The following is a 144,179-nucleotide window of genomic DNA, read 5'->3' on the forward strand; positions in this document are numbered from 1 at the left end:
CACTCCTGCTTCCTGGCCCTGGCATTCCCCTGTATTGGGGCATATAATCTTTGCAAGATCAAGGGCCTTTCCTCCCATTGATAGCCTACTAGAACATCCTCTTTATTACACGAGTTAGTCTTGGTTTGCAAGCCTTCCCCACTGGGCAAGTTAGGACTTTGATGCCTAAGTCCAGGAGCTTGGAATATATATGTGCATGTGCATTATTAAGCTGGATTTCTTGAACTTTGAGGTTATGTGACTAGGGAAGTAATAATGGGAATGCCATCCTTCAACCCTGATAGTGTTTGTTCAGACATCGGGGCAGAACCATGCAACAGGAGAAGGACCTTCCTGACCTGGGAAAAGTAACTTATTGTGCTATCAGAAGCTAGTGTATTTCTACAACCTGGTCACAGGTGTCTGGGAACACTTAATTGCCTTTCTCCCATGGTCCAAGACTGGGCTTTCTATTATTTCAAGAATATTGGTCTCTGCTTCCTTCAAGGGCAGGAGCCACCTACACGGAGGGAAATGCTGGTTATCAATCAAAGGGAGTGTTGGCTTCGGCAACATGACATGGAGGCTTTGGTATGGTATTTTCTGTCTGTTTCCAAAGCTGGCATCTGCCCTCCAGGCAGGGGGCGGGGGACTGTCAGGGGGAAGGGGAATTTCATTCTTCCTGTGCCAGGCTGGGCCTTCTCCAAAGGCAAGAGGCACCTATGAAGGGGAGAAGGAAGGGGCATTAATTTCTCTAGACTCACTTGGCCGTGAAGTGCAGAGGCAGGCTCCCAGTGTCTCTTCAACAGTTATGTGAGCATAGATCTATTGCAAATTTGGGCATAAAGTATATTATAAAGCCACTCATCAATTGAATACCCCTCATGTGCTGAGAAACACATCTTGGTAGGATAGTACATTGTAGAGTAGGGAATGTTTTCTCATGTGGTCATAGGATGAGGTGAGAGGTGCAGATACTTTCTGTAGTACACACACACACACACACACACACACACACAGAGAGAGAGAGAGAGAGAGAGAGAGAGAGAGAGAGAGAGAGAGAGAGAGAGATTAGAAATTACCAAGTGCTTGTATACATAGACAAAAATAAAAGTTCTGAATCTACAGTATGATTTCTACTACAGGACTGTCTCCTTCGCAGATTTCGGCAATCTCAAATTGCCTACTGCCTGTAACTTAATCATCTCATTTTACAGAAGAAGAAACTGAGCTGTGAATAGCAAGCTAACTCACCTTACATTGTGCCAGGCATTTGTTTTCCTTCTGTTACTTGTTTTCTTGGAACAGTTGCTGGTTTCATTTTTTTCTTTTTCTCTTTTTCTTTCTTTCTTCCTTCCTTCCTTCCTTCCTTCCTTCCTTCCTTCCTTTCTTTCTTTCTTTCTTTCTTTCTTTCTTTCTTTCTTTCTTTCTTTCTTTCTTTCTTTTTTAAGGAGATAATCCAGCATGCCTTCCAGGCGCTGAGCTGAGCCACCATGTACAGAGTGACTGCTGTCGATGTAATATTTAAAACAGCTGGCTTCAATAAAATCACCACGTTCATTGCTTACTTCCAAATCTAGTCTCCATTTACTCAGAGTATTCCAAAGCAACTGACAACTGAATACCTCGGTTCTGGCTCAGCACTGTATTATATTTTGGTAATTTGCCAATTGACTTTCCCCAGCTTCAGAATTTGCAAATACTTTCTTTCCTTAGTCCTTAGGAATTGTTCTTTTAACTCTTGCCATCTGGGAAACAGCAACAGCCCATCACTATTAGTAAAACATCCGTCACTATTTAATTTCCATTCTGGTATTGTCCTCAGGGGTCCAGGCACATTCAGTTCTAGGACTGAGTTCATTTTCCCTCTTGCCATGGTGCCTGTAACTTATCTTACTTTTTACTTTTCTCTGCAATACAGCCTAAAGCACCTGACTTTGGTGGGTTTATGAGCAAAGCACTGAGAGCAATTAACATTTGAGTGAAAGCTACCTGTGGATTCCCCTATTTAACAGCTGTTAAATGAAATTACTTGTCTGCTCTAAACTCCAGGCTGGTGGTTTGTGTATACACAGGTGGGAATTACAATGCACATGTACAAAGCAGGGATTAAATGGATTGGATAGCATAAATCAAATTGCAATTTTGAAATCCAAGCAGTAATCCAAATGGGTGCAAAAGAAAAGCCTACAGAGATGGATCAATATGTAATACATCAGGAATGTTCAAGGATAATCCAGTGTTTAATAATCTATTTTCCAAGCCTGGAATTGGCAGATATCATGTCCATCATCTAAATTTATTTTTTTTTCATTTTTATTAGGTATTTAGCTCCTTTACATTTCCAATGCTATACCAAAAGTCCCCCATATCCACCCACCCCCACTCCCCTGCCCACCCACTCCCCCTTTTTGGCCCTGGTGTTCCCCTGTACTAGGGCATATAAAGTTTGCAAGTCCAATGGGCCTCTCTTTCCAGTGATGGCCGACGAGGCCATCTTTTGATATATATGCAGCTAGAGTCAAGAGCTCCGGGGTACTGGTTAGTTCATAATGTTGTTCCACCTATAGGGTTGCAGATCCCTTTAGCTCCTTGGCTACTTTCTCTAGCTCCTCCGTTGGGAGCCCTATGATCCATCCATTAGCTGACTGTGAGCATCCACTTCTGTGTTTGCTAGGCCCCGGCATAGTCTCACAGGAGACAGCTACATCTGGGTCCTTTCAATAAAATCTTCCTAGTGTATGCAATGGTGTCAGCGTTTGGATGCTGATTATGGGGTGGATCCCTGGATATGGCAGTCTCTACGAGGTCCATCCTTTCATCTCAGCTCCAAACTTTGTCTCTGTAACTCCTTCCATGGGTGTTTTGTTCCCAAATCTAAGGAGGGGCATAGTGCCCACACTTCAGTCTTCATTCTTCTCGAGTTTCATGTGTTTAGCAAATTATATCTTATATCTTGGGTATCCTAGGTTTTGGGCTAATATCCACTTATCAGTGAGGACATATTGTGTGAGTTTCTTTGTGAATGTGTTACCTCACTCAGGATGATGCCCTCCAGGTCCATCCATTTGGCTAGGAATTTCATAAATTCATTCTTTTTAATAGCTGAGTAGTACTCCATTGTGTAGATGTACCACATTTTCTGTATCCATTCCTCTGTTGAGGGGCATCTAGGTTCTTTCCAGCTTCTGGCTATTATAAATAAGGCTGCTATGAACATAGTGGAACATGTGTCCTTCTTACCAGTTGGGGCATCTTCTGGATATATGCCCAGGAGAGGTATTGCTGGATCCTCCGGTAGTACTATGTCCAGTTTTCTGAGGAACCGCCAGACTGATTTCCAGAGTGGTTGTACAAGCCTGCACTCCCACCAACAATGGAGGAGTGTTCCTCTTTCTCCACATCCACGCCAGCATCTGCTGTCACCTGAATTTTTGATCTTAGCCATTCTGACTGGTGTGAGGTGGAATCTCAGGGTTGTTTTAATTTGCATTTCCCTGATGATTAAGGATGTTGAACATTTTTTCAGGTGCTTCTCTGCCATTCGGTATTCCTCAGGTGAGAATTCTTTGTTCAGTTCTGAGCCCCATTTTTTAATGGGGTTATTTGATTTTCTGAAGTCCACCTTCTTGAGTTCTTTATATATGTTGGATATTAGTCCCCTATCTGATTTAGGATAGGTAAAGATACTTTCCCAATCTGTTGGTGGTCTCTTTGTCTTATTGACGGTGTCTTTTGCCTTGCAGAAACTTTGGAGTTTCATTAGGTCCCATTTGTCAATTCTCGATCTTACAGCACAAGCCATTGCTGTTCTGTTCAGGAATTTTTCCCCTGTGCCCATATCTTCAAGGCTTTTCCCCACTTTCTCCTCTATAAGTTTCAGTGTCTCTGGTTTTATGTGAAGTTCCTTGATCCACTTAGATTTGACCTTAGTACAAGGAGATAAGTATGGATCGATTCGCATTCTTCTACACGATAACAACCAGTTGTGCCAGCACCAATTGTTGAAAATGCTGTCTTTCTTCCACTGGATGGTTTTAGCTCCCTTGTCGAAGATCAAGTGACCATTGGTGTGTGGGTTCATTTCTGGGTCTTCAATTCTATTCCATTGGTCTACTTGTTTGTCTCTATACCAGTACCATGCAGTTTTTATCACAATTGCTCTGTAGTAAAGCTTTAGGTCTGGCATGGTGATTCCGCCAGAAGTTCTTCTATCCTTGAGAAGACTTTTTGCTATCCTAGGTTTTTTGTTATTCCAGACAAATTTGCAAATTGCTCCTTCCAATTCGTTGAAGAATTGAGTTGGAATTTTGATGGGGATTGCATTGAATCTGTAGATTGCTTTTGGCATGATAGTCATTTTTACAATGTTGATCCTGCCAATACATGAGCATGGGAGATCTTTCCATCTTTTGAGATCTTCCTTAATTTCTTTCTTCAGAGATTTGAAGTTTTTATCATACAGATCTTTCACTTCCTTAGTTAGAGTCACGCCAAGATATTTTATATTATTTGTGACTATTGAGAAGGGTGTTGTTTCCCTAATTTCTTTCTCAGCCTGTTTATTCTTTGTATAGAGAAAGGCCATTGACTTGTTTGAGTTTATTTTATATCCAGCTACTTCACCGAAGCTGTTTATCAGGTTTTGGAGTTCTCTGGCAGAATTTTTAGGGTCACTTATATATACTGTCATATCATCTGCAAAAAGTGATATTTTGACTTCCTCTTTTCCAATTTGTATCCCCTTGATCTCCTATTGTTGTCGAATTGCTCTGGCTAATACTTCAAGTACTATGTTGAAAAGGTAGGGAGAAAGTGGGCAGCCTTGTCTAGTCCCTGATTTTAGTGGGATTGCTTCCAGCTTCTCTCCATTTACTTTGATGTTGGCTACTGGTTTGCTGTAGATTGCTTTCATCATGTTTAGGTATGGGCCTTGAATTCCTGATCTTTCCAACATTTTTATCATGAATGGGTGTTGGATCTTGTCAAATGCTTTTTCTGCATCTAACGAGATGATCATGTGGTTTTTGTCTTTGAGTTTGTTTATATAATGGATTACATTGATGGATTTTCGTATATTAAACCATCCCTGCATCCCTGGAATGAACCCTACTTGGTCAGGATGGATGATTGCTTTAATGTGTTCTTGGATTCGGTTAGCGAGAATTTTATTGAGAATTTTTGCATCGATATTCATAAGAGAAATTGGTCTGAAGTTCTCTATCTTTGTTGGGTCTTTCTGTGGTTTAGGTATCAGAGTAATAGTGGCTTCATAAAATGAGTTGGGTAGAGCACCTTCTACTTCTATTTTGTGAAATAGTTTGTGCAGAACCGGAATTAGATCTTCTTTGAAGGTCTGATAGAACTCTGGACTAAACCCATCTGGTCCTGGGCTTTTTTTGGTTGGGAGACTATTAATAACTGCTTCTATTTCTTTAGGTCATATGGGACTGTTTAGATGATCAACTTGATCCTGATTCAACTTTGGTACCTGGTATCTGTCCAGAAATTTGTCCAGTTCGTCCAGGTTTTCCAGTTTTGTTGAGTATAGCCTTTTGTAGAAGGATCTGATGGTGTTTTGGATCTCTTCAGGATCTGTTGTCATGTCTCCCTTTTCATTTCTGATTTTGTTAATTAGGATTTTGTCCCTGTGCCCTTTAGTGAGTCTAGCTAAGGGTTTATCTATCTTGTTGATTTTCTCAAAGAACCAACTCCTCGTTTGGTTAATTCTTTGAATAGTTCTTCTTGTTTCCACTTGGTTGATTTCACCCCTGAGTTTGATTATTTCCTGCCGTCTACTCCTCTTGGGTGAATTTGCTTCCTTTTTTTCTAGGGCTTTTAGATGTGTTGTCAAGCTGCTAGTATGTGCTGTCTCCCGTTTCTTCTTGGAGGCACTCAGAGCTATGAGTTTCCCTCTTAGAAATGCTTTCATTGTGTCCCATAGGTTTGTGTACGTTGTGGCTTCATTTTCATTAAACTCTAAAAAGTCTTTAATTTCTTTCTTTAATCCTTCCTTGACCAAGGTATCATTGAGAAGAGTGTTATTCAGTTTCCATGTGAATGTTGGCTTTCCATTATTTATGTTGTTATTGAAGACCAGTCTTAGGCCATGGTGGTCTGATAGGATACATGGGACAATTTCAATATTTTTGTATCTATTGAGGCCTGTTTTGTGACCAATTATATGGTCAATTTTGGAGAAGGTCCCGTGAGGTGCTGAGAAGAAGGTATATCCTTTTGTTTTAGGATAAAATGTTCTGTAGATATCTGTCAGGTCCATTTGTTTCATAACTTCTGTTAGTTTCACTGTGTCCCTGTTTAGTTTCTGTTTCCACGATCTGTCCTTTGAAGAAAGTGGTGTGTTGAAGTCTCCCACTATTATTGTGTGAGGTGCAATTTATGCTTTGAGCTTTACTAAAGTGTCTCTAATGAATGTGGCTGCCCTTGCATTTGGTGCGTAGATATTCAGAATTGAGAGTTCCTCTTGGAGGATTTTACCTTTGATGAATATGAAGTGTCCCTCCTTGTCTTTTTTGATAACTTTGGGTTGGAAGTCGATTTTATCCGATATTAAAATGGCTACTCCAGCTTGTTTCTTCAGTCCATTTGCTTGGAAAATTGTTTTCCAGCCTTTCACTCTGAGGTAGTGTCTGTCTTTTTCCCTGAGATGGGTTTCCTGTAAGCAGCAGAATGTTGGGTCCTGTTTGTGTAGCCAGTCTGTTAGTCTATGTCTTTTTATTGGGGAATTGAGTCCATTGATATTAAGAGATATTAAGGAAAAGTAATTGTTGCTTCCTTTTATTTTTGTTGTTAGAGTTGGCATTCTGTTCTTGTGGCTGTCTTCTTTTTGGTTTGTTGAATGATTACTTTCTTGGTTGTTCTAGGGCGTGATTTCCGTCCTTGTATTGCTTCTTTTCTGTTATTATCCTTTGAAGGGCTGGATTCGTGGAAAGATATTGTGTGAATTTGGTTTTGTCGTGGAATACTTTGGTTTCTCCATCTATGGTAATTGAGAGTTTGGCCGGGTATAGTAGCCTGGGCTGGCATTTGTGTTCTCTTAGTGTCTGTATAACATCTGTCCAGGCTCTTCTGGCTTTCATAGTCTCTGGTGAAAAGTCTGGTGTAATTCTGATAGGCCTTCCTTTATATGTTACTTGACCTTTCTCCCTTACTGCTTTTAATATTCTATCTTTATTTAGTGCATTTGTTGTTCTGATTATTATGTGTCGGGAGGAATTTCTTTTCTGGTCCAGTCTATTTGGAGTTCTGTATGCTTCTTGTATGATCATGGGCATCTCTTTTTTTATGTTTGGGAAGTTTTCTTCTATTATTTTGTTGAAGATATTAGCTGGCCCTTTAATTTGAAAATCTTCATTCTCATCAATTCCTATTATCCGTAGGTTTGGTCTTCTCATTGTGTCCTGCATTACCTGGATGTTTTGAGTTAGGATCCTTTTGCATTTTGTATTTTCTTTGACTGTTGTGTCGATGTTCTCTATGGAATCTTCTGCACCTGAGATTCTCTCTTCCATTTCTTGTATTCTGTTGCTGATGCTCGCACCTATGGTTCCAGATCTCTTTCCTAGGGTTTCTATCTCCAGCGTTGCCTCGCTTTGGGTTTTCTTTATTGTGTCTACTTCCCCTTTTAGTTCTAGTATGGTTTTATTCATTTCCATCACCTGTTTGGATGTGTTTTCCTGTTTTTCTTTAATGATTTCTACCTGTTTGGCTGTGTTTTCCTGCTTTTCTTTAAGGGCCTGTAACTCTTTAGCAGTGCTCTCCTGTAATTCTTTAAGTGACTTATGAAAGTCCGTCTTGATGTCCTCTATCATCATCATGAGAAATGTTTTTAAATCTGGGTCTAGATTTTTGGTTGTGTTGGGGTGCCCAGGACTAGGTGGGGTGGGAGTGCTGCGTTCTGATGATGGTGAGTGGTCTTGATTTCTGTTAGTAGGATTCTTACATTTGCCTTTCGCCATCTGGTAATCTCTGAAGCTAGCTGTTTTAGTTGTCACTGTTAAGAGCTTGTTCTTCAGGTGACTCTGTTAGCCTCTATAAGCAGGCCTGGAGGGTAGCACTCTCCTTGGTTTCAGTGGGCAGAGTATTCTCTGCAGCCAAACTCTCTTCTTGCAGGGCAGGTACCCAGATATCTAGTGTTCAAACCAGACTCCTGGCAGAAGTTGTGTTCCACTCACTAGAGGTCTTAGGATCTCGTGTGGAATCCTGTGTGGGCCCTTGCGGGTGTTGGGCAAGACTCTGCTGGCAGGTAGCCCGGGGCTTGAGTGGAGTGGAAGGGACTTGTGCCCCAGATCAGGCCCGGGTAGCCTGCTTCCCTATGTACCGCAGTCTCAGGTTCAGCGTGATTGGATTGGGGCAGGCGCCGTGTTCCACTCACCAGAGGTCTTAGGATCCTGTGGGGAGTCCCGTGTGGGCCCTTGCGGGTGTTGGGCAAGACTCTGCTGGCAGGTAGCCCGGGGCTCGAGTCGAGTGGAAGGGACTTGTGCCCCAGATCAGGCCCGGGTAGCCTGCTTCCCTATGTACTGCAGTCTCAGGTTCCACACGATTGGATTGGGGCAGGTGCTGTGTTCCACTCACCAGAGGTCTTAGGATCCCGTGGGGAGTCCCGTGTGGGCCCTTGCGGGTGTTGGGCAAGACTCTGCTGGCAGGTAGCCCGGGGCTCGAGTCCCATCATCTAAATTTAAAAATACAAAGCATTAGTAGCTGGCTTCCCCATGTGTTATTATGAATTCTCACGTTTCACATTTGCCTTTCAGTTCTATGAGCTCCTGGATGTGGATTGTCAAATAGTTCCAATTTGGCAAAAACATGAATATTATTAAGTATACACAGAGATTTAATGTTTGATGTTCTTCTTTATGGTTCCATGAGATAACAGTATATTCTATCTTAAAACGGATCAAAGTGAACTTAAAATTAAGATGCTAGTGAAAGCTTTTGTACTGACCCCCCCCCCATTGGTAATGACTCATTAAATATAAGCAATTTAAAAACGGGTCATCACATCACAAATTGGATAGTGGTGATTCTTTTTTGCGAAGCCTGATTATATTATTCTGATTTATAAACATTATCAGAACACTTGATACATTTGTCCATGTGTGAACACCTCTGAGACATTAGGAGAATTGAATTATCTGGAGACAATGCCATTTAAATCGATCATACATTAACTAAGATATTTAGCATACTTTAGTTCCCTACCTATTGCTGTAGTATATTTTATCTCTTAATCTGTGCAATAATCCAAGAGCAATGCTGTTAAAAAGCTCCTGCTCCAGAGTAGAGTTTAAAGCTCTGAAACACTATGTAGCATATAAGCCATGAGGCTAGTTTACCCAGTCGTCTGACACGTGAGCTTTAGTTTTCAACTTCTTTCTTCTCCTCTGTGATTTATTCCTTTTTCCTGATAGAGAAATCTTTTTCTTTTTTTTTAATCGCCATCTTACTTATTTAATTTAATGTCTAGTGCAATTTGAGATGCAAAAGAAAAGATACACTGTAACTGAGAAAATGCTTGGTTTACTTACAAACCTATAGGATTCTATCATTTCTCAGTTCCCCCTGCTGGTGAGGAGGAAGTTTTAGGCCAACACTTTGAAGGAACTCAGCCACCCAGTATGGCTACTTGGATCATACCCAAGGTTTACATGGTCCTGTTGTGGGTCAAGAAACTCCATTGATTTAGTCAGATATGCTGGCCAGATAATAGAGAACATTCCAGAGATATAAGAGCTTTCTTTATTCACGGGTGGTTAGGAGATTATGGTCCTCAGTGAGTGACAGGGCTGGGCTTCTGTGACTTTCTCATGTCAAATGTTAGTGTTGGGGTTACAGTTTCAGAGAAATCTTTTTCAAGAGCTAGAAGAGAATTGAAAATAGGTATACAGATTCTAATAATAGTTTAGTTGCTGTATTTTGCAGTGTCATGTCAGCTGTCTATTCAAATATTGGTAAGAGTTGTGATGAATTTGTCCCAGTAGACAGTCCTGCCTCATTCAGGTCTCTGTCAGGGGGTGGGGGATTACATCTCTACCAATTACTTTTAATTGTTCTGTTTTAACAGCAAAAGCCATGCTCAAGTATTCAGCAACTGGAGGTCAACATTTTTTGGGAAAATGTCTTTTTATATTTTTTTCTCTTATTATTTTCAAACAGTTCCTGTCCTCATCTATACCATGCAAGTCAATAGCACAAGCTTCATTTATCATGATGCACATTGTACAGACACTCGGTATTATATTCACCATGAATATGTCTATTTACTTCCTTTTTACAGTGCCTTTAAAACAATCAAGTAACAATACATTGTTAGTTGTGTATAGAGAAATATTGATGCATTTATATTACATTTACTAATATTTAAATTGTACTTAAAATATTTTTATAGTTATTTATTAGTGTGGAAACTTATTTTGCTTTATAATGGCATGAAAATAAATAAATAAGATATAGATGGTAGAACTTTCATTTAATTTAAGCCATGGTTTTATACACAAAGGAAATACACAGTATAGCAATGTAACCAGAATGTACTATACATATGATTAGATTTCTAGAAGGTTTCTTGGAGTGACATTAGAGTAATGTTTCCATCATACTGTGATTATTTAGAACAGCTTTATTTCTGTCATATTTAGCCTTTCATTTAACCAACAGTTAATGGATAATTAATAATAAATGTAAAAGACATTAGATATTTATTTAAAATGAAAAAATCCCATTAAAATGTAAAATCATAAAATTGGGTGTGAAGGAATAACACATTAAATTAAGTAATTAGCAATGTGCTGTTGTGTATTAATTTCTTCAGCAACTAACCAGGCGCTGAATAATTTAAAGTCTGAATAACACCACATACTTTCTTTAGACAGAGGCTGAGAATTTGTTCTGTTGGATGTCTGCCAATGGTGTTCACTGTCAGAAAAAGGCAAAAGAAATTGATGAGAAAGACTTCTGCAGTTTAACATATTTGACAAGAGAAGTAAAAGAAAACCACCCCACTTTTAACACTGCAGGAAGCCCATCAAATTTTTGTAATAATTTCCAGAACAAGTAGTGTGACCCAACCGAATTTTTAATTAAATATGAATGTGTTTTAGTGTTACATGTGCATGCAGTGATTTTGAGATCCTGACATACAAGGATGTGAATTAATGTAATTTAATACTCATTTGAGAAATGAGGAATGTGTATTATTGGCTCCATTCTACAGAATAGGAAACTGAGGCACAGAGATAGGCTAAGCTTTTCACATAATAGCATGATAGGAGATGGGTGGTAGATTTTAGAGAGTTTATCTATTTGTTTGAGATGAAAATACTATCCAAATATTTTCGGGGAAATCAAAAAGAAGAGGAACATTGAAGGATTCTCATTGATGGGAAGAGTAGTGGTGGCTCAGTACCCATTCCATTTCTGCTATTCTCAGACTCCACAATGAGAAGGATGGGATGATCTGAGTGTTTATCCAGATTACCACAGAAAGATATGGGGTGAGCCTCAGGGAGTGCCCAGTGCTCTTAAGGGAGCAGACTACTCACATTGTTATGCTTCATCTCAGAGTCACACAGCTGACTTGTAGGAAAACTTTGATTTCTTCTCAGTAAATTATGGTCCTAAGATTAATCTTACACCTGACCTTTGGTGGCTTTTCTGTATTCCAAATATAGATCCATGACTTTTGTGATATGGCTTTGCAGTTACAACTTCTCAAAAGGTAGAAGGTGGTTTTCCATCTCTTCCATGTATTCTGTCATCATGTTGACCAGCTGAAAGTGACCTGAATACTCCCAGCTTGAGAGGTTTCTGGTGTTGTCTCTATATCTCAGTGTTAACATGAATAGGAAGAATATAAGATATATTTGTCTTAGAAGAATGGAAGACATGTGACACTCACCTAATCCTACCCCACTGGCCGGAGGTCAACACACCCAGATCCATTGATGTGATAAGACTCTGAGAGTTGGATGCTCAAGGTTGTCTTACACAGTTAAAGCCAACCTAAGGAATGGTGCTAGCCATATTCAAGGTAGGTCTTTCTACCAATTAGCCTAATCTAGAAAAATTGCCCAGGCAATTTTCAATCATGTTATGTTGACAGTCAATATTAACCATCACCAAGTCCAAGGGTGATTAATACATTACTGATTACTATATTTGGGCACTTTGTTCAGATTGGTTTCACCCAATCTTATATTCTTTTCTGTCCCATGACTTCATCCTGAGTGTCTAATGATATTTAGTCAGAATATGTCCTTAGCCCCTTCTGTTCAGTGACAAGTTCTCAGACTTTGCTTTGGCACCTTCATGCTTTTGAGAATTAATGATTGAGCCATTTTTTGAATGTTCTCTGTTAGAATGGTTAATGTTTCTCAAGGTTATATAGATACTACAGGCATTGAGTAGGAAGACTACAGTTAAGAACGCCATTATCATCTGAGTAGAACATGAGGATCCTGACAAAACTATTCTCCTGATGATACCTACATTGCTCATCTGGGAGTGTTGGTCAGCATTCTCAGACTTACTTTTCACATTGTATTTTTGAGAAGATATCAGCTTTTACATGCATTGTATTTTATCAAAATGTATGCATGCTTTTTCAGTTTTTCAGAAAAAAATACATGTTAACTGAATCTGTAAACTTCAAAGAAACCTTTTCATTTCCATCATCCTTATTCCCTGGAGCAAATACTTTTGACAATATCTTATTTCTGTAAGAGCCAGCCAACCACTTATTGACTATCCATCTCTATAACTTTTAAAATTTGTATGCTTTGTAAACTATGTGTTAGACTTCTTTTTTGTGCTTTATTTGAATATTTATTTTTACGGTTTCATATAATATATTTTGGTTATATTCCTTCCATTTCCTAGCAAACTACCTTTAATTTTTATGTTTTCTTAATTCATAAATTTTCAATGGAATTATTTCTGTATTTTTGAGATTTGATATGATCAGACATGAAATTTCAAGACATATAATCACAGGTAATCCTCCTTTCTCCTTTTTTGTCTCCTCCTATGTCCTAGTATTAGAAATTTCTTTCAAATTTACAAAATTTAGGTTTTTCCTTCTTTTTTGATAACTTATGAAGTCTAGTTAGTGCTGCCAGTACATGTGTGGTATGTGACCCTCCATGGGAGCATAGAAAACCTACAGGTGGCATTCTATCCTCAAAATAGAATGATTCTCCATCATCCCTGACTTTTATCTGTTGTCAGCTCTCTTCAGTAAGGAGTGGGGCCTGGAGACAACCTACTCCATCTATCCTAGAATTATTCTAGGTTTATGTTATGCAGATAACCACAGCTACTATAAGTTGACTGTAATGTTCATGTCCTCTCTGGAAGGTGATTTCCCAATACTCTTAATTCTTTCTGTCTCCTTTACCATGTGTGTGATATTCCCAGAGCCTTGGGATAGCAGGGTTAACATGGATGTCCCACTTAGGAATGAGCACTCCTTCCTTTATTCTCAGCATTGTCACTGGTTTTCTTCCCATTGGCTGTTATCTGCTGCATTAAGAATGAAAGCAGTTCAGGTCCATAAGCACAAGCACAAACATAGATATTTAGAAAGGAATTCGGCAACATGGTGATTTAGCAAAATAACAACAACAAGTTTCATTCTAAAGCCCATGATCTCTCCATGGCTTTTGACCATGATTATATTTTAAGGCATTCAATTTCCTCTTGTAGAGCAGGCCTCTAATCTAAAAATAGAGTGGTTAGCTATGTCTTAGCAGTTGTGCCACTACTATTTCAGTGGGCATATTTTCTCTGGCATGTTGGAATTGCACCATACAAGACCAGGGCTGAGGAAGTACATCAATGAATTTTTCTCTCCCAGCAGTCTGTGCAGCACATTTATCACTGTGGAAGATAAACATCAAGGAAGAAATTCACAGTCAGTTTGAGATTGGTTTCTCTTTGACCTGTAGCTGAAGTATGTGGTATCGTCAGTCTTACCATGTAGGTATTGTGGGAAACAAAGGACAATATTAGAGACCCTGGCCAATATCTAGTGCCTTTTATTTAATAACCCATGCAATCTGGGATTAATGTTGTTCATACACCCAGGGTAATTTTATTTGACCTCCTTTCTTCTTAAAAGCTGTATTTTTAAATTAACTTTCTAAGTAGTGTGTTTCCTTAAGGGTTTTTCATAGATTCCTTTTTTTTTTTTTCACTGTAGCATGACCCCAGCCACTTCTGAGGCTGAGGGAGAGTTAAATTTTTTCAGTCTGCGTTAATATCGTCATATCATTTATACTTTATATAAAATTTATATTTTATATCATACAAATACTATGATCAGTCTTTATGACATAAAATAGTCAAGGAATAAACAAAGCATAACTAAAATAGTCAAGGAACAAGCAGGGCAAAATTAAGGCAATAAACAAATTCCCGTGGTGGCTATGTTTAGGGGTTTATCAGGATGATCCAGATAAAAGGAATGCAATACATCCCTTGACTGTAATTTCCTCGAGCCTACTTTACTATCCTAGCCTGATAGCTATTTCCTGCCGAATTCCTAGAAGCGGCCCGAAAAGCTCTCCATATCTCCCCGTTTTTTTTATTTTATAAACAAAACTGCACATATCTTAGGTTCTTCTGACAAGAATGCCCTCCTTACCTGTCATGAAATATGCATTATCAAAAACAATGCACTTCTGTCTTAGGTTGGTAAGGCACTGAGCAGAACTTACCCGTCGCCCTTCCACTCAACTCGAGCCCCGGGCTACCTTGCCAGCAGAGTCTTGCCCAACACCCGAAAGGGCCCACAAGGGACTCCCCACAGGATCCTAAGACCTCTGGTGAGTGGAACACAGCGCCTGCTCCAATCCAATCGCGCGGAACCTGAGACTACGGTACATAGGGAAGCAGGCTACCCGGGCTTGATCTGGGGCACAAACCCCTTCCACTCCACTCGAGCCCCGGGCTACCTTGCCAGCTGAGTCCCCTGACACCCGCAAGGGCCCACACAGGATTCCACACGAGATCCTAAGACCTCTAGTGAGTGGAACACAACTTCTGCCAGGAGTCTGGTTCGAACACCAGATATCTGGGTACCTGCCCTGCAAGAAGAGAGCTTGCCTGCAGAGAATACTCTGCCCACTGAAACTAAGGAGACTGCTACCCTCCAGGTCTGCTTATAGAGGCTAACAGAGTCACCTGAAGAACAAGCTCTTAACAATGACAACTAAAACAGCTAGCTTCAGAGATTACCAGATGGCGAAAGGCAAATGAAAGAATCCTACTAACAGAAATCAAGACCACTCACCATCATCAGAACGCAGCACTCCCACCCCACCTAGTCCTGGGCACCCCAACACAACCGATAATCTAGACCCAGATTTAAAAACATTTCTCATGATGATGATAGAGGACATCAAGAAGGACTTTCATAAGTCACTTAAAGAATTACAGGAGAGCACTGCTAAAGAGTTACAGGCCCTTAAAGAAAAGCAGGAAAACACAGCAAAACAGGTAGAAGTCCTTAAAGAAAAACAGGAAAACACATCCAAACAGGTGATGGAAATGAACAAAACCATACTAGAACTAAAAGGGGAAGTAGACACAATAAAGAAAACCCAAAGCGAGGCAACGCTGGAGATTAAAACCCTAGGAAAGAGATCTGGAACCATAGATGCGAGCATCAGCAACAGAATACAAGAAATGGAAGAGAGAATCTCAGGTGCAGAAGATTCCATAGAGAACATCGACACAACAGTCAAAGAAAATACAAAATGCAAAAGGATCCTAACTCAAAACATCCAGGTAATGCAGGACACAATGAGAAGACCAAACCTACGGATAATAGGAATTGATGAGAATGAAGATTTTCAAATTAAAGGGCCAGCTAATATCTTCAACAAAATAATAGAAGAAAACTTCCCAAACATAAAAAAAGAGATGCCCATGATCATACAAGAAGCCTACAGAACTCCAAATAGACTGGACCAGAAAAGAAATTCCTCCCGACACATAATAACCAGAACAACAAATGCACTAAATAAAGATAGAATATTAAAAGCAGTAAGGGAGAAAGGTCAAGTAACATATAAAGGAAGGCCTATCAGAATTACACCAGACTTTTCACCAGAGACTATGAAAGCCAGAAGAGCCTGGACAGATGTTATACAGACACTAAGAGAACACAATTGCCAGCCCAGGCTACTATACCCGGCCAAACTCTCAATTACCATAGATGGAGAAACCAAAGTATTCCACAACAAAAACAAATTTTTTTTTTGTCACACAATATCTTTCCACGAATCCAGCCCTTCAAAGGATAATAACAGAAAAGAAGCAATACAAGGACGGAAATCACGCCCTAGAACAACCAAGAAAGTAATCATTCAACAAACCAAAAAGAAGACAGCCACAAGAACAGAATGCCAACTCTAACAACAAAAATAAAAGGAAGCAACAATTACTTTTCCTTAATATCTCTTAATATCAATGGACTCAATTCCCCAATAAAAAGACATAGACTAACAGACTGGCTACACAAACAGGACCCAACATTCTGCTGCTTACAGGAAACCCATCTCAGGAAAAAAGACAGACACTACCTCAGAGTGAAAGGCTGGAAAACAATTTTCCAAGCAAATGGACTGAAGAAACAAGCTGGAGTAGCCATTTTAATATCGGATAAAATCGACTTCCAACCCAAAGTTATCAAAAAAGACAAGGAGGGACACTTCATACTCATCAAAGGTAAAATCCTCCAAGAGGAACTCTCAATTCTGAATATCTACACACCAAATGCAAGGGCAGCCACATTCATTAGAGAAACTTTAGTAAAGCTCAGAGCATACATTGCACCTCACACAATAATAGTGGGAGACTTCAACACACCACTTTCTTCAAAGGACAGATCGTGGAAACAGAAACTAAACAGGGACACAGTGAAACTAACAGAAGTTATGAAACAAATGGACCTGACAGATATCTACAGAACATTTTATCCTAAAACAAAAGGATATACCTTCTTCTCAGCACCTCACGGGACCTTCTCCAAAATTGACCATATAATTGGTCACAAAACAGGCCTCAATAGATACAAAAATATTGAAATTGTCCCATGTATCCTATCAGACCACCATGGCCTAAGACTGATCTTCAATAACAACATAAATAATGGAAAGCCAACATTCACGTGGAAACTGAATAACACTCTTCTCAATGATACCTTGGTCAAGGAAGGAATAAAGAAAGAAATTAAAGATTTTTTAGAGTTTAATGAAAATGAAGCCACAACGTACCCAAACCTATGGGACACAATGAAAGCATTTCTAAGAGGGAAACTCATAGCTCTGAGTGCCTCCAAGAAGAAACGGGAGACAGCACATACTAGCAGCTTGACAACACATCTAAAAGCCCTAGAAAAAAAGGAAGCAAATTCACCCAAGAGGAGTAGACGGCAGGAAATAATCAAACTCAGGGGTGAAATCAACCAAGTGGAAACAAGAAGAACTATTCAAAGAATTAACCAAACGAGGAGTTGGTTCTTTGAGAAAATCAACAAGATACATAAACCCTTAGCTAGACTCACTAAAGGGCATAGGGACAAAATCCTAATTAATAAAATCAGAAATGAAAAGGGAGACATAACAACAGATCCTGAAGAAATCCAAAACACCATCAGATCCTTCTACAAAAGGCTATACTCAACAAAACTGGAAAACCTGGACAAAATGGACAAATTTCTGGACAGATACCAGGTACCAAAGTTGAATCAGGATCAAGTTGATCATCTAAACAGTCCCATATGACCTAAAGAAATAGAAGCAGTTATTAATAGTCTCCCAACCAAAAAAAGCCCAGGACCAGATGGGTTTAGTCCAGAGTTCTATCAGACCTTCAAAGAAGATCTAATTCCAGTTCTGCACAAACTATTTCACAAAATAGAAGTAGAAGGTGCTCTAACCAACTCATTTTATGAAGTCACTATTACTCTGATACCTAAACCACAGAAAGACCCAACAAAGATAGAGAACTTCAGACCAATTTCTCTTATGAATATCGATGCAAAAATTCTCAATAAAATTCTCGCTAACCGAATCCAAGAACACATTAAAGCAATCATCCATCCTGACCAAGTAGGTTTTATTCCAGGGATGCAGGGATGGTTTAATATATGAAAATCCATCAATGTAATCCATTATATAAACAAACTCAAAGACAAAAACCACATGATCATCTCATTAGAAGCAGAAAAAGCATTTGACAAGATCCAACACCCATTCATGATAAAAGTGTTGGAAAGATCAGGAATTCAAGGCCCATACCTAAACATGATAAAAGCAATCTACAGCAAACCAGTAGCCAACATCAAAGTAAATGGAGAGAAGCTGGAAGCAATCCCACTAAAATCAGGGACTAGACAAGGCTGCCCACTTTCTCCCTACCTTTTCAACGTAGTACTTGAAGTATTAGCCAGAGCAATTCGACAACAAAAGGAGATCAAGGGGATACAAATTGGAAAAGAGGAAGTCAAAATATCACTTTTTGCAGATGATATGACAGTATATATAAGTGACCCTAAAAATTCTACCAGAGAACTCCTAAACCTGATAAACAGCTTCGGTGAAGTAGCTGGATATAAAATAAACTCAAACAAGTCAATGGCATTTCTCTATACAAAGAATAAACAGGCTGAGAAAGAAATTAGGGAAACAACACCCTTCTCAATAGTCACAAATAATATAAAATATCTTGGCGTGACTCTAACTAAGGAAGTGAAAGATCTGTATGATAAAAACTTCAAATCTCTGAAGAAAGAAATTAAGGAAGATCTCAGAAGATGGAAAGATCTCCCATGCTCATGGATTGGCAGGATCAACATTGTAAAAATGACTATCTTGCCAAAAGCAATCTACAGATTCAATGCAATCCCCATCAAAATTCCAACTCAATTCTTCAACGAATTGGAAGGAACAATTTGCAAATTTGTCTGGAATAACAAAAAACCTAGGATAGCAAAAAGTCTTCTCAAGGATAAAAGAACCTCTGGTGGAATCACCATGCCTGACCTAAAGCTTTACTACAGAGCAATTGTGGTAAAAACTGCATGGTACTGGTATAGAGAAAGACAAGTAGACCAATGGAATAGAATTGAAGACCCAGAAATGAACCCACACACCTATGGTCACTTGATCTTCGACAAGGGAGCTAAAACCATCCAGTGGAAGAAAGACAGCATTTTCAACAATTGGTGCTGGCACAACTGGTTGTTATCGTGTAGAAGAATGCGAATCGATCCATACTTATCTCCTTGTACTAAGGTCAAATCTAAGTGGATCAAGGAACTTCACATAAAACCAGAGACACTGAAACTTATAGAGGAGAAAGTGGGGAAAAGCCTTGAAGATATGGGCACAGGGGAAAAATTCCTGAACAGAACAGCAATGGCTTGTGCTGTAAGATCGAGAATTGACAAATGGGACCTAATGAAACTCCAAAGTTTCTGCAAGGCAAAAGACACCGTCAATAAGACAAAAAGACCACCAACAGATTGGGAAAGGATCTTTACCTATCCTAAATCAGATAGGGGACTAATATCCAACATATATAAGGAACTCAAGAAGGTGGACTTCAGAAAATCAAATAACCCCATTAAAAAATGGGGCTCAGAACTGAACAAAGAATTCTCACCTGAGGAATACCGAATGTCAGAGAAGCACCTGAAAAAATGTTCAACATCCTTAATCATCAGGGAAATGCAAATCAAAACAACCCTGAGATTCCACCTCACACCAGTCAGAATGTCTAAGATCAAAAATTCAGGTGACAGCAGATGCTGGCGTGGATGTGGAGAAAGAGGAACACTCCTCCATTGTTGGTGGGAGTGCAGGCTTGTACAACCACTCTGGAAATCAGTCTGGCGGTTCCTCAGAAAACTGGACATAGTACTACCGGAGGATCCAGCAATACCTCTCCTGGGCATATATCCAGAAGATATCCCAACTGGTAAGAAGAACACATGCTCCTCTATGTTCATAGCAGCCTTATTTATAATAGCCAGAAGCTGGAAAGAACCTAGATGCCCCTCAACAGAGGAATGGATACAGAAAATGTGGTACATCTACACAATGGAGTACTACTCAGCTATTAAAAGGAATGAATTTATGAAATTCCTAGCCAAATGGATGGACCTGGAGGGCATCATCCTGAGTGAGGTAACACATTCACAAAGGAACTCACACAATATGTACTCACTGATAAGTGGATATTAGCCCCAAACCTAGGATACCCAAGATATAAGATATAATTTGCTAAACACATGAAACTCAAGAAGAATGAAGACTGAAGTGTGGACACTATGCCCCTCCTTAGATTTGGGAACAAAACACCCATGGAAGGAGTTACAGAGACAAAGTTTGGAGCTGAGATGAAAGGATGGATCATGTAGAGACTGCCATATCCAGGGATCCACCCCATAACCAGCATCCAAACGCTGACACCATTGCATACACTAGCAAGATTTTATTGAAAGGACCCAGATGTAGCTGTCTCTTGTGAGACTATGCCGGGGCCTAGCAAACACAGAAGTTGATGCTCACAGTCAGCTAATGGATGGATCATAGGGCTCCCAATGGAGGAGCTAGAGAAAGTAGCCAAGGAGCTAAAGGGATCTGCAACCCTATAGGTGGAACAACATTATGAACTAACCAGTACCCCGGAGCTCTTGACTCTAGCTGCATATATATCAAAAGATGTCCTAGTCGGCCATCACTGGAAAGAGAGGCCCATTGGACTTGCAAACTTTATATGCCCCAGTACAGGGGAACACCAGGGCCAAAAAGGGGGAGTGGGTGGGTAGGGGAGTGGGGGTGGGTCGATATGGGGGACTTTTGGTATAGCATTGGAAATGTAAATGAGCTAAATACCTAATAAAAATGGAAAAAAAAAGGAAAAAAAAGAAAAGATAATTACTACAGAATTAATAATTCAAACAATACAGAAATACACCAATAAAATTCTGAGAAAAAAAAAAAAACTTACCCGTCTCTGACTGCCAGCCTGTTAATTTCATAACTCTGCCTGAGAGTCCATTTTTAGTTTCAAGCCATCTATTTTAGCTGCCAACATATTGATGTGTTAAAAGCAAGTTTTATCACAATGGGCAGGAATAAAAGTATTCCCAGGACAAAAAGGGCTACCATGATCAAACAATATATGCCATTCTTGAAGCTTGACCAAGATGGAAATACTGACCACAGGCCATGGATAATTTTATCAGCAGTATGTGCAGCATCAATGCTCAGCAGAGTGGCATTCCTTAAACTCATAACCTTGATATACCAAGTTAAATTTCCAGAGAGGTGTTAGAATTATGCCAAATAATCTGCATGTGGCTTCGAACTTTCTCCCAGTTATAGTGACTATCATTGGCACTTTTAGAAGTAACACAAATCCATTGGTATTTGGCATGACACCTGAGATGGCTCCTTATTGGAAGGAGGTTCAGAGGTTTTGATAGATTCTTCATTTTGGTTAACCCACTCACTATTTTCTTTTCTTTCCATTCATTAGACCCATTTCTGACGTGTGTGTGTGTGTGTGTGTGTGTGTGTGTGTGTGTTTACTCTCAATAGCCTCCCCTTTTCATTCCATATATACTCTATTCTACTTCCATTTTTTTTAACTTAAACTTTAAGCTAGTAGGCTTTTATATGGTTCATAATGTCCTCTTCCTCTAGATTTACCCCCATGCCCATATTTTTCACTGTGTAAGCATTTCTTGCCCTACTGTTGCACTTGCAATTTATATACGTTACCATATATACATACATACAGGGTGACATATATATGTATATGTATGTGTGTGAATGTATGTGTATGCATGTATATATGTATGATTGCCCTAATTTTTACCTTAATAGGTATAACAGAGTTTGTTTATCCATTCACAAACTGATGACTACTTGAATTGTCTTCACATTGAGCTATTATGAATAATGTTTTATGAGCAATGATTTATTAGTCTTGATAAGGGTAGCTTTCATTTCTTGTGTATAATTAACTTAGTAAATTATTAGTAAGTCATGCTTAAGTTTTTAAGGATCTAACAAATTGTGTTACAAACAATATGTTCCATTATATGTTCTAATTAGTAAATCCAAATCCTTGCTTTTATAAGTTTTGTTATCTGCTTTCTGTTTATAGGCATTCAAAAGATATGAGTTTTTATTTTATTATAATTTTCATGTACATTTGCCAAAAGATTAATAATATTGAAAAACCCTTGTTTATTTTGAGGCAATTTATTTTTAAGACATTTAACTAAATAATTTTCCCTATTTTTATTAATTTCTTAGTATTAGTTAGTTTTTATTATATTCTACTTGGACAGACTTTTTATATTTTTAAAATATCTTCTCTCAGTTTTTGTTATGTCTTTTCACTTTTTTGTTCTGTTAGAAATATAAAAGGTTTTTAAAATTTATTTTGATTGGAAATATGATTTACAGTGGATTAGCTTTCCATTTAAGCAACCTTCGAGAAAATCATAAAGGCTGTTTCTTGCATTTGTTTCTGAAATTTTTACAGTTAATTTTTATTCACAGAAGAGATAAGGACTAACAATTATCCTTTTTGTAGAAATATATTCAAAACTTAAATCATTTGTAAAAAATGCCATGGTATCCTGCTGAAGGCAAATCTACCTTGATTATAAGGGTTTCCTTACGAATGTCTGATTCTGCTACCATGACTTTTAAGTCTGCTGCTATATCACTACAACAGTGTTAATTTCTGTAGCCCTATTACTTACTATAATTACTATTTTGAAATGAGAAAAGTCTTCTTGTTTAATGATTTGTATTTTCTGTGAGTACACTGTCTCTGTCTTCAGATCCCATTACAGATGGTTGTGAGCCACCATGTGGTTGCTGGGAATTGAATTCAGGACCTATGGAAGAGCAGTCAGTGCTCTTAACCACTGAGGTAGCTCTCAGTGTCTATGACAATAATAGTGATCTGCATTGTCTATGACAATAATAGTGGGTGTGGAAAGTTTATTTGTGTCAACCCTGAGAGATTAAGACTTCATTCTCTTCTGCTTAGTATTTTTCTTCTACAAGAATCTCTTTGTAGGGTGCCTATTAATTCTTTTTGCCTCATCATAGTTAGAAATGATGACATTGAGTCAAGAATTGTGGACTTTGGATTTTATTGGAAGGTAATGTTTCAGCCACAGCCTCTGGGTTCTTCCTAATATTTTCCAACTAGGAAACAGAGAATACTCAGGTCCGAGTAACAATCATATTTTCTAGACAAGTTTAAAATGGACATTAGAAGAAATGCAATGTTACTAATTGAAAAGTGAAAGTATAATTCAGGTTTTCTTTTTGCTTCAAAAATTTAGTTAATGTAAATGTTGATGGGAGGCCAAGTTGGTGACCTTTACTGCCACCAAAAGTCATAATGGTGTCTGTACTGCCTAGTTTTGTGTCAACTTGACACAGCTGGAGTTATCACAGAGAAAGGAGCTTCAGTTGAGGAAATGCCTCCATGAGATCCAACTGTAAGGCATTTTCTCAATTAGTGATCAAGGGGGAAAGGCCCCTTGTGGGTGGTACCATCTCTGAGCTGGTAGTCTTGGTTCTATAAGAGAGCAGGCTGAGAAAGCCAGGGGAAGCAAGCCAGTAAGGAACATCCCTCCATGGCCTCTGCATCAGCTCCTGCTTCCTGACCTGGTTGAGTTCCAGTCCTGAATTCCTTGGTGATGAACAGCAGTATGGAAGTGTGAGCCAAATAAACCCTTTCCTTCCCAACTTGCTTCTTGGTCATGATGTTTATGCAGGAATAGAAACCCTGACTAAGAAATTGGTACCAGCATAGTGGGGTTTTCTTGTGACAACCTGACCAGGTTTGGGGGAGGACTGTGGAAGGACTTTGGAACTTTGGGCTAAAAGATCCATTTGGTGTTAAGAGCTCTGTCAGATGTTGTGGAGGAGCTTGGAAGATAATGTTGAGAACAGTGCAGAAAATGGAGGTCTGGCTTGTGAAATTTCAGAGGGAAGATTAAAGATTCTTTCCAGGGCCATTGCTATTTTGAATATGAAGATTCTGTGGTTCTGGTTAGCTGGGGCTGAAGAATCAGCTGTGATTAACAAGATACCAGAACTACTAAAGCAAAAACTTTGCATTACTGGGACTATTGATGCTGGTTAGTTGGAGCTAAGAAATTAGCGGTGATTAAGAAGAGACCAGCATCACTGAGGTGACATCTTCTGGGAAGTGTTTTCTGAGAGCACAGAGGCTGTGTTCCAGAGACAGCCAAGGTTGTACCTTGTGCTGTGGCTGGACTTGGTAATGTGTAAGAGTTATCCAGGTGGTACTGGTTTTGAAGGCATGAAGGGGTCACGCAGAGCAGCTGAGGCTCAGCACTGTGAGAGGCCATGGAAGGCCATTGGTGAAGGTGCAGCCTCAGTTGCAATTGATGGCCCAGGACTGATAAATCATTTTATCCAGAACTCCTCCATCCCTGCTGTGATGGCTAATCTTGATTGTCAACTTGACTGAAGCTGAATTCAGTTAAAATCCTAGCTTCTGGGCACTCATCTGGGGGATTTCTCCTCCCCACCCCCCGACTTGGGAGCTTTTCATCTTTTATTTATTTATTTTATTGGGTATTTTATTTATGTATATTTAAAATGTTATCTCCTTTCCTGGTTTCTCCTTAAAAAAACCTCTATTCCATCCTCCCTCTCCCTACTTCTGTGATGGTGCTCACCCACACACTCCTGCCTCCCCTGACACTGGGGTATGGAGCCTTCCCAGGACTAAGGATGTCTCCTCTTATTGATGTCCAACAAGGCCCTCCTCTGCTACTTATGAGGCTGGAGCCATGGGTCCCTCCATGTATAGTCTTTGGTTGGTGGTTTAGTCCCTGGAGTTCTGGGGTGTCTGCTTGGTTGATATTGTTGTTCTTCTTATGGGTTGCAAATACCATCAGCTCCTTCAGTCCTCTTTCTAACTCCTCCATTGGGGACCTCATGCTCAGTCCAACAGTTGGCTGCTAGCATCCACTTCTGTATTTGTCAAGCTCTGGCAGATCCTCTCAGGAGACAGCTATATCAGGCTCCTGTCAGCAAGCACATCTTGGCCTCCACAATAGTATCAGAGTTTCTCTGGAGGATTTCTTAATCAGATCATTTGATGCAGGAAGATTCACCCTCAGTCTTGGCCACATCTTTTGGTGGCAACATGCATAAATGGGCATAGAAAAAGGAAACTTTGCTTTCTGACTGCCCTCTGTCATTCTCACTTTCAAGGTCATAAAGTCAACATTCCTTCTCTAATATTAGAGCCTGAAGTGAGTGACAGACCCTCTCCAATAAGACAATTTTCCACAACTGGTTAAATTAAATTATATGAGCTTATGCAGGACATTATCATTCTAATCACCATGTGATGTGTGTGTGTATGCTCTTTATGTATGAATATATATGACATATACATATATATTCATATGCTAAATATAATACCACACACACACACACACACACAATCAGTTCTGCTCCTTTAGAGAAACTTGATTAATATACCTAATATCTGATCATGTTTGATATCTAGTCTGGTTTATCTAGGTGATATCTGATCATCTGGCCTTCTGTTCAACAAATTTTTGCTAATTTTTTTCTATCTTCCCCTTTATTTTGGTGCTTGCTCTTAGCAGACTTCACCCTTTTTGTCCTTCCTGCCCGTTAACAGTAATACTAATTAAGAATTAAACCCTATATATATTCTCTACCAAAATACCCAGTAGCAATGTAATTGTATTACTTAGATGGCCCTGAGTAAAACTGCTAACACAGTGTAACAAACAAAATCAGCTATTTTTTATTGGATATTTTATTTACATTTCAAATGTTATCCCCTTTTCCAGTTTTCGCTCTGCAAACTTCCTATCCCATTTCCCCTTACCCTGCTCCTAAGAGGGTGCTCCCCTACCCACTCACCCACTCCTGCCTTACAGCCCTAGTGTTCCTCTACATTGGAACATCAAGCCTTCACAGGACCAAGGGCCTCCACTGCCATTGATGCCAGATAAGGCCCCTTTTGCTCCTTCAGTCCTTCCCCTAACTCCTCCATTGGGGACCTGTGCTCAGCCAGATAAGGCACCTTTAGCTCCTTCAGTCCTTCCCCTAACTCCTCCATTGGGGCCCTGTGCTGAGTTCAACGGTTAGCTGTAAGCATCAGTATCTGTATTGGTCAAGGTCTGACAGAGCTTCTCAGGAGACAGCTGTATCAGTTTCCTGTCAGCAAGCACTTCTTGGCATAAGCAATAGTGTGTGGATTTGGTGTCTGCATGTGGGATGAATTCCCAGGTTGGGCAGTCTCTGGATGGCCTTTTCTTTAGTCTCTGCTCTATTCTTTGTCCCTATATTTCCTTTACGACAGGAACAATTCTGGGATAAATTTTTGGAGATAGGTGGGTGGCCCCATCCCTCAACCAGGGGGCCATGCTTAACCTCTATATATAATCTTGACAGGTTCTCCCTCCCCTTTGTGGGGAATTTCAGCTAATGCCATCCCTGTGGGCTCCTAAGAGGCTCCCAAATTATTTTTAATACCCTTCAATGAAGACATTATTTTTTCCCAGGAAAACAAGAGAGTCCCTTTGAATGAGTAGTATAACATTTTTCCAGTAATAATTTGTGATTTCTATTTATTATTAAAACCTTTTAATTTTACTTATAGCATGTTCATATGATGAGATGGGGGCAATGCATGTGTGTTCCACAGAATGTATAAAGAGATCAGAGGACAATTTTATGGTATCACCTGTATGTGAATTTCAGGCCTTAATGCAATCTCTTCTCACCCTGAGACATCTGGCTGCACCCTTATTATTACTTACAATTTTCCTACTTTCAACTGAATATTGATTTCTGAAACTTAAAACATCCTAGAGCTTTATATGTTCTTTATATTTGCAAAACGCTCATTTCATTTTATATTTATTTTGGCAATCCTATACAATAATCAAAATGTCTTGTCACATTTCAACATAGAATCATGTAATTAGGTTGTGATAATTATGTTTGGAGATTAGGAAACCAACCAAAGGGTGAGTGGCAGGGTTCAGTAGGCATAAACTAGCTCTAGATACATGCATCCAATTGGGGTATCATTTGTCCATGACAACTCACCTGGTTTACCATCCTGTTTTCTTTTGTCCCTGCCACCAATGTGTGTACATAGAAAATTGGAGAGTATGTTTTGGTATCAGTCATTGTGGTAAGAAGCCCAGAATTTGTGGAAGCTAATTTTTGATAGTAGAGGTCACCTTTCCTGGCAATCATGCACTGTAGCACTTTGGCCAGCTGGGCTAAGTCACCTTCATTTGTCATTCTCTGGGAGTGGGAGAAGAGTGGCTTATTAAATATACAGGCATGGTTTAAAACTTTTTATCCTTAGAGGAAATTAACATTTGTTTCATTGAAAGCCATCATGTACATGCTTTTATTTTCTAGTTCAGATCTTGGGTAGAGATTTGTTTCTCAGTGTAATAAAATTTTACTTACCCTTCTATGAATTTTAGTTCCAAGTAAGAAATATAGTATTTACTATAATGACTTATTAGTCATGCTCTGGAATGGTAGACTTATAGTATTAATATGAGGCTGAAAAACTCTAATGCCTTGTAATGTAGTTAGCAAAATACATTGCGCACTTATATATTGATGTATTTATAAGTAAGAGCACAGTATTATGGTCATATAGAAGGTTAGCATGCATATTCACATTTAGTAAGTGTGTGGAAGGCTAGACTCCTTAGATTATGATGCTTGCACACTGGTAAAAACCACCTAACATGGATTTTAAAACACAGCTTCTATTGTTAAGTATGGTAGACCTTGTACTAGCATACCTAGATATCATGTATTTTCTTAACTCATGGTAAATTTTAGGTTTAGGTTAAAATTATAGCACCATCAAGTCAATGATGAAATATAAGATTATTTGTACCCAGATTCACACATTGAAATTATAGCCCCAATGCAATGTATCAAAAGGTGAGACCTGTGGAGTAACTCTGTCATAGAGTGGAGACTTCAAAATTTGGCCAATACCCTTTAACCTTTTATTCTGTTTGATTTTATATTTGTATGTGTAGTATATATTTGTGTGACACATGAACATGAGTCACATGCATCCCATATTACACTAAGCCGAGGATATTATGTGTCTGTCTCTACTACTTTCTACCATACAGTTGAGGTAATATTTCTCCATAAAAACTTTTCTGCTAAGGCAGGGTGTGGAAATATTATTTAATAAATTAGTCTTGGTGGAGAGTTCACAACCAGCCTCTAAGGTTCGTGGTCCTGAATGAAAGGCATGCATACACAGCCTTTATATTTTAGTATTCTCTCAGCAACACAATAGCTTGATCACTGCCTAACCTTCACTACCTCCTGCCTATAATTCCAAGTTTCTACTTACTAAATTGTGTTCTTTCTTGACTGTTCTGGACCAAGAGGGCTGCCCAACTAGGCTTCACTTAGGACTGCACTCTCCTGGATCCTTTTTTTTTTTTTAAATTATTATTATTTTCTTTATATACATTTAAAATGCTATCCTGAAAGTTCCCTATACCCTCCCCCCACCCTGCTCCCCTACATACCCACTCTTGGCCCTGGCATTCCCCTGTACTGGGGCACATAAAGTTTGCAATACCAAGGGGCCTCTCTTGCCAGTGATGGCCGACTAGGCCATCTTCTGCTACATATGCAGCTAGAGATACGAGCTTTGGGGGTACTGGATAGTTCATATTGTTATCCCACCTATTGGGTTGCAGATCCCTTCAGCTCCTTGGGTGCTTTCTCTAGCTTCTCCATTGGGGGCCCTCTGTTCCATCTTATAGATGACTGTGAGCATCCACTTCTGTATTTGCCAGGCACTGGCATAGCCTCATATGAGACAGCTATACCAGGGTCCCTTCAGCAAAATCTTTCTGGCATAGTGCAATAGTGTCTGGGTTTGGTGGCTGATTATGGGATGGGTTCCCAGGTGGGATAGCCTCTGGATAGTCCATCCTTTCATCTTAGCTCCAAACTTTGTCTCTGTAACTCCTTTCATGGGCATTTTGTTCCCTTTTCTAAGGAGGAATGAAGTATCCACCCATTGGTCTGCCCTCTTCTTGATTTTCTTGTGTTTTGCAAATTGTATCTTGGGTCCTGGCTCCTTAACATGATGGGTATGCCACTCTCTCCTGTACTTTTCTCAGGAATGGTTTCTCTCCTCTTCTCCACAATCTCCTGGCATGGTAGATCTCTTCCTTCCTCATCATCCCTAGCTTGGGAAACCCCACCTGTGTTTCTTCTCCTTAGCTATTGGCTGCTCACATACTTATTTACCAATTCAATGTCAGGGTAACTCAGTGTCTTATGTGTGAATGTCTTTGGCAAAGGATTTTGGGGACCCAAATTCATATTATAATTCAAGCAGCATGAGGATAAAAACACTATGGAATGATGGATATTCATATGGTGTATCCAACTGTCTTCATCTTGTAATGATGGAGTTATAGGAATGTTCTATGTCTGTCGTTTTTGTGATGTTTTTGCCGATTGAAACTCAGGTTCTCACACTTATACAGCAAATAATATTACCCGAGGAGCCACTCCTCCAGACTCAACATGGTCCTTTTAAGAAAAGTGGTTTCTCCCTCTTACTTTGCTCTCATTATATGAGGATATAATATAAGATAGACATTTTCATAGGAAGAAGAGTCCTCATTGGACCTACTATGTGCTTGACCTTGGATAACATAGCCTGAAAAATATGAGAAAGTATTTTCTATTATTTAATTAACTTCAGCACATTTAAATTAATTTCTGTTGTTCTTTTAGAGTTTTACCAATAGACAGAGGTAAGAGTCTAGGAAATAAAAAACAAAACACAATGAAAACTTTTATTAAATTCCAGGGGCATAATTACCTCATTCTAGACTGTGGTAGAGATATAAATATATTATAAGAAAATAAGCTTTCACATGATAGAGAGAAGTTTGAAACTGAGTAATAAAGAGACAGTGTCATCTTATATTAAGAAAATTGTGCTTGACTAATTTTCATTTTCCCATTGAAAGGGGGTTTTATGGGGAAAGTCATATTTTCTCATAGGTCAATACTAACAGAGGAAATATATGTTTAGTGAGTAGACACACACATATCTAAAATATGCATCTCAGCTTATCAAAAGAGGTAGTGAGCATACAGTGAGTCACATGAGGAACTGCAGAGAAGATATGAACATAAGAAGTACGTATTCCTTATCCAGTGAGAATCTTAGTAAAGTAAAGGAGATATGTAAACATGACAACACATTGACAACTCAGGGTAAGGAATTATAAATACCATCAAATGGGCTACTTCAGCTTCAAGAAGATATAAAGACTTTGTAAGTCCTAATTTTTTTCTTCTTCTTTTTTTTTTAAATGCATATAACTTCCAAGATAGTTGTGAAAGAAAACAATATAGGTGAAGCAGCTCACAAACCTCTGAGGACTATACGTCTTCAAGAAATGTTGGTGTTAGGAAGAAGGAAACTTGAAGTCTGCTCCTTTCAGTGAATGAGTTTCTTCTTGATGAGTTGAACATGCTTTGTCTTTTTAAGTTCTTGAATTTTTATCACATGCACATTTCATGAAGTTTTTCTTGATGCTATAAAAAGGTAATAGCTTAGTAAAATTGGATTTACCTTCTCTTGGATCCAAATTTAACTTCTAAATAATTTGTTTTATAATTATAACCAATTTAGTGAGTGACAGAGACAAAAAATAGTTGTGGTTTAAGAATGACATATACTATGTTAGACTTAACCCTATTCTGAGTCACGCAAAGATTGTCAAAATTCTGACTTACATATTGGCTATGTTCACTAACTCTCTCAAGCTGACCCTTCACATTCATTGAATGGACCCATGTACAAACACAGCTACATATCAAAAGATAGATCACAGTTGTTTCTGTATCAAGGTGGACTAAAGTCAGACTATCTTCCTGAGAATGATAGTTATGCCTACTTAGTGTCAATTTTTCTTATTATGCTCGGAGGAGGGAAAATCATCTTACTCTTTAATCTCATTTGAATTGGACTACTTTGCACTGTCCTCATCCTGAACAGAGACTTGGGTGGTCCTGTTCTCCCTTAGAGTGAGATGACATAGGCATCAGGGCAAACTCTATGCTTGACTGCAAAATTATTTTTTTTCAGTCTGCTTAACTTGTCTCTATCAGTGCTTAAGATGTCATTAACTTGGTTAATCAAATGGGACAGGAATTACTTATTACAAAAGACAATGATCATGTTTCTTTTGAGTCCCAGGGAAACCTGCCAAGACTGGCAAGCTATATATTTTATAAAGAAAGAAAATCTTAACCCAAGAGGAAAGCTATTCTTGTTTTTGAATATCTCTATTCTTCTCTTTACTGGAGAATCACACTACTGAACTCTTAACATCTTGGCTGTCTTTTCTCATTTTTGTTTTTTATTGGCATCTATATTTATATTTAGGAATATATTTTCCAATATCTTTGAAGTATGATGATTAAAAAACTAGTACATAAATAAAGCTCCTTATATTGTATAGAATGTGGATTTCGACAAAGAAATGCATGAAGTCCTGGAATTGTATCCCTTAGAGGCAGGTGCACAGTGTATGAGTAAGAAAATGTGACTGTGAGGAAGAGGACTTAGCAGGAACCACTACCTTTCTGACTTACAGGATATTGCATCTGTATCTTGTAATTTAACTAGGAATGAATTCTTTTTAAAGAGATTGGTGCTCTTTACTTTAAAAAAAATGTGATTGGCTGCAAAAACTGAGTTTAATATGAGTCTAGAATAACAAGTTAAATAAAATGTCATTTTATATATTTTAAAGTGAGTCTCACATGATGCTTCCAAGGGAAGAAACACAGCAAATGGCACAACTGTAAACAAATAACATGAAATACAGGAAAATCATCCACATCTCAGAATATGGCTCCTCTTTCATGAAGATTCCTGAGGTTTGTCATATAGCACCCAGTGTCTCCATCTCTCCATCTCCTCTTATTTTCTATAGGTATGAGTTTGAGTTTGGGACTGTTTGTAAGAGGAGGCTCTCTTCTTTGGTCAGTGTGGTGGTTTAAATAAGAACAACCCCCATAGGCTCTAACATGTGAATGTTTCATCACCAGTCACTATAACTATAACTGAAAAGATTAAAAGGTGTGGCCCTGTTGGAGGTGTGACCTCATTGGAAGAAGTAAGTAACTGGAGATGAGCTTTGATGCTTCAAAAACCCATGCCAGGCCCAGTCTCTCTGACTCTGTTTCTTTATCTCTCTCTCTCTCTCTGTCTCTCTGTCTGTCTCTGTCTGTCTGTCTCTCTTTGCCTCTCTCTCCTCTCTGTCTCTGTCTCTCTCTCTCTCTTTTTCTCCCTGTCTATAGCTGTCTCTCCACCCCCCACACCCCTACTCTCTGTCTCTATCTGTGGGAAAGCTGCTAATTAAGGTCTAAGTTTACCATTGATCAGATAGCTTTCTGGGGCTTTGCATGTATTTAGCAGAATTTCTCCTTCTCTGACCTTGTCTGGGCTATTCTCATCCCACACATATGCCTCCAGCTGAGGCATGTCACATAGCTTCAGTTAGTTATAGGATCAATTTCCTTTCTCCTGACAAAACCTGTTTCTCCAGCACCTGAGATTCCAAAATGGCTCCCCCCATGCTAATGGGGTATTCTAGGCACCCTAAGCCCCAATCCAATGACATTTGCCCGTCCTGGATGTCCCTGCTTATCAGTCCTCTAAAACGTCTTAAGCCTTGAATCTCCCTAAGTAAAGTTGATCTGCCTACTGACAAGCAGGCCCAGTGTGGTCATTCACCAGAGGTACTCACTGTGCTTCCAAACGCCCTGTTGAACATCTATCTCTGCTCCCACTGCCCTTGCTGGGCCAAATTTGCCAACGATCCATGAGAGTGGGAAAACCCACATCTATTTGTCCATCTCTCTGACTGTTTCTCTGTCTTTGTCTCTCTGTCTCTATTTTTGTCTGTCTGTCATCTCCCTCTAAATCTCTCTTGCCCTCCCATCTCCCCTCTCCAATTTTTCTTACGGATCATGATGAAGCTCATAGCTGCTTTTGAACACTGAACCTGCCTACAGCCATGATTCCTGCAATGATGAAAATAGACTAAACCTTTGAAACAGCAATTTAAGTCCTCAAATAAGTGTTTTCTTTTATAAGAATTGCTGTGGTCAGAGTGTCTCTTCACAGAAGTGACACTAACACAGTGAATATGAAACTGGAAACAGGAAACCAAACAGCCAGCACCATCTGTCTTACAGAACAAGACTTGACATTCTAGTTAAAAAGAAAAAACAAAACATAAAATAAATATGGAATTGAGAACACAAGAAAAGCTGAATTCTGCTTAGGATTTAGATTTAGATTTTAAGGCAAAATATTGGTCTTCTGAAAGTTATCAACTTTAGGTGAGAGGGCACCAAATATTGACTCTGAAATCCAAGGATTTAGTCTAATCTGTCTTTCTTACTATGATTAAACATTTTATCTCCTTACATCCTTAGAAGACTATTATTTTCATTAATCTCTTGAAATACTTAAGATATAAAAAATACTTCATAAGCACTTACCAGTTAATATGTTGATGATCATCTAAACCACTGTGAGGTTAATTATAGCAGGTTGAGACTAAGGCTGGCTTGCAGTAGATGTTTGTAAAAGTGGGGCTTTCCAAAAAGGAGTCCCTTTGAGAAGAAAAGAAAGAATACTACTCTCAGGCTCATGATATTTAGATGTGAATAAGAAGATTGAGGAAGGACTAATCACTCAAAACAAATACCACAGAACACTGGAGGATGAAAGGTGGAACAAAATATATATAGATATCATAAAACGGTAGCTATCATAAAACCACAAAGAGGATATGATATTTTTTATACTGAAGAGAAATGGTGTTATTATGGAAAAGATAACTCTCCCTAAAACCAAAAGGCATTTTGAAGAAGATCAAACTTACTTATATCTTATGAGAATAAAAATTAGGATAGTTATTATGAAAAATGGTACAGAAGTTGCTAACAAACTGTTTTATAATTCAGCAATCCCATTGCAGGGTCTATATCCAATGTGAAGGAACTAATTCTGTTGAAGAGACAGTGTGCCCCATGTTTGCCAAAGCATGATATCATTTCACATGCCTGTCAGCAGAAAAATGAATAACAAAAATGTGGTATGCATGCCTATGAAATATCATTCAGTCTTTTAAAAGAATAAAGTGATGTTACCTGTGGAAAAATAGGTTCAAGTGGAAGAATCTATATGACATAAACCAGACACATAAAGGTGAATATTGCATGTTCTTGTTCACATGTGGATGGTAAGAACAAATTGATCTCAAAATGAAATAATATCCTAGAGGATAGGAAGGATGAGGTGGAGGGCATATTCTCTCTCTCCCTATACCTTTTCTGGTTGATCCATGCCACATTTAAACAGTCTAAAGATCTCTCAAGACTTTCTTCTTTGTGTGAACAGCAATGAAAACCTTCCACATGAAAGAGTCAAAGAAGAAAAGTGCAATAAAGAGTAGGATTAGTGTAAAAATGGGCAACTATAAAAAAGGTGTCAATGTCAAGGGACTTCATTCTGCTGCAGACATTTCAAATGCAACCAGATTGGAGGTATCACTGAATATCAATGCCACTTTATCTTCTTAAAAACACTGAAATACTAGTCAGTGAATGGATATGGGAAGAGGAGATGAAGAGAGGGCCCCACAATGACTCCAGTCATTTATGGTACAGATTATGCCAAAGGAATTAGATTTTTCAATTTTAGAGATAGGAAGAGGAGGTTGTGAAATAATATCAAGTAAACTTATGGAGACCACAATGCTTAGACAATTCTCATGTTTTTGCCCTTGTAGCATGTCTTCTGTTGATTGAGCACAGTGTAACAGGCATTCAACCATTCTTATTGAGAGGACCAACTTTCTATAAGTCAGCGTATCAAACTGCTGAGGATCTAAAGGTCATTTCCCATCTTTAGCATAGTCATAGCTCTACAATAAATTAAAGTAAAGTGAAAGTATGCATATTATCAAACATTATCTATAAATTGGGAAATATTTCCAAAATATTTTATATTTTGTTAAATGAAGACAAATATACAGCAAGGAACAGATCTCAGTGTATAGAGTATAATGCAATGGAAGGGGGATATGGTTCATGAGTAAACCACTTGACATGCAAACTGGAGAACTTCAATCTTGATTCCAAGAATCTACAGAAAACCAGATATGGTAGCATACCTCTGTCATCTTGGGAACCCTACAATGAAACAGGAGAGAGAGAGACTAGAATTTCTGGAAATTTGAGAACAAGCTTGGCTGCTAGTAAATGACAAAAGAGACCCTGTCTCAAGTAAGCTGAAAGTTTAGGGCATACTCTACACATGCACATGTAAATATATATTAACATACATGAACAATCAAGATATAAAAAGATTATGATATATGATATGATTACACAAGAACATTAAATAAGATGGAGAAACACACAAAATAACAGAAGTGATTTTGTATGATACATAGTGAATAATTTTTATATTTTTCTACTTTACACTTTACAATGACAATCAAATAGCCTACTATATCATATTTCAGAGCACATTGAACTGGATAGCATTGCTGAGAAGGCCACAGCCACTGGAAAAATATCACATTCTGAGCTTTTAGGGTTGAGCCAGGTGCCAGATGCTCTGACTGACATTTGGTGAAATGGCTTCTTGGTTTAAGGTTCCCTTGGCCCAATCCTTAGAAGTTGTGAAACAGATGGCTTCAGTTTGCAGGACATAGCTGATAATAAACAATGAAATGTCCCTTTGCACTGCTGGAAGTAGGGCAGTGGCCAGGAGAACAATTCTGGTTCTGCTTTGTTTCTTTTATTTTTTATGTGAAGGTTTTCATTGCTGTGCACATAAAGGGGAAAGCATTGAGAGATCTGTAGATTGTTTAAATGTGGCATGGGTCAACCAGAGACAGTGTAGGGAGGCAGATAATATGTGTTTGAGTATTGACACTCCTCCTGAGACTTCCATGTCAGTTCTCTTCTGCCAGCATCTTCATCTACTGTGTGCAGAGGTGAGAGATCCAAAGAGATACACTCAGGAAACTGCTGCCAGAACCATTTATAACTTACGGCAGACTCATCCACCTGTCCAAACTTTCAGTCATAGACAATAAATTAGGAGAGGCAGAAAGAAATATAAGCATCCTGAAACACTGAGTTTATTTATAGCAATGCATGGATCCAGTGGGGAATCCAACTGAGGTCTATACAGAGTTCAGTAAATGCCTAAATAGAGTTAAAAATGTGTCATTTATAATGTGTCATTACAAAAATAATCTCTTATACTTGAGTTTTAGGATATTACCCCCTTCTCTTTGCATAATTTTATATTAAGCACAATGGTGCTGTCTTTAGAAATGGTAATCAAAAAGGAGCTGTGAATTATTGTTTCTAGTAAGTAGAATGTATTGAAGAGTTCAGCTTAGAGCTTTGGAATTTTCCAGAATTCCACTGGACCCCTCCCTTCCTGGAAGAGACATGTAAGAGAGCACATAGGCCAGAAGGGACAAGCTGAGTAAGGCTCTACTACCTCATTCCCTAAAGACCAATCAGTTTATAGAGTGCACTGTTCCACCATTCCTATTGTGCCTAGTTGCTTTATTGAGACCCTGGAAACCTTATAAAAACTCAATAAACAGGCCGCTGGGGGTCACTGTCTCTCCTTTGTGTCTGGGACCACCCCAGTGCACTGGAACAATAAATTCCTCTTGCTTTTTGCATCAATTCCAGCTCCACGTGGTTCACTCAGGGCATCCCTGGTAAGCTAAGGCTTGTCAGAGTCTTACAGTATCTTACTTGCACTCATGCCCACACACATGGTTATATTTGTACACAGACACAGTGTTACATATAGGAATACTTGGAATTTCTCTAATAATGAATGTTTCCCAAAGTATCCCTGGTAGTTTTTGTTGGAATGATTGTCATTCTTTTACCAAAAAAGATGAAGTGAATCAGCTAGGGACTATCCATGGGCTTCATCAATCCATGACAACTGTGATTTCTGATGTCTAAAGGATATGTGTTGACCTGCTGTTATTTATCTCACTTTTGTGAACATCCTTAGTCACCTCTTCTTTTTTATTGCCCAAGATCAATTCAGTATAATTTTTTTCTTCTTCCAGGGGATTATCAAAATCATTAAACTCTAAGGAAAGAAAGGATTTCTATAAAACATAAAATGTTTTCTAACTGTAACTTAGTAAATTAAATTTATCCCTCAACTTATTATTTTTTATGCATCCAATATGAATGCCCTGATTTTATACTGTACTCCAACGGACTATGAAAGCTAAGCAGAAAAGCATGGTGTATAGGAAACAGTCAAGTCTCCACATGGCTATTTTTTGCATGAATTTAATTCTTGACCGTGTAAAAATTGTTTTATGGGAATACTATCGAGCATTGACATTAACATTGTCCGCAAATCTTGAAGAATTCAAATCATTTCATTAATAATGAAAGCAATGTTAGACTGAATTGGACTAATCTTCAGTACTTGATTTGAGGTTTGACTTATATAGGATAATTGTGTGACCTTGAAGAAGTAACTTCATTTCTCTGCCTGCCTCTCAAATGTCAATGACTGTTGTTCTGCCTGCTGTTCTACTGGGTGCTTTGCCTGATGGGTGATCAAATGTGCATCATGTGTAGAGGGGAAATATGTTCCTACACAGACATAAGACTTCCAGGTGTGATGCACTAGTCTTCTCTTTTATTTTTAATTAGATATTTTCTTCATTTACATTTCAAATGCTATCACAAAAGTCCCCTAAACCCTCAGCCTGCCCTGCTCCCCAACCCACCCACTCCTGCTTCCTGGCCCTGGCATTCCCCTGTACTGGGATTTATGATCTATGCAAGAACAAGGGACTCTCCTCCCATTGATGGCCAACTAGGCCATCCTTTGCTACATATGCAACTAAGGACACAGCTCTGGGAGGTACTGCTTAGTTCATATTGTTGTTTCTCTTATAAGGTTGCAGACCCCTTTAGCTCCTAGGGTACTTTCTCTAGTTCCTTCATTAGGTGTCCTGTGTTCCATCCAATAGATGACTGTGAGCATTCATTTCTGTATTTTCCAGGGACTAGCATAGCCTCACAAGAGATAGCTATATCAGGTTCCTGTCAGCAAAATCTTACTGGCAGATGCTATATATAGTGTCTGGGTTTGGTGGTTGATGGATCCCTGGTGGGGCAGTGTCTGGATGGTCCTTCCTTCCTTTTCAGCTCTGAACTTTGTAACTCCTTCCATGGGTACTTTATTCCACATTCTAAGAAGGAATGAAGTATCCACATTTTGGTCTTCCTTCTTCTTGAGTTTCATGTGTTTTGCAAATTGTATCTTGGGAAGTCTAAGTTTCTGGGTTAATAAATGTTTATCAGTGAGTGCATATCATGTGTGTTCTTTTGTGATTGGGTTACCTCACTCAGGATGATATCTTCCAGATTCATCCATTTACCTAATAATTTCATAAACTCATTGTTTTTAATATCTGAGTAGTACTCCATTGTGTAAAAGTACTACATTTTCTGTATCTATTTCTCTGTTGAGAGACATCTGGGTTCTTTAAAGCTTCTGGCTATTATAAATGAGGCTGCTATGAACATAGTGGAGCATGTGTTCTTATTATAAGTTAGAACATTTATATGCCCAAGAGAGGTATTGCTAGGTCATCCCGTAGTACTATGTCCAATTTTCTGAGGAACTTCAAGACTGATTTCTAGAGTGGTTGTACAAGCTTGCAATCCCACCAACAATGGAGGAGTGTTCCTCTTTCTCCACATCCTCGCCAACATCTGCTCTCACCTGAATTTTTGATCTTAGCCATTCTGACTGGTATGACGTGGAATCTCGGGGTTGTTTTGATTTGCATTTCCCTGATGTTTAAGGATGTTGAACATATTTTCAGGTGCATCTCAGACCTTATGGACTCCTCAGTTGAGAATTCTTTAGCTCTGTACCCCTTTTTAAATGGGGTTATTTGATTTTCTGGAATTCAGCTTCTTAAGCTCTTTGTATATATTAGATGTTAGTCCCCTATCAGATTTAGGATTGGTAAAAATTCTTTCCCAATCTGTTGGTGGCATTTTTGTCTTATTGACAGAATCTTTTGCCCTATAAAAGTTTTGCATTTTATGAGGTCCCATTTGTCGATTCTTGATCTTACAGCACAGGCCATTGCTGTTCTGTTTAGGAAAATTTCCCCTGTGCCCATATCTTTGAGGCTTTTCCCCACTTTCTCTTCTATAAATTTCAGTGTCTTTGGTTTTATGTGGAGTTCTTTTATCCACTTAGACTTGAGCTTTGTACAAGGAGATAAGAATGGATCAATTCTCAGTCTTCTCCATGATAACTGCCACTTGTGCCAGCACCATTTGTTGAAAATGCTGTCTTTTTTCCACTGGATGGTTTTAGCTCCCTTGTCAAAAATAACCATAGGTGTATGGGTTCATTTCTGGGTCTTCAATTCTATTCCATTGGTCTACTTGTCGGTCGCTGTACCAGTACCAAGCAGTTTTTTTTTTTAATTTTATTTTATTTATTTTTTCTTTTTTTTTTAATTTTTTTATCATACTTTTTTTATTACATATTTTCCTCAATTACATTTCCAATGCTATCCCAAAAGTCCCCCATACCCTCCCCCCCACTTCCCTACCCACCCATTCCCATTTTGTTGGCCCTGGCATTCCCCTGTACTAGGGCATATAAAGTTTGCGTGTCCAATGGGCCTCTCTTTCCAGTGATGGCCGACTAGGCCATCTTTTGATACATATGCAGCTAGAGTCCAGAGCTCCAGGGTACTGGTTAGTTCATAATGTTGTTCCACCTATAGAGTTGCAGATCCCTTTAGCTCCTTGGGTACTTTCTCTAGCTCCTCCATTGGGGGCCCTGTGACCCATCCAATAGCTGACTGTGAGCATCCACTACTGTGTTTGTTAGGCCCCGTCATAGTCTCACAAGAGACAGCTATATCTGGGTCCTTTCAGCAAAATCTTGCTAGTGTATGTAATGGTGTCAGCAATTGGAAGCTGATAATGGGATGGATCCCTGGATATGGCAGTCTCTAGATGGTCCATCCTTTCGTCACAGCTCCAAACTTTGTCTCTGTAACTCCTTCCATGGGTGTTTTGTTCCCAATTCTAAGAAGGGGTACAGTGTCCACACTTTGGTCTTCTTTCTTCTTGAGTTTCATGTGTTTAGCAATTTGTATCTTATATATTGGGTATCCTAAGTTTTGGGCTAATATCCACTTATCAGTGAGTACATATTGTGTGAGTTCCTTTGTGATTGTGTTACCTCACTCAGGATGATGCCCTCCAGGTCCATCCATTTGGCTAGGAATTTCAAAAATTCATTCTTTTTAATAGCTGAGTGGTACTCCATTGTGTAAATGTACCACATTTTCTATATCCATTCCTCTGTTGAGGGGCATCTAGGTTCTTTCCAGCTTCTGGCTATTATAAATAAGACTGCTATGAACATAGTGGAGCATGTGTTCTTCTTACCGGTTGGGACATCTTCTGGATATATGCCCAGGAGAGGTATTGCTGGATTCTTCGGTAGTACTATGTCCAATTTTCTAAGGAACCGCCAGACTGATTTCCAGAGTGACCAAGCAGTTTTTATCACAATTGCTCTGTAGTACAGCTTGAGGTCAGGCATGGTGATTCCAACAGAGGTTATTTTATTGTTGAGAATAGTTTTTGCTATGCTAGGCTTTTTGTTATTCCAGATGAATTTGCAAATTACCCTTTCTAATATTGAAGAATTGAGTTGGAATTTTGATGGGGATTGCATTGAATCCATCATTTGCTTTTGGCAGGATAGCCATTTTTAATATATTAACCCTGCCAATCCATGAGCATGGGAGATCTTGCCATCTTCTGTGATCTTCTTCAATTTCTTTCTCCAGAGACTTGAAGTTCTTGTTAGACAGATCTTTAACTTCCTTAGTTATAGCCACACCAATGTATTTTATATTTTTGTGACTATTGTGAAGGGTGTTATTTCCCTAATTTCTTTCTTATCCTGTTAATCCTTTGTGTAGAGAAAGGACACTGATTTGTTTGAGTTAATTTTATATCCAGCTACTGCATTGAAGCTTTTTTCAGGTTTAGGAGTTCTCTGGTGGAATTTTTAGGGTCACTTATATATACTATTATATCATCTGCAAATAGTGATAGTTTGACTTCTTCTTTCCAATTTGTATCCCCTCGATCTCCTTTTGTTGTAGATTTGCTCTGGCTAGCACTCCAAGTACTACATTGTCTAGTCTCTGTTTTTAGTGGGATTGCTTCCAGCTTCTCTCTGTTTACTTTGATGTTGGTTACTGGTTTGCTATAGATTCCTTTTATTGTGTTTAGGTATGGGCCTTGAATTCTTGATCTTTCCAAGACTTTTATCATGAAGGGGTGTTGGATTTTGTCAATGCTTTCTTGGCATCTAACGAGATGATCATGTGGTTTTTGTCTTTGAGTTTGTTTATATAGTTGATTACATTGATGGATTACAGTATATTAAACCATCCCTGCATCCCTGGGATGAAGCCTACTTGACCATGATGGATGATCGTTTTGATGTGTTCTTGGGTTTGGTTAGCAAGAATTTTATTGAGTATTTTTGCCTTGATATTCGTAAAGAAAATTGGTCTGAAGTTTTCTTTCTTTGTTGGGTCTTTATGTGGCTTAGGTGTCAGAGTAATTGTGGCTTCATAGAAGGAATTGGGTAGAGTACCTTCTGTTTCTATTTTGTGGAATAATTTGAGGAGAATTAGATTTAGGTCTTCTTTGAAGGTCTGATAGAACTCTACACTAAATCTATCTGGCCCTGGTCTTTTTTGGGTTGGGAGACTATTGATGACTGCTTCTATTTCTTTATGGGATGTGGGACTATTTAGATCATTAATCTGATCCTGATTTAACTTTGGTACCTGGTATCTGTCTAGAAATTTGTCCATTTCATCCAGGTTTTCCTTAGATTTCTTATGTACATGAATCTTAGAGAAAGTCATTAATCTTATGAGTTATGCAAGTTCTAAAAAAAAGTAAAGCAAAATAAAAAAAGTTCTCATAAATGTCTGACTTTCATTTTTAGCTAATATGATTTTATGTTTTTGAGAGGAAGAAGTTTCTGTCATTCCTATTAATATCTTCATTACTAACTGTAGAACATCTATATTTAAGCATGTGATAGAAGCCACATGGACATATGACTGGAAATTCATATTCTGATATATTTCTATAGAAACAATGGAGGCATGGGGATGGTATGACCTGTTAAATTAATTACTGTATGACCCCACTGACTTTCCTTATATCTTCTTCAGTATTTCTGCACCAATTCATTCTGTTCAGACTTTCAGAAATTGCTCGCTTGCAAGGTCTTTCTTTTTTAATGAATCATTTCTGATTTACCCTGTCCTTGTCAGTAACCAGATCCCTCATTTTATCAATAGCTAAAAGTGATACTTCTCAAATAGTAAAATGAAAATCTCAAAGAGGCTCTTCCATAATGAAGTATTAGTAAATAAAGGTTGATATATACATGTTATTTGTTTTATTAGGAAATTAGCATAAAATAAATGCAGTATAAACTATTTTATGAGCGTGTGATTTAATGAAAGAATAATGAATAAAAGTGAGGACCTATTACTAAAAGTAAGTAAGCAGGATTAAGAAGGTAGTGTATAGAAAATGTTCCATGAAATAAATGTAGATATAAGCTAACATAGCATATAATGAGCTAACATCTCCATCAAGTACAACTGTTTCACTACTTATTGTTATACTGCTGAGAATGGAGCCCGTGCTTTTACAAATGCTAGCCAGAGTCATATACTCAGCTCTGTTTTATGAACTAATTAGCTATGATCCTGGAATCTTAGCACAACCTTAGTTATGCTTTGGTTCTATTTACATTTTCCCTAGACATATTTTACACCAGTATATAAAACACATTTTTTTCTTTTGCATTGCTTCTTCCTGACATTTGTTAATAACTTTTCTTTGTGACATGAGAAAAATTTTATCTTTAATAGCGAAAAAGGAGAATTGAGAACTTCTAGAAAGGTAGTAGGTGGATCAAGTATTGAAGAAAAGTCTAGAAAAAGATAGTACTTTGGAGCCACAGAGGCTTCAGAGTCCTTCCATAAATTACTCTCTGGCAATGGTATTGAAATTCTTATTTGTTTAGTGTGGCTTGGCCAAGTAGGGAACAGTATGACTTAGTTTCCTGTCCCAGGAACAGAGGTATCACAGTGTGGATCTCCTGGGGTGTTGATGGTTGCTGTGGGTGTAAAACTTCTTTTCGTAATAGTATTCATATTTTTACATTCCTACCCCCTGCAATGTCCTCTTTGTAAAGGTTAATAACCCCATGGGAATCAGAGATCAAATGACTTGGGGGAGGTGAGGGCGTGTCTATGTCTCAGCAAAATGGTAGAATGCTGTGACCTTCAGACAACACTTAAGGTTGTGGGAAAGGATGAAGAAAAAAATTAGTTTGCAAATGTATTATTATGCAAAATATAAGGATGCTGTATCGATTGTATAAGGAGCTTCTCAGGTCTAAAGAAACAGAGGCAGCTACACTATGAGCCTGCTTGACAGAAAGATACTAGGAAGGAGATAAAGAGATTTAGAATGGTGATCACATGGTAAGATCCCACCCAGCTAAGATTCTTTTGTTTATGCTTACAAAGGTATGTAGATTCCTGAGTTTAAGGTCAGCCTGGGACAGAGAGTGTTAAGTCCTGTCCCAGACTCTGTAGGAATGATAATTTTAGGGTAAGGTCCCACCCACCACCACCCCCTCAGCCCTCCCTAGCTATCTATCTGTGCTTGTGCTTGCCTTCCCTTTCTAAGAATCAAGGGTCTAGGGTCACAGGCTGCTGATCCATGGAATAATCAAAAGAGAACCTGGGGTAACAAATGGCATGTAAATTAAAAAGTGGGTTTTTGACCTATAAGGTATGTGCTTTTAGAATAACAAGCAAAAGCTGTCTTAGAGCAGAATACAATGTGCATTCTGGAAAGCTCTCTTGAACAGAACATAGGCCTGACTTCAAGTTGTTTCACCATTCCCAGATACCCCCTACTCTCAGGACCCCTCCAAACAGAGGTTGATTCTTCGCAGCTATTAATAAAAGTTCAGTTCTTTTTTCTTTAAATTTTGTTCTTTTGACTAATTTATCTGTAGTGAATGGAAAAGGATTACTCTTTGCTTCAATCTTGAGAGATGTCCTCATGTCTATAAACAAAGGGAGTTATTTACAAGGAGAATTTGTACTCACAAGTTTCCCACTTCCAGGAGAAATACGCATAGGTTTTTGTTTGATAATGGAGTCTTTTTTTTTTTTTTTAAAGCCCAAACTAATTTTGTATTTATTTATTTTTATTTTTTAATTTTATTTATTTTTTATTATTATTACGTATTTTCCTCAATTACATTTAGAATGCTATCCCAAAAGTCTCCCACACCCTCCCCCCCCCCACTTCCCTACCCACCCATTCCCATTTTTGGCCCTGGCATTCCCCTGTACTGGGGCATATAAAGTTTGCATGTCCAATGGGCCTCTCTTTCCAGTGATGGCCCACTAGGCCATCTTTTGATACATATGCAGCTAGAGTCAAGAGCTCTGGGGTACTGGTTAGTTCATAATGTTGTTGCACCTATAGGGTTGCAGATCTCTTTAGCTCCTTGGATACTTTCTCTAGTTCCTCCATTGGGGTCCCTGTGCTCCATCCAATAGCTGACTGTGAGCATCTACTTATGTGTTTGCTAGGCTCCCGCCTAGTCTCACAAGAGATAGCTATATCAGGGTCCTTTCAGCCAACGCTTGCTAGTGTATGCAATGGTGTCATCGTTTGGAGGCTAATTATGGGATGGATCTCTGGATGGGAGTCTTAAAGACAGATGCAACCCTTATTTTTTTCTTTCAAATACAAACTAGTTGATCAAATATGTCTAATAACAAAAAAGAACAGTTTAAGGGGTTGAATTTTGCCTTTTTTAAGCTTTCTATTTTAGGTAATGAGATCCATGGAAATATAGAAATACTGCAATATTACTTAATGATATATTCGCACTTGTCACAATTACAATTCCATGAAGTTCTGTAAATGGAACATTCAGGGATGTGAAATATATCACTTGGATCCAATCCACAGGTCAGCAGCCTCTGCTCTGCTGCCCCAAATGCAGTTAGCCTAAATCTTTGGATGTACAAATATACCCTTGTTTGAGTATTCAAATGTTGGATCTTATATTGTAATTACAGGGTCTTAAAACTTAAGGTATTTGAAAAATGGTACGTATTCTAATTCTCTTTTTCAAAAGAAATCAGTGCCGGGAAGGCCAAAAAAATCTTTCTCTGACTTAGAGCTAGCAAATCGCAGACCGAGAATTCAGTTTTCTGTATTTCTAGCCCAAGTTGTTTTTGTTATCAAGCACTACTCTCTTGTTTTGTTCTTAAAGAATAATGGTGATTTAAAAACAACAGGAAAGTTTGTAGTGCTGTGTCTTCAAAATATGGAAAATGTATAAACATAAAGAATCATGTATTATAACAATTTTAATAACATAGAAAATAAGCATTGCATTTTACATTCAAGTAGGAGTTATGAAAAGGAAGTTTTAAGCCTGAATTTGCAAAAGTTGAATCTACACAAGCTGTTATTATTGATCCTTCTTCTTAAGTGGTAGGATTATTAGATAAGATTCATGTGTTTTGTAAGGTTTCTGCAAGTTTTCTTATGAGCTATGTTACTTTCATAAGTAGATAAATGAAGAAATGTAAATCAACCAAATGAACTGCTATGTTGCTTAAATTATACTATCTAATTAATTTATCATAGTATACTAGAGTGTGTTGTAACCAGAATGCCTCAGAATAAGACCTCTATGAATTCATATTTGAATCCATTAATGACTGGTTTTGGAAACAGCAAGAAGTCTGCCCTCTCCAAGGCTCTGTTATCTTATCTGCATAGTGAAGTTAACAGCTATTCGGAAGTTTTTGCTGGCAATTAAGTGAGATCATGCATATAAAGTGCTTCCCAAAGTGCACACATGGTAGCCATTCAGTAAATGTTAGTTCACTTCCATTTTATGAGTTCATAAATTTTTATTAATGAAAACTGCTATAAAATTCTATTTTCATTAAAGAACTGCAAAAACCTGATTTTTAAAATCAATTATACTGTTGTGGAAATTTGTTATTGTAGAGCATAAAGGACCAGCAGGGAATATGAGACCATGAATGTCTATGACACAGAATGAGAATTCAATGCCAAGGGAGAAGGTACCTATGGGCTAAAAACAAGCTGCTCACCTCCCAGCAACAAAATTCTTCAATATGCTTCATGAAAATATTCATTGGTTCAACTAATACACTTAAAAATTTGTGGAGAAATAAGTACTGGGCAAAGAAAGTGTGTATGGGCACTACTGGGAGCCAGACAAGAAAGAATAAAGGAAAAGTTGCTATAAACAAAAGCCATATGAAAGACAGAAACAGTGATGTTTCTTTTCCACATATTTTATTGCTTATACATCAGCAATGACTTACAATGAAATAAATTAATCTTTGATTTCATTTGCAATACATGCTGTTTTAGAAAACAATATAGATTAGAATAACTAAAATGAATAAAATCCAAAGGCATTATTTATCTTCTTAAACATCGAGGGATTCATTAAAACATTTTATATGTTGGCTGAAATATGTCTAATGTTGCCTTAGAGTTATGATTGTAAGTTCCAATGAAAGTTTAAAATTCACTTAGGAAGTTATGAAAAGCAAAATAAAATTATATCTAGAGCTAGAGTGTCTCCAAGGAAAACAAGGTGATCCAGGAAAGACAGAGCAACAAAGGTATGTACTTTGGATGTTTGGTACTGCCCCTTGCTGGGCCACAGAGCCATCAGCATACTAGGCCACGGTGTGGGATACAGGCAGAAAAATAGACAGAATTCCTTAACAACCTTTGTAATGATAAACGACATGGGTTAACTTGGCTGGATCACAGGAGGTAGATATTTATTCAAATGCTCTGTGTATGTGACATTGAGGAGGAATTAGGATAGAAGTAATAACTGTATCTGTTGACTGAGTAAAGTTCTCATCTGGACATGACCTGTAGTACTAGCTTATTAACTGTAGGACTCAGAACCAAAGCATCAATTCTTCCTGGGCCATGCTTATTCAGACTAGTATGCTGTCATCAATGTGGGGTTCCTAGATTTAGATAGTGGGTCTTCTTGGTCTGTCATTATGCAATCCAATTTCTTATAGTAAGTCTCTTTTATTTAAATAAATCTTGCTGGTTCTGTTTCTTTGGAGAACAGGTTAGCAGTCAGAATTGGTTAATGGTCAGTAATTGCCTCCTGATGATTCTAGTGTTTGAATTAGCTAACATAAGAGTACCTATGCCCCATGGCTGAGACCAGTGCTTCTCGGACATGATTCACTGACCTTCTTGGAGACCTTGTTGAAATGTAGTTATCAAAGAGCAGACTCCTATATTAATACACTTTCATAGTATCCATTCTTTATTCTTAGCTAAAACTTCCTGATACGAACTGAAAATGCCCAAGGCATTTCTCTCCATAATTATTATCATTTAATGTGAGCCCCATGACTTTAAGAAAAACACAACTGAAAAAAAATATATCTACCATCATTTATTTTTAAAATTATGACAAAACTTGAACATGCTCAGGAATGCACTTCTTAACTGGGCATACCATGGGGGGTGGGGGGGGCAATGACTATATGAATATTCATAGATAACCTGAATAAAGTCCCCATGCTTCCTTTGTTCCAGGGAGAGTGTTACTTTGTAAATAAAGCCTGGTCTGTCTTTGCTTGCACAGGTTATAAACCGTTCTTTTCTTTTTACTATTCTTGCCGTTGGCTTTACACTTAGCTAGATATGAACCCATCCTATTTGGTTACATTGGTTCTGTTTCATTGGGGAAGCTCAATTTAGAGACTAAAACTTAGTCTTTCTGACAAGACTTTATGTAGTGCCCACACCAAGCAACTGATTTATACATCAGGAAGCTAGGGTTTAGGGTTTTGAGACTCCATTTTACTTGAAAATGTTCCCAGGAGATGTCCCCAGGCTTAGCAGTTTCTACTGCATCATATTCATTTGGGCTCTTCCCATCCATCAAGGCAAAGCTATAGTTCAAGTATAAATCAGGAGGTTCATCAATGAGGGAAATATGTCACTCACGATAGCTGGTCTCTGCTTCTGCTATTAGCGAGCCTCAAATTGGTGCCTGTCTGTGCATGAAGAAGAAAAATGGAAATGGATAAAACAACAGCAGCTCTCGTTGGGCAGAGGCACTCCATTCTTCCAAGGGATATTTTCTGTCTGTGTAACTGTATCAGGCACGATTCAGCCCACTAAGTGGAGCTAAGCCCTTGCAGCAAGCCATGCTTCTTTACACAGCCCCATATCAAAGCATCCTTCCTGACAATCCCTGAGCTGGCTTGCCTATCTCACTGAAACAGAGCACCGTGTGACGCTCTGTTACTTCCGTGGAATCGAGTCTATAAAAGGACAAGTTATGCCATATATTAAAATGACATTTAGCCAATTTTAGAATGAAAAGCCTTCATTTGTGACAATAAATCATCTCTTCAATATTTTTATTGTAGATTATAGAAAAGAAAATGCCAACATCCATTTTTCACTTAGCTTTAGATTAAAATTTTTCAATAACTTGTCTATTATACAGAAACACCTGTTTTAAGGCAACACATGTAACCAGACCTTTACCCATCAGACACCAGGCTAATGAGACATGAAAATATGTCTCCACGAGTGAGAAGAGGCAGCTGCTGTTGTTACAAGGAAGAAGAACAAAAAGGAAAAAAAAAATGTTTACTTCATCCTGACTTAACCACGCGACTGGAAGTTCCATTCAGGCTTGAAGAACCAGTATTTCCTCAGACTCGTTATTCATGCTGTGGTCTGCACAGTATTTTAAATCTTTTTCTGTGAGAAAATATCAAGCATGTGTGAAATAAACATGTAAGGGTATTTTCATTCACTTTACATTATGAATTCTATCCAGAGAGACCTGTCTCTCCATCCCAACTTCCTCATTCCCATTTCTGCTGTGTTTTGACACTTGATAGTTCTTTTTTTTTCAAGTTCTTCTTTTTCTTTTTTTTTAAATTAGGTATTTTCCTCGTTTACATTTTCAATGCTATCCCAAAGGTCCCCCATGCCCACCCCCCCAACCCCCTACCCACCCACTTCCCCTTTTTGGCCCTGGCGTTCCCCTGTACTGGGGCATATAAAGTTTGCAAGTCCAATGGGCCTCTCTTTGCAATGATGGCCGACTAGACCATCTTTTGATACATATGCAGCTATAGACAAGAGTTCCGGGGTACTGGTTAGTTCATATTGTTGTTCCACCTATAGGGTTGCAGTTCCCTTTAGCTCCTTGGGTAATTTCTCTAGCTCCTCCATTGGGGGCCCTGTGACCCATCCAATAACTGACTGTGATCATCCACTTCTGTGTTTGTTAGGCCCTGGCATAGTCTCACAAGAGAGAGCTATATCTGGGTCCTTTCAGCAAAATCTTACTAGTGTATGCAATGGTGTCAGCATTTGGAAGCTGATTATGGGATGGATCCCTGCATATGGCAATCACTAGATGGTCCATCCTTTCGTCACAGCTCCAAATTTTGTCTCTGTAACTCCTTCCATGGGTGTTTTGATAGTTCTAACAGAATCAAAAGAATGTAGTTTTTAGCCATATACATCTCCCTGTTTTCAAATACTGTGAGATAAAGAACTATTCCAGACAAGTAGAAGTTCTAACTGGAGAATAACATGTGATAACATGTGTGATTGTAATACACTTAAGTAGATGTATTACTAAATCTAGATAGGGTGTCATGCAACACTTTCTTGGCAACCCAAAGGCTGTTCACATCACAATGCAGATATATAGAAATACTGGCTTACTAGAACACAGGATTTTTACTCAATGCTAAGGCAGTAAAACCAGCCAGATTCTAGATGGTTAAAATAAAACCTGGTACTTGTCAACATAGGTATGTTCCAACACCTGGATTATGATGTTTCTCTCACACAGAAAATCATTAGCCTAAGAGGTAGGGTTGCTTGACACATTTTATATAGACTCATACAATTCAGTAAATTACCTCAAGGATGGAGAGATGGTTTTCAGGATATTTCAAGTTTTCAGTGTCTTAAAAGAACCTTTTCATGAAGCATATTGAAAAATTTTGTTGCTGGGAGGTGAACAGCTTGTTTTCAGCCTATGGTACTTATCTTTCTTAAAGCCCACAGGCCCTTTCTTTGCCAGGTACTTATTTCTCCATACCTTTGTGATGCTATTGCTAATATATTACACTGCAGATGATATAGGTTTGGCGGGAGGTGATATTAATATTATTTTATCTTATTTCCTTTTAAATCAATTAAGAAAAAAAAAACCCCGAAAACCTGCACTTATGACAGCATGCATAATCACATTTGTTGTGCTATTTGGTTTTCATGAATAAAAATACTTCCTTGTGTCATTCATTTTATGCTGAGCAATTTTAGTTAGTATTTTAAGTGGATGGACTAGTAGTATACAGTAAATCTGTAACACACATATAAATAAATCTTGTACTCACTCAGCCTTCAGCCTTTCCTTGTGAGAGACTTTATTTGCTGGTTATGGTTTTTGTCTTTGCTGCTGCTGCTGCTGTTGTTGTTGTTGTTAATGCAGTGAATGTTTTAAATATATAATCCTACTTTCTCCTAGGGTAGATTCTTAACACATTTTCTTTCTCTGTTACTTGCTTAGCATACCAATTCTGTCTCAAGAGGCTCTTTCCAAATCTTTTATTCAATTTGATTCTGTATCTCACTGCATTTGAGGGTTGCTTTTTCATCTTCAACAATGCTTTGAAGACTGAGTCTTTTGAGCTATCTCAGCAGTGAAGGAATTTTTCTGGCACAAGATTAGGAGCCAACCAGGTTGGCACAGTATTTACTTGGGTTTCCCTCTGCTCCAAGATTTAAATGTGTGATGTTAGGTTTTCAGTTAGGAAGTGGGACTTCTGTTTCATATGACCTCTCTTAGATCACAGCCATTGCTCCCACACTGCATCTCTCTCTCTCTCTCTCTCTCTCTCTCTCTCTCTCCCCTCTCTCTCTGCAGATAGATAGATAAAGATATCTTTCCAAACTTATTTGCTCTATCCAAACTATTCCCAACAACTCTTAGATTAGAGCAAAGATAATACTCAATTTTCCTTTTACTTTTTGTTGTTGTTTTGTTGTTGTTGTTGTTTTGTTGTTTTTTGAGACAGGGTTTCTTTGTATAGCCATGGCTGTCCTGGAACTCACTTTGTAGACCAGGCTGGTCTCGAACTCAGAAATCTGCCTACCTCTGCCTCCTGAGTGCTGGGATTAAAGGCGAGCGCCACCATGCTCGACAATTTTCTTTTTAGGATAGTTGTGAGGATTCTTAGGAACCTTTCCACATTGCATGGTATTGTATTTATTCCCTACATATAAACATCTTTTCTTTGTTCACTATTTTTATTAAAATTTTGGATTACACACAACAGTTCATTCTTTGGATAAAGTGAAGGATAATTCTTTTTCTTTTTTATTTGTAAATTTTATTCTTTGAGAATTTCATACACATATGAATTATGAATATATATATACACACGAATCTCCTAGATTCTCCCTAACATGTTTTCTTTCTCAGCTTCATGTTTTCTTTTCTCTTAAAATAACCCACTAAGTCCAATTAATGCTGCTGACAATTGCATGGGTGTGGAGCTATCCAGGGAACCCACCAGAAGCCATACCCCAAAGAAGAATCCTTTTTACCCTTGATTACTTCTTTATTAGTTATGGAAAAATGAGATTTAATATTTAGGTATGTTATATGGTCTTATATTCTCCATATACTTATACCTTATACTATACATTCCAACATTTTCAGGCACAATATTGAAGCTACATAAAAATCTCAAAAATTGATGTAGCTTTATTCTGTGGAAATAGAAAAAAACTAAAAACCTTTGTGTTTGCCCCTTTAGGCTGTGTAAATTATAAATCACCTTCCCTTTGAGAATGGTTTCTCATATTTCTTGAAACACCAGTAATCTCTAATGTCCCATTAGTGACTTCACAGCATGATTATGTGCAATTCAGGAAGGAACATCTCTGAGATGAGATTCATGGAAGAAATAATGTTTCCCGTTGACTGTTTCAGGTGTCAGCAGAGTTCTGCTAAATTAGTGAAGGGAATTTTGGTAAGTGGCTAATATTTAGTGCTAAATGATTTTGCTACATGGTGGTGATTTTTTAAAAGATATTTATTGTCAAAAGAAAACAAGAGAGTGAGGCAATTTCCTAGTTAAAATACATACTGTAAAAGCATGAAAATCTGAGCTCAACTCTCCAGCGCCCACGTAACAAGATGGATGTGGTCATGCATACCTGGAAGCCCAGAGCTTTGGAGGAGGAGGGACAGACACAGGATGATCACCACTGGGACTTGGTGACTACCATCCTAATATAGGTTCAGTGACAGATCCTATCTGTAGGGAATAAGGTTGAAAGTGATAGAACAGGACATATGTTTGGTTTCTAGTTGTGTACCCCTGCATACATACCTAGGCATATTCCACATTCACACACATATAAACATAAACACATATACACACATCAAAATACAAAAGATGGAACTATAGAGCATAAAAATCAGTAAAGATACTGAACTCTGGACTGTTTTTTGATACACAATTGAAAGCTGTATTATTTCATCAGTAATGGCTTTCTTGTCTTTAGCTCGAAGGCATTAACTTAGCAGCTACCTTTTGTTTCTTTTAGTGAACTTCAGCTTCTTAGCTCCCTTTTGTCTGCCTCACCCAACCTAAATAAATAATGCCATGCAGCAGACTGTGTGTTGAGGATATAAGTCTCTGTTGACCTTGAAAGAAAATCTTTCAGGTACATTTTTTATGAAAGATATCAAGTTCACAGACCTATACATACCAGTACACAGGAAACCATTTCTGGAATATTTTATTTGTGAATAGAATGCTCCACTTTTAAATCTGCTGGAGATTATTGAGCAGGTAGGCACTTGCTCTATAACTTTTTTCCAACGCACAGACACTTTTTGAGACTGGGTTTCAGTATATTCCCTAGGCTTATCTCAACATGCTGGATGCAGGTAGTCCTCTTTGTCAGCCTCCTTCATGCTAGAACAATATGTGCCAGCCACTGCCATCTAGCTATCATCTTCTAAGTCTAGAAGATTTTCCTTACACCATAGTGAAACCTCAGACAGAAAAGACTCAAAATACAAGTGAAAGGAAATAAACAAACAAAACTGACAATAAACCTACATTTGATGCACAGTCAGATAGGCACTGCACTTTTATTATAGAATCATGTTATTTGAATTACTTAGTTTTATGTGATTAAAAAAATACTGTAATTTGGCTCTATACACATGCCCCAAGACTTAGCCCCCTGTGGCCTCTTCCTCTTTTTACTACAGTCATGCATTGTAGGTATTCCAGCCCTTGGGTTACACTCTGTGCTATACCATTGGCTTCTGTCATTCCTGCTCAGATCTATACATACCCAGTGCACAGAAGGCATTTCTGGAATATATTACTTGTGAATACAGACATGTATTCACAATCAGATCTGTGTTTTATCAGTTTTGGAGCTATTTTCCAGAGGTCTATCCATCTTAACTCCTGTTCGCAGGAATCTGTGTACTTCACTTTACTTGTGATTATCATAATAAACACTATTTCTTTGTATTTGTTTGTTAAATATGATTCCTACTTCAAAAACCCTTTGGGGCTCAGCAGCTACCATACCTGATAAATCTTTACTTTTAAAATCAATATACAGAAAACTTAATCCTAAAGATCAAGCGCACAGCCAAGTGCAAAATAATTTGGGGGGAGACGATTAATAATGATCACAAAAGGGTTAGATTTCACCAGGAGGAATGACTTATACAGAGTAGCTGGATACAATTGGGTAGTTCTTCAAAATGTGAACTGCTTATTTTTACTTAATCCTGTGAAAGTAGGAATTGCCCCCATAAGATGTGGACCAAAATAGAAAAGTTAGCACAGATGCTCAAGGCTGGCATCTCCTGGAAAAGAGCCACCAGAGGGCTGGCACTGTCAGCAGAACTGCCTCTCACTAATCCTAATACTGCTTTCACCTTGGAGTCTAGTCTATGTGCCCAATATTCTCCATGTTTTTGCCCCCGAGCTGGCTGTACCTTCTGTTCTTCTAAGACTCTTGGAAGGAAACAGATGTCATGCTCACTTGCCAGGTTCAGAGCAGGGATCTGAGCTAGGTGCATGCCAGCTCAGTGCTACAGGATCAGGCAGCAGGCGCTGTTGGCAAACTTGCTAAGCAACGCAAGTTTGAGGAACTGTTATCAGGACTCTGGACTCTCTTATTAATACAGAGTGGAAGTGTGACTAGGGAATCTGACAGGGAATATGGCTGTTGAGTCCAGGCACACAGGAAAGACTGTGTAACAAACAGATTACAGAATTTAGTTCATTCAGTCATCATGACAGCTGAGTTCTTTGATAACCATTGATCACTTATGATAGATGGAAAACCAAAACAAGCATTTTGCCATAGTGGTGAAAGTCCTTATGACTGCCTACTATGTAATCAATTCCATGAAGACCCTAAGTCCAGTCATTCTTACACACACACACACACACACACACACACAGCTACCTTGTAATATTGATATAAAATGTGAAGACATTAATTTAAAGATAGTTACATAAATTTAACAAAAGTATATACATCATTGAACCCTTTCTTGTTTTATTAAACTTATTCTATTAGGTAAAAATATATTTAATAATAAGGGCCAGGTAAAAGCCCTGGCTTTCCTGAGTAGTTAAATCTATTTTATTATCTAGTTATAGCATTCAAATTGAAGTATCTACATATTCTGATAAAATGTATATGACTTTCTTTGTAGAGATCATAAAACCTTTAATAATTGCTTTAAAACATTTAATTTTTATTTAATTTGGATCACTATGCAGTTAAATATCTACTCGCCTACATTAAATACCTTTTCCTACCATAGAATTTCATATTATAGAACGTGATATTCTTTTATATGAACCGCCAAGGAGTTTCTGAATGTCTGCACTTTGACGTTTAGTTTGCATGTACATTTAAATAATTGTCTATGAAGCTTAAAGCCTAACATGACATCTAATTGGCCCTGGTTAGTCACTTCTTTCTTCAAGATACACTATTGAATCAAAGTGTTTTGGGTACTGTACTGATCTTCCTCAATTAATAGTAAGGAGCAATTTAAAATTTTTCAGTTTGCTTAAGTGACCACAATGCTACCCTCAGATAAGTTTTTCATGGAATATGTGCCCATGTACACTTAGTCTTGTATTATTACTTAAAATTATATTTCCTGATATAATTTTAGAAGATTATTATTTGATTTGATTTACATGTGTGTGTGTTTATAAATGCTTGTGTGTATCAGTAGAAGAGGATAAAATATTCTCTATAACCAGAGTTACAGAAGCTCCTGACCAGCCTGCATTGGTAATCTGTCTCTGATCCTATACAAGAGCAGCAAGTATATTTAACTACTGAGTCATCTCTTCAGCGTCTCCAGTCATAAATTTTAGTTATGTTCCTAAGTGTCTCAATACCTCTTAGTATGGAAAAACAGCATAGCCAAAGTAACTTTGAGTTAAGGAAAAGAGACTTAATTTTGGTGTACTGTTCCAGCATGATAAGAAACAATGTGGGAGGAAAGGAGTCATGGCTTCAAGCAGCAAACTTGGCAGCAGGACCTAGAAGCCGAGTGACCATATCTGGAACCTAAAGTATGAAGCAGAAAGAGCAAACAGGAGAAGATGACCTGGACCTTTTAACTCTAAAAATCACCTTCCTGTGAAGTTCCTCCTTTAACTCTGAGTGTAAGTAGCAGATACTATGGGGAACTATCTACAAATTCACAGATGCAGAAATCATGAGCAAAATGTTTGCAAGTGGAATCCAAGTCCCTGTAGGAGTAAATTATATCACACAAAAATGGATGTCATCTCAAGCATAGTTCGCCAGGACCCACGTGGTGCGAGGAGACAACTTCTTCCCACGAGTTTCCCTCTGACCTCCATGAATGAACCTTAACACATGCACATACAAATAAACATATTATAAAACTAAAAAATATTTCCTTGAACTGACAAATAATAAAAGTAAAATTCCAAGATATGCCAGTCCTATACGGAAAGTTAATGAGCAAATATGACTCACTTCCAGATGTGTCTAACAGAACATGCAGAATTGGTGAAATAAAGCAAAGCGAATGTGTCTGAGAGAATTTAAAGAAGACCTAAAATAGGAAAATAGTATGTGTTCACCTGGTGTGTTTGAAACACAAACTACCCTTGTGAGTGTCGAAGCTACAGCTCATCAACTACACAGAACACCGAATACTTGCTAATGTTGCCCAAAACAAAGTCGGAAACCTACTTAAAAGATCATAATTTTTTTCTGCAAATTTTAAGAAATTGAACTTTGATGATGCACATCTTAGATATGTTACTATGATGTTTAATGATTTATATAGTAATCACAACCTAAACTCCAGTAGGTTTTTCTGCGTATTGAAAACTTAATTGCAGAATTTATATGTAAATTCATGGGAGACAAGTAAATCAAATTAAGTATCACCAGCAAGCAACAGATTAGAGAAAGGAAAACCAGCTGAAGGTCTTACACTGCCTGTCTTTAATATTATGGCAAAGATATTCATCCAACACTATTTATGTTGCTGTCAAGATAAATAGTAAGCTTCGATACAGTTTACAAACAAGTGCATCCAGGCCTATAGACATGGCATGGGCACACATGTAAATTCTATTTAATAGCAGAACACACTTTTCTGTAGGCAGTGCTGAGACTTTGGCTGCCCACATGTCCACCTTGCTGTAAAATCCCTGTGACATGTTGACATAATTGGAAATCACAAAAAATAATGTTATAAATTTAAAAATGGATAAAATACTTTGGAGATAATAGGCAAGATTTCCTAACTATAAGAACAAAATCATGATCTGTAAAAAAAAAAAAAATTAAAGTGGACTTCAAAAAATTAACAACATTTATATTTCCAAAACAACTGGTAAGTAAATGAGTAGAAAAAATATGTTTAGGAGAGAATAATGATAACTCATACACTTGCTGAGAGAATGTATGCAGCATGGATAAAGATGATTAAAACCAAAGAGAAAAAGAGAGAGAGAGAGAGAGAGAGAGAGAGAGGACAAAATCTCTACAGCATTTTCAATTCCTAGGAGAGAAGAAGATATATAGGAAGTAAGTATAACCCCTTATTTGCATTATTACTTGCTAAGGAGCTGCAAGTTACAAACACATGAAATTATACTGTAAACTTATTAGAAACTAATTAGTTTATTACTAATTTTTAAAGATTTATTTGGTTTTATATAATGGATGAATTTTTTCCCTGCATCCATATATGTGCACTATATATGCAGTACCTGAAGCCAGAAGATGCCAGCAGAAGAAATCAGATTATGTAGAATAGGAGTTAAGATACTCAGAGCATCAGAACCCACATGGCAGCTAACTGTCTGTAACTTCAGTTTCAGGGCATCTGTTACTTTCTTTTAGTCTCAGGAAATTTTAACAATTCCACTGTTTTAAACATACTGTCCAGTCCTTTAATTCCTATGTATTGAGCCAAGATATATGGAGACATACATTTACGAAAAGACTCATAAATGTATGTATTATCCCAAACTAGTAATGCCCTAGTCAGATCAGCACGTGAACACTTTAAATAGGCTTTGTTATATACAGGAAACAGAGCACCACATAGCCAGAAAGAGAAACAAATGTACACATGATAAAGTTTAGAACCTTTAAAAATAATTATGTCCACAGAGCCAAATCACTCCTTTTGCATTTTATAGTTTATATTAACCCCTAAAAATGTTAGCCCAATCTGTTGGTGGTCTTTTTGTTTTATTGACGGTGTCTTTTGCCTTGCAGAAACTTTGGAGTTTCATTAGGTCCCATTTGTCAATTCTCGATCTTACAGAGCAAGCCATTGCTGTTCTGTTCAGGAATTTTTCCCCTGTACCCATATCTTCAAGGCTTTTCCCCACTTTCTCCTCTATAAGTTTCAGTGTCTCTGGTTTTATGTGAAGTTCCTTGATCCACTTAGATTTGACCTTAGTACAAGGAGATAAGTATGGATCGATTCGCATTCTTCTACATGATAACAACCAGTTGTGCCAGCACCAATTGTTGAAAATGCTGTCTTTCTTCCACTGGATGGTTTTAGCTCCCTTGTCGAAGATCAAGTGACCATAGGTGTGTGGGTTCATTTCTGGGTCTTCAATTCTATTCCATTGGTCTACTTGTCTGTCTCTATACCAGTACCATGCAGTTTTTATCACAATTGCCCTGTAGTAAAGCTTTAGGTCAGGCATGGTGATTCCACCAGAGGTTCTTTTATCCTTGAGAAGAGTTTTTGCTATCCTAGGTTTTTTGTTATTCCAGATGAATTTGCAAATTGCTCCTTCTAATTCGTTGAAGAATTGAGTTGGAATTTTGATGGGGATTGCATTGAATCTGTAGATTGCTTTTGGCAAGATAGCCATTTTTACAATGTTGATCCTGCCAATCCATGAGCATGGGAGATCTTTCCATCTTCTGAGATCTTCTTTAATTTCTTTCTTCAGAGACTTGAAGTTTTTATCATACAGATCTTTTACTTCCTTAGTTAGAGTCACGCCGAGATATTTTATATTATTTGTGACTATTGAGAAGGGTGTTGTTTCCCTAATTTCTTTCTCAGCCTGTTTATTCTTTGTGTAGAGAAAGGCCATTGACTTGTTTGAGTTAATTTTATATCCAGCTACTTCACCAAAGCTGTTTATCAGGTTTAGGAGTTCTCTGGTGGAATTTTTAGGGTCACTTATATATACTATCATATCATCTGCAAAAAGTGATATTTTGACTTCCTCTTTTCCAATTTGTATCCCCTTGATCTCCTTTTGTTGTCGAATTGCTCTGGCTAATACTTCAAGTACTATGTTGAAAAGGTAGGGAGAAAGTGGGCAACCTTGTCTAGTCCCTGATTTTAGTGGGATTGCTTCCAGCTTCTCTCCATTTACTTTGATGTTGGCTACTGGTTTGCTGTAGATTGCTTTTATTATGTTTAGGTATGGGCCTCGAATTTCTGATCTTTCCAAAACTTTTATCATGAATCCGGGGATCCATCCCATAATCAGCTTCCAAATGCTGACACCATTGCATACACTAGCAAGATTATGCTGAAAGGACCCTGATATAGCTGTCTCTTGTCAGAGTATGCCTGGGCCTAGCAAACATAGAAGTGGATGCTCACAGTCGGCTATTGGATGGATCACATGGCCCCCAATGAAGGAGCTAGAGAAAGTACCAAAGAAGCTAAAGGGATCTGCAACCCTATAGGTGGAACAACATTATGAACTAACCAGTACCCCGGAGCTCTTGACTCTAGCTGCATATGCATCAAAAGATGGCCTAGTCGGCCATCACTGGAAAGAGAGGCCCATTGGACACTCAAACTTTATATGCCCCAGTACAGGGGAACGCCAGGGCCATAAAAGGGGAGTGGGTGGGTAGGGGAGAGGGGGTGGGTGGCTATGGGGGACTTTTGGTATAGCATTGCAAATGTAAATGAGCGAAATACCTAATAAAAAATGGAAAAAAAAAAAAAAGAAGGGAAAAAAAAAAAAAGACTCTTCATCTGAGTGTTTGTGTGTGCATAGGTTTGTTGTGTGTCTGCATAGGTTTGTTATGTGTTTTTGTAGGTTTGTTGTGTATTTTTGTTGTTGTTATTAGTTGTTTAAGAAAACCTTTTTTTATTCCTTGTATAAAAATAAATTAGTATAAGTGAAAAAAAAAATGTTAGCCCAGACTTAAAAGAAAGCAGAGATATTTGGGAGGAAATGGGAAGTCATGTCAAAGGGTCAAGAAAAGCTTGGGAGGAAGGGGATTTCTTTAGTTAAGGCTTCGACTACGTATCCACATCAAAATAAACCAGATTGTACATTTTAATATGTGTACACATTTACTAATCACGTTTCTTGACTTATAATGATGATACTATGTTTTGAAAGTTATAGAGTTAAAATATTAATAAGACAAAAATAAACTTAATATGGCCAACCTAATTCTTACACGCGTTCACCTAATGAGCATCATAGCTTTGTAACAGATGGCGTTTATTAATACATGGAGTAAATTGTCATAAAATGAAACATCATTTAATTTTCAACAGCATATAATTTGAAAGATTTTTTTAATTGAATATTTTATTTAGTTGCATCTCAAATGATATTCCCTTTACCGGTTTCCCTTCTGCAACCCCCCTATCCTATCCTCCTTATTCTGTTTCTATGACGTTTCACCCACTCCACCCACCCACTCCCACCTCACCGCCCTAGCATTCCTCTACACTGGGGCATCAAGCCTTAACAGGACCAAGGACATCCACTCCCATTGATGCCAAACAAGGCCCTTTCAGCTCCTTCAGTCCTTTCCCTAAGCCCTCCATTGGGGTTCCTGTGCTCAGTCTGATGGTTGACTGAAAGCATCAGTATCTGTATTGGTCAAGGTGTGGCAGAGCCTCTCAGGAGACAGCTGTATCAGGCTCCTGTCAGCAAGTACTTCTTGGCATCCACAATAGAGTCTGGGTTTGGTATCAGCATTTGGGATGGATCCCCAGGAGGAGCAGTCTCTGGATGGCCTTTTCTTCATTCTCTGCTCTAATCTTTGTCCCTGTATTTCCTTTAGACAGGAACAATTCTGGGTTAAAATTTTGGAGATGGTTAGTTGGCCTCATCCCTCAACAGGGGTGGTGGGGAGCATGCCTAACCTCTGAATATGGTCTCGTCAGGTTTTCTCTTCCCTTTGTAGGATATTTCAGCTAATGTCATCCCCGTGGGGTCCTGGGCAGCTCTTGCTTTCCTGGCATCTGAGACTTTTTAGTTGCTAGCCCCAGTTTCCCATTCCCTATTTCCCATTGCTACTCACCTCTGTTCAATTTCCTGACCCTCTATATATCTCCTATTGCTCTCCTACAGCTCCTCCCATACCTGATTCTTCCCTCCCTTTGCCCTTCTTCTCTTCCCTCCAAGTCCCTCCCACCCTCTGCTTCCCTTGATAATTTTGTTCCTCCTTCTACATAGGACTAAAGCATCCCCTCTTTGGTCTTCTTTCCTCTTGAGCTCCATGTGATCTGTGAGTTGTATCGTGGCTATTCCAAGTTCTTTGCCTAATATCCACTAACCAGTGAGTAGATATGTGTGGTCTTTTGTGACTGAGTTACCTCAATTGGGACCATATTTCCTAGATCCATCCATTTGCCTGTGAATTTCATGAAGTCATTGTTAATAGCTGAATAGTATTACATTGTGTAAATGTACCACATTTTCTGTATCCATTCCTTTGTTGAGGGACAGCTGGGTTGTTTCTAGCTTCTGGATATTAAAAATATGGTTGCTATGAGCATGTGTCCTTATTTCATGTTGAAGCATCTTCTGGGTATATGCCCACAAGTGGTAAAGCCGGGTCCTCTGCTAATAATATGTTCACATTTCTGAGGAACTGTCAAATGGATTTCCAGAGATGCTATCCCCATCAGCAATGGAGGAATTTTCTTCCTCCACATCCTTGCCAGCATCTGCTGTTACCTGAGTTTTTGATCTTAGCCATCCTGACTGGTGTGAGGTGGAATTTCAGGGTTGTTTTGATTTGCATTTCCCTGATGACTAAGGATGTTGAACATTTCTTTTTTTTTTTTTTTTTTTTTTTTTTGAGTTTTCCGAATTGTCGTCCACTCTTTTTTTTTCTTTCCATTTTTTATTAGGTATTTAGCTCATTTACATTTCCAATGCTATACCAAAAGTCCCCCATACCCACCCACCCCCACTCCCCTACACGCCCACTCCCCCTTTTTGGCCCTGGCGTTCCCCTGTTCTGGGGCATATAAAGTTTGTGTGTCCAATGGGCATCTCTTTCCAGTGATGGCCGACTAGGCCATCTTTTGATACATATGCAGCTAGAGTCAAGAGCTCCGGGGTACTGGTTAGTTCATACTGTTGATCCACCTATAGGGTTGCAGATCCCTTTAGCTCCTTGGGTACTTTCTCTAGCTCCTCCATTGGGGGCCCTGTGATCGATCCATTAGCTGACTGTGGGCATCCACTTCTGTGTTTGCTAGGCCGCGGCATAGTCTCACAAGAGACAGCTACATCTGGGTCCTTTCAATAAAATCTTGCTAGTGTATGCAATGGTGTCAGCGTTTGGATGCTGATTATGGGGTGGATCCCTGGATAAGGCAGTCTCTACATGGTCCATCCTTTCATCTCAGCTCCAAACTTTGTCTCTGTAACTCCTTCCAAGGGTGTTTTGTTCCCACTTCTAAGGAGGGGCATAGTGTCCACACTTCAGTCTTCATTTTTCTTGAGTTTCATGTGTTTAGGAAATTATATCTTATATAATGGGTATCCTAGGTTTTGGGCTAATATCCACTTATCAGTGAGTACATATTGTGTGAGTTCCTTTGTGAATGTGTTACCTCACTCAGGATGATGCCCTCCAGGTCCATCCATTTGGCTAGGAATTTCATAAATTCATTCATTTTAATAGCTGAGTAGTACTCCATTGTGTAGATGTACCACATTTTCTGTATCCATTCCTCTGTTGAGGGGCATCTGGGTTCTTTCCAGCTTCTGGCTATTATAAATAAGGCTGATATGAACATAGTGGAGCATGTGTCCTTCTTACCAGTTGGGGCATCTTCTGGATATATGCCCAGGAGAGGTATTGCTGGATCCTCCGGTAGTACTATGTCCAATTTTCTGAGGAACCGCCAGACGGATTTCCAGAGTGGTTGTACAAGCCTGCAATCCCACCAACAATGGAGGAGTGTTCCTCTTTCTCCACATCCTCGCCAGCATCTGCTGTCACCTGAATTTTTGATCTTAGACATTCTGACTGGTGTGAGGTGGAATCTCAGGGTTGTTTTGATTTGCATTTCCCTGATGATTAAGGATGTTGAACATTTTTTCAGGTGCTTCTCTGCCATTCGGTATTCCTCAGGTAAGAATTCATTGTTCAGTTCTGAGCCCCATTTTTTAATGGGGTTATTTGATTTTCTGAAGTCCACCTTCTTGAGTTCTTTATATATGTTGGATATTAGTCCCCTATCTGATTTAGGATAGGTAAAGAACCTTTCCCAATCTGTTGGTGGTCTCTTTGTCTTATTGACGGTGTCTTTTGCCTTGCAGAAACTTTGGAGTTTCATTAGGTCCCATTTGTCAATTCTCGATCTTACAGCACAAGCCATTGCTGTTCTGTTCAGGAATTTTTCCCCTGTGCCCATATCTTCAAGGCTTTTCCCCACTTTCTTCTCTATAAGTTTCAGTGTCTCTGGTTTTATGTGAAGTTCTTTGATCCATTTAGATTTGACCTTAGTACAAGGAGATAAGTATGGATCGATTCGCATTCTTCTACATGATAACAACCAGTTGTGCCAGCACCAATTGTTGAAAATGCTGTCTTTCTTCCACTGGATGGTTTTAGCTCCCTTGTCGAAGATCAAGTGACCATAGGTGTGTGGGTTCATTTCTGGGTCTTCAATTCTATTCCATTGGTCTACTTGTCTGTCTCTATACCAGTACCATGCAGTTTTTATCACAATTGCCCTGTAGTAAAGCTTTAGGTCAGGCATGGTGATTCCACCAGAGGTTCTTTTATCCTTGAGAAGAGTTTTTGCTATCCTAGGTTTTTTGTTATTCCAGATGAATTTGCAAATTGCTCCTTCTAATTCGTTGAAGAATTGAGTTGGAATTTTGATGGGGATTGCATTGAATCTGTAGATTGCTTTTGGCAAGATAGCCATTTTTACAATGTTGATCCTGCCAATCCATGAGCATGGGAGATCTTTCCATCTTCTGAGATCTTCTTTAATTTCTTTCTTCAGAGACTTGAAGTTTTTATCATACAGATCTTTCACTTCCTTAGTTAGAGTCACTCCGAGATATTTTATATTATTTGTGACTATTGAGAAGGGTGTTGTTTCCCTAATTTCTTTCTCAGCCTGTTTATTCTTTGTGTAGAGAAAGGCCATTGACTTGTTTGAGTTAATTTTATATCCAGCTACTTCACCGAAGCTGTTTATCAGGTTTAGGAGTTCTCTGGTGGAATTTTTAGGGTCACTTATATATACTATCATATCATCTGCAAAAAGTGATATTTTGACTTCCTCCTTTCCAATTTGTATCCCCTTGATCTCCTTTTGTTGTCGAATTGCTCTGGCTAATACTTCAAGTACTATGTTGAAAAGGTAGGGAGAAAGTGGGCAGCCTTGTCTAGTCCCTGATTTTAGTGGGATTGCTTCCAGCTTCTCTCCATTTACTTTGATGTTGGCTACTGGTTTGCTGTAGATTGCTTTTATCATGTTTAGGTATGGGCCTTGAATTCCTGATCTTTCCAGAACTTTTATCATGAATGGGTGTTGGATCTTGTCAAATGCTTTTTCTGCATCTGTTTCTGTTTATATAGTGGATTACATTGATGGATTTTCATATATTAAACCATCCCTGCATCCCTGGAATAAAACCTACTTGTTCAGGATGGATGATTGCTTTAATGTGTTCTTGGATTCGGTTAGCGAGAATTTTATTGAGGATTTTTGCATCGATATTCATAAGGGAAATTGGTCTGAAGTTCTCTATCTTTGTTGGATCGTTCTGTGGTTTAGGTATCAGAGTAATAGTGGCTTCATAAAATGAGTTGGGTAGAGTACTTTCTACTTCTATCTTGTGAAAAAGTTTGTGCAGAAATGGAATTAGATCTTCTTTGAAGGTCTGATAGAACTCTGCACTAAACCCGTCTGGTCCTGGGCTTTTTTTGGCTGGGAGACTATTTATAACTGCTTCTATTTCTTTAGGGGATATGGGACTGTTTAGAAGGTCAACTTGATCCTGATTCAACTTTGGTACCTGGTATCTGTCCAGAAATTTGTCCATTTCGTCCAGGTTTTCCAGTTTTGTTGAGTATAGCCTTTTGTAGAAGGATCTGATGGTGTTTTGGATTTCTTCAGGATCTGTTGTTATGTCTCCCTTTTCAGTTCTGATTTTGTTAATTAGGATTTTGTCTCTGTGCCCTCTAGTGAGTCTAGTTAAGGGTTTATCTATCTTGTTAATTTTCTCAAAGAACCAACTCCTCCTTTGGTTAATTCTTTGAATAGTTCTTCTTGTTTCCACTTGGTTGACTTCACCCCTGAGTTTGATTATTTCCTGCCGTCTACTCCTCTTGGGTGAATTTGCTTCCTTTTTTTCTAAAGCTTTTAGATGTGTTGTCAATCTGCTAGTATGTGCTCTCTCCCGTTTCTTCATGGAGGCACTCAGAGCTATGAGTTTCCCTCTTAGAAATGCTTTCATTGTGTCCCAAAGGTTTGGGTACGTTGTGGCTTCATTTTCATTAAACTCTAAAAAGTCTTTAATTTCTTTCTTTACTCCTTCCTTGACCAAGGTATCATTGAGAAGAGTGTTGTTCAGTTTCCACGTGGGTGTTGGCTTTCTGTTATTTTTTTTGTTATTGAAGAGCAGCCTTAGTGCATGGTGATCTGATAGGATACATGGGACAATTTCAATATTTTTGAATCTGTTGAGGCCTGTTTTGTGACCTATTATGTGGTCAATTTTGGAGAAGGTACCATGAGGTGCTGAGAAGAAGGTATATCCTTTTGTTTTAGGATAAAATGTTCTGTAGATATCTGTCAGATCCGTTTGTTTCATCACTTCTGTTAGTTTCAGTGTGTCCCTGTTTAGTTTCTGTTTCCATGATCTGTCCATTGGTGAAAGTGGTGTGTTGAAGTCTCCCACTATTATTGTGTGAGGTGCAATGTGTGCTTTGAGCTTTACTAAAGTTTCTTTAATGAATGTGGCTGCCCTTGTATTTGGAGCATAGATATTCAGAATTGAGAGTTCCTCTTGGAGGATTTTACCTTTGATGAGAACGAAGTGCCCCTCCTTGTCTTTTTTGATGACTTTGGGTTGGAAGTCAATCTTATCAGATATTAGGATGGCTACTCCAGTTTGTTTCTTCATACCATTTGCTTGGAAAATTGTTTTCCAGCCTTTTATTCTGAGGTAGTGTCTATCTTTTTCTCTGAGATGTGTCTCCTGTAAACAGCAAAATGTTGGGTCTTGTTTGTGTAGCCAGTTTGTTAGTCTATGTTTTTTTATTGGGGAGTTGAGACCATTGATGTTAAGAGATATTAAGGAAAAGTAATTGTTGCTTCCTGTTATTTTTGTTGTTAAAGTTGGCATTCTGTTCTTGTGGCTGTCTTCTTTTAGGTTTGTTGAGGGATTACCTTCTTGTTTTTTCTAGGGCATTGTTCCCGTTCTTGTATTGGTTTTTTTCTGTTATTAACCTTTGAAGTGCTGGATTCGTGGAGAGATAATGTGTGAATTTGGTTTTGTCGTGGAATACTTTGGTTTCTCCATCTATGGTAATTGAGAGTTTGGCTGGGTTTAGTAGCCTGGGCTGGAATTTGTGTTCTCTTAGTGTCTGTATAACATCTGTCCAGGCTCTTCTGGCTTTCATAGTCTCTGGTGAAAAATCTGGTGTAATTCTGATAGGCTTGCCTTTGTATGTTACTTGACCTTTTTCTCTTACTGCTTTTAGTATTCTATCTTTATTTAGTGCATTTGTTGTTCTGATTATTATGTGTCGGGAGGAATTTCTTTTCTGGTCCAGTCTATTTGGAGTTCTGTAGGCTTCTTGTATGTTCATAGGTATCTCTTTCTTTATATTTGGGAAGTTTTCTTCAATAATTTTGTTGAAGATGTTTGCTGGTCCTTTGAGTTGAAAATCTTCATTCTCATCCACTCCTATTATCTGTAGGTTTGGCCTTCTCATTGTGTCCTGGATTTCCTAGATATTTTGAGTTAGGATCTTTTTGCATTTTCCATTTTCTTTGATTGTTGTGCCGATGTTCTCTATGGAATCTTCTGCACCTGAGATTCTCTCTTCCATCTCTTGTATTCTGTTGCTGATGCTCAAATCTATGGTTCCAGATTTCTTTCCTAGGGTTTCTATCTCCAGTGTTGCCTCACTTTGAGTTTTCTTTATTGTTTCTACTTCCCTTTTTAGGTCTAGTATGGTTTTGTTCATTTCCATCACCTGTTTGTATGTTTTTTCCTCTTTTTCTGTAAGGACTTCTACCTGTTTGATTGTGTTTTACTGTTTTTCTTTAAGGACTTGTAACTCTTTAGCAGTGTTCTCCTCTATTTCTTTAAGTGATTTATTAAAGTCCTTCTTGATGTCCTCTACCATCATCATGAGATATGCTTTTAAATCTAGGTCTAGGTTTTCGGGTGTGTTGGGATGCCCTGGACTGGGCGAAGTGGGAGTGCTGGGTTCTGATGATGGTGAGTGGTCTTGATTCCTATTAGTAGGATTCCTACGTTTACCTTTCGCCATTTGGTAATCTCTGGAGTTAGTAGTTATAGTTGACTCTGTTTAGAGATTGTTCTTCTGGTGATTCTGTTACCGCCTCTCAGCAGACCTGGGAGACAGATTCTCTCCTCTGAGTTTCAGTGCTCAGAGCACTCTCTGCTGGTAAGCTCTCTTACAGGGAAGGTGCGCAGATATCTTGTTTTTGGACCTCCTCCTGGTCGAAGAAGAAGGCCCAAAACAGGGCCTCTCTCAGAAGCTGTGTTGCTTTGGCAGTTCCCAGAAGCTGTCAGCTTCTGTGGTGCAGACTCTCACCTGGGCAGACTAAATTCCTAAGTTCCAGGGAGTCCTGGAACCAAGATGGCGACCGCTGCTCCTGAGGCTGAGGCCGCCTCCCAAGCCAGGCGGTCACCTGTCCTCTGGTCCGGATGGTGGCCGGCTGTCTGCGGCCCGCCAAGGTTGCTGCCTCAGCGGCTCTGTGCTTCCACCGGTCTCAGAAGCTGTCCGGTTCTCTGGCGCACCCTCTAACCTGTTCAGACTAATTTCCTAAGTTCCCGAACATTTCTTTAAGTGCTTCTCAGCCATTTGAGTTTCCTCAGTTCAGAATTCTCTGTTTAGCTCTGCTCTCCATTTTTTAATAGGGTTATTTGTTTCTCTGGAGACTAACTACTGAGTTATTTTCATATATTGGATATTAACCTCTACCAGGTATAAGATTGGTAAAGATCTTTTCCCAATCTGTTGGTTGCCACTTCATCCTGTTGACAGTGTCCTTTGCTTTACATAGGCTTTCAATTTTATGAGGTCACAGTTATCAGTTCTTTATCTTAGAGCAAAAGCCACTGGTGTTCTGTTCAGGAAAAATTTCCCTGTGCTGATGTGTTTGAGGCTTTTCCCCACTTTCATTTCTACTAGATTCAGTGTATCTGGTTTTATATGGAGGTCCTTGATCCACTTGGACTTAAGCTTTGTACAGGGAGATAAAAATGGGCCCATTTGCATTATTGACATGTTGACAACCAGTTGAATCAGCACCAATTGTTGAAAATGCTGTCTATTTTCCACTGGATGGTTTTAGCTCCTTTACCAAAGGTCAAGTGACCATAGGTGTGTGGGTTCATTTCTGCATCTTCAATTTTATTCCATTGATCTACCTGCCTGTCACTGTACCAATACCATGCAGTTTTTATCACTATTGCTCTGTAGTACAGCTTGAGGTCAGGGATGGTGATTTCCCCTGATGTTCTTTTATTGTTCAGAATAGTTTTCACAATCCTGGATTTTGATGTTCCAAATAAATTTGGGAATTGCTCTTTCTAACTCTATGAATAATTGAGTTGGAATACTGATGGGTATTGCATTGAATTTGTAGATTGCTTTTGGCAAGATGGCCATTTTTACTATATTAATCCTGCCAACCTGTGAGTATGGGAGATAGTTCCGCTTTCTGAGGTCTTCTTCAATTTCTTTCTTCAAAGACTTGAAGTTCTTCTTATACAAATCTTTCACTTGTTTGATGTGAGTCACACCAAGATATTTTATATTGTTTGTGACTATTATGAAGGGTATCATTTCCCTAATTTCTTTCTCAGCCCATTTAGTCTTTGTGTAAAGGAAGGCTACTTATTTGTTAGAGTTAATTTTATATGTGACCACTTTCCTGAAGTTATTTATCAGCTGTAGGTGTTCTCTGCTTGAAAATTTGGGATCACTTAAGTATACTATCATTATCATATGCAAATAGTGATATTTTTAATTCTTCCTTTCCAATTTATGTCCTTTTCACCTCCATTTTTGTCTAATTGCTCTGACTAGAACTTCAATTACAGGATTGAACAGATGTGGAGAGAGTAGGCAGCCTTGTCTAATCCATGATTTTAGTGGGATTACTTCCATTTTTTTCTCCATTTAGTTAGAGGTTGGCTACTGGTTTGTTGTATATTGTTTTTACTATGTTTAGGTATGAGACTTGAATTCCTGATTTTTTCAAGACTTTTAACATGAATTGATATTCAATTTTGTCAAATGCTTTTCAGCATCTAATGAGATGATATGTGTTTCTTTTTCTTTGAGTTTGTTAATGTAATCGATTATGCTGATGGATTTCCATATATTGAACAGTCCCTGCATTCCTGGGATGAGGCCTACTTTATTGTGGTGAATGATTGTTTTGTTATGTACTTTGATCCAGTTTTCAAGAATTTTATTGAGTATTTTTGCATCAATATTCATAAAGGAAATTGGCCCAAATTTCTCTTTTTGTAGGGCTTTTATGTGGTTTTGGTATCAGCATAACTGTGGCTTGATACAATGAATTGGGTAGTGTTCCTTCAGTTTCTATTTTGTGGAATAGTTTGAAGGACATTGGTATTAGGTCTTCTTTGAAGGTCTGAGGGACTTCTGCACTAAACCCATGTGGTCATTGGCTTTTTTTTTGGTTGGGAGACTTTTAATGGCTGCTTCTATTTTTTAACGGGTGATAGGACTGTTTAAATGGTTTACGTGATCCTAATTTAACTTTGGTATTTTGTATTTGTCTAGAAAATTGTCCATTTCATCCAGATTTTCCAATTTTGTAGTAGGATCTGATGATTTTTTTGCATTTCTTAGTTTCTTTTTTGATATCTCCCTTTTCATTTCTGATTTTATTAATTTGGATAATGTTTCTGTGCTCTCTGATTAATCTGGCTAAGGGTTTATCTATCTTGTTGATTTTCTCAAAGAACCACCTCCTGGTTTTGTTGATTCTTTCTATAGTTCTACTCCTCTTGGATGTATTTCCTTTTTTTTTTTTTTTTCTCTTGAGTTTTCAAGTGTGCTGTCAAGTTGCGAATGTATGATCTCCCTAGTTGCTTTTTGGAGGCAATCAGAGCTATGAGTTTTACTCTTAAGACTGCTTCCATTGTGTTCCATAAGTTTCAGTATGTTATGCCTTCATTTTCATTAAATTCTAGAAAGCCTTTAATTTCTTTCTTATTTATTTCTTGACCAAGTTATCATTGAGTAGAGCATTGTTCAGCTCCCATATATGGGCTTTCTTTTGTTTTTGTTGTTATTGAAGACCAGCCTTAGTCTATAGTGAACTGATAGGATGAATGGGATTATTTCAATCTTCTTGTATGTGTTGAGGCTTGTTTTGTGACCAATTATATGGTCAATTTTGGAGAAGGTACCATGAGGTGCTGAGAAAAATGTATATTCTTTTGTTTTAGGATGAAATGTTATGTTATTATCTTTTAAATCCATTTGGTACATAACTTCTGTTATTTTCATTGTGTCTCTGTTTAGTTTCTGTTTCCATTATCTCTTCTTTGATAAGACTGGAGTGTTAAAGTCTCTCCCTATTATTGTGTGTGGTGCAATGTGTGCTTTCAATTTTAGTAAAGTTTCTTTTATGAATGTGTTTGTCCTTGCATTAGAAGCATAGATGTTCAGAACTGAGAGTTCAACTTGGTAAATATTTCCTTTTATGAGTATGAAGTACCCCTCCTTGACTTTTTTTGATAAATTATGGTCAAAAGTTGATTTTATTTGATATTAGAATGGCTACCACATCTTCTTTCCTGGGACCATTTGCTTGGGAAATTGTTTTCCAGAATTTTATTCTGAGGTAGTGTCTGTCTTTGTTACTGAGGTGTGTTACCTGTAGGCAGCAAAATTCTGGCTCCTGTTTCTGTATTCAGTTTTTCTATGTCTTTTTTTATTAGAGAATTGAGTCCATTGATGTTAATAGATATTAAGGAAAAGTGAACGTTTCTTCCTATTATTTTTGGTTTTAGAGGTAAAAATTATGTTTATGTGGCTATCTTCTTTAGGGTTTGTTTTGTTGAAAGATTACTTTTTTTTTCTTTTTCTAGGGTATAGTTTCCCTCCTTGTGTTGGAAATTTCAATTTATTATTCTTTGTAGTGCTGAGATTTTGGAAAGATTTTGTGTAAATTTCTCTTTGTCATGGAAATTCTTGGTTTTACCATCTATGTTTATTGAGAGTTTTGCTGGGTATAGTAGCCTGAACTAGTACTTGTGTTCTCTTAGGGTCTGTAGGAGATCTGAACTTAATCTTCAAGCTTTCATAGTCTCTGTTGAGAAGTCTGGTGTAATTATTTTTATTTTTTTAAATTTATTAGGTATTTTCCTCGTTTACATTTCCAATGCTATCCCAAAAGTCCCCAATACCCACACCCCCAATTCCCTACCCACCCATTCCCATTATGTTGGCCCTGGCATTCCCCTGTACTGGGGCATATAAAGTTTGCAAGTCCAAAGGGCATCTCTTTCCAGTGATGGCTGACTAGGTCATCTTTTGATACATATGCAGCTAGAGACAAGAGTTCCGGGTTAGTTCATATTGTTGTTCCACATATAGGGTTGCAGTTCCCTTTAGCTCCTTAGGTACAATCTCTAGCTCCTCCATTGGGGGCTGTGTGACCCATCGAATAGCTGACTGTGAGCATCCACTTCTGGGTTTGCTAGGCCCCAGCATAGTCTCACAAGAGACAGCTATATCTGGGTCTTTACAGCAAAATCTTGCTAGTGTATGCAGTGGTGTCAGCGTTTGGAAGCTGATTATGGGATGGATCCCTGGATATGGCAATCTCTAGATGGTCCATCCTTTTGTCACAGCTCCAAATTTTGTCTCTATAACTCCTTCCATGGGTGTTTTGTTCCCATTTCTAGGAAGGTCCAAACTTTGGTCTTCATTCTTCTTGAGTTTTATGCATTTAGCAAATTGTATCTTATATCTTGTGTATCCTAAGTTTCTGGGCTAATATCCACTTATCAGTGAGTACATATTGTGCGAGTTTCTTTGTGATTGGGTTACCTCACTCAGGATGATGCCCTCCAGGTCCAACCATTTGCCTAGGAATTTCATAAATTCATTCTTTTTAGTAGCTGAGTAGTACTCCATTGTGTAAATGTACCACATTTTCTGTATCCATTCCTCTGTTGAGGGGCATCTGGGTTCTTTCCAGCTTCTGGCTATTATAAATAAGGCTGCTATGAACATAGTGGAGCATGTGTCCTTCTTACCAGTTGGAACATCTTCTGGATATATGTCCAGGAGAGGTATTGCGGGATCCTCCGGTAGTACTATGTCCAATTATCTGAGGATCCGCCAGACTGATTTCCAGAGTGGTTGTACAAGCTTGCAATCCCACCAAAAATGGAGGAGTGTTCCTCTTTCTCCACATCCTCACCAGCATCTGCTGTCACCTGAATTTTTGATCTTAGCCATTCTGATTGGTGTGAGGTGGAATCTCAGGGTTGTTTTGATTTGCATTTCCCTGATGATTAAGGATGTTGAACATTTTTTCAGGTGCTTCTCTGCCATTCGGTATTCCTCAGGTGAGAATTTTTTGTTCAGCTCTGAGCCCAATTTTTAACGGGGTTATTAGATTTTCTGGAACCCACCTTCTTGAGTTCTTTACATATATTGGATATTAGTCCCCTATCGGATTTGGGATAGGTAAAGATCCTTTCCCAAACTGTTGGTGGTCTTTTTGTCTTATTGACTGTGTCTTTTACTTTGCAGAAGCTTTGCAATTTTATGAGGTCCCATTTATTGATTCTCGATCTTACAGCACAAGCCATTGCTGTTCTATTCAGGAATTTTTCCCCTGTACCCATATCTTCGAGGCTTTTCCCTACTTTCTCCTCTATAAGTTTCAGTGTCTTTGGTTTTATGTGGAGTTCCTTAATCCACTTAGGTTTGACCTTAGTACAAGGAGATGGAAATGGATCAATTCTCATTCGTCTACATGATAACCGCCAGTTGTGCCTGCACCATTTGTTGAAAATGCTGTCTTTTTCCCACTGGATGGCTTTAGCTCCCTTGTGAAAGATCAAGTGACCATAGATGTGTGGGTTCATCTCTGGGTCTTCAATTCTGTTCCATTGGTCTACTTGTCTGTCACTATACTAGTACCATGCAGTTTTTATCACAATTGCTCTGTAGTACAGCTTTAGGTCAGGCATGGTGATTCCACCAGAGGTTCTTTTATCCTTGAGAAGAGTTTTTGCTTTCCTAAGTTTTTTGTTATTCCAGATGAATCTGCTGATTGCCCTTTCTAATTCGTTGAAGAATTGAGTTAGAATTTTGATGGGGATTGCATTGAGTCTGTAGATTGCTTTTGGCAAGATAGCCATTTTTACTATATTGATCCTGACAATCCATGAGCATGGGAGATCTTTCCATCTTCTGTGATCTTCTTTAATTTCTTTCTTCAGAGACTTGAAGTTCTTATCATACAGATCTTTTACTTCCTTAGTTAGAGCCACGCCAAAGTATTTTATATTATTTGTGGCTATTGAGAAGGGTGTTGTTTCCCTAATTTCTTTCTCAGCCTGTTTATCCTTTGTGTACAGATAGGCCATTGACTTGTTTGAGTTAATTTTATATCCAGCTACTTGATTGAAGCTGTTTATCAGGCTTAGGAGTTCTCTGGTGGAATTTTTAGGGTCATTTATATATACTATCGTACCATCTGCAAAAAGTGATATTTTGACTTCTTCCTTTCCAATTTGTATCCCCTTGATCTCCTTTTGTTGTCGAATTGCTCTGGCTAGGACTTCAAGTACAATGTTGAATAGGTAGGGTGAGAGTGGACAGCCTTGACTAGTCCCTGATTTTAGTGGGATTGCTTCCAGCTTCCTACCACTTACTTTGATGTTGGCTACTGGTTTTCTGTAGATTGGTTTTATCATGTTTAGGTATGAGCCTTGAATTCCTGATCTTTCCAAGACTTTTATCATGAATGTGTGTTGGATTTTGTCAAATGTTTTCTCTGAATCTAACGAGATGATCATGTGGTTTTTGTCTTTGAGTTTGTTTATATACTGGATTACGTTGATGGATTTCCATATATTGAACCATCCCTGCATCCCTGGGATGAAACCTACTTGGTCAGGATGGATGATTGTTTTGATGTGTTCTTGGATTCAGTTAGCAAGTACTTTACTGAGGATTTTTGCATCTATATTCATAAGGGAAATTGGTCTGAAGTTCTCTATATTTGTTGGGTCTTTTTGTGGTTTAGGTATCAGAATAATTGTGGCTTCATAGAATGAGTTGGGTAGAGTACCTTCTGCTTCTATTTTGTGGAATAGTTTGTGAAGAACTGGGATTAGATCTTCTTTGAAGGTCTGATAGAACTCTGCACTAAACCCATCTGGTCCTGGGCCTTTTTTGGTTGGGAGACTATTAATGACTGCTTCTATTTCTTTAGGGGATATAGGACTGTTTAGATTATTAAACTGATCTTGATTTAACTTTGGTACCTGGTATCTGTCTAGAAACTTGTCCATTTCATCCAGGTTTTTCAGTTTTGTTGAGTATAGCCTTTTGTAGAAGGATCTGATGGTGTTATGGATTTCTTCAGGATCTGTTGTTATGTTTCCCTTTTCATTTCTGATTTTGTTAATTAGGATGCTTTCCCTGTGTCCTCTAGTGAGTCTGGCTAAGGGTTTATCTATCTTGTTGATTTTCTCAAAGAACCAGCTCCTCGATTGGTTGATTCTTTGAATAGTTCTTTTTGTTTCCACTTGGTTGATTTCAGCCCTGAGTTTGATTATTTCCTGCCTTCTACTCCTCTTGGGTGAATTTGCTTGCTTTTGTTCTAGAGTTTCAGGGTGTGTTATCAGGCTTCTAATGTGTGCTCTATTTAGTTTCTTTTTGGAGGCACTCAGAGCTATGAATTTTGCTCTTAGAAATCCTTTCATTGTGTCTCACAAGTTTGGGTATGTTGTGGCTTCATTTTCATTAAACTCCAAAAAGTCCTTAGTTTCTTTCTTTATTCCTTCCTTTACCAAGGTATCATTGAGAAGAGTGTTGTTCAGTTTCCATGTGAATGGTGGCTTTCTATTTATTTTGTTATTGAAGATCAGCCTTAGTCCATGGTGATCTGATAGGATGCATGGGACTATTTCAATATTTTTGTATATGTTGAGGCTTGTTTTGTGACAAATTATGTGGTCAATTTTGGAGAAGGAACCATGAGGTGCTGAGAAGAAGGTTTATCCTTTTGTTTTAGGATAAAATTTTCTGTAGATATCTGTTAAGTCCATTTGTTTCATCACTTCTGTTAGTTTCACTGTGTCTCTGTTTAGTTTCTGTTTCCATGATCTGTCCATTGGTGAAAGTGGTGTGTTGAAGTCTCCCACTATTATTGTGTGAGGTGCAATGTGTGCTTTGAGCTTTACCAAATTTTCTTTAATGAATGTGGCTGCCCTTGTATTTGGAGCATAGATATTCAGAATTGAGAGTTCCTCTTGGGAGATTTTACATTTGATGAGTATGAAGTGCACCTCCTTGTCTTTTTTGATTACTTTGGGTTGGAAGTCGATTTTGTTAGATATTAGAATGGCTACTCCAGCTTGTTTCTTCACACCATTTTCTTGGAAAATTGTTTTCCAGCCTTTTACTCTGAGGTAGTGTCTGTCTTTTTCCCTGAGATGAGTTTCCTGTAAGCAGCAAAATGTTGGGTCTTGTTTGTGTAGCCAGTTTGTTAGTCTATATCTTTTTATTGGGGAGTTGAGTCCATTGATATTAAGAGATATTAAGGAAAAGTAATTGTTGCTTCCTGTTATTTTTGTTGTTAAAGTTGGCATTCTGTTCTTGTGGCTGTCTTCTTTTAGGTTTGTTGAAGGATTACTTTCTTGCTTTTTCTAGGGTATAGTTTCCATCCTTGTACTTTTTTTTTCTGTTATTATCCTTTGAAGGGCTGGATTCATGGAAAGATAATGTGTGAATTTGGTTTTGTTGTGGAATACTTTGGTTTCTCTGTCTTTGGTAATTGAGAGTTTGGCCGGGTATAGTAGCCTGGGCTGGAATTTGTGTTCTCTTAGTGTCTGTATAACATCTGTCCAGGCTCTTCTGTCCTTCATAGTCTCTGTTGAAAAATCTGGTGTAATTCTGATAGGCTTGCCTTTATATGTTACTTGACCTTTTCCCCTTACTGCTTTTAGTATTCTATCTTTATTTAGTGCATTTGTTGTTCTGATTACTATGTGTCGGGAGGAATTTCTTTTCTGGTCCAGTCTATTTGGGGTTCTGTAGGCTTCTTGTATGTTCATGGGCATCTCTTTCTTTAGATTTGGGAAGTTTTCTTCTATAATTTTGTTGAAGATAATTGCTGGTCCTTTGAGTTGAAAATCTTCATTCTCATCCACTCCTATTATTTGTAGGTTTGGTCTTCTCATTGTGTCCTGGATTTCCTGGATGTTTTGAGTTAGGATCTTTTTGCATTTTCCATTTTCTTTGATTGTTGTGCCAGTGTTCTCTATGGAATCTTCTGCACCTGAGATTCTCTCTTCTATCTCTTGTATTCTGTTGCTGATGCTCGCGTCTATGGTTTTAGATTTCTGTCCTAGGATTTCTATCTCCAGCGTTGCCTCACTTTGGGTTTTCTTTATTGTGTCTACTTCCCTTTTTAGGTCTAGTATGGTTTTGTTCATTTCCATCACCTGTTTGGATGTGTTTTCCTGTTTTTCCATAAGGACTTCTACCTGTTTGGTTGTGTTTTCCTGTTTTTCTTTAAGGACTTGTAACTCTTTAGCAGTGTTCTCCTGTATTTCTTTAAGTGAGTTATTAAAGTCCTTCTTGATGTCCTCTACCATCATCATGAGATATGCTTTTAAATCCAGGTCTAGCTTTTCAGGTGTGTTGGGGTGCCCTGGACTGGGGGAAGTAGGAGTGCTGGGTTCTGATGATGGTGAGTGGTCCTGGTTTTTGTTAGTAGGATTCTTAAGTTTACCTTTTGCCATCTGGTAATCTCTGGCATTAGATGTTATAGTTTTCTCTGTTTAGAGATTGTTCCTCTGGTGATTTTGTTACCCTCTATCAGTAGACCTGGGAGACTAGATCTCTCCTCTGAGTTTCAGTGGTCAGAACAGTCTCTGCAGGCAAGCTCTCCTCTTTCAGGGAAGGTGCACAGTTATCTGGCTTTGGACCTACTCCTGGCCAAAGATGAAGGCCCAAAACAGGATCTTTCCGAGAAGCTGTCTTGCTTTGGCCTGTCACAGAAGCCGTTGTTTCAGTAGTCCATACTCTCACCTGTGTAGACTCCTTTCCGCGGAGTCCTGAAACCAAGATGTCTCCCGAGGATCCTGAGGCAAAGGCCTCCCAGTCTGGGTGGACACCTGTCCTCTGGCCATGAAGGTGGCCGGATGTCTGGAGCCTGAAAATGGCGCTGCCTCAGAAGCTCTGTGGCTCTCTCCTGTCCCAGAAGCTGCTAGCCTCTGTAGTCCATACTCTCACCTGCAGACTGCCTGCCTCGGAGTCCCCGTAATTATTTTTTTAATTAGGTTTTTCTTCATTTACATTTCAAATGCTATTTCAAAAGTCCCCCATATACTCCCCCAAACTCCCCTAGCCACCCACTCCCCCTTCTTGGCCCTGGCATTCCCCTGTACTGAGGCATATAAAGTTTGTAAGACCAAGGGGCCTCACTTCCCAATGATGGCCAACTAAGCCATCTTCTGATACATATGCAGCTAGAGACATGAGCTCCAGGGGTACTGGTTATTTCATATTGTTGTTCCACCTATAGGGTAGCAGATCCCTTTAATTTCTTGGGTACCTTCTCTAGCTCCTAAGAACCCAGATGTACTTGGTGTAATTCTGATAGTTCTTCCTTTATATGTTACCTGACCTTTTTCCCTTACTGCTTTTAATATTCTTTCTTTGTTAGGTGCATTTTGTGTTTTGATTATCATGTGATAGAAAGAATTTCTTTTCTGGTCCAATCTACTTGGAGTTCTATAAGCTTCTTGTATGTTCATGGGCAGCTCTTTCTTCAGGTTTTGGAAGTTTCCTTCTATACTTCTATTGGACATATTTACTGGTCCTTTAAGTTGGGAATCTTTGCTCTCTTCTATACCTATTATCCTTAGGTTCAGTCTTCCCATTGTGTCCTCGATTTCCTTAATATTTTGGGTTGGGACCTTTTTGTATTTTGCATTTTCTTTGACTGTTGTGTCGTTTTCTATGGTATCTTCAGTTGCTCATATTCTCTCTTCTATCTCTTGTATTTTGTTGGTGATGTTTGCATCTATGACTTCTGATCTCTTTTCTAGTCTTTTTTTATCTCTAGCATTGTCTCCCTTTGTGATTTGTTTATTGTTTTTATTTCTATTTTTAGATCGTGGATGGTTTTGTTCAATTCCTTTACCTGTTTCGTTGTATTTTCCTGTAATTCTTTAAGAAATTTTGTGTTTACTCTTTAATGGTTTCTAGCTGTTTACCTGTGCTCTCTTTAAGGGAGTTATTTATGTCCTTCTTAAAGTCCTCTATCATCATCAGGTGATGCGATTTTAAATGAGATGAGAGTCTTGCATTTCTGGTGAGTTTGGGCTTCCAGAGCTTTCTGTGTTGGGAGAACTGGGTTCTGATAATGCCAAGTAGCCTTGGTTTCTGTTGCTTGTATTCTTTACCTTGCCTCTTGGCATCTGGTTATACCTAGTGTTAGCTGGTCTTGCTGTCTCTGACTGTGGCTTGTCCCTTTTGAAAGCTTGTGTGTCAGCATTCCTGAGAGACCAGTTCTCCCCAGGAGGAATTTGACTATGGAGAGCTGTGTCTCAGGGTCAGCTCCAGGCCACAAACATTAACAGGAATGATCTTGTTCCCAGCTGGAACAGGATTCATTGGTTCTCATGTCCTGAGGCTCTGGGTGGGTCCCTCTTGGCACTTGAATTTGAGCAGAAGTGGTGGTCTTACCTGTGCTCTCAGGTGTATCAGCACTCTTGGGAGACCAGCTCTATAATGGTGGGATCTTGGAATGGAGAAATGTTCTCTAATGTGTGTCAGCACTCCTGGGAGACCTGCTCTCTCTTGGAGGGATCTGAGTATAGAAAGTTGTGGCACTGGGTCAGCTTCAGGTACCGATGGGAACTAGAAGGATCCTGTCCCAGACTAGTCCTCAGTTCCTGTGTCCTGAGGGCTCTGGGAGGGGCCCTTGGAGCAGAAGTGATGGTCTTACCTGTGCTTACAGGTGTGTCAGCACTCTTTGGAGATGAGCTCTCTCTTGGTGGGACCTGAGTATGGAGAGCTGTGGCACAGGATCAACTCTGGGACACAGATCGATTTGAAAGATTTTAAAACCAATAAATTTAAAACAATCTTTATATTTATGCTTATTGTATGATGTTCGAATTAGTTTTTCTTTGAAATTTTGTAGTATATAGTGCCTTGTAATTTTTTTCAAAACACCTTTGTTTATATGTAGTTCCATTCTCATTCACCTTTACAATGTAGCTCAGAAATACAAGGAAAGAAGTGAAATGTAGATAATTAAAAGATATCTTTAGGGGGCTGGTGAGATAGCTCAATGGGTAAGAGCACCCGACTGCTCTTCCGAAGGTCAGGAGTTCAAATCCCAGCAACCACATGGTGGCTCACAACCATCCGTAATGAGATCTGACTCCCTCTTCTGGGGTGTCTGAGGACAGCTACAGTGTACTTTCATATAATAAATAAAAAAAAAGATATCTTTAAAAACCTCCAGTAAGTATACACTGATACATATAACTAGAGAGTATTTAATTTGAAGGTTCTAGTGTTTGTTCTTAGATCTTTTATTATTTTTTATTTTCATAATATTTCTATTGATTATTTTTGAAGTTCACCTCATGAAGTCTGAGTACATGAAAGGCAGAGAGAAGGAGAGAGTAGAGAAGTAGAGGCTGTCCATGACAACATGAAGAGAGGGGAAAAGGGAATGGGAGAGAGGGGTAGCAAGGGAACAAGAAGCAAGAGAGAAGCAAGAAAGGCAAGAGAGTAAAAGAGCAAGAAGTCATTTTCATAATTTTAAGAGTTCTCTTGGTTCGCTATCCCCTTTTGACCTCCCTCCCCTCAAAAGAAACAAAAAGAAAACAAACTACAATAACAAAAAAACAAGTCCAATTAATGTTTTCCATATACTCATTGGAGCATGGTCAAACTCCTGGGGGCCAGCCTCTTAACAAAATTGAATCTTATCTCACTATGTGCAACCCCACCAGAAGCCATCAACTCTGGAGAGCTACACGTCAGCATCATTTTCATATATATAATATTTCATATATATAATATTTCATATATACAATATATAAAATAGTATATATATAATAGTTTATTTAGGGCACAGGGAGGTAGTTAAGAGAGTAGTAGAGGCAGAGAAAGGCAGAGAGAAGGAGAGAGTAGAGAAGTAGAAGAGGCTGGCCATGACAACATGGAGAGAGGGGAGAAAGGAATGAGGAGAGAGGGGCAGCAAGGGAGCAAGAGGCAAAAGAGAGGCAAGAGAGGCAAGAGAGTAAGAGAGCAAGAAGTCATATTCATAATTTTAAGAATTCTCTTACGTGGCTTTTTGACTCAGTTAATACCTTTTCAGTGAGTTGGGTGAAGGTAGGAATTGTCACAGAAACCAAGGCTACTTGGCATTATCAGAACCCAGTTCTCCCAACACAGAAAGCTCTGGAAACCCAAACTCACCAGAAATGCAAGACTCTCATCTCATTTAAAATCGCATCACCTGATGATGATAGAGGACTTTAAGAAGGACATAAATAACTCCCTTAAAGAGAACACAGGTAAACAGCTAGAAACCATTAAAGAGTAAACACAAAATTCCTTAAAGAATTACAGGAAAGTACAACGAAACAGGTGAAGGAATTGAACAAAACCATTCAAATAATTAATTAAAATATATATTAAAAATAAAATACTTGAACCAGGTGGTTGTGGTTTAATGCCTTTAGTCTCAGCACTCAGGGAGGCAGAGGCAGGTAGATTTCTGTGAGTTCTAAAGTAGTTGGGACCACAGAGCAAGTTCCATTGCCAGCCAGGGATACACAAAGAAATAATGTCTCAAAAAATCAAACTAAGTAAAAAACTAAAATATAAAATAAAACCTGGTTTTCAAGATTAGAACATAATTTAGGTTGTCTCATCTATGAGGTTTATCAGCTTGTGTTTTAAGTTGCTCAGGAATTGCTTCTCTGTTTATGTGTGAATCAGGAATGAAGGGTACTTTGTTCTTTTGTGGTTATTGTGCAATTGACAATTTATTGTGAAGCACACCTTTTCTTCTGTAAAATCTTTGGTATATTTTTAATAATTCATGGTCTATATGACTCCTCTATCTTATCTCCCATTGTCTTTACCTCTTCTTACTCTAATATAATTGGTCATGATGTAATATGTTGATATCTTTTAGGAAAAGCGTCTTATTTCTATTATTTCTAAAATTCTTATTCCTTGCATTTACATATTATCAATTTTGTAAAAAACTCACTTTTTTCCAATAATGTGCATTAAATTTTAAACATGAGGATAGGATTTAGCTCCAAGGTCACTCACAGACAATATCATTATGCTATTGATCTTCATATTTCTTGGCATAGTGGAAATTTTTATTCATATTCTAATTTTCCTCAGATATATATAAGACTAAAAAAGAAGCCAGTTTATACTGTGCCATTTAGTGTTTTTGTAAACTATAAATAATATGAGTATTCAAATACTTTTAGATTGTTATCAGGTTAGAAATAAAGTTGTTCTAAAATGTTGGGCTTATATCTAGTGGACCAAGATAAACACACATATAAACATGTGTATGTTACACACAGACACACACACACACACGTGTATGTATGTATGTGTATATATATACATATATACATATATATCCATATCTATATATATTTACATATTAAATATATATTATAATATTACATATTAAATATATATGTAATTATATAGTATTATATAGTATAATTGTATCAGTTTTACTGGTATCATCTTTTTACTTGTGGTTGATATAATATTACTGATGTCATCACTGTGCTTATACCTTACAATGCATGTGCTCTCTTAGGATATTGACTGACTCCTCCTCCAGCACAATATTTAAATAATAACAGGGAATGCCTGTGATGCTTCCAGACCAAGAAGACAGCTTTAAATGTCTCAAATGAGGTTCAGCATTTGCTGAAGATTTCTGTAAATGTTCTGTAATGGAAAACACATTTCCTTATAGAAGTGGCCTTGGCAAAGTCTTTATGGTGCAAATTTTCCATTTTTTTCCAATTTTTACATTTATTGAGGTCATTTTGTATTCTGTACTGTTTATGGGGAAGCAGAAATTGGACTTCATATTATAAACTAAGTTTGCATTTCTAAGATAAATTTAATTGGCTTACTTCTTATATCCACTGTAGAGCTTAATTTGCTAAATTCTGTTCAGTACATTTGTATAGATGTATGTGTCTGTGGCCTATGGCTTTCTTTGGTATTCTAAATATCTTCATATAATATTTCCTCCTGAAATTATTGCCAATACTTCATGTGTTTTAATATCTCAGATAAGTTTTATAAACTTGGTATAACATTTTTTCATTATTCTTTTGGGGGATTTATAAGAAACAGTATATAAATGTTTAGTCACTCTTATAAGTGTCCTTTACAGGCTACTTTAACTATAAGATCCAGCCAATCCTGATCCCCATCTTGTATCAGTTTTAGAAAGTTGTATTTTCAAAGAATTCTTGCATTTTATTTCAAATATATTTTTGATATAGTTATATATAACTCTATGTATTTTTCTTATCTGTATGTACTAAATACCTGATGTATTAAAAACCTAGAGTAATATCATGAAATAATTCATTTATTTTGTCTACCTGCTTCTGTGTATTGATCTGTTTCATTTTTCATATTGGTAATCTGCATCTTCCCTTTTTTCATCCATTTGTATACTAAGCACTTATTATAATCATAAAATATTTTGTAACAAGTAGATATTAAATTATATACCTTTAGATTCACTAATTTCTGCTCTTCTAAAAATATCTTATTTTCTTAGGTGGATGTGTAAGAAATTGGTTTTAGGCCCTACTCCCTCTAAATAATTTTTTATTTTATTATGTTTTAAATGAGTGTTTGCCTGTGTTTGTGTCTGTACACCATGTGGCCATGGAGACCAAGAGATTGGTGTCAAATTCCCCAGTACTGTGGTTAGAAATATCTGTGGGCCACCACATAGGTGTTGGGACTTCCTAACTGCTGAGCCATTCATTAATTAGGTCTTTATTTCTTTAAGAACTACATGAAGTTGCATTTTCCATCTAAGCACTCTGTTCTATGAGTTGAAATACTCAATAATTTTGGAATACATTTAGTTTACACTTTGAACTTCTTCTTTGACCACATAAAAGTAAATCTTATCTTTTACTGATTTAATTTTTTTACATTTTGGTATTTACCTATTAATACCATGTGACTACTAAACATAATTTGTTCCATTTTTTCTTTCATATTTATTTATTCTACTTTTTGGCTCAGTTTGTGGTAAATTTGGGTGACTTTTCTGTTTTCTTAAAAATAACATATATCTCTTATGTTTATAGTCTTCAGCTATAATTTTATTGCTTCCGCTATGCTATTTTTGCTGTCTAAATGATGCCTAGACAGACATCCATTTTTGTGCTAGGTCTACTGATTGCAGAGTGAAGACTGTTGAAACTATCAGTGTTCAAAATATCCATCCTGGTTTATGTCATATTTTGTTTTGTCTTTTCTTTTGCCTTTGTCACTTCATTTCTTTTATTTTTAAATTTTAAAAAAAGTATTTAGTTTTGAGAATGAAACTAAAGGTATTGAAATGCCAAGAACGCACTTTGTCAACGGGCTATACTTTGATCCCCAGGGTTAAGCATCGTCTTCTCAGAGGTCTTCCCAATATATCCTTACTTAACTTATGTGGAAGAAACTTTCAGGTGTTACAGAATAAAATCAAACAAGCACCACTTTCCCTGGAGAATCTTAAGTGCAGAATTCTGGGGAATTTCAGAAATTATTGGTTTCTAGATTGCATGAGTAGCTACTCTCTGCTTGGTTCTGGTAGGCCATATTGTGTGTGCAAAAATAAGAAATAGCTCAAATGCTGATGTGCAGTTACAAAAGAATGTATATTACTTTTAATGAGACACACACTTTCCCTTCCTCACAAACATGCAACTTCAGTTCTCTGTATCTCAGTGTCTTAATAATTCTATTTGGCTTTCACTATAGAGTTTGGTTCAACTCACCTATTTGGTTTGTTTTAAACCAAACGTTAAGCGTGATCCCAAAGCTCTATCTTTATAATCATACTTTTATTATTTTAACTCCTTTATTAACTTTCCTAAGTGTGGATAGTGAAGATCTCCATATATCCTCCTCACTGGTACAATATCATACATTTTATCCATGTGTGGAAGTTAATATAATTCTGCTCTGCTCTTTGCTTTTGCCATCTCCCTCCCTCGGCCCTCCCTCCAATAACAAGGAAGATATAATACAACAGAAGAAAATAAGTATATTGCACTGGAAGTATGTGAATGCTTGATCCAAATTTCATAATCCAAAAAATAATAATAGTCATCTTCAGAATTATGCAAATATAGCACTTGAAAAAGTTTAAACCATGTAACAACCAAATTATTAAAAAGGATATTGTACAAAAAAGCATATCACATTTTGTAATGTTGGAGAATTGAGTGACTTAACACAGTATGGTTTCAAGATGATAGTGAGACTTTTACAACTCTGCATGTAGCTAAGTTACAGACATTTTAACTGTGGTAGCTGTCTGCTTATTTTCTCCACACAAGAGCAATAATAACAGCAACCTCAGGTAGAGGTGCACAGTTTCACTTTTATGGATTGAGTGACAACAGTGACAGAAATGACAGGGAGGCTGTTTTTAATGGAAACTCCCCAATGCTGCTTTTTCGATTTTGTTCATACTTTCCAGGGAGCCATGCATAAGCACAAAAGCACAACCAACCCATACAGAGAGTCAAATTTTTGTTTTTTGCCTCACAGTTAGCAAACAGCACCGGAGTTTAAAATCTTGCTTAATCCTGTGGATGGTGCCATTTTCTGTTCTTGAATCAAACTACTTTATGTCAAAGAGAAAAATTGATCAGGAGAGCTCTCCTCTCTGAGCTGAACTCAGCTTTGTCTGACCCTAAAAAAAGAATTATAAGACAGAAAGACCTAAAGTGGATGCTGAGTCCCTGAGACCCAAGGTCAGGCCAAGCTCATCATCTACATAAACACTCCTTCTGTCCATCAGCTCACATACCATGGAGTGCTCCATTCTGCATCCTGCTCATCTCATCTCATCTCTGCATCAATTTTATTCCTGAATATAATGTATCCTTTGGAGCTTAGGGAACAGGCTTTCATAAGACCTGTGACTGCAGAATCTTTAGGGTTTTAAAATTGTTTTGTTCTTGAGAAAATAATCTTAGGAATTATGTAAATATAGCACTTGAAAAGAGATAAAATCATGCATTTGAGAAGTATGGTATTATGAAAACATTTAAATCTCTCCCTTTGTGGATCATAGCCAAATATTAGGTATGAGTAGAAACATGTAAATAAGCCTATTTTATACCAAGGAAGGAGATAAAGTGTTCATGGTCCTCTCAATATACTTTAGTGCAAATATAATAAAATTTAATTGAATTGTTCATATAAAAATTTCCCAAAGTAGTAGTATTAAAGAAATTTATGAGAAATGTGACCATTCCTTGGGAAATCTCAGTTGCTCTTCAAGGTTCTGTATAGCAGACTGATGTCTCTCTGAGTTGAATTTAATTTTCTTCTACTTGTAAATTAAAATGGCCCTATAATAAGCTGAGTTAATCAGTGTTGGCTTGAAGTTCTGTGGTCAGCAATGTTGATGCCTCTGTCTCTTCTCCAACCTTCATATCTTGACTTCACTCTCTGTACTTATGTGACTATTCTGAGCTTCCCAAATAGACATGTGATTTTTCTGGCTTTTCTGGGACTGCCTACCTAGTGACAAGAAGGACTATGTGTGGAAGATCTCCACCTTAATTTTTTTTTGTTCTATAATAAAGTGGCAAATTTACATGGTCTAAAATTAGAATTTTATCCATTTATCAAAATATTTAGTTAATAGTCAATTTTTTTCCATTTATCAAAATATTTAGTTAATAGTCAATTTTTTTTCCATTTATCAAAATATTTATTTAGATGTAAGGCACTGTCCTTGGTTTAAAGTACTAAGGAAATAAATAAATAAAACACAATCTATAATAAGCATGAATCTTACTTTCTGGATATATACATGTTGAATATGGGAAGTGGGTTCTTTACATAATGGCTTTATCATGGTTGGGCTTGTTTCATTGTATTTGTAGGTATCATTTTGAAAAGCTTTCCAAATTTTAATTTTGCAAAAATGTAATAGATTGTATTTTATAACTATGAAGCATTTCATCTATATTTAAAAAGTAAATAATTTAGTGAAAATATCAGAACCTATTATAATACTTTATCACTTCAGTTTCCCAACTGATTTTAGTTACAGTACAATAATACCATTATGATAGTATAGATACAGTTTAAGCCCTTCACAGTTCACATATAAGCCTATTTCTTCTCATCCTTCTGTAGAAATAGGTACTTCATACATATTTTCTTCATTATTTCAGTGAGGATTTTCAAACCTATGCCTATATGTACCTCTTTCCATGTGTGTACTGTAAGTACACGTATACAGACAAGTACATGTATACACATAAGCATGAGGTTACTGTCTAATAGCTGCTGGAACCTGGACGCATGGAGTCTAAAAATCTAACAGACTAAAGTCTCATGCAATAGCCAGCTTTATCATTAGGTAATCTATGCCCTGAGGGATATAAAAGGTCACATGAATAAAATTATCATGTGTTCTACCTGTATATAATCACAAGGACACGGTGCACACAGCAAAACATGTTTTTCTCATAGAGGCATAAAACAAATAACAATATCCAGATGTGATGAATAATTTGAAGTAAACATATTCTCATCCACTACACCTCGAGGGGAAATAAAGCACATTCCAAGAACAATTCCATGGTTTTGAAGAAACTTGAGGTCACAAGACTTTTGCCTTGTCTTGGAGTTTTGTCATTTGTGCATTTCTGGGCAATTAACATCATATTTTATCACTCATATCAGAAATGTAAAAGCTAACATCCAAAAAAGAAAAAATATACAATATATGTCCTTCTGGGTCTGGGTTACTTTACTCAGGTTGATGTTCCTAGTTACCTGTGAATTTCATAGTTTCATTTTTCTTAACCACTGCATAATATTCCATTCTAAAAATGTATCATATTTTCATTAACCATTCATCATTTGATAGACATCTAGGTTGTTTCCAATTTGTGTCTGTCAGGAATAGAGCATCAATGAACATGACAGAATGTAGAATCCCTTGGGCATATGGCCAAGAGTTGCTATAGCTGGGTTTCAAGTAGATTCATTCCCTTCTTCCTGAGTACATGCCACAGTTACTTTCATACTGACTATTTATTTGCATTCCCACCAGAAATCAGTAAGTGTTACTCCTTTCCTGAATCCTTGCGAACATGGGCTGTCATTTGTTTAACTAACTTTGGTCATTTTGACTAGGGCAACATTAAATATAAAAGCAATTTAAATTTGCAATCTCCTGCAGGCTAAGGATCTTGAATATTTATCTATATAAAGTATTTCTCAGCCATTTGTGTTTTACCTTTGAGTGGGTTCTGGTTACTTCCACACACCATTTTTAAGTTGTGCTATGTTTTTTCCTCGATGTTTGTTTTTTTTGGTGTTTGCTTGTTTGTTTTGTTTTAAAGCATAGTTCGCATCAGATGTACAATTGGGAAGACATTTTCCCATTATGTAGGGTGCTGTTTTACCTAATGGGTTCCTAAAAGAAAATTAAAATTAACATAGACTCAAGATGGTTTTGTGTTTAATCACAGAAGAGAAATACAGCATAGCATTTAGATAGATAAGCATTGGCACATCTCAGATCTTGGACTAGGAAGCAAACAGAAGTTAATGTTCTGGGTAGAGAGGTACTGTCCTAATTTGCTTCTTCCGTTGCTGTGATAAAACACAACCAAAAGTAAGCTGAGGAGGAAAGGGTTATATGGCTACTACTTGTAATTCAAAGTTCATCACTGAGAGAATTCTGAACTCAAGAAGAAAGTGAAGCAAAAATCAGGGAAGAATGCTGACTTCTGCCTTACTCACTTATCTTTCTTAAATAGCCCAGACATTGTCCAGTGATGTTACCACCTATACTGGGCTTAGCCTTCCTGCCCCAGTAAGAAAATAACAAAATGCCCATAGGTCAATATTATGGAAGCACTTTCTCAGTGGAGATTATCTTTGCATAGGTATGCCTATGTTTGTATCAAGTTAACAAATACTGTGACATTAAACAGAGGCAGGACATTCTCCTAAGCAGCAATTGAAAAGGCTATGTGGTTTGAATGCAGCTTCTATTGACTGGACTGTATATAAGGGAGGTGTGGTGGGTTGAGGCATTTCAGAAAGTATGCCAGTGTCCACAGACTTTTGTTTAATCTCAAACATTCTTCATAAAGCTTGTTTATGAAATACATATGTCCTGTGCATTGTTACAGGACAATCCCAAAATCATAGCTTTGAAAAATATGGGAAGAAAATGTAATTTTAAGTAAAATAAAACATTATAAAACAACAAAAAGTTATAGGAAACATTTTAAGTAGTGCTCAACCAATGTGTGTTAACAAGAAAAATGAAAAGTAAAAAGAAAATAAGTAACAAGCTATATAGATGTTCATTGAGATATATCAAGTTTTGATCTCGATGAAATGTTTTAGTGACTTCCTTAAGCTAGCTTTGTAGTCTTATTAATGGTAAATTAATTACAATAAATGATTTTATATAAAATACTTCGATACATAATGTGAAGATATAACAATGAATCAAAACATTTAAAAATAAATATAAAACAAATATGCCAAAAAGCATATTTGTAGGCAACTGTATAACAGAAGTCCTCAGGTTCAGCATATATGCTTCCTAATAGCGTTCAGAATGTTCATAGTAGCACCTTGGTCTCCTGCACTCACCACATTTTCAGAAGAGGTTAAACACATTTTAGTCAATTTCTCTTGTTTTTTTCTTGAATAGTTTTGTTTTTTCTTATGAGCATTTTTTTTTCCTTTACCAGTTTGAAGATTTTTAGAACCACTCTTAAATTTATCTTTCCCTAAGAGGATTTCTTAATTTGCTTCGATTTATTCAGGAAGAAACCAATGTAGGTAGCTAAATACTATTTGAGACTAAGAAAAAGTAACATAACTTTTCATTCCCAAACTGAGAGTTTGTGATTGAGAGATTCTTGCAAACATATTAGCAAAAGACCTTCAATAATGGAGGATGGGTACAATGAAAGGATACAATATTCAATGTGTGAAAACACTAGAAAGAACTAGTGTTATAGCTGAAAAAAGCCAAACAAAAAGCTGGCAGAGTTTTAGGGGATCATTGCAAAGCAGCTGGAAACTAGGGAGATGTCAATTTCCTGTTCCTTAACTGGAAAAGAAGATGTACTGACTGACTTTAGACTTTCTTTGGAGTATAGAAAGTTAGTGTCAATATTAAGCATTGAAGAATAAATTCTAAAATATGAAAATTCATTTATTTGAGAACATGTGCTAGAAAATACATTTATGTGGGATAGGTAATTGTAATGGAATCTTCATCTAAGAGGTAATGAGCAATGAAAGATAGAAGAAAAGAAAAAATAAAAATATTTAATGATGAGAAATAAATTACTATTTGTGATGGTTTGTATATTCTTGGACCAGGGAGTGGTACTATCTGTAGGTGTGGCCTTGTTGAAATAGGTACCTCACTGTGAGTGTGGGCTTAAGACTCTCACCCTGGTTGCGTGGAAGTCAATCTTCCACTAGCAGCCTTTGGATGAAGACATAGAACTCTCAACTCTGCCTGTGCCATGCCTGCCTGGATACTGCCATGTTCCCACCTTGATGATAATGGGCTGAACCTCTGAGCCTGTAAGCTAGCCCCAATTAAATGTTGTTTTTGTTGTTGTTGTTGTTGTTTTTATAAGACTTGCCTTGGACATGGTGTCTGACCACAGCAGGAAAATCCTAAGACAGAAGTTGTTACCAGGAGTGGGGTATTGCTCAGATAGGCCTGACCTTGCTTTTATTTGAAAGAATGTAGATTTTGGGACTTTTGATTTGGAAAGCAGTGGAATGCTTTAGATGGGGCTTAATGGTCATCCTGTGTTGACCTGGTCCAAGAGATTTCAAAGGAGAAGAATTTTAGAATGTGGCATAAAGACTGTTTTTATGGTATTTTGGTGAAGAATGTGGCTACTTTTTGCCCTTGTCTGAAAAGTCTGCCTGAGGCTAAGGTGAAGAGACTCAGATTAATTGCATTGACAAAGGAAATTTCAAAAACGCCTAGGAGAGACTTTGTTCTCTGGTTAAGTCTCTGAAGAGTAGTTTGAACAAGCATAGCAAACTTAGAAAGAAAAAAATATAAAATATATGGTTCGAGTATTAAAGGGGTACCAGGAAGTGAAATGGAGCAAAATCCTGTGTTCTAGGAGATAACAGATTAAGGTAGTGGGACTTTGGGGCAAGATCCTACCCAGCTAAATTTAGATCCAGGCTTGGTAGTACAGACCTTTAATCTCAAGAGACAAGCATGCTGATCTTTGCGTTCAAGGTCAATCTACAGAGCAAGATCCAGGATAGCCAAGCTTAGGCAGTGAAGGATTTGGAAAACATAAAGCCAATGGTAATGTAATAGTACAAGCAGTTCATGTTTTAGTTCCTGCAAGTAGCAGAACTTGGCAGCTTCAGCCTTGTGGCTCTGGCTCTAGAGTTAATAATGGAAGCAACTACTGGGACAATTGATACTGGTTACCTGGAACTAGGAAATTAACAGTGATTAAGAAGAGATTCATTCTCACACCAGTCAGAATGGCTAAGATCAAAAATTCAGGTGACAGCGGATGCTGGCGAAGATGTGGAGAAAGAGGAACACTCCTCTATTGTTGTTGGGATTGCAAGCTTGTACAACCACTCAGGAAATCAGTCTGGCGGTTACTCAGAAAATTGGACATAGTACTATCGGAGGATCCCTAAATACTTCTTCCTGGGCATATATCCAGAAGATGTTCCAACTGGTAAGAAGGACACATGCTCCACTATGTTCATAGCAGCCATATTTATAATAGCTAGAAGCTGGAAAGAACCCAGATGCCCCTCAACAGAGGAATGGATACAAAAAAAATGTGGTACATTTACACAATGGAGTACTACTCAGCTATTAAAAAGAATGAATTTATGAAATTCCTAGGCAAATGGTTGGACCTGGAGGGCATCATCCTGAGTGAAGTAACACAATCACAAAAGAACTCAAATTATATGTACTCACTAATAAGTGGATATTAGCCCAGAAACTTAGGATACACAAGATATAAGATACAATTTGCAAAACACATGAAACAAGAAGAACGAAGACCAAAGTGTGGACACTTTGCCCCTTCTTAGAATTGGGAACAAAACACCCATGGAAGGAGTTACAGAGACAAAGTTTTGAGCTGAGACAAAAGGATGGACCATCTAGAGACTGCCATATCCAGGGATCCATCCCGTAATTAGCCTCCATGGTGTCCTACGAGGGCACCATTGCATACACTAGCAAGAGTTTGCTGAAAGGACGCTGATATAGCTGTCTCTTGTGAGACTATGCCGGGGCCTAGCAAACACATAAGTGGATGCTCACAGTCAGCTATTGGATGGATCACAGGGCCCCCAATGGAGGAGCTAGAGAAAGTACCCAAGGAGCTAAAGTGATCTGCAACCCTATAGGTAGAACAACATTATGAACTAACCAGTAACCCGGAGCTCTTGACTCTAGCTGCATATGTATCAAAAGATGGCCTAGTCTGCCATCACTGGAAAGAGAGGCCCATTGGACATGCAACTTTATATGCCCCAGTACAGGGGAACACCAGAGCCAAAAAGTGGGAATGGGTGGGTAGGGGAGTGGGGGGTAGGGTATGGGGGACTTTTGGGATAGCATTGGAAATGTAATTGAGGAAAATACCTAATTAAAAAAAAAAAGAAGAAGAAGAGACCAGCATCACTAAGGTGAAATCTTCTGGGAAGTGTTTTCTGGGAGCAGAAAGAATATATGTTCCAGAGATAGCCAAGGTTGTACCTCATGCTGCAGCTTGACTTGGTATTGTGTAAGAATCACCCAGGTGGTACTGGTTTTGAAGGCATGAAGGTGTCATGAAGAACAGCTGAGATTTGGCACTGTGAGAGGTCATGTAAGGACATTGGAGAAGGTATAGCCTCTGCTGTAGTTGATGACCCAGGACTGAAGGGGTCATACAAAGGATTTGAGGCTTGGTACCGTGAAGAGAGCCTAGGAGAGGCTATTTGGTGAAGCCTAGTTGGAGTGGCTTCACCAACACCCCAGTGTATTGGAGATGTCAGTACCATGAGATGATCACCAAGAACAGCAGCCATAGTGGAGTGGATCAACATGAGCTTAGTGTGCTACAGAGGGCAGAGCTGGAGAAGTGATGTCAGCCCTTAGGAGGAGCCCAAAAGATCAAGTAGAATCCCAGACACGGAAACAAGAAGCTGTAACATTGAAATTGCCTTGGAGACTCAAAGATGTTAAAGATGCCAGAGCCATGGGATACATGCTGAAGAAAGCTGCTAACAGGGAGTGGAACTAGCCCAGGAGAAAGCAGGTTGTTGCAGTTAACAAAGATGAAAAAGGAAGGGAGATCTGAAGACCGCTTTGACATCAACCATGGAGATGCAGAGTTTGGAGTTTGCCCAGCTGGTTTTCTGCCTTGCTTTGGGGATTACAGTTAATTAGTTTGATGACTCTCAGAAGACACCTTGAACTTTGAGCTTTTAACATTGTTGAGACTGTTATAGACTATGAGGACTTTGAAAGTTGGACTAAATGCATTTTGTTTAAGTATGACCAGAATAAACTCATGTTTGCTATGTTTAAGTATGACCAGAATAAACTCATGTTTTTGAACAAGTCTATGGGAGCCAGGGAGTGGAATGTGATGGTTTGTATATTTTTGGACCAGAGAGTGGCACCATCTGGAGGGGTGGCCTTGTTGAAATAGGTGTGTCACTGTGGGTGTGGGCTTAAGACTCTCACCTTAGTTGCCTGGAAGTCAGTCTTCCACTATCAGCCTTTGGATGAAGACATAGAACTCTCAGCTCTGCCTGTGCCATGCCTGCCTGGATACTGCCATGCTCTCATCTTGATGATAATGGACTGAACCTCTGAGCCTGTAAACCAGCCCCAATTAAATGTTGTTTTTTAATAAGACTTGCCTTGGTCATGGTATCTGTTCAGAGCAGTAAAACTCTAACTAAGACACTATTTAACAAGTTGTAATATATGGTAGTGATATTTATTCATCATCATAAAACTGGTGTATATCGTGTAATACACATTTAAAGTTATATGAATGAAACTAGAGAAATAATTTTTCAATGATATTTACAAAATAATGCAGAAAAGTAAAAGATAAATATGTACACTATAATATGTCATTCTATTATAATGTTAATATCACAAAAAGTAAAATTTAAAAGGAACCGCTGTTAGGATTCCTGAGAAAGCTGGCAAAATGATTCCATCACTGGGGTCCACAGAGTGAAAGGAAAGAACCAGCTCCTACATGCTGCCCTCTGATCTCCACATATGCCATTTCCTTCCAATCATAACAATGTGAACAATCTGTCAAAGTGGTAAAAGAAATATAAACTATATTACAGTGCACAACTTATATAGGCACTTTAAAAAATAAGTTTAATTAATTTGTGATGGTGCGTGTGTGTGTGTGTGTGTGTGTGTGTGTGTGTGTGTGTGCGTGCGTGTTTATGTGTATTTGTGTATGGTATGTGCTTGCCATGGCTGGTGTGTGGAAGTCAGATTTCAACTTGCAGTAATTAATTCTTTCCACCTAGTGTGTAGATTCTGCAGATCTAATTCATATCAATAATTTAGGTAGAAACTATCTTTAACCCCTACTGATCCATAATTTTCTCTTAAAATTTGAATAGCCAAGGCTTAAGGATATTTCAGTGAGATGTTTTTATAATCTATCCAAGAACAAGCACATAAAACTGTAAAGCAGGAGAACTCCCTGAATGAAACAGATTTAAATGGTTTGGATATAAACAGATATACTGAATAGTATGTATTATTACGAAAGATAAAATGATAGTATGACAATTCATATTGAGTATTTACCAACATTTTTGATGCATCAGCATAATAAAAACTTCCATAGGAATGTTATATGCTAGCCACTTTTTTGAGTATTAGAGATGATATCATAGTTAGGCAGTTAGAACTTCTGCCTTCCTGTTTCTTATACGAGAGTTACATAGAAACTTAAAACAAACTATATATTTGTATGTGCTATGAAGGTTATGTAGGTATCTATATAGAAAACAAGGGTTAAGGGGCCATGATTATATGCATTAGTATGAATATGTGCACTGAGTTAGAATTTAAGTTAGCATAATTAAGTAGTAACTGTTTAAGTTAACAAATATGGGAACAGAAAGCTGAGGGAAGAAGATATAAGCCATAGGGAAGCTGAGGAAGAAGGGTTTTGGGTCATGGGATCAGCAGCATCAAGGCCCTGATATAAGACTTCTTTTTAATATATTAAGGTATAGCAGTGAGGTAATATGTTTGGAGAAAATGAAGACAAATAAAGTACTGAGCTATGATGGAGGCAAGGCCATCTGGAGATTATGGAAAGATTTAGGTTAAAATTTGCACTTATTGCAAAGAGTGTCATTACAGTTAATGAAAGCACACTGCACAGTAAACAGTAGTTGGAAGAAAGGATTTGAAATGAATGTCCTCATTGTGAAGAAATGGTGAAAATTGAACATGAGGGTTATAAACCTCATGTCTTGACTTGCTTGGTACAATGTATAAACTGACCAAGACACCACTCTATATCTCTTAAAGATGCACTACTTTGATTGGTGGATTTAAATAAATACATAAAACGAGAAAAACACTTGCATCTTTAAAAATGCCACTGGAGGAATCACATCAAATAATTTACATTCACTTAAAGGTCACTCTGCCAAATGGAAAAATGGCTGTCTTGCAAAGAGGCTATAGTTAGATGAGAGAGAGATGGTAATGTCTCATTTAAGTCAGTCTGGGTAAAATACTGATTTTGTTAAAGTTTTAAAGTTAGGACTCATTGAATCTTCCATAAGTAGGTTATGAGAAATGTAGGACGGATAGAGTCCTACAATGACTCCAAAGTTTGAATGTGTCAAGTAGTGGTGCCATTTATTAAAGTGGATATTGTGAGATGGACAGGTTTTGGGAGAATAATTCAAGCTCTGTTTTAGATACCTGGGATTTGAGATGACTGTTAAATAACTAGAGAGAATTCTGACTTAATTTTTTCCTATGACTTAAAAAATATAATAATAGACAGGGATTACTTTTCTTAAAGAATGGTACTTACCTACACATAACCATACATACCTGGCAAAGCACATCATTTCTATAACAATAGCAAGAGTGGCAGTGACTGGAATTACCTTTTCTATGTAATGTTTCACTGCCCATTCTAGCTAATGTAGTAAGAGGGCATTAAAAAATTCTTATCATAGAATACTTTTAAAATTATAGACTTGGTGCCAAAATAGTACAATTTCCAGGTACCTCTTACCAACTGATGAAATTTCATATTTTATTCATATGTTCTCAGTGTTTTTACAAACTTCTTTTTCTCCTCAAACTCTATGGTATCCAATTTCTTTCTCTTGTTAAAAAGGAATTAGAGATGCTGGAGAGATGGCTCAGCAGTTCTTATCAGTGTCTGCTCTTATGGAGGACCCAGGTTTGGTTCACAGAACTCATGTGGTGGATTATAACCAACTATGACTTCAGTTCAAGGATTTCTAGTGCCCTGTTCTGGCAACTGAGAGCAGCATGTACTCATGTGGTATGCATATATACAAACAGGCAAAACACTCATATTCCCTCTCCAGATCCTGTCTCAGACTCAACTCTCTCTGTGCTTTCTGTCCCTTTCCCAGCCCCACAGAGTGATATGGTGCCAGCAAGTCTATATCCTTCTCTTTCTGCTCTACTTTTAGTCTATATGCCTCCTATCAATACCACCCAAGAAAAAAACCAAGCAGGATAAAAGGGGGACCTGCCTGCTAGAGCACATAGCATCACAGTGTGGCAGAGCAGGCCACTACTCACCTGCACCTAGGCAAAAAGAACCCACTAGGCAAAGACAGTAAATAAGATCTTGCTGCTGAGAATTTGGAAAAATTACACTGAAACCTTTACCCCGAAAAATTTGATGCTTCTTTATTTAAATGTTTATTTTTCCCCATAATTTTCATGCCTTCTAACTTAAAATTGTACTAAAATTTTTCAATGTTTAAAGTTTCTTTTAAGGTTCAAAAATCATATTTAATCTGCTCCCACAGCTCAAATCAACTATGCTTATCATTATTTAACCCTAAATTAAATCAGTTTCTTTTTACAGAAAAACTGTTATTACCTATGCCAGATATATATTTAACATGGTATTTTCTGTGAATGATACAATTCATAGACGACATGAAGCTCAAGAAGGAAGACCGAAGTATGGATACTTCTGTCCTTCTTAGAAGGGGCAACAAAATACCCATGGGAGAAGATAGAGAGACAAAGTATGGAGCAGAGACTGAAGGAAAGGCCATTCAGAGACTGCCCTACCTGCAGATCCATCTCATATACAGTTACCAAACCTAGACACTATTGCAGATGCCAACAAGTGCTTGCTGACAGGAGCCTGATATAGCTGTCTCCTGAGAGGCTCCACCAGTGACTGACAAATACAGAGGTGCATGCTCTCAGTCAACCATTGGACTATGCACAGGGTCCTCAATGGAGGAACTAGAGGAAGGATCCAAGGAACTGAAGGGGTTTGCAGCACCACAGGAGGAAGAACAATATGAACCAACCAGTATACCCAGAGCTCCCAGGGACTAAACCATCAATGGAGGGACCCATGGCTCCAGGCACATATGTAGCAGAGGATGGCTTTGTTGGGCAGCAATGGGAGGAGAGGCCCTTGGTCCTGGGAAGGCTTGATGCCCCAGTGTATGCCAGGACAGGGAAGTGGGAGTGGGTGGGTTGGTGAGCAGGGAGAGGGTGATGGGATAGCTGGTTTTCGGAGGGAAAGCAAGGAAAGGAGATAACATTTAAAGTGTAAATCAAGAAAATATCTAATAAAAAAATAAAACAAAACAAAATAACCAAACAACAACAACAACAACAACAACAACAACAAAAAACCCACAGTATTTTCTTCCTCAGCCATCCAGAGCAGATAAATCCTCAACTCTCCCTTCTACTTTTCTTAAGACATCACAGATAACTTCTGACTTACAGAATGCCTTCCAGGACTAAATTCCTCAAACACTCTTGCTTTTTCTAGCAAGGTGTCTAACAACAGACTGTGATGTGCTCCCAAGCAAACTATTACAGGCTTAACACACACTCTGCACCCTGTGGAGACATCTCCCTGCTGGGGTTCTCTGTGTTATAATTATCCTACAGGTTTATCTCTAAAAAAGGGTAAAAGACAGAGCTGTTGTCACAGAATAGACAGGGACGGAGATGGATATGACCCGCCATCTCCTTGAACCTACCTGGGGCAATGAAGCTGCCTTTGTCCAGACACATATATCTGACTAAAGACTTCCAAGATAAACAGATGCTGAAACCCACAGAAGACAGATGAGATATATAGATGATTGACTTGGAACCTTCCTGTTATAGATAAACTCTCTTGCCAAAGCCAAATGGCTACGGAACTTAGGGAAATTTACATGATAGTAAGGGAAACATGATTGTGTATATAGTTAAATCAAATGTTTAAGATCGATGTTAATACCCTCATGAATTGTATAGTACACTAAACAATTAATTGGTTTAATAATCTCTTGTCTTCCTAGCGCTCACCCCTCATTACCCCTCTGGCTTATGATGTGTTACCCTTATGCTGTGTTTTATTTTGATGCTTACACACAGTCCACCCAAAATTTTCACTTCAAATAACATAAGAGACAGTTACTCCAATGACACCTATCCTTTACAAAAAGAAAAGAAGGAGCTGTGGGCCAGGTAACTTGGTAAGGTAGAGCAGGTCTGAGTTCGAGGCACCTCAGCATCCACCTGAGATAGTAGGCAGCTTCCTGATCCCTGCCAGATTCCTGGCCTGGAATACGTATCTATACTCCCCAAGTCGGCCACATAGCCCCAAACTGAATTGTCCATCCTAATGAGGTACCTAGATGTCCTGAGGGTTTAGCCAATAAGCTTTCCTTCCTGGATATTCCTCCGGGCAAAAATTATTAAATCTCTGGTTGACTCTGAGAAGTTGGTGCACGTCCATTTTCCATGATGAACAGCCAATAAATGGTATTGATAATCATGGACTGTTTCTTCCATCAAAACCACCATGGAGAGCATGGATAAGGATTTCACCTACAGAGCCGCAACCTAAGTCTTCCATAGAAGGCCTTTCTGTGCTTACAGACAACTGCCACTACATTTGCTGATGAGCTAATCTGGAGTTCCCCATTTCCAGAGCCCTGGGGTCCTGGGCCCAGCGACTCACATTCTTTGTTTCTGACTCCTCTGTGCAACACCCCAGTGGCGACAAGGTGCCTAAGAGTTCAGGAACCCAAACTTTGGCCTTCTCAGTCTCAGACCACATTTTCCCACCCCCTGAGCAGTATCTCAGTGCATCCCTAAATCCCAGCACCCAGAGACAGCAGTTCAGGGAGACACAGTCAAACTCCCTGCATTTTGCCTTATTAGTAGCCTTGCCAAGTAACCCAGCAGTGGGGCAGAATGTGGACTCATAATCTGGCTCATCTGAATTCCACTTGGCCAAGCTGTGTGTGCCAGAATGCAGGCCCCAAAGACATATTTCTGGTATTTTCTTGACAACTGCTTTCCACCTGGTATAGAGGTTCCTACAGCCTGTGTGTGGCACTCAGTAGTGAATCTTATTTAGTTGTATTGACTGGGAAGTTCTAGCTTCTTGCAGGTCTTATTTTCTCTTGGCCTCATTTCCAGGGCTGCTCATCAAAACATCTTGTGAGGTCATTGAAGATATAGTTTGATCCTCCTGTGATGTTTGAGATGTCTCCTGAGAGGCCATTCAGTAATTAGTTCCTATCTTATGAAATATCTGCACATGCTCACTTTTAGTAATAGCAATACCTAACCTGTCACTCCACCAGTATGAGGAGGCAAACTCCTAAATGATTCTCCTTCATACTTACATCATGGTGTAATCCTAGCTTTTTGTGTCTTTCATGGTGCTGTTCCTGATCTCAGGAATGTCAATAAACACTTGTCTGGGTAACATCCCTTTCATCTTTGTTATTCTGATGGTCAGATTCATTTAGTAATATCTTTTGTTATAGGAGCTCTCAGGCAAAAGTTGCTGATAGGATTAGATGTTCCAAATCTTTGCAAATCTCACTAATGTGGAAGTACTGAGAATAATTTAGCGATTCTTACCTCTAAAAACCCTTGAACCAAACACGTTTGTTTGTTTGGTTTTTTTTTTTTTTCAACTTCTGCTCCTTCCATAAACATTCACTTTCCTGTTGGAAACCATACCTTATGGAAGCTAGGTGATTTCTACTTACAGTCCATTTAAGACAGCAACTTTTCCATCCCCAAAGGACTGTTGTGTGTGTGTGTGTGTGTGTGTGTATATATATATATATATATATATATATATATATATATATATATATAGTGTGTGTGTGTGTGTGTGTGTATGTGTGTGTATTGTTGTGGATATATATATATATATATATATATATATATATATATATATATATATATATATATAATTTGTATTCCTTAAGATTTGTCAGTTTGTCAGATTGTTGAATATTTTGGTTTATATCTTGTACTTGAAAACGCAACATATCTGAAATCTATTCTGATTTATACAGATAACTTCCTTCTTTGTTTATATTCTCACTCACTCACTGAGAAAACCTCCTATCTAGATAAATCTTTCTTTGATAATAAGTTTTGTTCAGCTAACTGCTCTGTGGATAGCACCTTCAGAATCATCTTTGATGTCCAGTTCAAACTTCTTCCTACTCAGGACCACGTGGGGTTCATGTCTCAGCTCCTGCCCAGTGGATAGTTCTGAAATGTGTCTTGCTATGTTGCATTTGACAAATCTGACCTACATTTATTTCAACTGATGGCATTTCTTGTATTGAAAGGCTATCTGAGTATGTGGTAATGACTGTATTTTAATACGACGCACTCTTCTTTGCACATTGTTAAAGAACCCAAAGGACATGGACATTCATTTGAAACTTGTTCTTGGTAGAATAAGACACACAGATTTTGGCGCTAAGGTTTCTTTTGCCGCATGTTGAGCCTTATCACATTGTATTTCTAAAAGGCTCTGGGTGTAACTGGGTGCCAAGAAAGCAACATTTCTAGGATTCCTGGATTCTGATTGTTGTATCTTCAGACCACAGAGGAGCTAAAGAATACAAACTCTACATGGAAGAGAATTTGCTCCTTTCACTTTTTCTCTTAAATGAGCCTGTTTTTTGATAATGTTCCACATGGTCCTGCTTGTCCTTCATTTGTTGCACTTGTTTGTATATCTAAAACATTTTATTTGATTTTACTTTTGCTATTGTAATTTAATTTCAATATTTCTTTCTCTAGTTTCCCTTGTCAAAACGGTCTTTTATATATCCCATTCCACTCTCCTTAACATTTATGTGCTCTTCATTAATTATCACATGCATATATGTATTTGTATACATATATATTCCTATATAACCTGTTAAGCCTATGTACTTTTTCTTGTATGTATGCTTTCCTGGCTGATCATTCAGCACTGAACAAATTTCCAAGGGAAGATCAGCTCTTAAATTCTCATCCTTACCATATTGCCTATAGTTCTTTGTGTAGAGTTGAGGCCGTGGGGACTTTTTCTTAACCAGATTAGCTTGGTCACTGATGTCCTCCTTGTTCAAAACATGTTTGGATTGTGATGCTGGTGAGAATTTTCAGGAGTACCTTCTGATATTACTAGGAGACACAAACTCATAGCAAACTTCCTGATCTGCTGGCTCTTACAGTTTTGTGGGTGAGATCTTTTTTGGATGTTTTCTTTATTTACATTTCAAATGTTATCTCCTTTCCTAGTTTCCCCTCCGAAAACCCCCTATTCCTTCCCCACTTGCCATGCTCCCCAACACACTCTTCCTGGCCCTGTCAGTTTCTTATACTGGGACATAAACCTCCACAGGACCAAGGGCCTCTCTCCTCCTATTGGTGACCGACTAGGCCATCCTCTGCTACATATGCATCTAGAGCCATGAGTCCCACCATGTATTTTCTTTGATTGGTGGTTTACTCCCAGGGAGCTCTGGGGATACTGGTTAGTTCATATTGCTGTTCCTCCTATGGGGCTGCAGAATCCTTCAGCTCCTTGGGTACTTTCTCTAGCCCCTTCATTGGGGACCCTGTGCTCCATCCAATGGATGGCTGCAAGCATCCACTTCTGTATTTGTCAGGCACTGGTAGAGCCTCTCAGGACACAGCTTTATTAGGCTCCTTTCAGCAAGTTGTTGGCATTCACAATAGTATCTGGGTTTGGTGGTTGTTTATGGGATGGATCCCCAGGTGGGGCAGTTTCTGGATGGTTATTCCTACAGTCTCTTCTCTGAACTTTGTCTCTGTAACTCTTTCCAGGGGTATTTTGCTCCCCATTCTAAGAAGGATCAAAAGATCTAAACGTTGCTCTTCCTTCTTAAGTTTCTTGTGTTTTGCAAATTGTATCTTGGGTATTCTGAGCTTCTGGGCTAATATCCACTTATTAGTGAGTGCATATCATGTGTGTTCTTTTTTTAATGGGTTACCTCACTTAGGATGATATCCTTCATATCCATCCATTTGTCTAAGAATTTCATAACTCATTGTTTTTAATAGCTGAATAGTATTCCATTGTGTAAATATACCACATCTTCTGTATCCATTCCTCTGTTGAGAGACATCTGGGTTCTTTCCAGCTTCTGGCTATTATAAATAAAGCTGCTGTAAAAATAGCGGATGTTACTAGGAGATACAAGCTCCTAGCAAACTTCCTGATCCACTGGCTTTTTTTTTTCCCCTTTTAATCGGTGTTCTATGGTTATAAGGCAGTTATGGAGTTTGCTTTCTGTCTTGACCCATCCATCTTGGTATGAATGCTACTCTAATAAAAATAATCTGTCTATTGCTCAAATATCCCTTACTCAATCATTGTCAGTTCCATTGGTATTTTGAGTTGAATCTTATAATCCATGTATTTTGTTGGAATGTACTGTTCTGTTCCAGATTTAACAGCCTTCTGGCTATGAAAAAGAAAGCAAGATTACACATGGTTACACAGAGTAGAGGTTATTGTGTCTGTTTCTCACTTAAAGCATTTAAGTCCCCAGAAACATGAGTCCTGACACTGGAGCAAGATGATTCAATAAGTAAAAGCACTTTAGGCACAAGCCTAATGACCTGAGGGCAAACTCTGAAACCTATGTGAATTAGCAGAAAATTGACAAAGATCTCCACACACATACAATAAAGCCACATGCCTACACATGCACAATATATTTATAAACATATACCTCAGAAAATAGCAATAAAATATGTATTTAATGAAGAGAAATTAAGATGTATTAGGCCTATCAAGACCCACTTCAATAGTCCTCATTTAGGTTTCCTTTTCTGTGATGTCAGTTTTTGAAGGTGATTTCTTTCTTACATTTTTAAATACAATAATACAATTTCTTTTGCTTATCACTGAGGCCATTCACTGACCTTGGTTTGAGGTTTTCAGATGTCTTATGTAAGTCAACAAGAATCCTTTCCAACTTTGTAATGTTGACATCTTTCAAACTATGTTGTATTTTACTCCTGGTCCTTTTATCTGTTTCCTCTGAGGCAGAGATTTCCTACATTCCAATCATGTCACTGCTTAAAGACTTTCAGTGACAACTGGCAAATGTGATGAAGACATCACAAGGCACTGGCTAGGACAGAACTCAAACTAAAAGCAGAATTTTGTTCCTGAGTGCAGCACTTCCATCTCCTGCCAAACCTTCTCTAGTCCTTTTCTGCACTCACTCCATATTCAGTATATTGCACACAGCACTGTAACATACATGGGGTGTAAGTATCTGGCATGAAAATTTTATATCTGTGGGTATAAGCCTAGTAGTAAAGCTTTGTATCATATAAACCTACTTTTATTTGCTTGTTTGCTTGTTTGTTTGTTTTTGAAGAATTACCATACTGTTTCATAATTGCTATATCAAGTTGCATTTCCATCAACAGTACGTGGGTTCTCCTTTCTCTGCATCCTCCCCAGAATTCATTGCTTGTCTTTTGAATAATAACTAAGTAGGATGAACTGTTATAGCACTGCTTTAATTTACATTTCTGTTGGTTTTAGTCAAACTGAGCGTTTATCCCATGTATTTGGTGGCTTTCCTCCTCCTCTTCTTCTTCTTCTTTTTCTTCTTCTTCTTCTTCCTCCTCCTCCTCCTCCTCCTCCTCCTCCTCCTCCTCCTCCTCCTCCTCCTCCTCCTCTTCTTCTTCTTCTTCTTCTTCTTCTTCTTCTTCTTCTTCTTCTTCTTCTTCTTCTTCTTCTTCTTCTCCTTCTTCTTCTCCCTCCTCCTTCTCCTTCTTCCTCCTCCTCCTCCTCTTCCTCCTTCTCCTTCTTCGACATTCATCTAGTTCTGTAGTTTTTAAAAAATATTTTGTTTGACTTTTGGTGTTTGTTTCTGAATTACATATGTTCTGGATGTGGATAATTGTGAGATGTACTCTTTGATAATAGAGGTTGATTTTAATATTGTGGCAGGAAAATTAAACAATGACCTGAGAACATAGTAGTACTTATGTTTGTCACAGTGGTAGTTAACAGGAAGAAAGAAGAACATAGCTCAAAACACAGACTATTTGACTGAAATCGTAACACTTTTGATAAGAGGCCAACCATACAACGTTTCAGGCTTTTACTTTGTGGATAGACATGAATGAGGGATGCCAAATCCTGACATTTAGGAATGGTAAATGGATCAGGGCTGAGAGTCTGGAGATAATGAAATAATACTCCACAGAAACTATAACTTCATATATTAATGCTTTTTTATTGGATAAATAAAAATTTAAAATGAACATGAAAAATGCAAGACTTTGCTTCTTCTGTTGAAGGCTAGCTCCTGGCTGGTTATAGTCTGTAATTTTCTATATTTGTAGTTATTAAATAGGAAAAGAGAACACATCAGAAAAGAATAAAAGACTCTTAAGTCCCCCAAATATATAATTTTATCTGCCAAAGGCCTTGACAGCAAATGTCATTGGAAACATTCTCTATACACAGTTTTAAGAAAATATCCATGGTAACCATCACACTGTGCTACATAGGCTCCCTGGACCAATTTTGTATGTAAAAAAAAAAATGTGGATATTTGTGAAGTGGGTTTGGATATGATAAATCTAGTTTCTTTTCAATTAAATAAGTTTTCTCTGCCTGAGGTTAATATTTTAAAATCTGTTTTCTCCTTTAAGTATCTCTAACAAATGCATAATAGAGTAAGATAAGGTCCCTTTAGGAGGCAGGAACTGTAGTGTTTAAGTGAATACCTGAAAGAAGCATAGTCATCACATGAATCAAGCCGCACTTGTCACACGTGGAAGGCACCAGAGATGACAAGCTCTGGGTGCTCAGTGTCCCATCACATCCCAGCAGCCACTGCTGATAGCCATAAAGGCTGCAGGAATAATGTATGTGTCTAAGACAAGGACAGTGACAGAGATGCTGCTGAGATCTCTGACTTGAAGGTTTCTGCCATTCTCAAAATTCGGTTACGCTTTTATTCCTCTCTTCTAACTCCGTATATTCTACAGTGGGTAGATTTGGACAGCAACATAGCTTATATTGTTTTAGTGGAAGTAGAAAAACAAAAAATAAAATCAACAAATATTTTAATTCATTTAGTGATTTCTCATCTCCAGAGTCATGGGTAAAACTGTTAATGTTTAATGTTTGTGTAGACATTTTAAATCCCACAGATAATGTCTTTTGTGGAGTAAACACAGATTATTGAACAAACTGGAATTGTGCAGGAATGTGGGTGCCCATTATTTTCTTGTCTTGCTAATAGTAGTGTATACTCCATGGAATCTCTTCTTACATTAACATTCAGTTACAGACCAACAGCGTATATACACCCAAGTAATTTTACACTCAAGGACTCCTCCCTTCCAAATACTGAGATTCACATAAGGCTTATGACAGTTTATAAATCCAAATCCCTCAGTAAACATGTGTGGAATAAATGAGTGAATATATGTGTAGTGGTAAATGCTATGCTTGGGCTACCATATTTTATGGCCCATGAAAATACCAAGTAATTCACTTTTAGGGATATACTTGCAATGAATCATGAGTGAGTTGACCTAAGTGGGCTCTGGATGTTTCCCATGATCCTACTTCTAATCTGATATTTGATTATGCTTTTGGGTTTGACAATATGTTGGAGATACTTGGTATTTTTTGTGCCAGTTCTTTACATTTAAGTAATTTGAGGGCCAGAGAGTAGTAGATAAAAGACCTTAGAGACAAATTTAATTGCTTGAGTTTGGTACCCAAGACCCACATGAGAGAAGGAGAGAACAGCTCCTAAAAGCTGTCTGCTGACACACATATGTGCATTTTCACATACATGGGCACACATACACATGCACATGAACAAATAAGTAAATAAATAAAGATAATAATAATAAATATTTGAGTGGATGATGCTAGTATTAACCCTAGGCATGTTTAGGCTTTGGAGGGCACTCCGTGTCTTTTCTGGCTTGTGAATGGTGCTATGTTTAATATCCAATATTGCAGGAAAAAAATCATACTATGTTTGGTAATTACATCCAATAAATTATCCCTCAAGTGTTCATGCATGCGCACACACACACACACACACACGTGTGTGTGTGTGTGTGTGTGTGTGTGTGTGTGTGTGTGTGTGTGTAATATTTATGTACGGCCAACATGTAACAAAGATAATTTGAGGAAACAAATCTTCTATTTCTTCATGGACGTGACAAATGGGGGGCCTTATTTTATTCATTCATTTAAAATAACAGCCAAGAAACTTGGAAAGCCAATAAGGTCTGGCATATTGACCTGCTATCATACAAATTTTACCTATCTCCTGGCAACCTGGTTACTATGCCAGGCAGAGATTTTCCTCTTGAATCTCGTATTTCCTCCTTTATCAGAATTTCTTGTCATTTCCCCTACTTATTAGATACTCCCTTGTCTTGTTTATAATTTACTTCTTACTAGAGGAACCAAAGAGATCTCATTCCTAACCTAATAGATTCACAATATACATGAAGGATAGGCTTTATAAAATGTAATAATGGAGAGTCGGTGCTCTGCTAGATAGAACAACAGAGGTCAGAAAGCAATCTATCACTCAGGGCCTTTGACAAATTGTGTAAATTTTTTGTGTCTAAGTCTCCTTATCTGGAAATTGGTGCTAATACTTCCTGCCTCTTGTGGCAATTGTAAACATGTCATGAATTAAGGGATTCAAGACATTTTTAATAGAACCAGGCACGCAACACTAGAGAATAATTTATTTTTTATTGCACTTGTACTTCTGTTATTGATGTTAATTGTTATTTTGCATTCCAACTGCAGTTTTCCCTCCATCTCCCTCACCTCTCCTTGACCTACCCTCATCCACTCCTGATCTGTTTTTATACAGGAACGGTCAGGCCTCTGCATATGTGTTACAGTTGTTTAGGTAGGTCTTCTTGTGGGACTCCTAACAGGGAGAGTAGGGGCTATCTATGACTCATTTGCCTATTTTTAGACCCCTTTCCTCCTACTGTGTTAACTTGGCCAGCCTTAATATGAGGGAAGTGCCTAGCCTTACTCTAAATTGATATTCCCTATTTAGTTGATGCCTCTGGGAGGAATATCTCTGGGAAGAAGAGATTATGTTTTATACTTGGCATTCTGTTGATAAACAACCTACTTTAAGAAAATCTCAAATGAGATTCTTTTAGCTAATGCTGATCAGATCCATTGCAAATCATTCCTGAACAGAGATAGATAGCACTTTGTGAATGATTCATGTGACATAGTAGTTGCAACTAATCACCCACTTTCATAAGGAGAAATTACAGGTAATCCAGGGTCTGCAAACCACAGAATTAAACTAATTTTCAAAGAACTAAAATTTGTTTTCCATCTATAGTTTAAGGATATATATATATATATATATATATATATATATATATATATGTATATATATATGTGTGTGTGTGTGTGTGTGTGTGTGTGTGTATGTATATATATGTATATATATATAAAGCCCTAAAACAAAGCATCTATAAAGTACTGCTGAATTTGGAGGTCTTTCTTAGTCTCAGTTTATGGTGCTATATCTGATATAAAAAAAAAAAAGTAGATTTGCATCAAAACCAGAAAGATCAAGCACATAGCAATTAAATAGCAAACAGGTCAACTTTCCAGAAAAAAGTGAAAGCATAAATGTACTTTTTTTTTTCATTTGAAGCCAAATCATTCAATTCATAGACATACGTATGAAGAAGCTTAATTGTATGGCTATGTAAGATTACCATGGAAACGATAACAATGGTGTAATTGTGAACATTAGTATTACAGATCTCAGTCACTCTAAGTACAGATTTTCTTTTCCCCATCTTTCTAGCTCTTGAAATAAAAACTCACATTTCTTCTGAAGGAGACATAACTCAGTGTGCATCTGGCTATAATTCTGAATGCTGATGCATTGAGGAATCTTGTTCTGTTCCCAATACCATTATCTCAAGGCACAGGAAACTGTACTGTAAATAATGGTATTCTCATCACAAAATCACTTCCAGCAGCATCCCCACCCGACATTTATATTAAAAATGCTAGTGTATTAAAAATACACTTTTAAAAATCATATATAATGCTCTCCTATCTAAACTCTGTCCTCATATTTCCTTTTTCATTAACATATTTTAAAAAGCATTTTCACATGTCTTTATTTGCATAAATGCTGGCCTTCATTTAAAAAATATCTTTCAAGTATATATTCTCAGTATTCAACTATTTAAAGCATTGCCCACTATTCTATCTATTCAAGAGTTTAAAATTATGTGTTGAAAGGTTGGTCAACCTATATCCATTGTATTTCTTCATCACTGAAAGAAAAACTTACCCGCAAATCATAATGCCTCTCTCAACTTGCCTGGTGCATATAGCAATATGACAGGCTATTTAATGTTCCTTCCCTCTGATTAAATGCTGGTGAAGACTTAGAAGCAACAGAGGCAAGCTTTGATCCAAGCAAGAAAACTTTAATAAACCAAGTCTAGATCCAGATCACATATATTTAACTCCCTTCTGTAATTTAAACAGGGCAGGGGGGTGTTGTGTTGAAGAGAGGACTTGATTCATGTTTCCGGTGGACTCACACTATTTATTGTTCACTATGCTTTGACTCACTTAGACATCACAGTGTACCCTAAAGTCAAAATCCCCATGGGCAGTTGACGTATTTGATGGCATTTGGGCAGAGACACAGCATAAATAAAACTATGTTGGCTTGTACTATATTAAAACCATAGAGGGCAGAAAAAAATCAATGACTCTTTTTCAAATAGAAAAGAATAAAACTTATGAAGGAAAATCTAATATTACTCAATTGGATCAAGTCAGGACAACCATGCTAAATGTTTTAGACTTCATTTAAAGCTGTTGATGTTATATATGTCTATTTTATATGTTCTGCGAGATTATACAAATATTCTATAAACTATTTATATACTTTGATTTGAGAAGGCAGCCATTGGAGTACATTTTGCTAATCCCAATTTGGAGAGTGCATGGTGCTGTAGTGTAAGGAAACAAAGATCAATGTTAGACCTTACAGTCTGCAAGGACAACAGATCAATATCGTTTAAGCCACAGACCTTCATCTTCTTGCTAGATTCTTGCAAAAAGTAAACCAATTCTTCTGCAATGTTTTCCCACCCTCCCAAATGAACTGTAAATTATCATGGTCAAACAAAAAGCTAAATGTTCCTTCTGTGGACTTCAAAATATCTTAGGGCATCAACTACCTTATAATGAAACCAAAGCAACAAGAAAACAAACATTAAAAAAAACAGTGAATAATTAATTTCATATACATAGTTGAGATAATCAGAAGTAATATAGGCACAAGTAATTCTCTCTCCCTCTCCCCTTTTCTCTCATTTTCTGTGTGTGTGTCTGTCTATCTATCTATCTATCTATCTATCTATCTATCTATCTACCTACCTACCCCTAACTTTAACATACCTCAAACTCACCATGTAACCAAGGACAGCTTTGAAATTCTGATGCTCCAACCTCTGTCTCCAGTAATAAGATTTTTCTGTGCCACTGGGGATTGGACAGAGGGTTTTATGCTTGCTGGATAAGCATTCAGCCTACTTAGCTACCTGCCCAGGTTGCCATAGTGTGTTTCTAAATTAGTAGTTCTTAGATGTGATCAACAAATAGATAGCTAAAAGAGGGCTAACATTTGACTTGGGGGCTTTTCTTTCTATCAAGTTTCTGACATGTGATAGTGGTCAGAAGGAGGCTCAGACCAAAGCCTCTTTGACATACCAGCCATGTGAATTTACAGCAGAGCCATCTGTTTAGGAAAGACTTCCTCTGCTCACATCCTATTGTATCTTTTTTCTTTTCATTGGCTTTCTCACATATCTACCCTTGAGTTCCAGTAAAAACATTAAATATTTATCTTCATAGAAAAAATATGTCACAAGATATTTATTTCAGATAGAGTGTTTCAATAACATTAAGCAAACCAAGGAAAAATAAAATGCAAATGAAATTAGTGTAGTCAGATTTCAAACTTGGTAAATGTCATCAAACCTCCCAAAGTTACGGAGTCATTTAATGCTTTTTATTACAGAATCTGGGGGAAATCTATTCACGCCTTAAAATAATTATTGTACCTTTAAATTATTTTTAATCTTCGTTTTGCTCTTGTTTCTAGAAAATTAAAAAATATTGATTATTCTGTGTCTTATTAACAGTAATACAAAGCTGGCCTTTTTATTCTCACTAAGTCTGTTCATTTGAAGAGACTACAATGATACAGTATATTTTGTAAGCATCTGTAGCTATATGCTTATGCTATGAGTAGTTCACATAATGGTGTTAAAGGATGCTGCGATATCACATATCAAATATTTAATTTGATATTTATGGTGATTATTTGAAATAAACTATTTTTTCTTTGATAATGGTCAGTAAACAAGTTCAAAGAGGTTAGTCAGCTTTGATAATGGCATTCAGCTCTAAGAGACAGAGTAAGATCTGTCCTGAAAACAATTGCTGTGTGATACAATTTTAATCAAAAGCAGTGTAAGATCATTTTCTAACCTGCAAACAAAATATAAACAGTAATATAAAGTCCAGCAATTTTCTTGATGCAGCATTCCACCAAATATCTATGTTGGTATGAAAGCATGCACACTTGAGAGCGAGAAATGTAAAAGCAGTTATAACAATCTGTATTGAAAAATCTAATGGGAAAGGGAAGGTCTGCTTAAAATTCTCTGGGGAGTGGAGTAGACAAAGAGTTAAGAACACATACTGTCCTTGCAAAGGACCTAGATTCAGTTCCAAATATTCATATCAGTTGGCTCAAAACAGCTGTAATTCTGGTTCTAGCAGAGCTCAAATATCTCTAGCCACCATGGGCACCTGAACTCACATTTAGAATCCCAAATGTCTATACCTATAGACAGACATATAGACACAACCACATAAAGAAGCCTAGGAAAAATAATTGTTCTATAAAAGAAAATATATTTTGTCACCAAACAGGGATGGGTACTACTTTATGGAGCGACCAGAAGACCACTCAAAGGGGAGATGATTTATGGTTTAAGTTAGGAAGAAAAATGGGTTAGGTATTAATTGGAAAAATAGGCACATGAGTTTGTCATACACAAACAAAAGAAGTAGAGCCAGACAAGCTGAGAAGCATCCATGATTGCTGGATGGACAGGTGCACTGTATAGCCCCAACATCATCCAGAGCAATTAAGAGTAAAAAATGTAAAGGATTATGAGCCTTAGAGTTTTCCCATGTCACAGAGAAAAGTTTGGATTTTATTCTTAGTCAATAGGGAGCCATTAAAAGTTTTGAAATACACTTAGAGTATATTTCAAAAAGCTTGAAATTCCTTTCCTCAAATGAAGTACAGCAAGTATTTGTTATGATATACACATGATTTTGAGTCAAGAAAAGAAAAATAAAGCAGAAACAATGCTCATCAGTGACAACCAGACGAACAGGGACATGGCCACTGCTCTTCTGCAGAGTCTGACTTAAAAGGAGACAAAATGCTAATGTATGAGTTTAATATTTTATGTGCAGTCTGCAAAAAGACTGATGTAAACTGTGGGATGATGATTAGATGATGCCAATAGTAAAGACAAGATATCTGTAGCAGGCATGCATGCTTTTATTATTATTAAGAATAACTTGTTTAGAAAAAAAAGATAAAGTGTGACAATTTGGGGAAACGAAAAATCAATGGTTTTTGTTTGTCTTTTTTTTTTCATTTTTATAGTCATTATCACATGCTACAAGTCATCTATGTGAGGCTTAAAAGCTAGTAGGTGATCTGCTTGAGATGTTTCACCATGGAACAAGGATGAAAGAGATTTTGCAAGGTAAGGTACAAAGCACAAAATTTCAGAAAATGACTTCTACAACTGAGATGCCTTTCCAGTCCTTATAAAATTAATATTATATAATACTTGATATTAGGCCACTCTATTGGAAAGATTTATGCAGATCAATGAAGACATACTGTCTTGTAGTGATAATATACAGACAAATAAATGATTTCTTAATTCTTTATGATGACCCTATAAGAATTCATAAAATAACAGTAATAATTATTAAGCCATTTTTGATAGGATTGCTATTAAAGCCTTCTCTCATATGAATATTGCGTATAGAACTCTGCCAGTCTTGATGTGTTAAGGGTTAATTGCTTCTGAGGTGGAAAGCAGGTATTTACAGTTTAGAACAAATTCCAAGAGGTTGTAAGACAATTAAGCAAAGATTATAAAAGGGAAATAAGGATTTATTGTAGGTGCAAGGACAGAAGATAAAATATTGACTGGATTTATCTATACAAAACTTCAGTGATAGCCTAGTCACAAAAATTGTGGTTTTTATCTTTCAATGAACGATTGTAGCGAGTGACAGAAAATGAATGTCTATTTACATAAATAGTCTTAAGGGAAACACATGTAAACACCTGTGCTGTAAACTTATTCTATTAATGATTTGAATTTATGTTTGAACTTTTAGTGATATTTTGTTAATTTTTTTTTTCTATCCGGGGTCTCTCTGAGTCTGGTCCCTGCAGGAGAGGCGCAGGACACAGAAGCAACAAAGCTTCTTGGACAGGGTCCCTTTGGGTCTTCATTCTCAGCCAGGAGGTGGAGTTGATACTCAGACTTGTGAGCATTTTCTCCACAGAGGAGAGCTTGACTCCAGGGAGTGCTCTGACCCCAGGATTCAGGTGTGATCACCATTTTCTATCAAGGGTCTCTCTGAGGCTGGTCTGCTCAGGAGAAGCACGGGCCATAGAAGCAACAGAGCTTCTTGGACAGGGTTCCTTTGGGCCTTCATCCTCAGCCAGGAGGCTGAGCTGATCTTCAGACCTCCGTGCACCTTGACCACCAGAGGAGAACTTGCCTCCAGGAAGTGCTTTGATCTCTGGAACTCAGGAAAGAGTTGGTTTTCCAGGAGTGCTGACAGAGGCTAAGAGACTCACAGGAGGAAAAAGCTCCAGACAGAGACAGCTAGAACATCTAACACCAGAGATTACCAGATAGCAAAGGCAAACATAAGAAACTTAATAACAGAAAAAAGACTACTTGGCATCATCAGAACCCAGTACACACACCATAGTGAGTTCTAATACCCCAACACAGTGGAAAAGCAAGATTTAGATTTAAAATCATATCTCATGATGCTGGTAGAGGATTTAAAAGGGACATTAATAACTCCCTTAAAGAAATACAGGAGAAAACAGCTAAACAGGTAGAACTCCTTAAAGAGGAAACACAAAAAATCCCTTAAAGAGTTACAGGAAAACACATCCAAACAGGTGATGGAATTGAACAAAACGATTCAAGATCTAAAAATGGAAGTAAAAACAATAAAGAAAACACAAAGAGCGGCAACTCTGGAGATAGAAATCTTAGGAAAGAAATCAGGAGCCATAGATGGGAGCATCACCAACAGAATGCAAGAGATGGAAGAGAGAATCTCAGGTGCAGAAGATTCTATAGAAAACATTGACGCAACAATCAAAAAAATGCAAAATACAAAAGGATCCTAACTGCAAACATCCAGAAAATCCAGGATACAATGAGAAGACCAAACATAAGGATAATAGGTATAGATGAGAATAAAGATTTTCAACATAAAGGGCCAGTAAATATCTTTAACAAAATTATAGAAGAAAACATCTCTAACCTAAAGAAAGAGATGCCCATGAACATACAAGAAGCCTACAGAACTGCTAGTAGACTGGACCAGAAAAGAAATTCCTCACAACACATAATAATCAGAACAAAAAATGCACTAAATAAGGATAGAACATTAAAATCAGTAAGGGAAATAGATCAAGTAACATATAAAGGCAGACCTATTAGAATTACACCAGACTTCTCACCAAAGACTATGAAAGCCAGAAAATCCTGGACAGATGTTGTACAGACCCTAAGAGAACACAAATGCCAGTCCAGGCTACTATACCCAGCAAAACTCTCAATTACCATAGATGGAGAACCCAAAGTACTCCATGGCAAAACCAAATTCACACAATATCTTTCCATGAATGAAACCCTTGAAAGGATAATAAAAATAAAACACCAACACAAGGAGGGAAACTAAACCCCAGGGAAAAAAAGCAAGAAAGTAATTCTTCAACAAACCTAAAAGAAGATAGCCTCAAGAACAGAATCCCAACTCTAACAACAAAAATAGCAGGAATCAACAATTAGTTTTCCTTTGATTTGCAGTTTTTGTTTGTTTGCTTTTAAATCTGTTACATAGGCGAAATCACATTGTCTTGAGAATTGAGTTTAATTTGTATGTGATATAATCACAGATATTTCTCTTTCATAGTAAGTGTTATACACATGGACATGTAATGCCATCTGCCTATGGCCTATGGATGCATTTATTCTGTCTGGGCATCTTAAATTCAGTGGGATTTTTAAACTTATTTTATTATATACTTGCTTTGCTCTCGCTTTTTTTCTCTTAAAATCTTTTTCTTATTTCTTTATGGCTTTTTTGGCATTGATTTATCTGAGATTCTTACTAATAGTAGTCTTGTGGAGCAGTAATCGGCTAGGGCAGAGGAATGGACCATTTCTCAATGTTATCAGTCTTAATATGTCTCTCATACTTGATATTATTATTGCTATTTCTGGATGTAGATGATCCTCCTTCCTGATCATTTTGTAGGCTTCTTCTTGGTTTGGTTTGGTTTGTTTTTGGTTTTTGCAAAATTGGCTTAACCAGCAATGCAACAGGCCAACAATGTGAAAGGTCAGCAGAACACTTCCCAAGATACTAAACTGGAGTAATTTCATAAATCACACACAGCTCAAATCCAGGCAGATTTCTACAGTGTTCATTCTTCTTTCACCTTAGTGTAAACTAAAACAATCTTACACTTGTCATACTTGAATGGGATTTAGGTAAAATTTAGGATAAGATATGGCAAGATGAAAATTGGGACAACTTAAATGTACCTCCCCCAATTTAAAGGAGTATTTCTTTATGTTTTTAAATGTTTAATTATATTTGATGTTGATTTCAACCCATCAAGGGAAGGTTATTTGTTAAGTTCATCTTTGATAAAGTGATTAGCTTAAAGAGCAAAGCCTCCAATTAATGTGGACATGGTATTCTGATCTGGAGGGTAACAGCTTGAGTCCATCTCTTATTTTTCTCTTTCACTTACCTGCAGCACGTACTTGGAAGTTCTAGGGCAGGCAGGCATCCTGGAGTGTGCCTTGCAGGTTGAGTGACATCTATTTCATAAATGGCTCAGCTGGCATCTCAGGCAGGGAGTCCATGAAACAGGCTCTGATGCAGCTGAGGATTTGATGTCCAGATGTGAGGAAGGCAGAATGGGTCTCAAAGCATCAGCACCAACTGATTGTACAGGAGATCAATAAGAAGGAAGAGTGAAGTAAAGAAAAATGCAGCGGGATCCCTAGGCAAGTTGGAAGGGGCTGCTATCACTCATCTCCTCTGAAAGCCCCTGTGGCAGAAAGACAGATTAACACTGTCAGAGTTGTTATCGATACCATCAGCTTTATTATATGGTAGAAAGCCACCTGTCACTTTCTTGACTTCATGCAGTGTTCCAATGCTGGTCCCTATCCTCCAAGGCATAGTGAACATTTTACCAGCTTTCTTCCTGAAACCCTCTAACACTTATCTCAATTATAGTTAGACTGATCATATGAATTTAATTTAAAAAGTCATAACAAGTAGTGTTTCTGTTGAATATAAAGTGCTGATAAAACAAATGCTACTATTTATCAAATCCAATGAATTTCTGTAAAGGTCTTCAAGGAGTAAATAATAAAATCCCAATGGTTAACTTACAAGAAATACTCCATACTTTATTACCTATTTATGGCATAATCTTGCTTTCCCAAACTATATAGCTCTTCAAAGGACTTTGATTTTGGTGGTGTGGTTTGCTTGCCAGGAGGTGGCAATAGCGATCTATTTCCATGTTAAGCCTTGTAAAGGAGCTCTTTCCACCAAAATTAAGGGCCAAAAGGTTTGGTTTTATCCAATCTCATTTTCCAATACAAAATTATCCATTTTAAACTCTTGAATTATTAAGCCCGTTTCTAATCATTCACAGCCCAAGCTTCACCAAATAGCATTGTCATGACGTCTTCCCAAGATCCAAAGTAATCGCTTTGCTCTCCTGAACTAGCAACATACATTTGAAAAGGAAAAATCAACACACACAATCAGAATTTCTACACAAGCCACAGACTGTGACATAGTCTAGGAATTCTGGAAGATTATGATGAATATTATTCAGTCAAGAGACGTGAACTAAACAGGGGAACATCACCAGAATCTGTGTCAGAGGCCTTTGGCTCTATGATTGAGTCTGAGCCAACTTCTGCAGTCACAGTCCCGTGTAAAGCAGCTGTCAATGTTCATCTCAGTAAGGCTGAAATGTGACTGGGAATCCAAAACTCTTCTTGCCAGTGCTGTATGCACTTCCTTTTCTTTGACTATGAGAGATGGAAAACCCAATTATTTTCTGCTCTGTTAAGCATCTAGCAAGCTTTCTATTACTAAGTTTCTCAGTACATTTTTTCTTGTTATCCTTGAATTATTAATGTCTCTAATTCTAGGTGATGCCAGCTTTATTGTACTATGCTTTCATTTTGATTCCTTTTCAATCACTTGGAAATATGTATGACCTAAGACCATGAATGCAGTGTGATTTCTGGGTTTGGGTAATAAGTGAAACCTTTCTTTGCTTGTGATAGCTTATGCCTTTGTCTATAAAGAGTATGACAACTCCCTCCCCCAAAACAATATGAAAGCCACCTTATAATTTTGTTGGAACACATAGACTGTCTCTTCTTGCAATTTGTCAACTAGATATTTAAAAACCAAACTACCATGTTATAATATTTTTAATAAATTTAAAAAAAAGTTGTCATTAGCATTTCCCAAAATACTATCTGTTAGTTATTTTGGGCTAGCGAATGACCAACTGCAAGTTCTTGGTTTATTGCCTATTTGGCTGTAGATGGGTTCTAAACAGAGCTAGAAAATTCTACGTAAATCACAGAAAAGATAAGTAGAAATGAATACATTATGATTCCTCTATGATTAAAAGTAAGACTGGAGAATGTTATAGGTTTCTCTAGCTGTGCTGGCTTGTCAGGCTTCATTGGGAAAGGATGTGTCAAGTCCCATAGAGACTTGATGTGCTAGGGTGGGAGATTACTCAGGGGAACTTTCATCTTCTCAGAGAAGAGGGATAGGGAGATGGGCATGGGGAAGGATTATGGGAGGAGATGACTGGGATTATGGGAGGAGATGACTGGGAGGAGGGCAGAGGTTGGGATCTAAATTAATAAATGAAAATAAAATTAAGAAAAACAAAATTCACTAAAATTGATATCAAATATAAGAGTATTAGATCCTGGCTCTTTAGGTAAACAAATGATTAAATAAATTCTTTTGAAACAGGATTTTTTTAGTTTTTAATTTTTAAATTAAAATACAATTATAGTGCCTTCCAGTCACCATCTGCACCTGAGCTGAGACTGTTCCACACTATTCCACACACAAATTCCTCCAGGAGAGGGCTGATCTCCTAGGAGTGCTCTCACCCCTAACCTAAGAGGTTAGACCACCACTTTCACTCCAATAACTGTCCAAAGCAGGATTTACCAGGAGCACACGGCAAAGGAAAAGTGGAGCTGCTGGGGAGAGGATCCTTCTGGTCTAAGACTGTCCTATAGCACTCTGCACCAAAACCCCACCCAGCAGTAAGCTAGTTTCACCAGGAGTGCTCACATACCTAAGCTCACAGGTTTACAGGCCCACAGGAGGGACAAGCTCCAGTCAGAGACAACACGACCAATTAACACCAGAAATAACCAGATGGCAAGAGGCAAGCTCAAGGACCTTACCAACAGAATCCAAGGCTACTTGGCATCATCAGAACAAAGTTCTCCCACATAGCAAGTCCTAGATACCCCAACACACTGGTAAAACAAGGGTCAGATTAAAAATCACATCTCATGATGCTGATAGAGGACATTAAGAAGGACATAAATAACTCTCTTAAATAAATATGGATGGAAGCCAGGGATGGTGGTGCACGCCTTTAATCCCAGCACTAGGGAGGCAGAGGCAGGCAAATTTCTGAGTTTGAGGCCAGCCTGGTCTACAAAGTTAGTTCCAGGAAAGCCAGGGCTATACAGAGAAACCCTGTCTCGAAAAACAAAACAAAACAAAACAAACAAAAAATACGGGAGGAAACACAAAAATCCCTTAAAGAATTACAAGAAAACACAACCAAACAAGTGAAGGAATTGAATAAATCCATCAAGGATCTAAAAATGAAAATAGAAACAATAAATAAATCACAAAGAGAGACAACCCTGGAGATAGAAAACGTAGGAAACAGATCAGGACTCACAGATGCAAGCATCGCCAGATTAGAAGAAGAAAGAGTCTCGGGTGCAGAAGATACTATAGAAAATATTGACACAACAGTCAAATAAAATGCAAAATACAAAAAGCTCCTAACCCAAAACATCCAGAAAGTTCAGAACACAATGAAAACCAAACCTAAAGATAATAGGTAAAGAAGAGAGTGCCAGTAAATATCTTCAACAAAATTATAAGAGAAAAGTTTCCTAACCTAAAAAAAGGAGATTCCAATGAACATACAAGAAGCCTATATAACTCTAAACAGACTGGACCAGAAAAGAAATTCCTCCTGTCACGTAATAATCACAATAACAAATGCACAAAACAAGGAGAGAATACTGAGAGTGTTAAGGGGAAAATGTCAAGTAACATAAAGGCAGACCTATCAGAATTATACCAGACTTCTCCCCAGAGAATATAAAAACCAGAAGATCCTGGACAGATGTTATACAGACACTAAGATAACACAAATCCCAGCCCAGCCTACTATACCCAGCAAAAAAAAAAAAAAAACCTCATTTACCATAGATGGTGAAAACAGATATTCCAGGACAAAAACTAATTTACAAAATGTCTTGCTACAAATCCAGCCCTTCAATGGATAATTATTAGACAACTTCAGTACAAGTAGAGAAACTACACCCTAGAAAAAGCAAGAAAATAATTTTATTTTAACAAACCAAAAGGAGTACATATCGAGTGACTTCTTTTGAGATTGGGTTACCTTACTCAGGATGATATCCTCCATTTGCCCAGGAATTTCATAAATTCATTGATTTTGATAGCTGAGCAGTGCTCCATTGTGTAAATGTACGACATTTTCTGTATCCATTCCTCTGTTGAGAGACATCTGGGTTCTTTTCAGCTTCTGGCTATTATAAAATAAGGGTGCTATGAACATAGTGGAGCATGTGTCCTTATTACCAGTTGGAACATCTTCTGGGTATATGCCCAGGAGAGGTATTACTGAATCTTCCAGTAGCACTATGTCTAATTTTCTGATGAACAGCCAGACTGACTTCCAGAGTGGTTGTAACAGCTTGCAATCCCACCAGGAATGTTTCTCTTGCAGCACATCCTCACCAGCATCTGCTGTTACCTGAATATTTGATCTTAGCCATTCTGATTGGTGTAAGGTGGAATCTCAGGGTTGTTTTGATTTGTATTTCCCTGATGATTAAGGATGTTGAACATTTTTTCAAGTGCTTCTCAGCCCTTCAGTATTCCTCAGTTGAGAAGTGGATATTAGCCCAGAAACTTAGAATACCCAAGATACAATTTGCAAAACAAAAGAAAATCAAGAAGAAGGAAGAACAATGTGTAGATACTTCATTCTTCCTTAGAATAGGGAACAAAATACCAATGGAAGTAGTTACAGAGACAAAGTTTGGCATTAAGATGAAAGGATGGACCATCCAGAGACTACACCACCGGGGGATCCATTCCATAATCAGCCACCAAATGCATATGCCAGCAAGATTTGGCTAAAAGGACCCTGAAATAGCTGTCTCATGTGAGGCTATGCCAGTGCATGGCAAATACCAAAGTTGATGCTGAGAGTCATCTATTGGATGGAACACAGGGCCCTCAATGGAGGAGCTAGAGAAAGTACCCAAGGAGGGGTCTGCAACCTTATAGGGGGAACACCAATATGAACTAACCAGTACCCCCAGAACTCATGTCTCTAGCTGCATATGTAGCAGAAGATGACCTAGTCTGCCATCATCGGGAAGAGAGGCCCCTTGGTCTTGCAAACTTTATATGCCCCAGCACAGGGGGAACACCAGGGCCAAGAAGTGAGAGTGGGTAGGTAGGGGAGCAGGGTTGGGGGAGGGTATAGGGGACTTTTGGGATAGCATTTGAAATGTAAATGAAGAAAATATCTAATAAAAAATTGAAAAAAAAAACAAAAGAAGATAACCACATAAACATAATTTCACATCTAAGAACAAAAATAACAGGAAGCAACAATCACTTGTCCTTAATATCTCTTAACATCAATGGACTCAATTCTCCAATAAAATACATAGACTAACATACTGGCTATATAAACAGGATCCAACATTTTTCAACATACAGGAAACCCACTGTAGGGACAAAGACAGACACTATCTCAGAGTAAAAGACTGGAAAACAACAGAAAGTCCACATACACATGGAAGCTGAATAACATTGCACTCAGTGATAAATTTGTCAAGGAAGAAATATAGGAAGAAATTAAAGACTTTTTATTATTTAGTGAAAATGAAGGCACTGCATACCCAAACTTCTAGGACACAATGAAAGCAGTGCAAAGAAGAAATACATAGCTCAAAATGCCTCCAAAAAAGAAACTGGAGAGATCATGCATTAGCTGCTTGACAGCACATCTGAAAACTCTACATCAAAAAAAGCAAATACATGAATAGGCGGCAAGAAATATACTGCAGCCTGAAATCAACCAAGTAGAAACAAAAAGTACTACACACACACACACAAAACAAAAAACAAAAACAAAAACAAAAACAAAAACAAAAACCAAAACCAAAAAACAGGAGGTGGTTCTTTGAGAAATTCAACAAGGTAGATAAACCCTTAGTCAGACTAACCAAAGGCCACATAGACAGTATCCAAATTAAAAAATCAGAAATGAAAGGGAGACATAACAAAAGAAAGGAAGAAATCCAAAAAAAAAAAAAAATCGTCAGATCCAACTACCGAAGCCTATATTCAACAAAACTGGAAAATCTAGATTAAATGGACAATTTCCTAGATAGATACCAATCGTCAAAGTTAGGTCAGCATCAGATAAACCATCTAAACAACCCTATAACCCCTCATGAAATAGAAACAATCATTAAATGTCTTCCAACAACAACAACAAAAAGCCTGGGACAAGATGGGTTTAAGGCAGAATTCTATGGGAACTTCAAAGAAGACCTAATACCAATACTCCTCAAACTATTCCACGAAATAGAAGCAGAAGGAACACTACCCAATTTGTTCTATGAAGCCACAATTACTCTTATACCTAAACCACACAAATAACCAATAAAGAGAACTTCAGACCAATTTCCCTTATGAAAATGGATGCAAAACTACTCAATAAAATACTCACAATCCAAATCCAAGAACACATCAAAATGATCATCCATCATGGTCAAGTAGGCTTCTTCCCAGGGGTGCATAGATGGTTCAATATGTGGAATTTATCCACATAATCCATTATGTAAACAAACTCAAAGGAAAAAAAAAACCATAATCCTTTCATTAGACACAGAGAAAGCATTTGACAAAACACAACACCCATTCTTGACAAAAAATCTTAGAAAGATCAGGAATTCAAGGTGCGTACCTAAACATAGTAAAACAATATACAGCAAACCAGTAGCCAGCATAAAACTAAATGGAGAGTAGCTTGAAGCAATCCCACTAAAAGCAAGGACTAGACAGCGTTGCCAGCTGTCTTCCTACCTATTGAATACAGTACTTGAAGTCCTAGCCCGAGCAATTAGACAACAGAAGGAGGTTAAAGAGATACAGATTGGAAAGGAAGAAGTCAAAATATCACAATTTGTAGATGATATGATAGTATACTTAAGTGACTCCAAAAAATTCCACCAGAGAGCTCCTAAAACTGATAAACAGCTTCAGCAAAGTGGCTGTATATAAAATTAACTCAACAAATCAGTCACCTTCCTCTACTTAAAGGATAAATAGACTGAAAAAGAAATTACAGAAATGCCAAGGTTCACAATAGTTACAAATAATATAAAATACCTTGGTGTGACTTTAACCAAGCAAGTGAAATATCTATATGATAAGAAATTCAAGTCTCTGAAAAAGTAATTAAAGAGGATCCAGAATATGGAAAGATCTCCCATGCTTGTGGATTTTCAGAATTAAGATAATAAACATGCTCCCCTTGCTGAAAGTAGTCTACAGATTCAGTGCAATCCCCATCAAATTTCCAACTCACTTCTTCATAGAGTTTGTAAGAGCAATTTGCAAATTCATTTGGAATAACAAAAAACCCAGGACAGTGAAAATTATTCTCAACAATAAAATAACTTCTGAGGGAATCACCATCCCTGAATTCAATAGTGATAAAAACTGCATGATATTCATACAGAGAGAGGCAGGTAGATCAGAATTGGAGACCAAGAAATGAACCCACACACAACTATGGTCACTTGATCTTTGACAAAGGAGCTAAAACCATCCAGTGGAAAAAAGACAGCATTTTCAACATATGCTGGTTCAACTGGTGGTTATCGTGTAGAAGAATACAAATCTCTCCATTCTTATCTGCTTATACAAAGCTCAAGTCCAAGTCGATCAAGAACCTCCAAGTAAAACCAGATAGACTGCAACTAATAGAAGAGAGAATAGGAAAAACCTAGAGCACATGGGCAAAGGGGAAATTTTCCTGAACAAAATACGAATAGCTTATGCTCAAAAGATCAAAAATTGAAAAATGTTACCTCATAAAATTGCAAATCTTCTGCAAGGCAAAGGACACTATCAATAGGACAAAAACAGCAACCAACAGATTGGGGAAAGATCTTTACCAATTCTCTATCCAACAGAGGGCTAATATACATTATTCAAAGAACTCAAGAAGTTAGACTTCAGAGAACCAAATAACCCTATTAAAAATGGGTTACATATCTTAACAAAGAATTCTCAACTGAGGAATACTAAATGGCTGAGAAGCACCTAAAAAATGTTCAACATCCTTGGTCATCAGGGAAATGCAAATCAAAACAATCCTGAGATTCCACCTCACACAAGTCAGATTGGCTAAGATCAACAACTCAGGTGACAGCAGATGCTGGTGAAGATGTGGAGAAAGAGGGACACTCCTCCATTGTTGGTGAGATTGAAAGCTGATACAACCATTCTGGAAATCAGTCTTGTGTTTCTTCAGAAATTTGGACATAGTACTACCTGAGGAGCCAGGTATACCTCTCCTGGGCATATACCCAAAAGATACTCGAACATATAACAAGGACATGTGCTCTGCTATGTTCAGAGGAGCCTTATTTATAATAGCCAGAAGCCATAAAGAACCAAGATGTACTTTGACAGAGGAAGAAAATGTGGTACCATTACAAAATGGAGTACTATTCGCTATTAAAAACAATGACTTCATGAAATTCTTAGGCAAATGGATGGAACTAGGAAATATCATCCTGAGTGAGGTAACCTAATCCCCCCAAAACACACATGACATACACATACAAATAAGTGAATATTAGCCCAAAAGCTTGGAATACCCAAGATACAAATCACAGACCACATGATGCTCAACAAGAATAAAGACCAAAGTTTGGATACTTTGGTCCTTCTTAGAAGAGGTAACAAAATACCCATTGGAGTAGATACAGAGACAAAGTGTGGAGCAAAGACTAAAAGAAAGGCCACCCGGAGACTGCCCACCTTGAGTTCCATCCCATATACAGTAATCAAACTCAGACTTGTGGATGCCAAGAAGTTGACAGGAGCCTTATATAGCTGCCTCCTGAGAGATTCTGCCAGTACCTGACAAATACAAAGGTGGATGCTAGCAGCCAACCAAAGAACTGAGCAAGAGTTCCCAATGGAGAAGTTAGAGAAAGGACTGAAGGAGATGAAGGGGTCTGTAGCTTCATAGGAGGAACAACCAGACCCCCTCCACCTTCCAGAGTTCCTGGGACTAAACAACCAACCAAAGAATACACATGAAGGAATCCATGGCTCCAACTGCATATGTAGCAGAGAATGCTGTTGCCTGACATCAGTGTGTGGAGAGGCCCTTGGTCCTGTTAGGGCTCTATGCCCCAGTGTAGGGGAATGCCCGGATGGGGAATTGAGAGTGGGTGGATGGGTGGGGGAATACCCTCATAGAAGCAGGAGGAGAGAGTATAGGATAGGGGGTTTTGGGAGTAGAAAGCAGGAAAGGCGATAACATTTAAAATGTAAATAAAGAAACATTTTAAAAAATTAAAACAAATATATAATTATAGCACTTTCCCATTTGCCCCCTGCATTCCTTCAAATTCATGGTGTCTTTTTCTGTCATGTCATTATTATTGTTTCATACATACTACAGAAGTACATCTGTATGACCTGCTGAGTATGTCTGGTGTTATTTGCATGTTTATCCTTTCGTTGTTGAGATCTTGGCATTGTATAACCAAGTCATGGGCTAATTCCTGAGGAAGACTTATTTTCCTATTCTTTGTATGTTTTAGTTAACTGTAATTCTTCTTGTAGGGTCAGGATCCCTTGAGGTTTCCCCTTTCCAGTTTAGTATGTCTATTAATATTGTCCTTGTTTAGGTTTTGTTTAGAGAATCATAGTGTTGAAATATCCTAACTGAGCTTACCTGTCATTTGAAGGAGAAATTATTCCACAGATTCCTCTGGCTCCTAGATTCTTTCTCTTCCCTCCTTTGCCATGGTCCCTGGGCCTTAGGTGTAACAGTTGTGTTATAGATTGAGACTGGGCTCCTCACAGTCTAATTTTTTTCACATGCATGTATTTGTCTCTGTGGGAGTTTACAGTAGGCTGTCAAAAGAAATATTTTTCCTTTCCTTATAGGAAAACTTGAACAAGCTGATGTCCAATTTAAGAACCACTCACCCACACTATGTGTGCTGTAAATACCCAATGAAACCAAGAGCCCAGGTGAGACACCTGCCAGCCCTGAAGTTGCTGCTAAGTCTTTAAGGACTTCTGCCTGAAGCCCAGGTGTTTTGCCTATGTTATTCAGGGCCATGGAACACAGCCTGGTCCTTTACCAGCTCAGGTGTAATGGCATCCTGGAAGGCATCTGCATCTGCAGGCAGCTGTTCCCCAACAGAATCCTGTATGGAGACTTTCAACACAGGTACATTGTCAAAATGCTCTGTTTGTCCTTTGACATGAATAAGGGCTGGGATGTGAGGGGAGAAATATCACATGAAAAGCCCTATTTCAAAAGAGCACTTGTCGTTGGTCTTCCATATGAAATAACTTACGATTTGGTCAAGGTTCACGTTCTTGTGTCATCTAAATTTTGTTGGAACTTGTCTGATATATAATAGGGGATAGAAATCCCTGGCCCAAGAGTCCTAAGGCAAAGTGACTATGGGCAAGTTTCTTGACTTCCTGGGAACTAGGCTTTTTGGTTTGTAGGAAGAGAGGCCTGTAATCACTAATCATTACTAACAGCCTGGTCATTTCTGTGTCCACAATGACAGATGTTGAGTGCTGAATGCTAGTGCCATCCCAGAAGGCCAGTTCATTGACAGCAAGAAAGCTTGTAGGAAGCTCTTAGATTCCATGGAAACTGACCACACACTGTACAAATTTGGACACACCAAGGTAATGCATCAATTCTGCCTCATGCTGTTGGCCTTTTATCCTCTTAACATAGTGAGATGGGTGGATCATTCTTCTTATCCATCTTTCTGAAGGTGTTCTTTAAGTCTGGCTTGCTAGGAACCCTGGAAGAGATGCAGGATAAGTGTTTGGCCAAACTGATCAATCAGAATCAAGCTGTGTACAGAGGATTTCTCATGCCTGTGGAATTCTAGAAGATGATGCAGAGGACGTTGAGCATGGTCTTAGTTTAAGCATGAGCTCTTTGGAAGAAGGTGGAAGGGGAAGAGAGAATCCCTTGTAGGAGCAATGATTTGTTTGTTTGTTGAGACAGGTTTCTCTGTGTAACCCTATGCTGTCATGGAATTCACTCTGTAGACCAAGTTGGCAACTCAAGATTTGCCTGCTTCTGTCTCCTAAGTGCGAATATTAAAGGTATGAGCCACCACTGCCAGACTGCTTTAAAAATAATACTATCTATCTATCTATCTATCTATCTATCTATCTATCTATCTGATCTATGTAATCTATCTTTGTAATCTATTTATCTATGTAATCCATTCATGTAATCTACCTATGTCTGTAATCTATCTATCTTATCTATCTATCTATCTATCTATCTATCTATCTATCTATCTATCTAACTAACTAACATTGTGTTTATCTGTGAGTACTTAAGCCAAGGCATACTTGTATCCATCAGAGGACAACAGAAGTTCTGTTCTTGCCTCTACTATGTGGGGCTTGGAAATCAAACTCAGGCTGTCAGGTATGCTATTGGGCACCTTTCCCTGCTGAGCCATCTTGCTTTGTTTGCAGGGAGACCACCTCTGCATCCAGTACATCTGTGCTTTCATGAGCATCAAGCACTGGCCCTGGATGAGACGCTTTTTCAAGATCAAGTCTCAGCTAAGGAGAGTGGAGAAGAAGATTGACACCATGAAGAAGGAGTTCCAGAAAACTAAAGATGAGCTTGCCAAGTCAGAGGCAAAGAGAAAGATGCTGGTCACTCTGGTACCAGAGAAGAATGACCTACAACTCCAAGTACAGGCTATATGTCTTTAGAAATCTTGCATTTTCAAATCTCCATTGAATACGATTCTGGGCAATCTGGATTAACTGAGGCTAAGTGCATAGGTGGGTGTTTGGTTTTTCTTGGAGTGTTTCATTGAGGATTTCACAAAGATGGCAGTGTCTCAAATCTTTGTCCCTTAAAGGGAATTGTGATCTCTTTTTAAAGGAGAGTGAGAATATTTTGGATGCTGAGGAGCAATGGAACCAGCTGATCAAAGCCAAGTTCCAGCTGGAGGCCAAGATCAGAGGTGACCAAGAGAGCCCAAGATGAGGAGATCAGCACCAAGCTGACAGTCAAGAAGAAGAAGCTGCAGGATGAGTGCACAGAGCTGAAGAAAGACATTGATGACCTTGAGCTGACATTGACCAAGGTTGAGAAGGAAAAATATGCCACAGAAAACAAGATACTTGCTCTTTTTGCAGTTTCTCTCCAGAAAAATGTACTCATTGCTAACCAAGCTCTGCTTCATCTTCTAACTGCTGTGGCTTCTTTTAGGTAAAAATACCTTATCAAAGAACTGTCAGGCCTGGATGAAACCATAGAAAAGCTAACACAGAAGAAGGCCCTCCAAGAGACCCACCAGCAGACCCTGGACAACCTCTAGGTTGAAGACAAGGTCTATTCTCTGAGCAAGCTCAAGAATGAGCTGGAGCAGCACATGGATGACAAGAGCACTGGGCATCAGTCTACAGTTTTTCTCTGTATTTTGAACAGTTGAGTTTTCCTGCAATTCTGAGACAGGGTTTCACTGTGTAGCCTCAACTAGCTGCATTTTCTCAATCTTTCTGCATCAATTTCCTCAGTGTAGAGATTATAGGACTCTCCCATCTCCATTTCTACAATTAAAATTTTTGGTAGGATAGTAGTAGTGCTTCAATAAGTGATTAAAATATAGATTTATCAATATTTGCTTCCACATATGCTTAATGCAATTGATATCTTATGCTTACTCCACTATACTGATATGCTGATAAACTCATTATGTGTATCAATATTGACAATGTAAATTTTAGGGTGAGATGCATTTAGCACAATTTTATTTTCACTCTTAACCTTTGGTCTAGTAGGCTGACAACAGTAAATGGAAATTATGGCATGCACTCTCATGTGGCTTAGGCTAAGCAGGATATGAATTTGAGCTAGTCATGAAATCATCCATCTTTCCCTTCTTCCCGTTATGTTCAGCACAAATGACCCTGCCTCCTATAGGCCACAACTCCTGTTTTCCATGCCTTCTGAGGCCATACCTCTTCTAAGGCATACCTGCGATAGACCATGCCTTTTGTAGGCTACACTGCCTGTAGGCCACGCCCCCTTTAGGCCATGACTCAATAAATAAATGAGAGGTACATTGGGAGTTCTGAGGATGAGAAGAAAGAAAAGGGAGTCAGGTATGTAACACGGGTTATATCTCCCCTCTAGATGTTTTCTTTGCTTCCATCCAAGATTTCCAGGCCCTTGGGCTTTTGGCCTTTGCTGCTGATCATCTTTGGGTGACTTCACCATTCCTTCTTTCATGTCTCAGCCTTTGTTTCACCTCTGCAACCAATTTTTCTTGAATTTTATAATTCCTTTTGCAAAACCCAGCAATGGATTCTGCTCCCTTGGAAGAACTTGACTCCATGAAAAGAGCCCCATATAAAATGAACTTAACATTGAGCCACTCCACTTGTATTACTTTTGTGAGTTTACAGATCTTTATATTCTTCACATAAGTTCAAATTTGTTTTAATTTTGCATTCTAGGTTCCAAAATCCAGATTTCATAGGTACTGTGTTTCTGAGCAATAATATATAGCAATGGAACTGAATATTAAATGCAAGGGGTGCATTAAAGAGGTGAGTAAACACAAGACAAATATAAAGGGGTATTTTAATACTAAAATCTTAACAGTCTAAATAGGCATCAAACACTGGGAAGTGTACTTTAAAAGACCAACTCACAGCATTTAATAGGATTTTATACTATTCCCTAAAAAATGCCTTGCATAGAATTTGAATTTTATTATTTTTGTGACAAGGTGTTGCTGTGTAGAGGCTGGGCCAAGCCTTTTGGGTGCTGGGTTGATATATATACATTCCTCTGTGATCCAGTAGTTTTATTCTATTCTAGTTAAAAAATGTGTTACCACCAACTAGCAGTAGTGAAGAAAAATTAACAAAATTTAGGTAGCCTTTGAAAGATCGTATCATGAGGAATATATTTAACTGAAAGTATGGATATAGTCTCCAGGATGAGTGAGTGAAGATAAAATGACAGCAGTAGCCATAACACATACATAAGTTATAAGGGGATGTATAAACTATGTGTATATAACATAGTTAATCATAATTGCAGCAAAATAATAAACCTAGAGAAGCACTAGAGAGTGTCAGGGTAAAAGAAAAAGAATAACACAGTCTGACTGTTTAGGTTCCTCTAGCAGAAAAAGAAGGCTATGAACCTTTTAGGTAGATTTGCTTAGTCCATGTAGGATAATGTTTGAAGAACATAGACTATGCCATGGTCTAGGAAGTTCTATACTTTAATGTAATCAAGTTAAACAGAGAATTTGAGAATAGGACATTAATAAGCATAGATAAGTATGCATCATTTTGTAGAACAAGGATTCTTTTAGGTATGTGCCCAAGACTTGTATAGTAGGCCCATAAGTTACTTCTACTGAGAAAAAGATGACTAGTGGATATAATCAATAGTCATTGTGACAATGTGTTGTGTGCCCAGATAATAATTAAAAGTATGTTAAATATCATCATCATCAACAACAACAATAACAGCAACAACAACAAAACAAAAACACACAACAGTTAGAGGAAATGTTTAAATAGAAAATTGCAATACATCTGCTCCATTCAGCATGCATGAATGGATGTAAATTAATGATCACATGTATTTACCATTGTGTTTTTTTTTCTTTCTTTCCATTTTTTATTAGGTATTTAGCTCATTTACATTTCCAATGCTATACCAAAAGTCCCCCATACCCACCCACCCCCACTCCCCTACCCGCCCACTCCCCCTTTTTGGCCCTGGCGTTCCCCTGTTCTGGGGCATATAAAGTTTGTGTGTCCAATGGGCATCTCTTTCCAGTGATGACCGACTAGGCCATCTTTTGATACATATGCAGCTAGAGTCAAGAGCTCCGGGGTACTGGTTAGTTCATAATGTTGATCCACCTATAGGGTTGCAGATCCCTTTAGCTCCTTGGGTACTTTCTCTAGCTCCTCCATTGGGAGCCCTGTGATCCATCCATTAGCTGACTGTGGGCATCCACTTCTGTGTTTGCTAGGCCCCGGCATAGACTCACAAGAGACAGCTACATCTGGGTCCTTTCGATAAAATCTTGCTAGTGTATGCAATGGTGTCAGCTTTTGGATGCTGATTATGGGGTGGATCCCTGGATAAGGCAGTCTCTACATGGTCCATCCTTTCATCTCAGCTCCAAACTTTGTCTCTGTAACTCCTTCCAAGGGTGTTTTGTTCCCATTTCTAAGGAGGGGCATAGTGTCCACACTTCAGTCTTCATTTTTCTTGAGTTTCATGTGTTTAGGAAATTGTATCTTATATCTTGGGTATCCTAGGTTTTGGGCTAATATCCACTTATCAGTGAGTACATATTGTGTGAGTTCCTTTGTGAATGTGTTACCTCACTCAGGATGATGCCCTCCAGGTCCATCCATTTGGCTAGGAATTTCATAAATTCATTCTTTTTAATAGCTGAGTAGTACTCCATTGTGTAGATGTACCACATTTTCTGTATCCATTCCTCTGTTGAGGGGCATCTGGGTTCTTTCCAGCTTCTGGCTATTATAAATAAGGCTGCTATGAACATAGTGGAGCATGTGTCCTTCTTACCATTTGGGGCATCTTCTGGATATATGCCCAGGAGAGGTATTGCTGGATCCTCTGGTAGTACTATGTCCAATTTTCTGAGGAACCGCCAGACGGATTTCCAGAGTGGTTGTACAAGCCTGCAATCCCACCAACAATGGAGGAGTGTTGCTCTTTCTCCACATCCACGCCAGCATCTGCTGTCACCTGAATTTTTGATCTTAGACATTCTGACTGGTGTGAGGTGGAATCTCAGGGTTGTTTTGATTTGCATTTCCCTGATGATTAAGGATGTTGAACATTTTTTCAGGTGCTTCTCTGCCATTCGGTATTCCTCAGGTGAGAATTCTTTGTTCAGTTCTGAGCCCCATTTTTTAATGGGGTTATTTGATTTTCTGAAGTCCACCTTCTTGAGTTCTTTATATATGTTGGATATTAGTCCCCTATCTGATTTAGGATAGGTAAAGATCCTTTCCCAATCTGTTGGTGGTCTCTTTGTCTTATTGATGGTGTCTTTTGCCTTGCAGAAACTTTGGAGTTTCATTAGGTCCCATTTGTCAATTCTCGATCTTACAGCACAAGCCATTGCTGTTCTGTTCAGGAATTTTTCCCCTGTGCCCATATCTTCAAAGCTTTTCCCCACTTTCTCCTCTATAAGTTTCAGTGTTTCTGGTTTTATGTGAAGTTCTTTGATCCATTTAGATTTGACCTTAGTACAAGGAGATAAGTATGGATCGATTCACATTCTTCTACATGATAACAACCAGTTGTGCCAGCACCATTTGTTGAAAATGCTGTCTTTCTTCCACTGGATGGTTTTAGCTCCCTTGTCGAAGATCAAGTGACCATAGGTGTGTGGGTTCATTTCTGGGTCTTCAATTCTATTCCATTGGTCTACTTGTCTGTCTCTATACCAGTACCATGCAGTTTTTACCACAATTGCTCTGTAGTAAAGCTTTAGGTCAGGCATGGTGATTCCACCAGAGGTTCTTTTATCCTTGAGAAGAGTTTTTGCTATCCTAGGTTTTTTGTTATTCCAGATGAATTTGCAAATTGCTCCTTCTAATTCGTTGAAGAATTGAGTTGGAATTTTGATGGGGATTGCATTGAATCTGTAGATTGCTTTTGGCAAGATAGCCATTTTTACAATGTTGATCCTGCCAATCCATGAGCATGGGAGATCTTTCCATCTTCTGAGATCTTCTTTAATTTCTTTCTTCAGAGACTTGAAGTTTTTATCATACAGATCTTTCACTTCCTTATTTAGAGTCACTCCGAGATATTTTATATTATTTGTGACTATTGAGAAGGGTGTTGTTTCCCTAATTTCTTTCTCAGCCTGTTTATTCTTTGTGTAGAGAAAGGCCATTGACTTGTTTGAGTTAATTTTATATCCAGCTACTTCACCGAAGCTGTTTATCAGGTTTAGGTGTTCTCTGGTGGAATTTTTAGGTTCACTTATATATACTATCATATCATCTGCAAAAAGTGATATTTTGACTTCCTCCTTTCCAATTTGTATCCCCTTGATCTCCTTTTGTTGTCGAATTGCTCTGGCTAATACTTCAAGTACTATGTTGAAAAGGTAGGGAGAAAGTGGGCAGCCTTGTCTAGTCCCTGATTTTAGTGGGATTGCTTCCAGCTTCTCTCCATTTACTTTGATGTTGGCTCCTGGTTTGCTGTAGATTGCTTTTATCATGTTTAGGTATGGGCCTTGAATTCCTGATCTTTCCAGAACTTTTAACATGAATGGGTGTTGGATCTTGTCAAATGCTTTTTCTGCATCTAACGAGAAGATCATGTGGTTTTTGTCTTTGAGTTTTTTTATATAGTGGATTACATTGATGGATTTTCGTATATTAAACCATCCCTGCATCCCTCGAATAAAACCTACTTGGTCAGGATGGATGATTGCTTTAATGTGTTCTTGGATTCGGTTAGCGAGAATTTTATTGAGGATTTTTGCATCGATATTCATAAGAGAAATTGGTCTGAAGTTCTCTATCTTTGTTGGATCGTTCTTGGTTTAGGTATCAGAGTAATAGTGGCTTCATAAAATGAGTTGGGTAGAGTACTTTCTACTTCTATCTTGTGAAAAAGTTTGTGCAGAACTGGAATTAGATCTTCTTTGAAGGTCTGATAGAACTCTGCACTAAACCCGTCTGGTCCTGGGCTTTTTTTGGCTGGGAGACTATTTATAACTGCTTCTATTTCTTTAGGGGATATGGGACTGTTTAGAAGGTCAACTTGATCCTGATTCAACTTTGGTACCTGGTATCTGTCCAGAAATTTGTCCATTTCGTCCAGGTTTTCCAGTTTTGTTGAGTATAGCCTTTTGTAGAAGGATCTGATGGTGTTTTGGATTCTTCAGGATCTGTTGTTATGTCTCCCTTTTCAGTTCTGATTTTGTTAATTAGGATTTTGTCTCTGAGACCTCTAGTGAGTCTAGCTAAGGGTTTATCTATCTTGTTGATTTTCTCAAAGAACCAACTCCTCGTTTGGTTAATTCTTTGAATAGTTCTTCTTGTTTCCACTTGGTTGATTTCACCCCTGAGTTTGATTATTTCCTGCCGTCTACTCCTCTTGGGTGAATTTGCTTCCTTTTTTTCTAGAGCTTTTAGATGTGTTGTCAAGCTGCTAGTATGTGCTCTCTCCCGTTTCTTCATGGAGGCACTCAGAGCTATGAGTTTCCCTCTTAGAAATGCTTTCATCGTGTCCCAAAGGTTTGGGTACGTTGTGGCTTCATTTTCATTAAACTATAAAAGTCTTTAATTTCTTTCTTTATTCCTTCCTTGACCAAGGTATCATTGAGAAGAGTGTTGTTCAGTTTCCACGTGGGTGTTGGCTTTCTGTTATTTTTTTTTGTTATTGAAGATCAGCCTTAGTGCATGGTGATCTGATAGGATACATGGGACAATTTCAATATTTTTGAATCTGTTGAGGCCTGTTTTGTGACCTATTATGTGGTCAATTTTGGAGAAGGTACCATGAGGTGCTGAGAAGAAGGTATATCCTTTTGTTTTAGGATAAAATGTTCTGTAGATATCTGTCAGATCCATTTGTTTCATCACTTCTGTTAGTTTCAGTGAGTCCCTGTTTAGTTTCTGTTTCCATGATCTGTCCATTGGTGAAAGTGGTGTGTTGAAGTCTCCCACTATTATTGTGTGAGGTGCAATGTGTGCTTTGAGCTTTACTAAAGTTTCTTTAATGAATGTGGCTGCCCTTGTATTTGGAGCATAGATATTCAGAATTGAGAGTTCCTCTTGGAGGATTTTACCTTTCATGAGAACGAAGTGCCCCTCCTTGTCTTTTTTGATGACTTTGGGTTGGAAGTCAATCTTATCAGATATTAGGATGACTACTCCAGCTTGTTTCTTCATACCATTTGCTTGGAAAATTGTTTTCCAGCCTTTTATTCTGAGGTAGTGTCTATCTTTTTCTCTGAGATGTGTCTCCTGTAAACAGCAAAATGTTGGGTCTTGTTTGTGTAGCCAGTTTGTTAGTCTATGTCTTTTTATTGGGGAGTTGAGACCATTGATGTTAAGAGATATTAAGGAAAAGTAATTGTTGCTTCCTGTTATTTTTGTTGTTAAAGTTGGCATTCTGTTCTTGTGGCTGTCTTCTTTTAGGTTTGTTGAGGGATTACCTTCTTGTTTTTTCTAGGGCATTGTTCCCGTTCTTGTATTGGTTTTTTTTCTGTTATTAACCTTTGAAGGGCTGGATTCGTGGAGAGATAATGTGTGAATTTGGTTTTGTCGTGCAATACTTTGGTTTCTCCATCTATGGTAATTGAGAGTTTGGCTGGGTATAGTAGCCTGGGCTGGAATTTGTGTTCTCTTAGTGTCTGTATAACATCTGTCCAGGCTCTTCTGGCTTTCATAGTCTCTGGTGAAAAATCTGGTGTAATTCTGATAGGCTTGCCTTTGTATGTTACTTGACCTTTTTCCCTTACTGCTTTTAGTATTCTATCTTTATTTAGTGCGTTTGTTGTTCTGATTATTATGTGTTGGGAGGAATTTCTTTTCTGGTCCAGTCTATTTGGAGTTCTGTAGGCTTCTTGTATGTTCATAGGTATCTCTTTCTTTATATTTGGGAAGTTTTCTTCAATAATTTTGTTGAAGATGTTTGCTGGTCCTTTGAGTTGAAAATCTTCATTCTCATCCACTCCTATTATCCGTAGGTTTGGTCTTCTCATTGTGTCCTGGATTTCCTGGATATTTTGAGTTAGGATCTTTTTGCATTTTCCATTTTCTTTGATTGTTGAGCCGATGTTCTCTATGGAATCTTCTGCACCTGAGATTCTCTCTTCCATCTCTTGTATTCTGTTGCTGATGCTCAAATCTATGGTTCCAGATTTCTTTCCTAGGGTTTCTATCTCCAGTGTTGCCTCACTTTGAGTTTTCTTTATTGTTTCTACCTCCCTTTTTAGGTCTAGTATGGTTTTGTTCATTTCCATCACCTGTTTGTATGTTTTTTCCTCTTTTTCTCTAAAGACTTCTACCTGTTTGATTGTGTTTTCCTGTTTTTCTTTAAGGACTTGTAACTCTTTAGCAGTGTTCTCCTGTATTTCTTTAAGTGATTTATTAAAGTCCTTCTTGATGTCCTCTACCATCATCATGAGATATGCTTTTAAATCTAGGTCTAGGTTTTCGGGTGTGTTGGGGTGCCCTGGACTGGGCGAAGTGGGAGTGCTGGGTTCTGATGATGGTGAGTGGTCTTGGTTCCTATTAGTAGGATTCCTACGTTTACCTTTCGCCATCTGGTAATCTCTGGAGTTAGTAGTTATAGTTGACTCTGTTTAGAGATTGTTCTTCTGGTGATTCTGTTACCGTCTCTCAGCAGACCTGGGAGACAGATTCTCTCCTCTGAGTTTCAGTGCTCAGAGCACTCTCTGCTGGTAAGCTCTCTTACAGGGAATGTGCGCAGATATCTTGTTTTTGGACCTCCTCCTGGTCGAAGAAGAAGGCCCAAAACAGGGCCTCTTTCAGAAGCTGTGTTGCTTTGGCAGTTCCCAGAAGCTGTCAGCTTCTGTGGTGCAGACCCTCACCTGTGCAAACTAAATTCCTAAGTTCCAGGGAGTCCTGGAACCAAGATGGCGACTGCTGCTCCTGAGGCTGAGGCCGCCTCCCAAGCCAGGCGGACACCTGTCCTCTGGTCCGGACGGTGGCCGGCTGTCTGCCACCATTGTGTTTTTTAAGCTATTAGATTTTAAGCCTCTTGCCCCATTCGACATCTAAATTCTTTTGAATCACCACTGGCCAGTAGTTTCATCGTGTAACTAGTTCCTCACAATTTCTCATTATTTTGGCTATTTTTGAGTTCTTTACAAAACCACCTGTATAATTTAGATTCACATTCAAAATATCCTGGATTTTTGTTCTGCTTTTTAAATTTAGGTACACCTTTGATTTCATTTTCCTCTTTAATTTAATTACATATCACTAGAAGTTAAACAACTTCTCTTCAAAGGCATCTAGAAACTTTTGATATCTAACCTTATAGATACCCTTCAGAACTTAGGAATATATTATAGCAATCCTATCCAGCTTTGAATGTCTGTGATCAGTTCAGAAATGTTCATTTATGTGTGCCCAAACTGTCAGAGCTTGCTGCCATATAACCTATTTCTCTGTCTGGAAGCTGAAACTTTTCTTTTGACATTGATTGATGTATTCTCCTTAGAGAAAATTGTAGATATTAATAAAAACACAGATAAACACATATACATACACAGACACATGCAGAAAAACACACACATGTTCACATAGGCACACACACACAGTTACATGCACAAACACTCACACACACACATGTACATGCACACACATGCTCACACAGGCACACACACACACACACACATGCACAAACACACACATATTCTCACACAGGCACACACACAGACACATGCAAAAATAAACACACATGTACATACACATGTTCATACAGACACACACATGCACAAACACACACATGTGTTCACACAGGCACACACACATGCAAACACACACATGTTCACACAGGCACACACAAATGCACAAATACACACACATGTTCACACAGGCACGCGCACACACATGCACAAACACACCCACACATACACGTTCACACAGGCACACAGACACAGACACAGACAGACACACACACACACACACACACACACTATCTCATTGGCTTGAAGTGACCCAGTGCTTTATGAAATACACTGAGAAGAAGTCCTCATCAGGTCAAGCTTTCATTTGTTTGAAAATTTTGTAGAAGGTTTTGTATTAATAACATGTAAATTATTTTCAAGTTTATTGTATAAACAGAGTAGACATGAACAGAATCAAATGCAAAAGTGCATTATTTCAACAATTCTATTACCTCTACATATCTATGTTCTGCAAACACAGTCTATATATTCCATATATATGGTCACATGCCTATATATGACACATGCTTTAAATATATATATATTAGGATATAAAAAGCATAAATATCCATATCACTATTGATACTTCTGTTAATACATGTTTTAGTTAGCATTTCCATTTTTGTGAAGAGACACTGTAGTCAAGGTGACCCTTACAAAAAACATTTAACTGGGGCTGGCTTACAGGTTCTGAAGTTCAGTCCATTATCATCATGCCAGGAAGCACAGCAGTGTCCAAACAGGCATGGTGCTTGAGGAGCTGAGAGGAGTTCTACATCTTCATCCAAAGGCAGCAAGTAACATTCTCTGGATCACATTGGTTAGACTTAAGCATATATAGGAGACTTCAAGGCCTCACTTCCACAGTGACACACTTCCTCTAACAAGGCTACACCTCTTCCAATAAGGCAACACCTCCTAATAGTGCCATTTCCCATAGGCCAAGCGTAATCAAACTACTACAACATGGTTCAGAAATCTTTGTGTTTCACTGCATACTGAGACACTGAGTATTGAGCATTCATCAGATAGATATGCCTCAAAATAATTAATCTGTCTTCCATAAACAATAAATGGATGAACTGCTGGTGTAAAAGACAGTGTTACAGAAAGCATCATGTAATTATGACCTCTCAAATTTTTTTTTAGAAAAAACAATACACAGAGGCAGAATTGTTTTTCTTATGCTCATTTTTGGATCTAACAAAATCTGCAAGGCTGTCTCTAGCTAGACCTCTGTGCTCACAGTACTTGAGAAGGCTCTGTCCTCAAATTCTTTTATGATTTGATATTTCAGTTATTTAATTTATTTTTCATTTTGTTTTTAACAATCAGAAATAGAAGAAATCTTAATTTTTATTAAGATGAAATTTGTAGTCATTGTGGAATAGATTGTACAAAGTGGGGTGGGGGGGACTGTGCCTATCAGAGTAGAAATGTTTCACTCACCAAACATGTAGGGTACTCAGAACATATGGAACCAGGAGTGGGGTGGGTAGCTTTGCTTTGTTGAGGGAATATAGAATCCAGGGCAATTGTGGCTCAGCTTGTGGCCACTGTGAATTTGGGGCCTACCAATGGTCATTTTCATGCTGTTATTGTGAGGTAGAAACAGGTATATACACTTTTCTGGACTGTGTGTATCAGTTCTCAAATGAATGATGGGGATATTCATAGTCAAGAAGATGGATTTAATGGATGTCACCAATTCCTAAATTGTGTTCATTTTCCTCCTACAAGTTCAATGTTTTCATATAATGATTATTGGTAAGTAGACCAACTTTTTAAAAAAGCCTAATCTGATATTTATCAAAAAATACATTTAATAAGTAGTTTCTAGAACATTGTAACAGCAATGTTCATATCATTTAATTGAAAAAAGTTTTAAAAAATTATGCCTATTTGATGGGTGACTAACCACTGAGCCTTTGTAAGGTGATTTAGAATATGATCCTTATCATCAACTGCTTACATGTGGACCCCAGGTACTCTATAACTCCCCATTAATAAATTTCTTTATTGCCATGCAGATTTCATGGAGCCTTGATTTATATACTTTATAATAGTCACACCCTTTGACTTTACTTTTCCTAAATATTGTTGTTCACCATTTATAAAACCTCTTTGTTAAACTAATCTTTTGAATGGCTAATTTTCATTAAAATGATCATGCTTATATTGCGAATGTCTTGGATTTATAGGTTAATTACAGAAATATAGCTTTAAATTATTAAGTCTGGTTTAAGGAACAGTGTCTCCCAGTATTTACATTTTTGCTTTGTTTCCTTAATTAAAAATATTCTATGTTTTGTAGTATTTCCTCATGAGTTTATCTATAGTACAAACTACCTCCATTTCCCTCTTTCTCTTTCATACCAGTTTCCCCACTTAACAGGTCTCTGCATGTAGCCCAGGTTGGCCCTGAGCAGTCTGTGCTTCTGCACATGCTTCTACAGTGTCAGGTAACAGGCCCACACCACTACACCTGCCTTGGTTTCTTTCTAGTTTTGCAGTGCTGTTAATAATTACTAAGTTGAAAAGACTGACATGTTTGTTTTTCATATCTTGTAAAGTGCATTGTCTGAGTTCAGGTTGCCTTCTATTATTTTCCTCACTTCATTTGCTGGCTCTGTGGATTCCCATGGAGGACCCTCTGTTCTGTGCTCCTGAAATTCCTTTCTTAGGTTGAGGCCTTATTTCCATCCAAAATAATTCCTTTTCTAATAATTAAGAAAAGTTCAGCTTTGGAGGCAACCCTGTAGGCACCCACACTAGAGTTATCACCTACATTTCGAGAAAAACTCATAGAGTAAACAGTAGGTGGCTGTCACTGAAGGCATTTCTGTATCAATTCCATACTTTGTTCTTGTTCTCTATTTTTTTTATAGGTTTAAAGTAAATTGATCTCTGAAATAATGGAAAGATTTTATGAAGTTCCTTCACCCCTTCCACTCCACTTCTTAGAATAGTTCTGACAAATTAAAACTTAAACTCTTTATACAATTTCTCATAAAACAGTGTTGAGTTAGGGGCTTTTATATAACATGGTAAATATTTAATTAACTCTACAGTTCAACGTTTATCTATACTGGTACATTCAATTATTCTACCTGTTTTTAAGTCTGAAAAAATCCATCTCTTATTATTAACTACACATTTGGGTATAATTTACAAAGTATCCTTCTGAGTCATTGTTTAATTATGTATGTGCCTATCTCATTACTGGGATTCTATCTCCTTTGTTGGTGGGGGTATGATCAGAATTTGCCCAAGCTTCTCAGGTTTGCTGCTACACTTACTATTTAGTTTTAAATTCTATGTATCAGTCTCAATTTTAAACCATCTTTCATGATGAATTACTTGTCTTCTATTTGTGATTTTCTTCTAATATTTTTATTTTGTTTTAATGTTTTATGTAGCACATAGTTGTATTTCACAATGTTTGTCATAATGATTATTTTCCCCCAGTGCCTTCAATTTACACACATATTGTTTACTTTTACAAAGAGAGTTCAGTAGATTTCTGCTGAATTTTACTGGTAGAGCATGTTTTTCATATAAATATAATTTAATATACTAAATTATGAATTTATATAAATATATAAAACATAGTACAAAATTAAGCCGTGCTCCTTCATTTTGTACTATGTTATGACAAACATTCCTAAAGAGTTGTATTTTGAAATCATTCTAGACAGTGCACTTTATAACATCTCTTGATGGGATGCTGAAATTACAGCTCTTTTCAAATTTAGTGTTATTCTATGTCTGAAGCTATTTTCCTTGCTGCTCCTGGCTTTGCTCTTACCCAGCTCTGTCTCACAGTCTTCACTTGCTGGGCCTCTTTGGTAGTTACGTCATCCTCTTCATTTGTTTCAATGGTTTGGCATACTTTTCTTTTTCTCATCTTCCCTCCTCAGAGTAGGATGGGTTTGATTTTCCCTAATTCTACTTTTCTTGTGATTACTTTTGATATTTTAATGCATATACTGAAATTTAAAATGTCATACTGCAGATGCAAATTACTTAACTACGGGGACAAAATATCTGTTCAAAATGATTTATAGGACAAATGATTTATTTTGGCCCATGAATTTAGAATGAATGCAGCCTCTTATGGTGGGCATGAGACCATGCAATAGCTTACATAGTCAGGAATCCCTACACACACACACACACACACACACACACACACACACACACACACACACACAGATTCTAAACTGTCTTTCTTGTTTTCTTTTTCATTCTTTCTGATTCCTCAGTCCACTGATGATATGGCCCACATACAAGGTGGGTGTTTCTCCAGTTAAACCTCTTGGAAATACAGTCATAGCCATTCCCAGAAATCTGTTTCCTAGACAATTCCATATCTAGGTAAGCTGACAGTCAAGATTCACTAGCACAGAAGGCCAAGGGCAGAATGCATTGATGCATTTGTCTTTGTTAATTAGGTTATATATTTGATGAAAAGTCCTAATATTAAGTTTACAACTAGTGTGGCACAAAGAAATTCAACAATCTGATAAAATCCTTTGAAAAGAATCTTAAGGATTATTGTCTTCAAACCGAGGATATTTTGTATACAGCTAAAATCAGAGAAGAAAGAAGTGAATTTCAGTATAGATAAGTCCAGAATAGCTCCTGGTGGAGTTTTGCAAATGTTTGTAATTATTTGCTTAAAGTTTAAAATTATCTGGGAATTTTTTTTGTAACATTTGTACAAGAAGTTAGCCTTCCTTGGTTTGATAAAACTCGGTTGAAAGTTTCATCATGTTTTATATTCTTACTGTTTCTTCCAGGAGTTTGTCAAATGGTACCCATACCAGGAGAGTTCGATGGTCTGTGAGTCTGAAAAATAATTTTTCCCTCTGCCAAACTTAGCAAAACTTAATCTACTTATGACACAGAACATACGAACACATTCAACTTTGCATTAAAATTACTTATATACATATCATCTACTGTGTTAGAGTTATTTGAGGACAGAAGGGTTTTGGAAACAGTTTTCTATCATGTCTATAATTTAGTAAAGCTTCATGGAATGGCAGACGTTCTGAAAACACAAACTTGCTCTCACTTAGTCTAGCTTGTAGAAGGAAAACATCTCAGTATAATAACTGGAAAAGACAGGAATAAGAACAAAGTGATCCTTCATTATTGAGAAACTCTCAGTCTTTAGCAAAATGTTCTGTGTTTTCAAATGTGCTCCTTCTTCAACCGACTGCTGCTTTGACCTACACTAAAGCTTCATCATCAGGCACAGGCTCCCCATTTCCTTGATTTATTGCAAAGGATTAAAGTGCTCACTGGTATTTACTTTTGATGATTTATGCCTAGATTATATTTACAGTCAATGTGGAAGAAATATTGAAGGGTGTATTCACACCAACATTTTTCAGAAACAGCCTGGCTGAGAGCAGATTGGCAGCCCATAATAGAACGACTCACTTCCAATACCATCAGTCTCCTACATACTAATAGCAAGAAAGAGATGCTCCTTCTTCATTCGTTCATTTATTCAGCCAACCAGCAAGTCAAGATTCACTTATTAAAGTGCAACAAAAGCCAGAAAAGCACACGTGGGCATCAACTGTGTGCTATATCCTTAAGGCCTTCCCAGCATCAATTCTTTTACAGTTAAAATCCGGTGTGATTTCTTTGTAGTATTCACGCTGAGTTATAAAGCTAGTAGCTTCCTTATGTTAAAACCAAAACCAAAACTAAAACGTATATTGCCAAATGCTCCCCCCAATCTGTTTAGCTTTTTGTTTCACTTTGCTCAGTATTGTTAGGTACATATAATCTTTGAATTTGGAAAAAAACAAAAAAGAAAAGAAAAAAGAAAGCATTTTCTCTTCACTAATAAGGTTTGAAAATACAAAGCTAAAGTGTTTCTTGTGTGGCAGAGTTTCCTAGAGTATGTTGCTTCTCTGTTTGTTGTGACAGGATCTCCCTGTGTTGCTTTGCTTGTTGACTTATAATGTCCCTGCCAAAACTTCTCGCCTGCTGGGATCACAGGCATGCATTGCAATACCCATTGTTAGATCTTTAATATGTAAAGGCTTTTATTTAATCATAGCTTCATTTTTGTGTGATTTGCTTGGTGATACTTTTGAGAAACCAATGCATTACAATAAGTTTTTATTGTACATATTTGAGTGTCAAAGGTTAGACTGTATTTGCAAATGTGTATGCCAATTTATGCCATAACAGCTGTTTCATTATAATTAACATCTTCAAAGTATCAGCTTAGCAAACTTTTTCACCAATAAAAGTGATGTGTAGGATGTTGCAATTAATGTGCTAATTGGATGTATTAGTAAAGGCGACAGAGGCTCTATGCACATTGTGAAATAAAGCGTGCCTTGCAGAAATGCCAGAGTCCACAAATGTAGGAGTGAAGGAGAGTTTGAAAGGAGCAGTTAGATAATCAGAGAAACTGTCTCACTGGCTTTACCAATGTTACTCAAAGCCAGGTCTTAGAGAGAGGCTTCCCAGGATCTCTGGCAAAACCATTCTGGAAGGGACTTTCTATTTCTGGGACAGGTGACAATCAGCAAGACAGACAGACATGATGGAGAGCTAGACATGGAATGGGGACAAGAGGGGTTCTTTGGATTACCTGACCTTGTGCATCTCTTCCTCATCTGTAACTGCCTGACTTCCAAGTGTAATGGTGGCTCTAACATCCAAATCTCTCACGCACTCTTAATTTGGCCATCTCTAACAAGAAAACACCTAGGGAAGGAGATTACAGAAAATGACATTCCAACTCTGGCAGTTTGACTCGTACTAAAAGTGCTACTGTGAATGAAGGATGTGTTCAGCCCCTGTCAGAAAATACACTTTGTTTCTGGCATTTTTCTAGACCCCCTGCCTTTGCCATCACAGCTGGTTGAGTAAGTTTGAACCAGGGGCTGATATGAGAAAGGGCT

This window comes from Mus musculus, chromosome 3, assembly GCF_000001635.26.
Source record: "Mus musculus strain C57BL/6J chromosome 3, GRCm38.p6 C57BL/6J".
NCBI classification, from domain to species: domain Eukaryota; kingdom Metazoa; phylum Chordata; class Mammalia; order Rodentia; family Muridae; genus Mus; species Mus musculus.